The sequence below is a fragment of the Biomphalaria glabrata genome, chromosome 9, assembly GCF_947242115.1.
Source record: "Biomphalaria glabrata chromosome 9, xgBioGlab47.1, whole genome shotgun sequence".
Taxonomy (NCBI): domain Eukaryota; kingdom Metazoa; phylum Mollusca; class Gastropoda; family Planorbidae; genus Biomphalaria; species Biomphalaria glabrata.
In genome coordinates, this window is record NC_074719.1 from 34,055,722 (window position 1) to 34,172,430 (window position 116,709).

Genomic DNA, 116,709 nt, shown 5'->3' on the forward strand with positions numbered 1-116,709 from the left:
AACAGGTCACCATGATCAACAAATATCCGAAGGGGGAGAAAGGGATCTACATGAATATCTAGCAGACTGTTTGCGAAATCCAGGTCATTTAGATTTCATACCTGTTGATACTTTATATTTGGGACTTCTTCCTGAGAAATATCGTGACAAGGATTTGTTTAAAATTATCAAAGCGGTAGCAGGCCTGACAGTGAGATTTAGCGTCAGTATGACCAGTCCACAAAGACCTGAATTTTGGCCAAACACAAATATGCCATATTTTTTGTACAACATGAGAGGAAGTAAACATTTGAGAACCGGAAGTGGGATGGTACAAAACGTTATTAAAATTAATGATTCATGTCCATGCCATAAATGTAAACAATAGAGACAAACCAAGCGACCATTACTGGAACATTTTAGTACATACAGCTGCTAATTTAGTGTTTGATGACATTGAAGCAAGCCACACGACATGTAGACTTTTCTACGATACAGAAAATAGTCCAGATATAGTGCTCAGAGTAGAAAAAAATATTGATTTTAAAAAATACATTACGAATGATTGTTCAAGTTTTTATTTTGTTACTTGTGATAAACAGCTTGTTGACAGACTTGTAAAAATGTGTGAAATATATCGTTCTCTCAGTGCTAGTATATATACCAAATACAAAGACACTAGAGATCTAGATAGATTTATGTTTATAGTGTCATATCCTCATGGGTGTAGTAAACATGTTAGTTTTGGTCAATGGAAAAACAAATATGTAAAGGGATTTTTTAATAACGTGTTTACATATTTTACATGTACATGTGATGGCAGTAGCGGTGCCCCTGTCTACATACTTGGTCATGTGATGAGTTACCACAGTGGCAGTTTAAAATATGGACTTAGTTATAGCATTTATGGTTAACCTACGTCACTTTTTGTTAGAGAAACAAAGGTTAAAAATTAGCAGAATTTTTTAAGTCGTTAAATTTTAAGTACTCCTCTAAAAGATTCTTGCTGTAGCGAAGACAGATCGGAAAGAATCATTTGTTGATGTTTCTACTTACCAACTTTGATAAGAACATAAAATCTCTTAAAAGTTCGGCAAGTAATTTTTTTTGTAATCTCTCTTTTTTATTTGAATACAAATTAAATTAATATTATTATTAATAGAGTTATTTTTGACTTATATTACATGTTTATTTTAGGCCAAAATGTAAAATCAGCTTTTAATGCCTTTTTTTTATTTTTTCGAGCTAAACCCTGACAAATAAGCACCACAAAACTCATATATAAAAAGAAAAAAAAATCTTTTGAGACGTTTAAAGTACTACAATCGCCATCTGGGTACACCAGTATATGTGTAATGAAAAGTCAATTTAAAAAAAGATATTCGCTTGTGTATTTCCTCGGTTTTCCTGTCGGCAAAAAACTAGATTAGATGGAGGAGTTGCTCGCCAGTGTTCCATCCTCTAGACAAGGATCCTCCACTAACACACTATAATGGAAGTCTGTGGCAACCTGCATTGAAGTCCTTTTTTCTTTAATGGTTAATTTAATGAAATAAAAACAGTTTGCAAAATTATTTTTAAAAGAAAATGGTTTAGCTTTCAAAATCTAAAAATATTCGTTATACTCAAATATAATATCGGATTTACATTATTGTGTTCTAGTTTTACTAAGACTAAGACTAAGACTGCTTTATTGCTACTTCTGGAAATGTGATTACAAGGACTCTTTTCTCATATAAAGACAACATTACAGAAACATACACATCAATAGAACAGGCACAACATAAAGAGTTCATTCATGGACTACACACAGGCATCTTGGTCCTTTTCATGTTTCCTGATCAGCGAGTAGCGTTGAAATAGTCTTCCAAGATATTTCCGATTTTTCTTACACATTTTTGTTCAAAAAGTTCATTTAAATATGGTAATGTTCTGCGTGTGATTTTTGATGCCCTTTATATAATGTGTCTAAGCAGCGCAACAGTTTAGATGAAGCGTTGCCTTGCCAACAAGTTATCCATATGTTATCGGATTTTGCATTGTCGCGCCGTAAACATTATCTAGGATCTTCTTCTTTAGTTTAATGCTATTGAGTTTGTAAAGAAGAAAATAGCCGCTAGACTGTTTCCTTTGTCATTGATTATTATTAGCTTCCGGGGCGCTGTACAGAGACAGACGACGACAAAGCAATACTTGCATTTCCCCTTTTAGGGCCCATTACGCTTACTTTGTTATTACTACATGAATTTCCATTTGGTATTTACTTTTTTAAACCAAAATTGTTATTGTTTTTTTTAAAATATATCTTACTTTTAAACTGAAAGTTGGTATGCTTTAATGTGTTTTATAACAAAGAAATGTGAATTTTCGGTATTTAATTATACTTTTCAATGTATTATAAATGTGCATTATTTATCAAAATGTCTCTAATCATATTGAAATGAAATTAAAGTAGGTATAACCTATTTTATTATTTAATTTTTTTGTTCTATGTGCTTTCTCCTAAATTTAGTATTTTGCGAGTATTATTGTATTCTAATTTTTGTAACCCTGAATATAAGGTATTATGCTATATCTTAAAGTAGCCGTATTTATTTGAACTATGAAGTACAGTGATAAAAATATCAATGATTATGAGTGTAGCGAATGTTTAGAGTTAAAATAATTTGGTTTATTTCGTTATGTAGTCGATCAGTTGACATTTAACATAAAATGCACTATTTAAATGTTAAAACTAATAAAAGCACAAAATCCATTAAAATGTATGGCATTTTTAAAACGTTGTAATGTTATGGAGATAATTAATGATCATGATAATGCAATCTTTTTTTTGTGAACCATCTCAAGTAATCTTGATGACAGTGTGCACCAAAAGCTGAGTAGTAAAGCACTTGGCTTCCGATCCGAGGAGTTTGGGGTTCGAATCTTTTTGAAGGCTGACATTTTGAATTTTTGGGAATTTAGCATACCCGACTCCAATTGATAAGTGACATTATTTTGGTGCAGTAGAAGCGGTCGGTCGTTGTGCTAACCACATGATACCGTCGTAAACCCTCGGATATATATACAAATGACCTATATATCTTTTAACTAAAGAAAAACAAAATGTTATCTTATCCAGGGGACTTCACTCTTATTTACACAAAACACAAAGAGGAGTAAACTGTTCGCGTAAAAACTCAATCAGTCGTTGCCCAGCCACACACTCACAAATACATACACTGGTACAAGATATTTTGTAAATAGTAAACTCTCATTACCTATAGTGTTAAATATTTTTTTCCTCATGTAACATTTAAATCAATCTTTACCTAAGTCTATTTGTTTTATAGGATAGAAAATGTAGTGTGTTCATTTATTTTCAGTATAGAAACTTTGTTGTTAGAATTAATAACACGACTCTACCAACTTTTAATGATTCCATAACTAAAAATATTACGATAATGGCAATGTCTTCGATTCCGAAGATTAAAGAGGAGTGCAGTGTTTCACTCGATACATTTCAACCCAGTTGCCCCTGTTTTATTTCCCTCACTTGGGCAACCAACTATAGAAGTGTTATTTTTCCATCCTAAGTGGATGTCTGTCTTCAACAAAGGTTTTCTTTTGGGTCTCAAATATGTGTCTTGCGGCCTTTACGAGAGCTCTCCAACTGTCTATTTCAGAAACCTTCTGCTGCCAGCTATTCCAGTGAAGTCGAAATGTCACCTGAGTTGATCTTCATAGCGTTTGTGGAGGCATCTCCGTTACTTCTTCCTCTTTTAAGCTCGCTAAAGAAGCTCGCCTTAGGCATGCGGTCGTGTCCCATGCGGGAAAATGTCCGACCAAGCACAGCTGTCGAATTCCTATTATTGCTTCTATACTGTCAAACCTCCAGCAGAATATGTTGTTTTTTTTAATGTAGTCTTTTCAGACTATGCTGATCATGTTGTTGTTACGGTTCTTTAGTTTAGTCTTCAGAAAAATGTTTTCATAGAGTTATTATTAAAGAATTAACGTATGATACTCTCCTTCTAAATAAATCATTTGACCGAACGAGGCTATTTGACTAGAGTTTCCTATTTTGTTTCCTCTATCCATATCTTTGCTGCTGAGCTGTAGGCTCTTTTGCAGTCTGTGCCAAGGCAATATAGTGTGCTGGTTTTGTCAGCTGTCCCCACTGCCACACAAAGTGTTGTTTATGTTGTGTTGTTGTATTAATGTCTGTCTGAGGTGGAATAAGTTGGACCTTTAAACCCTAAATCTATACCTCAGTCAAAGGGTTTTGATTTTAAAACATCCCTCCAGATGGTTTTGAGCTTTCAAAGTCCTATAAAGGTTTTTGATTTGAAAAACCCTATTGTGGGTGGAGAGTTTAAAGTTTTTAAAAATTCAATAAAAATAAAATAAATCAAACTACAATCTCCATGATTTTAGACAAAAGGGTTTTGAGTTTAAATCCCTCTCAAGAGGCTTTATAAAAAAAAAAAACTAATCACCAATTTTTTGTGATTAGCCAATGAGGGTTTTGAGTTTTAAAATCCCTCTACAAACAAACAAAATACAGTCAACAAATAATGGGAGCTTAGCCACGGTAGCTTTAAGCTGAAAATTTTGAGTTTAAAGTTTAAATGTTTTAAGACTTTGAGGTTAATTTCCCTTTCTAATAAAAGAACACCAAAGCTACAATCATTTAATTGCTTGAGAACAACCAAAAAGGGTTCCTCCACCCAACAAACTAAAACAAAAAAAAATGTCCCCCAGCCGCCTAAAAATACTTAACACCTTGATCTGTTTTTCTGCCAGTTTTTGAAACCCTTAATAAAGTAAATGTACGAGATTTCAAGTCGCTGGAATATTAATAAAGTTCAGCGAATAGTAGATTTGATATTTAACTTACAATCTTTTAGTAGAAGAGTAGCAGGATATTGCGCTGTATACATCTCAGTGTATGTATTTTTTCTAAATTTTAAATACATGAAATAATGCATGGCGCCGGGTTCCACGCCGAATTCGCGGAGGAAACTCTTAACACCTTCCATGGCCCCCTAGCTGGCAAAGGAGAGGTATCTACTTTCCGAAAAAGCCTTTTTCTAGTGTACAAAAGTAGTCCGAAAGATGAATGGTCTGGGTGTAGTGTACATAGAGAAATACATTTGCACACACACAAACACGCATATTAATACATATGTGCGTGTGTGTTTGTGTGCATTCAACCCCCAAACCAAAAAACAATCCTGGCTACGCCCATTCTTAACACTGTTATATTTTATTAGGGTTTCTCGTTTCAGAGACGACGCCGACATTAAGATTCTGCCGTTCTTTCTTATTTTCCAAAAAGGATATTTGCCCTGGGATCCATTCAAAAATTCATCATTGTGAATTATTAGGTTGATTTTGCTAAGTCTTATGAAATAAAAATGTTACATAAAGAATTTTTTTACACATGCACTAAAGACAAAAAAAAAATATTTTTAAAAGGCAAATTTTTATTGTTTTTAATGTCATAGTCAAAATAGAACTATGATACACTATTGTGTTCTAAAGAATGCTAGAATGTGGAACATGAGACCCTAACCAAGCAAACGAATTGGGAAATTCCGATATTACCTGTCACGTTTTTAAAAGTTCAAAAATATTATTTTAGTGTCTTTAGTAAAATATTAATTTTAAAACTAATAATAAATAAGAGAATAAAACTTTATTTAGTATAAACTTTGTAAGTATAACTTTACTATTCAAAGTGTATTTATAAAATGAGACCTTACTTAGAGTTGGTAGAGATTGGACTAAAACTACACAGCTTAGAGGAAATCAAAGAATTGCTCAGCCATGTTTTAGAAGATGTTGACTTGGTAAGTACAAAGTGTCATTAATTAATTAATTTATTTTTATTTTAATTCAACCACTTCTATAAGCTTCTAACGTTAGCTGTTTCAATGTGTTATAATCTACTAATCTACTTGAAACATACAACTTATACGATACTATAGTTGGCTGAATTTAAGTCATTGGTTAATATGCATGACTAAATGCATGACGCGTAGGATGTAATCATCTTCTTTTTTGAAGTAACGTCTTTATTATATAAGATAAGATATAGTTCCATCTAAACCTGCAACTATATACATATACAACTATATTTATATGCAACTGTAAACATTATAATATAGAGTCAATAGATATATTACTAATGGCAGTGGGAAAATATTTAGTGGAGCTTTATTTTAAAATGCAATTCATTGCAATATTACAAAAGCAACTAAATGTAAAGACTGCGTTTTACAATGGTTCTAAATTAAATGAAGGACTTTGTCAGATGAACAACTTGTAATTTCTTTTGTGATTGTCCATTAGTAATTCTGAATATTGAAAAAGATGTAGTGGAGGCAGTGATGTTCAAACTAGTTCAATCATTGATTAATCGGTCATATAAAATTCCAGCACATGTGTGGTAAGCAGCATAATTCGCCGTGAAAAAAATCGTAGAGTTCTAGAAAGCTGAATTTTGTGACTAATCATGTACTATGGAATATGGTCCACTGTCCTAATTTTAACATCAGAGATTGGACAAAGTAATCACGAGACCTTTTGAAAGCTGAATATAGAACTTGGTAATTCTAGTATTTTACAGGTGTTAAAATATATTGATACTAAGTGTGACAAGAGGGACAATTAGGGTGGCTACCTTTATTTTTTTTATTACAGTTAGCCCCCTTTATTACTTGATTTAAGTCCCTGTCAATTGTTTACAATTGCCACTCTCTCTTGAGTCTTTCAACTGACCAGTGTATTTTGAATTAGATCTATATACTGTTTAACTCATACTTGTGTTGTACTATTTGTTGTGTTACTCAAGAGGAGTGTGCCACTGTTGTGGGAAGAGTATTTCGATAATGAGCTAAGTAGACTTTATCAATTTGTTAGTACTAAATTGATTTATGTAAATGGTATAGGTCTACTTAGTCTCTTATCCTCTTCTGTATGTTTTTTTTTGAAAGACATATTTTGTTTAGATACGAGACAGTAGTGTGTCTCATAAATGACGTCATTTCATTGTTAATGCATGTATGATATTATTGTAAACTAATGTAAGCCCTCGCTTTGGTTTTTGACACAAAATGTCTCATGAATGACGTCATTTCATTTTTAATTCATGTATGATATTATTGTAAACCATCTTTTTGGTTTTTCGGCATAAGACATTATTGTGCCTCTATGATGGTGGTCCTTTCATTATATTGACCGGAAACTGTCTTGCTACTTTGCTTAGTTTCATTATGTCATTTTCTTTTGGTGAGCCTTTATTGCCATTTATATTTTTCATGATCTTTTCCTTTTGTTTGTAAATAAACTCCTTTTTTTTTGTTGCAACTGAAATCTCAGAATTATTATTTGTTTGTCTCGGTAGTTTTATACATCTAGAGGCTATAGTTATTAGCCTAGATAATATAATTGGGACCACAAAGTACCACTGGACTAACTTACCAGTACAGTACAGGTCACTGGTCTTATGACCTATCCTATTTCTAGGTCACACTAAGTTATATCATAAATTCCAGAGTGAAGATATATTTTAAGTTAAAGAAGGATCTGAGGTTTTTTTAGTTACACAAGTAGAAAATTATTGCTGCGTATAAGTCAAAAATTGATAGACAATTAACGAAATATTTTTACAGAAACACGAGGTATATATAATTTTATCATAGTTATAATTAATTATATAATAATTATAATGTAATTAAATTTCAAAACATTTTTCGGAATTACTTCTTAGTTCGTTTAAAATTTTAAAAAAGTATGGACTGTATTCTGTATATCTGGAGACGAGAAATTAATAAAAGCCCTCACTTATTCCACTAATTAATATAATTAATCACAATAAAAGGAATCTTTATAAAATAAGGATTTGTTGGATTCTGTAATGAGAAAAAATATGTTCCTTTATGTAGAGTACTTAATACGTAGATGTCGTCATGCGCCGATGGGATGCCTCATTAAAAATGAATTAATAATTAAAATAATTTTGTTTTGGTAACGACACCATAGATCAGTGCACATTACAATTTGTGAAACAGAACACACAGATAGCGTACAATAAAGAAAAGAATTACTTAAGTTCGAAAGATACAAATATTTAATGCAATTAAATGTAAAAAGGGAAGGGAGAACACTGGTGGGAAGAAGAATGCTACATCCTAATCCTTTACAAAATTAATAAAATGAAATCATCGTATCGACTGCCGATAGGACCAATATGAGTGCCCTAATGTTTATAAGACTTAGTTCTAGTGTTCCTGCGTTTAGCTGTTGTCATCTCAGATACTAATCCTTTTGCTTTAGTGCTGTAGATTAATCTGGTCCTTTAGTGAGAGGTTGTCAGGAACCGTTATTCTCAGCGCCCGAAAGCCCACCGTCGGTGTGGCGCCTTACTGCAATGCCGTTGTCTCCGGAAAAAAAAATCGAAATCCCACGACGCATACTGAACGCGCCTATCGTACCGGCGCACTCTGTTCAATTAAATGCACAGGCTCCCACACATTGGGCTGGACGTCCTGGACGTTTAGCCATTGAAACCGTGAGCGGAGGATGGTCTTCGTTAGCGACACTTGAGCAAGGTTTACCGCAGGGCTCATCATTATCGTGTACGATTTTCTTAGTTTATATGAACGATCGTACAGAACGATTAATATGTCGATCTCTGCTCTTCGCTGACGACCTACAAATCTGGCAGACCGGAAGATCCGCCGCAGCTCTCACGGCGGAAATCAAACGATTACTCGTCACGATTTCATGCTACACCCGAATGAGGAAAATGGAAATAAACTGCTCAAAAACGGTCCAGACCCTATTCACTTTGGGAAAAGACATCCACCAAGAAGCCATAAATCTAAAAATTGATGGGAACACGCTCCAATCGTACCCACGACCCAGGTAGTTGAGAGTTACCTTGGACCCTAAGCTGGTTATGTCTGACCGTGTACGACAAAAATCCTCAGCAATATTGAACGTCATAAAGCGAATGGCTACGACGAAGTGGGCCGCCAAGCAAGCGTGCTGAGGACGCTCTACATAGTAAGGTCACAAATAGAGTGCATTCACTTAGCACAGGTTTACGCCTCGCAAACATCTCTAGCGTCTCTTTAGACTCAGTGCAGAACCAAGCAATACGGCTAATCTGTGGTACATTTCACACAACTCCTAGTGCCGCTTGCGAGATCATGACAGATATTATTCTCTGGCTCTGCGTAGGGAACGAACTATTTTGTTGGCATACGAAAAATACAAACGGCTGGAGAACAGTAACCCACTAAGACGCCTAGTCGACGACTGAGTGGGTAGGGGCCGACTCAAAAGGATATCCTTTATGCAGACAGCACTAGGACTGTCCCCCCCCCCCCTGAAAAGAGCCACGCTCTCTCCTTCAGAGGCTTTCCACTCGGTAACTGTTCCTGATCTGCCGGAGGTGCGAAAAACATTTGTCGACCCAAAGGTAAACTAGAAATATCGATATCGCTTATTAAACTATAGTGACTTATGGGCCAAGAATAAAAGGGTAATGTAAGTCAATGATGTTATTTCAAATAATCATTTGACATTTTTTTTTATACAACAATATCCGGAACCATTTCATGCTTAATGAAATATAAGTTAGTATAGAGATTTTCATTTAGCATTTATATGTATTTAAAAAAACCGGAACAACATATGATTGAGCATGTGTTTTTACAACATTTAAGTACGGAATTCAAATATAATATAAGTTTGAAGAGCAAACAAACATTTGTTGGCATTGATTTGCTTTTTACAAAAATATCCGGAACAATCTAGTATAGATACTGAAAACTATTGCAATATATTGGAAGGAACATTAAAGGTTAAATCAGTTTTCAATAGTCTTTAGTGTTGTTGTTGTTTTTTTTTTATCTAAATGTGACGGACAGACAGAGCAACAGACAAAACGCACAAAAAGCGTCTTAGGGGGCATTAAACAAAAAGTAAATAAAATCTGATTATTTTAAAAAAATCTTCAGGGAACTGCATGGTACCATGTCTCGTCACTGCTTGTCACGCTACTGCACATAAAAAATCCATTTTAAAAAATGTGCGTGATATTTACATACAAAGTGAATTCTTAAATGTTTTCTTTTAATTTTAGCAGCTACTTGACTAGAAAAAACACCTTTAACTAATATTTATAATTGTGAACATTTATTGTACATTTTATAAATATACTAGACATATGTTACCCGCGACCCACGGGTCTTTATTTCCGCATTACTGTCGATTAAGTCACTGAGAGTGTTTTGTAAACAATTAAACGAAATAATAATGTAATACGTAAAGCGAATGTGTCAATGTAAAAATAGTGTGAATGAAGCTATCAAATCAAAATAGCTAATAGGCTTAAATCCATTTTTTTTTCAAATTAAAACATTTGCTTGTAGGCCTACATATATTTGATTAAAATTTGAGATGAATAGACTAAATTTTGTATGTTCATGTGTATAAAGTATAAAGTAGATCTTGAGGTAGACATAGATCTAAATCTACACTAATCTAGAGTTAAAAATTGGCTTTTATAGAGATCATTCTGTGCTGCGCGTGCGTGAACTTTTTTCATGAATGAATTCAGGCCTATCTCAACACGGCTACGCAACTTTAGCGAACAGCGAACAAATGTATTAAAAATGCTTTAGAAAAACAAATTTGAATGTTAATTTGATTAAAATATGAAATGAATGGACAATAATTAGTATGTTTATGTGTTAAAGCATAAAACTATCTTTGCGAAAAGAAGTTTTATCATCTTAGAGTTCAATAAGAGTTTTAGACCTAGGCCTAGGAATAGACTCAGTAGAGAGATGTGTTAATGTGTAACCATTTGGTAATGTCTAATGAAAGAATGTTCGCCAGGAAATCTGTAGTCACAGATATCAGGAACTAATTTATGTAAAAATGCTTTTGAATAATCTAGTGGATTGGATTTAAATGTATGTTAAACTTAGCTAATGATCCTTTCAAGTTTTTTCTCTTTCGCTACGAAAATAAAATTAGTTTTGCGAAAATGGGTTTACCCGAAGTCGATACATTCTTATCTATTAAAAACGAAAAGAGCGATAGCTTTGTTAAATGAATGGGATTATAAAGTGAACAATTAAACGAAATAATTTTTAGTACGCGATTCATGAATGAATATAGATCTCTTCATATCTCAACTCGGCTTCGCAGCTTTCTTGATTGAATGTAGCTTTAGAAAACCAAATTTGAATGTTTATTTGATCAAAATATGAAATGAATGGACTTTAATTAATATGTTTATGTGTTAAAGTATAAAACTATCTGTGCGAAGAGAAGTTTTATCATCTTAGAGTTGAATTAGAGTTTTAGATCTAGGGATGGGATTATAAAGTAAACAATTAAACGAATTAATATTTAGTACGCGATTCATTACGGAATTGTCTAATGAAAGAATGTTCGTCAGGAAATCTGTAATCACAGATATAAGGAACTAATTAATGTAAAAAATGCTTTTGAAACACAAAATTGAAGGTTAATTTTATTATATAATGAAATCAATGGATCTTCTTTTGTCTTTTCATGTGTCAAAGTAAAAAACTATCTGCGCAAAGTGTATTTCTTAAAATTAGATCTAGGTCTAAATCCTTTCTATCTTTTCTCATGTCAACATTGTATACATGGCCTAGATCCATAAAATACTATAGCTGTAATAGAGTCGGACAACTTTATTTTTTTTGAGGGTCTTAAGTTTGTTTTAGGGCTACAATACATACACTACGGTCTAAGTTGGTACCCAAGGAACATTCCTGCCTAGTTTTATCAAGATTGGTTAAGCGGTTTTGATGTCTATAAGTAACATACATCCATACATACATACATACACCACACATTCTACTTTATAATATAGATTTGACCTAATGATACTGAAATTACACAACATTGTCTTTCTTTGTTAAAATATTGTAACATTACCTCCCTTACATTTACGTAATTGTTTTAGAATTGGTGTATTTTTATGAAAAAATCGCTTGCGTAATTAATTTTATAAACTAAACGGTTTGCTTTTAGAAAACCAAAAGTAGCCGTTGCATCTAAACTTTTCAAGCCGCATCGCATGGTAAAATAATATTTTTCAATTTTCTTCTAGTTTTCGAGATTTGAGTGTGACAAATTGGACAGACAGACAGATGTACATTTTGCACAAACCTAATAGCGGCTTTTCCTCTTACAGAGGCCGCTAAAAATAGAGCTTAATATATTTATTAAAGATTAAAGCCAAGGGCTTCGTGTTCTCCTTAGGCCTAACCGTTAATCAGAGAATCACACATGTTTCGATTGACACATAAAAATAATGCAGGTCAATGTTATCAAATCAAGACATGTACAATTATCATAACACAGCAGTAGATAAACATAAACTTGACAATGCATAGTTGTCAGCTACCACGACATTTACATACGGCCGATGGCCATGATCAATAGATAAGTGGTCAGCGACCACGTCGAGGTATTGATATACTGCCGAAGGCAATGAACAATGCATAGTGGTCAGCAACCATGACATCATTATTTACATACGGCCGATGACCATGAACAATGGAATGCGCATTAAAAAAAATAAAAGTATAGAGTGCCTAGTCAAGGGGCGCAACTCTGGTATAAAGAAAATGGAAAAGGGAAATTTATTTGTGATTAATTTCTAAGCGCAGAGTCAATGCGTTAAAAAAAACAGCGATCAGCCGAGATAATTGAAAGAAAATGCAATGTCCAAATACATAAAAGATTGCGTTTATGAAAAATTGAACAAAATAGAAGTAAAAATAGAAGTAAAAATATGTAAGTTAATGCAATATATAATTATAAATACATGAAATTAATATATTCTGTAGATTCGAGAGTGAGAAATACGCAATATGCACATATTAAATATAAATGAAACGAATTTAATCGAAATTATAAAGATACAGAAATGAACATAAATTTTACCCGAAGTCCAAGCGAATAGAATAATAACAAGGAAGCACAACGAATAGAGTCTTGGAATGAATGGCCCTCAATGTTCTTTCGCGAATAGAGCGATTGCTAGAGACTGAAATGTTTGAGACTTGGCCGAAAATAGGGATTGGAAAGGACAGCATATGACTGACAATGTGACATCAAGTGAAGGTCAGCTTCTCCCACTTACTCGCTATTCAGGTGTTAAGAACACCTGGTAAAAGGGCATGACGTGTCCTCAGGTTCAAGACCATGGGGAAGGGGTGTACAAAATGGTGAATATTCTGTTTGCCTTTCAAGATAAAAGGATCTCAGATTTTGATGTAAAAAAAAAAAAAAGTATTTTCATGAAACAAAAGAAGTTTGGTCTATGTACCAAAAACTGAAGTCAGAATTTTACATTCTCGTGATACAAAGTACTAGGTCACTAGGTCACTAAGTCTATTTACATAAACATTACACATTAAGCATTTTAACGTATATTTATTCAGGTCAAGAAAAAAGGTGAATTGTGGATTGAGGAAAAAGAAACATCAACTTTTGTGGAAATGAAACAATTCATTACAGAGAAAACTTCCGAAATTTTAAAACGTTGCACATCTGTAACAAGTAAGTTTTGAGATTATTCATAAAACTGTATTAGTTCAATGTTTCAATAAACCATGTAGCGGGTTTTTTTTTTCTGAAAATAGCGTTACATATATCTTACATTTGTAAAACGTATACTTTATTAGCTCTACACAGCGGCTGGTTTCATCCTAGGCCTCATATTGTTTATTATAGCCGGAATTTGTATTTTTTATTTTTTTATTTTTAATAAATGACCACATTTTAAACCTAGCATACCTTTTAGCCCGTGTATTTTACCTCTCTCTCTCTCTTTATCACTCTGGAACCCCAATATATACCCATAGTTATATATCAAGTATCCAATATCTGGAAAAGTCGTTAAAGTCGTCCAGATTTCACCAAGTTTTATATATATTTGTGGGAAGCGTGGTTGAGAGGCCAAGTGCGCTTGAACTTGGCTTAGCTACCTAGAAAAGGGCTCGAGGTTTGACACCCGATTCGGGTAGAGTGCTTAAAGGCAGCACGGATACCTCCTAGATACCCCCTCTCCCCACTGGTCCACAAAGGAGATTGGACCATAGCGCTCTGCTGAGGAATTTATTTTTTCTTTTTATTAAGCGACATCAGCGGAGATTACCACAATCGTCTCAAATGTTTCTTGGTATTTAGTAAAGTGAGATAGAAAAGACGTTCATGTATATTGTGCACACATTCTTATGTAGAAACCATTAGCTGGACTGTTATAAAAAGAATTTAATTGAGTAAAACTCATTGTTGAGAATATTTGCATTAATAAGGAATTTACAAGAACTACATAGACTGAGACATTTTAGAAAAGCTTCACAATGGAGGTATTATTTTTTAACAATACTTTTTTTTTAATTTACTTCTTGATTTTCAACTAATTTACATTGGATGATATATTATAAACTTTGAAATGTGTCTTTTTATTTTTTTGTCTGACTGTCATGTAAATAAATGGTGACCGGTCATTTCATCCCCGGTCACTTCATCCCCGGTCACTTCATCCCCGGTCACCGGGAACCAAATAAATAACACTCTACATTTTAAAAGAGTGAAAATAATTAGAGAGGGAGAGAAAAAAAGAAAGAGAGAAAAAGAAAAAGAAAGAAAAAGAGAATAAGAAAGAGAGAAAAAGAAAAAGAGAGAGAATAAGAAAGAGAGAAAGAGAGAAAAAGAAGGTGAGAAAAAAGAGAGATAAAAATAAAGAGAGAAAGAGTAAAACCGTGATATAGAAAAAAAAAGAGAGCAAATGAAGAAGAAATCTTGATGTTTGTTAATGAAATAACTGTTTATTTCTTAGGTGAACAAACTAAAGAGTTAGATGTACCAGCTTTAAGTGTAGAAAAAGGGGATAAAGATGATGCCAGTTCTAAAACAGTTACAGAAATTTCAACGTTATCTTCAAAAGGTAAAAATTTAACAAATTAAATAGAGATTTTTTAAAACGTATCTTTATATTGACCGAAGTTGCACAGATAGTTTTTATATATTCTTTGTAGAGCATGTTTTGTGAATATAATATGAAATTGTAAATATCATTTTAAAAAAATAATTTAGATTTTTTAAAATAATATTTTATTTCAGATACTGTTTATCTGCAATTGACAGAAAAAGTAAACGAGATTGATTCTAATTTCTCTTTACAAAGTGAAAAATTCAAGAAACTCCAACAAAAACTAAAGGATCAACAAACAATTATTAAAAGACAGGAAGATACAATACAAAAGCTGTTTAATGATTTCGAGAAAGAGAACAATTCAAAGATTAGTGAAACACATAATACATTTAATGAACGATTTCAAGAAATTCGAGTAGAGTTTATGACAGAACTTCAAGCTGCAAGTAGTTTTATATCACAGCAACAAACTCAATGGGAGACTTTCTGTCTAGAACTGAAGAAGAAACAAGAAAAAGATAAAGAACACAAAGAAGTTTGTTTCATTGTTTTTCTAGAAACATATATATATATATTGAATTAACCTGTAGTTATCGACCATTGGTAGCAAAAAGAAAATGCATATAAATAGATAGATAGATAGATAGATAGATAGATAGATAGATAGATAAAAAGATAGATAGATAGATAAATAGATTGATAGATAGATAGATAGATAGATAGATAGATAGATAGATAGATAGATAGATAGATAGATAGATAGATAGATAGATAGACAGATAGATAGATAGATAGATAGATAGATAGATAGATAGATATATAGATAGATAGATAGATAGATAGATAGATAGATGGATAGATACATACATACATACATACATATAATATATGGCTCCTTTTGTCTCGAAAGGCAATGGATGCGCCCAAGTGAGTCACTGGTTTTGGCTTAATCTTGAGACGGGGCAGAATCTGGTGTGGCTAATCAAGCCAATTCTAGAACGGCAGACTTTGCCACAATTCGTACATGTGTATGCCTCTGATTTAGGGCTAGCAGACAGGGCAGCTTTCTTTTTTTCCCTCTTGATTAAAGCCGCTTCAATTCTTTTGTTCTCAGCAAGGGTTGTCACAGCATGCACAGTCTGTCTCCATGCACTCCGGTCTTTGGCTATGTTTTCCCACATACTTTCACTGATGCCTGAGGCTCTCATGTCTCGCTTGCAGACATCTCTATATGTTAGTCTTGGGCGGCCCTTGGGTCTGACTCCTTCCACAAGCTCAGCATATAAGATATCTTTCGGGATTCTACCATCTGGCATGCGGGTGACATGTCCGAGCCAGCGTAATCTTCTTTGTGTCAGGAGAGCATACATGCTGTTCATATTGGCCAATCTCAAAACTTCCTGATTGGAGACATGGTCCCTCCAAGAGATGCCCATTATGCGTCTCAGGCAGCGCAAGTGGAAACTATTCAATCTGTGCTCTTGGTACATGTATGTTGACCAGCTTTCACTGCCATAAAGGAGAGTGCTCACAACACAGGCGTTGTAGACTAGGATTTTGGTCGCTGTGGTCAATTTACCATTTTCCCAGACGCGCTTGGAGAGTTTTGCCAATGCTGTGGTAGCTTTTCCTATCCTTTTTGTCAGCTCGATGTCTAAGTCTAGTTTACTGACAATTGTTGAACCCAAGTAGGTAAATTCCTGCACCACTGAAAGGGTGTGGTTCCCAATTTGTATTATAGGTATTTCTGCGACGTCTTGTGCCAGGATTTCGGTCTTGGAGAGACTTATAGTAAGGCTAAATTCTTGACAAGCAGCTGCTAAGGCGTTCACTAGCTTCTGTAGACCTCCTTGTGAGTGAGATACGAGTGCCGCGTCATCGGCAAACAGCAGCTCCCTTATCAAGATACGACGCCTTTTCGTTTTGGCTTTAAGACGTGCCAGGTTAAAGAGCCTTCCATCGGATCTGCTATGGATATATATTCCGTCTTCCAGGGATTTAAAAGCACTGGATAGTACGACTGAGAAGAAGATGCCAAATAGTGTAGGGGCCAGTACACATCCTTGTTTTACACCGCTCTTAATGGAGAATGGCCTGGAGGAAGAACTTTCAAACTGAACGGTGCCCTGCATGTTTTCGTGAAAAGCTGACACTAGTTTTCTTAACTTATTTGGGCAGCCGATTCTCTCTAGTACAGCAAACAGACCGCTTCTGCTAACAAGGTCAAAGGCCTTGGTCAAATCAATAAAAGCTATGAAGAGGGGCTGCTTTTGTTCTCTGCTCTTCTCCTGTAGCTGCCGAAGAGAGAAAATCATATCTGTTGTAGATCTACCTGCCCTAAAGCCACACTGCGACTCTGGATAAACACGATCTGCCAGGATCTGTAATCGCTTTAGTAATACTCTAGCAAAAGCCTTTCCGACTATGCTAAGCAGTGAGATGCCTCTGTAATTGTTACAATCAGAGCGGTCGCCTTTATTTTTATAAATTGTAACAATGTTGGAGTCTTTCAATTCCTGGGGGACCATTCCTTGTTCCCAGCACAAGCTTAGCAGTTCATGGAGTGGTTTGATTAGGGCATGTTTTCCAGCCTGAATTACTTCAGCAGGAATGCCATCTCCTCCGGGTGTTTTCCCATGTGCAAGCATGTCAATGGCAATGCTCAGCTCCTTTACTGAGGGCGTTTCGTCTAATTCCGTCAAAACTGGAAGTGATGGGAAGTTGGAAACAGCATTTGGTGAGATGGCGTTTTCAATCTGATAGAGTTCTGCATAGTGTTCTACCCATCGTTCCATTTGCAGCGCTCGATCACTGATGATTGAGCCATCTTTTGACTTGAGCGGAGCACACTTGCTGGTGTGAGGTCCAAAGGCTTTTCTCATGCCCTCATATAGTCCTCTTATGTTACCACAGTCGGCACAAGATTGAATATCTTCGCATAGCTCCTGCCAGTATTTGTTAGCACATTGTCTCGCTACTCTTTGGGTATTGTTACGTGCAGCTCTGAGCCTTTTTAAGTTGCTTGGGGTGGGATCCTTCTTGTAGATTAGCATGGCTGCTCTCTTGTTCGTAGTGGCAGTTTCCATTTCTGGTAGACTAGCTTCAAACCAGTCTTCGCTTTTTTTGGTTTTGTTTCCAAAGACCAGTGATGCTGTTTGGTAGGTTGTATCACGCATAAACGTCCAGCTTTTTTCTACCTCAGTCACAGAGAAGTTTTTAAAAGCTTTCTCTAATTTGTTCTCAAATTTGGTGCAAAGATCAGGATTTTTTGTGCTAGTAGTATTCAGGCGTGATTTTCTTTTTCCCTGTGAAGTGTGGATCTTAGTTGGCAGCAGGACACTAAAGTATGATCAGTATCACAATCCGCGCTTTGGTAGCTACGTGTCAGCAGTATATTTCCAATGTTATTTTTTTCGTGTCAGTATCATATCCAGCTGGTGCCAGTGCCCAGACCTAGGGTGCCTCCATGAGACACAGTGCTGTGGTTTTGTTCTGAAGTATGTGTTGGTAATGCAGAGCTTATGGTATGTGCAGAATTCAAGCAGTCTTTGTCCGTTCTCATTCATCTTTCCGATTCCAAAAATCCCTAGACAGTCTGGCCAGGTAGTGTGATCTGATCCTACTCTGGCATTGAAGTCACCTAGAAGGATCATATGTTCTTTTTGAGGAATGTTTGCAATGGCTTCTTTGAGGTCTTCATAGAACTTGTCTTTGTCCTCCTGAAGCGAGCATAGTGTGGGGGCATAGGCACTAATTAGAGTGACTTTTCCAGATGCTGTCATCATACTTATGCTTAGTAGCCGTTCTGAGCCACCAGCTGGAGGGACTATCATGGGAAGAAGACTGTTCTTGACAGCAAAGCCCACACCATGTATTCGAGTCTCATCCTGTGCTTTCCCTTTCCAAAAGAAAGTGTAGTCAGTCTCGCGGAGCATGCCGTTTTCGGCCAGTCGGGTTTCTTGCAGGGCTGCAATGTCAATATGTAGCCTTTTTAGCTCATTGTTTATAACTGCCGTCTTCCTTGCATCGTCGATCTGCCTTAGATCATCAGTGAGACCAGGACACATTGTCCTGACATTCCAAGTGGCCAGTCGCATGACAGGGATTTTCTTTTTCAGTTTAATTTTTCTTCTTTTGTTGCTTGGTGCAAGTTTCCAGCCTACTTGTCGTTTTAAACTAAGCTCTAAGCACCCATTAGAGCAGGCAGGCTGTGTCGGATCAGCACCTAACTGACTGGGGGCTGCCCAGGTTGAGGCGGGCGGTAGCTGATCAGTGAGGCGCGAAGACCTCTCCCACCGTCAGAGACAACCCGTGGCGTCCATACATTACGCCAATCAAGTTGGACTTATAACCCGTAACTGTTGTCTCCCGTGTTGTTTTAGCCGCTTTGCAGCAGCACCAGAGTTTCCTCTCCGAGGCGCATTCCTGGGCCTTGGATAAAGGGGTCATGGGTGGCCCATGCGTCATGATCCCTCTCTCGACCTTGCTGATGTGATCCAAAGGAACGCATCGCATTACATTTGGCACCAACTCAGTTGCAGAAGCTGCCGGAGGGAATTTCGTAGCTGATACTCCCAACGCCTAAGGGGCTTCACTCCTGATTTCTCCTCGAGGTTGTCTCCTGAAGCCACAGTACCGCAAGGCAGCGGGGGTTTGAAGTCAGAGTACCACTCTCCTAGATGAACTGCCTTACTAGGCTGACGAGCTCCATCTGCCCGAAGCTCCCGGTTTTGTGGCGCCAGGTATCCGCCTTCACCCCTTCACCTGTTAGTAAGAGCAGTTTCGCCGGGCTTAATATCTAAGCCACACGAGCAGGCCAGGTGCTGGACTTAGTTGTCAGAGGCTATTTGAGACGCATGCCATTAGGAGTACTTTATAGACAATGGGAGCTTAACCCCATTGACACCCCTGGCCATGACAACCTTTGAAACCACATACATACATACATACATATATACATACATACATACATACATACATACATACATACTTACATACTTACATACATACATACATACATACATTACATACATACATACATACATACATACATACATACATACATACATACATACATACATACATACATACATACACACATACATACATACATACATACATGCATGCATACATACATACATACATACATACATACATACTTAGATGCATAGATAGATAGATACATAGATAGGTAGATTGAAAGAAAAATATAGAGAGAGATAGAGAGAGATAGAGATTAATTAATTATTTGATAGTAAGATAGATTGATAGCAAATTTAATAAATAGGAAGGTAAAGGTATAGAAAAGAAATGATTTTTAGATCCGTGTTAAAGTTCTATCCAAGTATTGATCCGATGAATTTACAAGGTGAATAAAGGAAATGTAACATGAACATTGTAGTATATTATCGCATCGTCCTTTAGTGTCTTTCACTAGCGTTAATTATCTGGTAGCCAGCATTATAACAATTTTAAGATAATCTTTTTTTTTCAGCTTGATGTCAGTACCAAGTTTGAAGAATTATTTGAAAAACAAAAAGAGTTGAGCAAAAAGCTTGAAAACAGCCTCAAAATACAAGAGTCTCAAGGTAAATACGTCATGTACATCAAATGCATTATCTATATATATAGTTCTCCTTCTTTCACTTCATATTGAATGACACCCCAAAATAACAATTTGTGTCTATATATTTCCGTATATTTTAAGGACTTTTCGTATATTTTGTAATTTTGGGAGATTTCCAGGAGCTCCTGGTAAATCGACAGGTGGACTTGGGAAATTTGTTTTGTTATAACCTATATATATAATTCTCTTCTTCCCTCAAGAGTTTGGACGAGAATCAAGAAGTATTGTAAAGATCACTCTCTTATTTCTGCGGATAGCCACCCCACGAAATAACGAGGGGGGGAGGAGAACATGTGGGTATTCACACGTCGCTATGGATGGCTGCGCGCTGGACTGTCAAACCCTGCCCGCTCCCATCCCCCTTCCTCTTGCGGGAGGTTTTAACTAAAAAGTAAACTATCTTCAACTCTGAGGAACATTCGAAACATGTAAAACATTTTAAAAACAAACGTTTTATAAACACTAAATAGCAGGGCCGGACTTAAGCATTGTGGGTCCCTATTCGAAACGGATTTCGCGTGGCTAAGTTTGGGTAGGGAAGCGGACAATAAATGAAATTTAAGAGTTTGAATTAGAAAATAAATTCGTCTATGCATTTTATTCATTCTTTACTACGTACAGAATTACTTTACGAGCAAAGTCATGCACTATATCATAATAATTATGTTTCCTACATAGATCACGCTCAATAGCAAGAATTACCAAATGTTTCAATCTATCTTTGAGAATTGATTACCTCAAGTAATTCTTCATTAGTTTGAGGCGCGAAAAGCTTCTTTCACCAGATTATTTTAAGGACTTTTTCTTATATTTTGTAATTTCGGGAGATTTCCAGGAGCTCCTGGTAAATCGACAGGAGGGCGCTGGAAATATGTTTTGTTGTAATATGGTTTAATTTAATAATTTATACACCTAGAATCAGCGCGGGTCCTGTGAAAGTGCGGAGCCCAATGCGGTCGCATAGGTTGCATTGGGCTGCAAAATAGCGGCGTATGCTATGCCGCCGATCGACTACTTATTTATAAAACTATAACTTTCTGTTTAAAACAAACACAAGTTGAACGTTTAAGTTTAAGTGTTTATTTTCCTTTCTTATCATCTCTCACTCTCTCTCACTCTCTCTCTCTCATTCTCTCTCTCTCTCTCTTAAAACAAGATAGTCTAGGATTCCTGGTTTCTGTGTCGTTGAGAGAATTTGTTTTTAAGGTTAAGAAATCCAAAAAGTTTTGTTGACGACCAAAATCATGGGCGATGATAACACGCCGTCTTGTGGCAGAGAGCAAGTTGATAGAAGTGGATTAGCATGTTATTACTGGAACCGAAATGATCGTGTCCTGGTGTAATATAATTATGTGACTGTATTTATAAATAATGTTTTACTACAAAAGGTAGATATTTTGTTTTATATCCAATTGATAAGTGAAGTCATTCTTATGTTTATACTGAATTAGAACAGTTTTTATTATCTAAAAGAGAAAAGTAATTTGTAAAAAAAAAAAATGAAAAATTGTTCAATTAGATAAAAACATTGAAATAAGTTCTTTTTCTTTTCATTTAGCAAAAGACTTTGAAGATAGAAACAATTCTACTAAAGAAATTGTTAAAATGAAAGATGATCAAGGTAAGTAAATGACTTTTTGTATCGAATAAAACTTTTTTAAAAAGCATGATAATAATGAAAATGGTGATTTTTTATACAAACTCAGAGGCAGGGCCAAAGTTACCACCTACTGAGATAAAAAGGCAAGTTTTAATTGTTTTCAAGATACAGAAAATATATCACTAACCCCACTATTACCTCTCTCTATTTCATCTCTATATTAAAAAAAAATCATGTGCAGGACAGTTGTGATCGTATTATTTTTCTTTTTCACGTCTGGTAGGCGAGGAGATAGATTAATGCTGTTGTTATTATTATTGCATAGTTAATATTCATTTATCTTTTGAAAGTGTTAAGTAGACTGTTTGCTGGTATAGCCTTGGCTACGCAGAATGGATATTATTAATTGATCATATCATGCCTGCTGGCGACTCTCTCATTTATGGTATCCGGAAAACCTCATTACGAATTACAACTCGTGTCCATTGTATGATACACCAATAATAACCCTGTTTTGAATTATGTACATACAAATATATTCTTACCATTAAAAAATATTTTTAGCAAATTATTATTAGTATCTCGCCAACAGAGTACACACAAAATTATAACTTTAGTTTATAAGAAAGGGATGATAAAAGTTAGAGAATAGACATTATTTAGGGATAATTTATTTCTATTATAACCTAAAATTAGTTTATAAATGATGCATTTGAAAAAACAAGGCTCGTATAAATAATTTTCAAAATAAAATGGTACAATGTAATAACAATAGTGAAAATGGCACCTAAAATTTGCAATATGTATTTTATCATACCGTTCAATTTGTAATATCTTTTCCAGAATTGAAATCTAAAAGCTACATGCATAACTTACACAGTTTTAGTGGATTTTCAATTTGTGAACTCTTAATATTTAATGAATGATAAATTTATTTTTTTTAAAATAAAGTTGAGCATTTTTACCCCTACCCAATTCCGCCTCTCCCGAAAAAAAAACATGTATTAATTAAACTCAAGAGTTGTTTTTTTAAATTCTAATGATATGAACATCCTACTAGTAAAAACTACATTTAGACAAAGAATAAGTTTATATACTATCAACAAAGAAAAAAAAAGTCAATATGATTGTCAAGAATTACAAAAGACACACCTTTGACAGAAACATATAGAATCACTTTCTAAACACAACTAACAACATTGGAAAACTAAAAAAGAAAGTCATAAGATAAATGACTAATGGGAAAAACAATAAAACATACTATTAAAGAAACAGCAGAAAGAGGTATTCGAATTTAAGCTGAAGAAGAGTTGTGAGAATAGAAATGGTGAGCTCTTCACAAAAAGCAGCAGGGTATTGAGAGATGGGCTGAATACTTTGAAGAGCTCCTAAATTCAATGGAAGATGGAGGCAATGGAGAATATTAACTGTCTCAAGGAGGACCAGATCCCTTAGTAACACTCCCCCCAACACACACACTGGGTGAAACATCAGAAATAATTAAAACCATGAAGAACCACAAAGCATCTGGAGAGGACCTAATTACAGCAGAACTAATTAAATATGAAGGAAAAGACATGCATTCTCAAATACATGGACTGATATTAAGAGTCTGGGAAGAAGAAGAAGAAATTCCAACAGAATGGGAAACAACACTTATAATCCTAATACATAAAAAAATGTTGTAATGACATAGGAATTACACAGGAATCTCTCTTGTGGGTGTAACGTACAAGATACTAACAAAGGTTATTACTAAAAAACTTGTAAAGTATGCGCAAGAAATCCTAGGTGACTACTAATGTGGTTTCAGACCTAATACGTTCACAAGAAAAATGATATTAATACAGTTTACTAGTATACCAAATCTATATAGACTATAAAATGGCTTACCACAGTATCAAAAAGAAATATCTATTTCAAACGATTCAGGATTTTGAAACACCCAACAAGAAACTGACCAGACTTATGCATATGACATTAAACAGCTCAAAAGTAAAGTCAAGATCATAGGAGAACATTCACTGAAATATAGGATTAAACGAGGACTAAGACAAGGAGACTCACTTTCATGCCTTTCCATTAGACTCTAGAAAAAGTAATAGGGAATATACAAATAAACACAAGGGGAACAATTAATACTTCAGAACAGAAAACAAGTCTGTGACCAACAGGAACAATATACAACCAATCACAACAATACCTTGCATATGCAGATTACATTAGGTAAAGACACCTCTGACATTGCGAGAGCTTTCACACAACTGGAAGAAGCATCTTGACCAGCAGGACTTGATATAAATGACGACAAAACCAAATATGTTCTAATGACAGGAGACATTCATACAGAATTAAAATTACTAACCACAAGTTTGAAAACTTAGAAATGTCTAAATAATTAGGAAGCATAATACATTCAAAAAATGACCTAATGATAGAAGTAAAAAATACAACAAGAGGCAGGCAACAGAGCTTTCTATAACACACAACACATACTTGAAAGCCAATTTATAGCTAATAGAAGACAGAAACATTTTTACAAAACCATTATATGACCAGTGGCCATGTATGCAAGTAAAAACTGGACGACCAAAAAAAAAAGAAAATCTGCTAAATACTTGGGAAATGAAAATCTTCAGAAAACGTTAAAGTGCTATACATAAGGTCTCCGGATGGAGGACTCGCACCAACCAAGAAATTTACTAGCTATATGAAGACCTCGCCATAGTGACGGAAATAAAAAGCAACAGATGACGTTGGTCATGTCACATCAAAAGAATGTCAGATAACAGATTACATTGGGCAGGTCACCTTGAAAGAATGACAGAGAACAGAGGAGCAAAGATTGTTCTCCGACAAAAACCTAAACAGCAGGCGTCCCAAAGTCAGATCACGAGCCTGTTGGTTTGTTGACCTAGATCTACAACAGCTCAAAGTCCTGGTGATGCAGGCCAAGGCTATCAATAAGCTGTAGAGCCATTTGGATAGGTGGAAGTTACTCAAAATGTTTTTTAACGTCTGTTATTTTATTAATCAATAGCATCAACATTGAACGTACATGCTGAAAAACCCACAGATGTATATGTTGAAGACAAAAATATTTTAAAGACAAAATTATATTTTAAAAGAAAATGTTTTCAAAAATAAATGACTGTTTAACTAGAGTTTTCCCAGTTTGGCCAATTAGCTAATTATTTTTTATTCAAAGCTATACATCAGCAGTCATTTATTTTAGAAAAATCGTTAGAGCCGTTTTCGAGATATGTGTCCAGGTTTTTCCACCAAAGAAGAACTCCAATCTTAAAATAAGAATTGTATTAAAAACTGTTCGTTTTATCTCTCTCTCTTTCTTTCTCTTTCTCTCTTTTACCGATATATATATATATATATATATATATATATTGTTACGAATGAACAGTGACAGGTAGAGGTCACTATGTGTGACCCCGGCGAGATGACACAGCACTGAGTGTTATCTGGAATCTATGCATGTAAACAAAGACAGGATGGGACGTGCCTCACGTGTTGTTCCAGAGGACGAACAGATTTACGAAGGGGGGCATTGTGACAAATGAACAGTGACAGTTAGAGGTCACTACGTGTGACCTCGGCGAGATGACACTGCAGCTGGCATCCTCTGGAATCGACATGTATAAACAACAACAGGATGTGATGTTTCCTCCCATGTTGTTCCAGAGGGTACTAGCAGTGTTTTTGCAACAATAGACAAGCGATTAGGGACTCTTTATAAACCAGAGATGTTCATGTGAAAAGAGTCAGTACAGTCGTCGATACTGTTCTCTACTGTGCGAGACAGTAGAAGAGAGTGGACTTGAGCCGTTACAGTCGATACAGTCGATGTAAGACGTATACGCTACATGTTACAGTGACGAATTGTTATAGTTATAATTCAATAAAGTTATTTAAAGCTGAAAGTTGAGTCGTCAAGTTCTTTGCAGTGTTTCTTTTATTTGTGTGCCTAGTACATTTAGCCAGAAAATCAGAAATACGTAACAATTGGTGTCAGAAGTGGGATGTTTTTCTGGCTGAAATGTCTTCGAGGAAACTACTTAACCAGCTGTTGGTCAAAGAATTAAGGCAAGAACTTCGTGAGAGAGGTCTGCAGCTCAATGGTAACAAAGAAACACTAACAGAACGCCTAAGACAGGCCCTTATTGAGGAAGATCAAGATCCAGATGAATGCATATTTGAATTAAACCCAGATATGACAGAGATCCTGAGTAACATGCAGGGCCAGATGGACTTAATGAAGGAGAGCCTCAAGAAAATAAACGCCATGAATGAAAACGTAAATGAACAGATGAGCTCTATGAACGAGAAGATTGACCAGAGAGTCAACACTGTGGAAAAAGAAATGGAAGAGATAAGGACTCATGTCCAAGAACAACTGAGTAAGGAACGGGGTACTAGAACAAAAACATTAGTGCCCGAAATCTCTGGGAAGATAAAGCCGCCTGTGTTTGATGGATCCATCTCATGGACTGTTTACAAAAGACAGTTTGAGGCAGCGGCCAAGGTTAATAACTGGAACACTGAAGAAGAGAAAGCGACTGCTCTGGTGTTAGCTTTAAGAGGGAAGGCAGCAGAACTGCTTCAGTCAATAACAAATCAACAAGATTACGCTGCCATTGTTAAGGCTATGGAGCTCCGTTACGGAGACGAACATTTACAAGAAGTTTATAGAGTTCAGTTGAAAACCCGACAACAACGCTCCGGTGAAACCTTGCAAGAGCTAGAGGCGGACATAGAACGTCTTGCTCATTTGGCATATCCAACAGCAGCACAAGACTTTCTGGACGTCATTATCACTGATGCATTCATTGATGCTATTCGAGATCCAGAACTGAAGAAGGCAATAAGAATCAGTGGTAAGCGCAAATCCAGCGAAGCTCTGGTCTACGCCCTCTCCTATGAAGCCGCCAAAGACGCCTCTAAGAATATCCATCATGGGCGTATGCTGGAAGTCCAAGAAGAAGATCTTACACAACTTCTCAGAAGGGTAACTGAAGTGCTAGAAGAACGCAGACCAAATAAGAAGCAAGAAGGACAGAATAGAACCAGTGTACGTTGTTGGAATTGTGGAGAACCTGGCCATCTACAAAGGAACTGCACGAGAAGATTTCCCCGACAAACAGAGTATCAGCACAGACCGGAGACAGATGCAAGGTCAGGTGCTCATGTCTACCAGGGAAACTAACTTTCGCCGGTTTTATGGGGCAAAAATCGGCGATCAAGAACATGACAGCCCCTGCAACTATAATTCCAGTCGCTGTGTTAGGGAAGAATAAAAGTCTGTACATCAATGGTAGAATTGGATCTCGAAATTACCGTTTTCTTCTAGATACTGGTGCCTCACGTTCAGTCATTCGTCCAGACATTGTCAAAAAGAACGAAATCAAGAGAGTGAACTCTTACTCCTTGAAGACGGCCAGTGGAGAGATGATGCCTATACATGGACTGACAAATATAAACTTTGAGCTCGGGCATCAGTCATTTATACATGAATTTCTGATCGCTAACATTACGGATGACTGTATTATTGGGCTCGATTTTATGCAGAAATGTGAATTCTCTCTGAACATCGGAGGTGGTACTTTGAAATGTGGTGATGTTGAGATTCCCTTGCTCGGGGATGAAGATGAAGAGAATGGTCAAATAAGAAGAATCCTTTTAACAGAAGATACAAGTTTGCCAGCTCAGTCTGAAGCAATTATCTGGGGAAAGTTAGAGCATGGTCAAACTGCAACGATGACGGCGATAGTGGAAGGCATTGAAAATGACAACAGCGGAATGGCAGTAGGAAAAACATTGGTCCTTGTCGGAAAAGATCAAAAGGTGCCCGTCAGAATCATGAACCTCGGCCTACAGGAGAGACATCTAGAGAAAGACAGCCCCATCGCAATATGTAATACTCTTGACCTGATAAGAAACTGTAATAATGATATCACGATCGTTAATTCCACCAAACCTTTCAATCCACAAATTACCAAGCTCCTGACAGAAATGAAAGTGAATTTATCAGATGAGCAGTTCAGCAAAGCGGAACAGTTGATCATTGAGTTTGAAGATATTCTGCCATCTGATGAAACAGACTGCGGACGGACAAACATGGTACAACATCGAATAGACACTGGAAACACCAGACCGATTCGACAGCCACCACGTCGCTTGCCGCTAGCAAAGCAACAAGAAGCTATGGACATGATAGAGGGCATGACGCAGCAAGGAATCATTGAGCCCTCAAATAGTCCTTGGTGTTCGCCTATTGTCTTAGTAAAGAAGAAGGATGGATCTATGCGATTTTGTGTAGATTACAGAGCTCTGAATGAAGTCACACATAAAGATAGTTATCCACTTCCTAGAATCGACGATACTTTGGACACGCTTGCAGGGTCCCAGGTATTTTCTACTCTCGACCTAAAGAGTGGGTATTGGCAAGTTGAAATGCATCCCAATGATAGAGAGAAAACCGCCTTCTCTGCTGGCAATGGCCTCTGGCAATTTACTGTGATGCCATTCGGTCTCTGCAACGCACCAGCCACCTTTGAACGATTGATGGAGAGGGTTTTACGAGGACTTCATTGGACTACATGCCTTGTTTACCTTGATGACATTATTGTCATTGGCAAAACGTTTGAAGAGCACCTTGCAAATCTGAAGGAAGTATTTCAACGGATAAGAAGTGCGGGAATGAGACTCAGCCCAAAGAAGTGTTCCTTATTCAGGAAAAACGTTAAGTACCTTGGTCACATTGTGTCAAATGACGGAGTCAGCACTGACCCTGACAAAGTTGAGGCAGTGAAACGATGGCCTACGCCAAGTAATATCCATGAGCTGAGAAGTTTCTTGGGACTCTGTACATACTACCGACGTTTCGTGCCAAATTTCTCAAACATCTGTAAGGTCCTTCATCAACTGACAGAGCAAAAGAGGCCATTTATTTGGACATCTGAATGTCAAGAAGCTTTCGAGAGGCTGAAAAACACACTATCCTCATCACCAGTATTGGCCTACCCCATTCCAGGGAAGACATTCATACTCGACACAGATGCAAGCAACACTGGAATAGGCGCAGTCTTGTCCCAAAAGGTGGATGAAACTGAACGAGTCATCGCATACTTCAGTCGAAGCCTATCGAGAGCTGAAAGGAACTACTGTGTGACGAGACGTGAATTGCTGGCTGCTGTGGATGCAATAAAACATTTCCACAAGTACCTATACGGGCAGAAATTTATCTTAAGGTCAGATCACGCAGCTCTGCAATGGTTGCTTTCGTTTAAGAGCCCTGAAGGTCAGGTGGCAAGGTGGATCGAACGTCTTCAAACCTATGAATTTGAAACTAAGCACCGAAAAGGGCAAATTCACCAAAATGCTGATGCACTGTCTCGACGACCCTGCAAAGCAGAATGTAAGCACTGCAAGAGGGCTGAAGAAAAGGAGGTAGCTGTCAATTGTCTTCGGCTCGGAGTAGATGTTTCCAGATCCTGGTGTGATAAAAGGATTCGAGAGGACCAAATGCAAGATGAAGATCTGGCTCCCATTCTTCTATGGAAAGAAGATGGACAACGGCCAGATTGGAAAGACATCTCTGAGAAGGGGGTAGCCACCAAGGCGTACTGGGCTCAGTGGGACTCGCTGACGTTAGTCAATGGTGTCATCAAAAGAGTTTGGGAATCTGCTGATGGAACATCCAATCGCCTTCAGCTGATGTTACCGAAGGTGAGAGTTGCTGAAGTACTGAAAGAGATGCATAATGGCGCTAGCGGATCTCATCTTGGTGTCAATAAGACTCTGGAAAAGGTTCGTCAGCGGTTCTACTGGTTCAGATATAGAGAGGATGTAGAGGAATGGTGTCGAAGGTGTGACATATGTGCGGCAGCAAAAGGCCCTCGACGCAAAACTAGGGGTCTTTTGCAACAGTATAATGTTGGTGTTCCATTCGAGAGGATCGCAATAGATGTAGCAGGCCCATTTCCTGAAACCAAGAAAGGAAACAAATACATCTTGGTAGTCATGGACTATTTCAGCAAATGGCCAGAAGCTTATGCCATACCAAATCAAGAAGCTATCACAGTGGCCGAAACACTCGTGGATAACTGGATCAGTCGCTTTGGTGTACCTAATGAGTTGCACTCTGACCAGGGCAGGAACTTCGAGTCCAAAGTTTTCCAGGAGATGTGCAAGACACTTGGCATCGAAAAGACTCGCACGACAGCTCTCCATCCGCAATCTGATGGGATGGTGGAGCGATTCAACAGAACCCTAGAACAACATCTGTCTAAGGTTACTGATGACCGACAAGACGACTGGGACAGCCATATCCCCATGTTCCTCATGTCATACAGAGGATCCGTTCATAGCACCACAGGATATACCCCAGCGAAGATGTTATTTGGTCGTGAGCTTCGTCTACCATGTGACCTGTTATTTGGGATTCCGAGAGATACGCCAGTGTCTTCAACTGAATATGTCACCAATCTCCGAAGACGATTGGAGAATGCTCATGTATTGGCCCGCAGAAACATCAAGACCAACAGTGACCTGATGAAAACGAGGTATGACAAACGGGCCAATACGTCGGGGTTCCATGAGAATGATCTAGTGTGGCTCTATAACCCACAGAGACGAAAAGGCAGATCCCCGAAACTCCAAAGAGACTGGGAAGGTCCATACCGTGTCGTAAAAAGAATAAACGACGTGGTCTACAGGATACAGAAAAGTCCACGGTCCAAGCTGAAGGTTGTCCACGTTGACCGACTCCATCAGTACAGTGGTGAAATAGAATCTGTTCGGGACGAACAGATCTAAGAAGGGGGCAGTGTTACGAATGAACAGTGACAGGTAGAGGTCACTATGTGTGACCCCGGCGAGATGACACAGCACTGAGTGTTATCTGGAATCTATGCATGTAAACAAAGACAGGATGGGACGTGCCTCACGTGTTGTTCCAGAGGACGAACAGATTTACGAAGGGGGGCATTGTGACAAATGAACAGTGACAGTTAGAGGTCACTACGTGTGACCTCGGCGAGATGACACTGCAGCTGGCATCCTCTGGAATCGACATGTATAAACAACAACAGGATGTGATGTTTCCTCCCATGTTGTTCCAGAGGGTACTAGCAGTGTTTTTGCAACAATAGACAAGCGATTAGGGACTCTTTATAAACCAGAGATGTTCATGTGAAAAGAGTCAGTACAGTCGTCGATACTGTTCTCTACTGTGCGAGACAGTAGAAGAGAGTGGACTTGAGCCGTTACAGTCGATACAGTCGATGTAAGACGTATACGCTACATGTTACAGTGACGAATTGTTATAGTTATAATTCAATAAAGTTATTTAAAGCTGAAAGTTGAGTCGTCAAGTTCTTTGCAGTGTTTCTTTTATTTGTGTGCCTAGTACATTTAGCCAGAAAATCAGAAATACGTAACAATATATATTTATTTATTTATTTATTTATTTATACATTTATTTTTTAACTAGGAAAACTATTTTTCAAAATAAGAAATGTTCAAATGGAAATTACAAGAGGTAGAGAAAAAGGTGAGTTGATAGTTCAATATGTTTATTGATACGTTTATTCCGTCATTCAGTTTTCTTTAATTTCTTCTACTGATGAAAAATTAACATAATATGAACAAAAGTTTTGCACATTTTTAGGGTTTTTAAACTACATTTATTGATGAATCTTTTTTTAATAAACATTTTTCTTTTACTATGACAACATAAAAGGTGCAAAATATTTATTTACATTATATAATTTTAATCGTTTAAAACATTTGATACGTTGGTAACAATTAAATTATTTTAAACCAGGAAATTTTTATCCTAATAGACCACTATAATTTCAGAATTTTTCTGTGAAAAAACTTGTCAGTCTGATGTCAAGTGCATTAAAAACTGTCTTCATATCATAGGTAATTTATAAATTTATAAAATTGAAATAATGTTTTTATGTTTTTTAATGCTTGCAAATTACATATTAAAGAAAATTGTCTAGCTTAAAAAAAAACATTAATAGTTGTAGATAAAAATATTTACAATTCGTTTCATTCAAAAACATTATCACGGATTTCACTATACTCTCTGTAAACTGCATCACACGACACTTTTAACTCAAAGAACTTGACAACTTAGGGCTCCAAAGTAACATAACATTTACATGTCCAATAGATAACAGCAAATACTGTACAATTGACTACATGTAACACTAACTATAGAAATAGTTGGTCAACATTTTGTATATAAATTCGTTCTGGTAATTTAATTGTTTCGATTTCGATCTTGAAAATGGCTTAATTTTCTAGGTTTCATTTAAAAACAGCTGGTTAAATTATCGTATTTATTCGTCTAATGAAAATGTGAGAACTAGTGATTATCAGTGAGTCAGTAAGTCATAAGGGCCCAAAAAGTTGTATTGTAGATTTATTATTGTACATTACATTCATTTCAAAGTTTGGAATTATATTCGTTTTGTAATTTGATTTCAAAAGCATTGATCTGCAATTAATTATTCCTTTTTAAAGAGTGCTTTATTTGTAGATAAAATATCAATGGTACATTTTCAAAATATTATAATTAGCTATGGTACCTTTCTAAAGGCTATACAGCGATTTTGGCTATTGGGCGATTTTAGCTGTTGAGCAATGAGACCATAATTTTTAAGATTGAAAACATAATCAATAACTGTTTTTTTGTTACTAGTGCCGCTAAATGTGTAATTTTTTTTGTCATTAAATTTAATTACAAAAAATCTAAATACCAAATAACTTTTAAAACAACGTTGAGCTCCATCTTCTAAATAATAAGGATATACATGAACAATTTGTAGAAACATTACACAATTTTAGTCTGGACTAAATTATAAATAATTTCAATCAGAAAAAAGAAATTACCCAACCAGTTATCGACTTCTCGAATAGCATGAAAAATCATCTCAAAAAATTATAGTAAATTTTGTACTTACTAAATAATTAACAGACAAAATAAATAAATGCTTGTTTAATAACAAATTTAAGAAATTCACATGTTATTTTAATTTGCATTACTTGGACTCGAATATTTGGAGTTGTGATCGGATTTCGCTCCTGAAGTTAGCTTATGTTAGACGAAACAGCTTATGTATGTTGGACGAAACAGCTTATGTATGTTGGACGAAACAGCTTATGTATGTTGGACGAAACAGCTAATGTATGTTGGACGAAACAGCTTATGTATGTTGGACGTAACAGTTAGCATATGTATGTTGGACGAAACAGCTTATGTATGTTGGACGAAACAGCTTATGTATGTTGGACGAAACAGCTTATGTATGTTGGACGAAACAGCTTATGTATGTTGGACGAAACAGCTTATGTATGTTGGACAAACCAATTATATTTCCACTGATAAAGTCTGGTGTCGTAGGACAAAGTTTATTAACACGAATATAATAAAATAAGTTAATGCTACAATTTTGACAAAAGTAGAAAAGTAGAACTAGACTAACCAAAATATAACAAAAGACAGTTTGTGTGGAAACACAAACTCGAAATCGGCCCCCGAAGAGGTCCACCAAGGCAGTCTTCAATATTTTCAGAAACAACATCCAAATGAAATTATATCAGAGACAAATGAGAGATAAGAATGGAGAAAGAAGGTTAACAGATCTTGTGTAGTGTCCCGCAGATCAAAGGATAGGTGTAAGTGAATGTAAAGTTAGATGTGAACCTGGCCTAACTATTTCCCCTTTTAGACCTTGTGGTCTATAGGGCAGATGATGTAAAGTTCATCTGTTTTTGTGGCCTACTGTTAGCGAGGGTGTCATGTAGCCAGCACAACGACCAACCGCCTATAATTTTCCACAACTATTGTCAGGTACCCATTAGAGCTGAGTGGACTCAGAGGCGCCCAAAGATTCCAAAGTTGAAAATCCCAGTCTTCACCAGGATTCGAACCCGGGGCCCCCGGTTCGGAAGCCAAACGCTTTACCGCTCAGCCACCGCGCCTCCCTTGGCATAACTGATGTCTTATAATTGATCTAATTGTTTTGAAAAGGCTCAATCTCTTATTCGAATCCTCAAAAAAAAAAAAAAAAAAAAAGAATTTCCGTGATAAAAAAAAATGTTCAGAAAAATCAATTTTATAAGATCACTATTAATTTTAAATTAGGTATAATTTATAATGCATACTAATTAGCTTTTTCTCTTTAAAAAATTGCTTACATAACTGATTTTAAAAATTAGATTTTTCGCTTTCAGAAAAAATAAAGTAGCCGTTGCATCAGAACTTTGAATGGTCTAAAGTATTGTGATGTCGGATGTTCAATATCTTTTCTAGTTTACGAGATCTAAACGGGACGGACGGACAGACGTTCAGACGGACAGACATTTCGCACAAAACTAATAGCGTCTTATCCCCTTTCGGGGGCCGCTAAAAATAGAGAATACTTATATCCATGTGAAACAATACACTGTCCATTAGAATGCCATAGGGCGCCATCATCTACTTTATTGAATTTAGCTTCTGTAATTTTAAGATAAGAATAAGAAAGAAAGGTTATGATTTAAAATAATTTTAATAAAATGGGTCTATTTAGACCCGTACATAAATGCTTATTTATCATTGAATTTCAAAATCTTCTTACAGGATACTGTCGTATTGTTTTATTATTATATTCTAATAGGCCAGCATGATCAACAAATATCTGAAGGTGGACAAGATTATCTACATGGATATCTAGATGAATGTTTGCGACATCCAGGTCATTTAGATTTCATTCCTGTTGATACTTTAGGTTTGGAGCATTTACCCGAAGATATTCGTGACAAAGATTTGTATGACCTGATCAAAGCTGTAGCAGACCTAACAGTCAGAGTGAATGTCACTATGACCAGTCCACTTAGACCAATGTTTTGGTCCGACACTAAAACTCCATATTCTTTGTACAATATGAGAGGAAGTCAAGAATTAAGAACCGGAAATGGGATGGTACAAAACGTTGTAAAAATCTTAGCAGAAACATGTCCATGCCAAAAATGTCAACTTTCAGGCGACCCAAAACCTAATTACTGGAGTGTTGGTGTGGGTACAGTTGTAAGCCTTGTGTATGATAACATTGAAGCTAGTCACACGACTTGCAGATTTTTCTACGATACAGAATATAGTTCAGAGATAGTTCTAAAAGTTGAAGACAAGAATGTTTATAAAAGCGTAGAAAATGATTTGTCATTTTTTTATTGTTCTACTTGTGATGAAACACTTGTTGACAAACTCGAGAAATCGTTGAAACAGTTGTCACGTCTGCAAGAATGGTTAGATTTAAAATACAGAAAAACACGTGATGGTCACAAATTAATGTTCCTAGTGTCACATCCTCATGGGTGCAGTAAACGGGTTTGTCTTGGTCAATGGAAGGACAAATATACAAAAAGCGTTTTTATAACAAAGTATACCTACCTTACCTCTATTTGTCCAGGATGTAGTGGAGCTCCTGTCTACTTTCTGGGAGACAGACGATATTATCATAGTGGCAGTTTAAATTCTGGACTGGGTTATAACACTAATGGTTGAATAAAGTCACCTGTTTCTCGAAATGTGCTTTTTATATTGCTGATACAATTTATTTTTAATGTAATAATAGAACTCTGTATAAAAGATAAAAGCAAGTTCAGGATTTTCCTAACATGCAAATATTGATTAATATTCATTAATAAAACTCAAGATTTGACTAAAGCTGGTAAAAAGTTTTTCTAACAGAAACTATTACGAAACTGCAGCAATGCTTAGTTGTAAAGATAGTGGTAAGTGATAAGAGCAAGATCCATTTAAAACAATACATCTATTCAAGTCAGAACTTCGTGGAATTTTGAACTGTTTCTGACGATTTTCTATTAATTTAACAGTCGATGTATATCGCTAAGAAAAGAATTACTAGCTCGTTGGCCAGACGTCGAAAATGCTAGTTTGACTGTTATCAAGTGGACAACTAGATAATTTAAATTTGGTTAGAGATCTAGATCTAGGATTCTAGGTCTTAATTCAACATTGGTTTTTAAAGGACTGTCATTTTTGTGAATAGCCGAATGCAAGGCTTTATTGATTCAATAGTTTAATCAATTAATGTTCAGGAAAACCTCGCGCATCGTCTTCTATGTCTAGGCTATTCTAGATCTAAATCTTTATCATTGGAATATTATAAAGTGTACTAGGTCTATGGAGAAGGCGCGGTGGCTAAGTAAAATGCGTGGCTTCCGAACCGGTAGTTCCGGTTTGAATCCTCGGGTTTTGCTGTTTCACTGTTCTTTTTTTTTCTTTTTATTTTTAATTCTTTCTTTTTCTACTCTTCTGCTTTGCTACACATTCATCAATTCATTCCCCTTTGAAGGTAGTCTTGTGTAATGCTTATTTTTGTAGTATATCATTGCCCCACAAGAAATTAAAACCAAACAATTTAAAATCACAGAAAGCTAGAATTAGTCCTTAAGCATGGCCTCTAGCTATTTCTAAGCAAACTATTTAAATTCAAAAATGTTACGCAAAAGCATTATCTGGAAAAGGATTTTGATTGCATAGAGAAAGTGAATGGTCTACACATCCATTAAAAAGAGTTTCTGTTTATTCTTAAATTGGCTGTACGCCTTCATAAATTTCTGACATTGTATTTGCATTGTCATATCATTAAGTTAAGCTCATTCCTTTTTATGTACTTTGAGATAAGCAATTAATCTCATTAGTTTTTGTTTATTTTAAAATCTCATAGTTAAGACATCAGTGTGTGCTATACAAGATGTACCGTCAGTAAAAATAATCCAAAGTACCTTGCATACATTATATGTCTCCTTCTTTCTCGGAAGACGATGGATGCGCCCAGATGAGTCAATAGCTTTGGTTATGTCTTGAGATGGGGCAGAATCTGGAATGAATGATCAAGCCAATTCTGGAGCGAAAGAGTTTGCCACAGTTCTTGCATGTATATGCATCTGTCCTAGGGCTTGCTGACAGGGCAGCTTTCTTTTTCTTTTTCTTGGCTGATGCAGCTTCATTTCTTTTGCATTCGGCGAAGTTCGCAGCAGCACGTACAGTCTGTCTCCATCCTGTCGGGTCTTGGGCTATCTCCTCCCACATACTGTGGTCTATGCCCGTGGCTCTCATGTCTCGCTTGCAGACATCTCTATAGATTAGTCTTGGACGGCCCTTGGGTCTAACTCCTTCTGCAAGCTCAGCGTATACAATGTCTTTATGGATTCTTCCACCTGGCATGCGAGTGACATGACCCAGCCAGCGTAGTCTTCTCTGTTGAAGGAGCGCATAGATGCTGTGCATATTGGACCGTTTCAAAACTTCCTGGTTGGTGATACGATCCCTCCAGGAGATGCACATTATGCGTCGCAGGCAGCGTAGGTGATAGTTATTTAACCTGTGTTTTTGGCGCATTTAAGTTGCCCAGCTCTCACTGCCATAAAGAAGTGTGCTCAGAAAGCAGGCATAGTAGACAAGGATTTTTGTTGCCGTAGTCAATTTGGTATTTTGCCACACGCGCTTGGAGAGTTTTGCCATTGCTGCAGAAGCCTTTCCTATTCTTTTTGTCAGATCAGTGTCTAAATCTAGGTTGCTGGCTATTGTTGTTCCCAGCTATATGTAAATTCATACATTAGTGCAATTTTTTCATTACTTGGTCTCTGACAATTCGTGGTTTGTTAAAACATTTATAAACTTATGAGGACGTTGTTTTTTTTTCTGTTCAGTGGTAGTCAAATTTTAAATTGGCAATTTTACATTCTAAAGAAAATTCACCTAATTAAATAAAGAGTCATAAACAACTGGCACACAATATGAATTCAATAATATTACAAAGGGACTTCATTAAAGTAAAATTACTTTTATAGCTAATTGAAAGGCATGGTTGATTTAATTTATAATTAAAAAAAACGGGATTTGTTTAAGTGAGTCCCGAAACTGAAGAAGAGGGGCATTGTGTTATAGTGTGAGAGAGAATTTGACGTCTGCTTATGAAGATAGACATTTATGATCTTGTCTTTGATAAGATGAGCTTTTAAATATAATATCTTGTAAGTGATATTGTTTCTATTTATGTAGATTAAGAATATTGTATTGATTATATCTACAGCTATTCATATTTCTTGATTTATATTCTTTTCATGAAGAGTTAGATCTATTGTTTCCAATCAATATATATTTATGTGCAGGACCTAATATAATTCTAGTTTTTCATTAATTTGTTCTAAATTGTGTGTGTGTTTGACTGATGAGGAGGACATGTGAACTGAAAGCAAGTGGATGTTAGAAAATAATATTGATTCTAGTTTGACATTTAAGGGTAGCCACCTAGGTAAAAATGCAGATTGTTACATAACTATTTTGTGTCAGATAAAAAGAAGAAATAACTAGATTTAGATTTAGAAGTAGTCATATAATCATTTATAATGTAATTACAAATTTAAAATCCGTAACATTGTCACAGTAAATATAAGGGACTATTAAAATGTGTATGTAGTGGGTTGGGAGAGAGGTATAATACTGTATGTGGTAATGGATTATTCCTAGTTGAATGCGTCTCTAGACCTAAATCTTTGACCGACAAAATAAAAAAAAAATATGTAAATAGCGTATTGTGAAATAGTTGATAATTTTTTTTATGTTTGTGTAACGTGGTGAGAGTGTGTTCATGTGTTTTTCTAATTTTACTGAATACTACGCTTAATAATTCTCCGTTGTTCCTTTATTCTTATTACAATTACGTGTGATACAAAACAGGTTGACACGCTTGAGCCACCATTGCAGGCTCCTTGGCCCACCAGGGAGGGCAAATTCCACTCACTGAACAGGCTGTAAGCTTTCATCAAGCGCTGGCTATAATTAAAAAAACAGAAATAAAAAAGTGGTTTGAGTGCTGGGACAAGTCCCAAAAAGCCCGTGGAGTCTGGGGTTGCATGAGGCGCCCTGACCTCACTTCCCTGTGGTGGAGGCTGTCCAGGCCTGAGCAAGCTATTATAGCACATTGCAGGACAGGCCATTGTCCAGTTGGCCCATACTTCTCGCGGCTATGGCCAAATTTTGATTCACGGTGCCCCCGCTGCGGGGAAGAAGAGGAAAGCGTGCCTCATATTCTGTTTGACTGCCCCAGACTTGCTGATCTCCATCTCGACAGGTCTGGGAAACTCAAAATTCTCGACCTGTATGGCGACATTTATGCACTACGCAAGACAGCAGGGTTTCTGTCCAGGGCTTTTGCAAGAGAGGATTTAAGCCTCACCCAAATGGAGTTTGATGATAATGATGATGATGACACGCTTGAGCATATTGAACATGTAACGCCCATAGTGTTTGTTTACATTGGTGGATTCACGTCAGACCACATTCCGTGTCTTAATCTTTACTATGTGTGGAGTTATTGTCGTCATTAAGCGTAATAATGCTTTAGATGTTAACATTGTATTTGTTATATGAAAGTATTACACTAATGTCAAAATAAAACAAGGTTACTTAAAATCGGCCCCCGAAGTAGTCCACCCCGGCAGGCTTCAATATTTTCAGAAAGAACATCCAAATGAAATTATATCAAAGACAAACGAGAGATAAGAATGGAGAAAGAAGGTTGACAGATCTTGTGTAGTGCCCCAACGGTGCAGTCAGTTCATCTTAGCACAAGTAGCCGCTCCACAGCACATCAGCAGTCACATTAATGACAACAAAAACCAACTTGACCAATCTGAGGAACACTTCAGGGAGGACATTTCGAGGAAGGCGAGACTGCTGGCAGACAAACTTGGTATTGAGTTGGTGCTGCCGAGAATTAGCAGTTGACAAACACACCAAGCAAAAAAACACATATTTGGATTTTGTTATTATTACAAGACACAACTTTACAATCCGTATCTTGATTCGTTAGTTTCTTCATTAATGTCTCGTTTTCAAGCAATAATAATGCTCAGTTGTCTTCATCCTAAAACGATGCAAGAGCTGCAACGTAAATAAGAATATCAGAACTGTCAGATAAGCGTTCATCGCCGGCTTGTCCTTCGCGACGAGAAGCAATTCAGTAGTAAAGTTAATGACAGCTTTGGCTGCGTTAGCATTTTTGGTTTGATCGATTGTTGGGTGTATGGCCGAACGGATAAACTTACCAACATGTACAGTAAATAGTTTGCTCACATGTTAGTTTTTTTTATTATTATTATTTCATGAAACAAGTATTTACAATGAACATAGTATCGCATAGGTAGGGGGGCGAGGAAGCTACAGTTCTTTTTCTTTAGTATTTTTTGTAATATAAAAGTTGGGGCTACGACTTTTAGAAATCGAGGGCAACTTGCACTCTCTGCAAAAAAAAAGTTATGGTGCCCATGTATGTCCATGTGTGTTTGTGTGAAAAGAAAAAAAAATCAAACATTCAACCCCGCTACGAAAAACAATCCTGGCCACGCCCATTCTTGACACTTATATTTTACTGGGGCTTTTCTTTTCGGAGATGACGCCGACAATAATGTTATGCCTACCTTTCTAATTGTACATGTGTCCTGAGATCACTTTGAAAATTTATCATGTTGAATTATTAGGATTAATGTTGCGAAGTTTTATGAAAAAAAAAGTGACATAAATATTTTTTTCTTTTTTTTTTAGACATCCAATAAAGAAAAAAGAGAAATATTTACTTTTTAAAAGGCTAATTCTAAGTGTTTTCAATATCATAGTCGATATAGGACTTCTTGGTGTTAACTAAGGTACACTCATGACTACACTACTGTGTACTAAGGAATGCTAAAAATGTGACACATGAGACCCTAAACAAGGAAACGGATTGGGAAATTCCGATTTTATTTTTCACGTTTTTGAAAGTTCAAAAATATTATTTTAGTGTCTTTAGTAAAATATTAATTTTAAAACTAATAATAAGTTAGAGAATCAAACTTTATTTAACATAAACTTTTAAAGTATAACTTAACTACTCAAAGTGTATCTATAAAATGAGACCTTACTTAGAGTTGGTAGAGATTGGACTAAAACTACACAATTTAGAGGAAATCAAAGAATTTCTCAAAAATATTTTAGAAGATGTTGACTTGGTATGTACAAAATGTCATTAATACTGGACTTTTTTATATTTTTTTTTATTAAACTGTTTCTATGAATTTATCATTTATTTTTCAATGTGTTATATTCTACTAATATAATGGAAAAATATGACTTATACAATTCTATAGTTCCATCTCAATGCAACCATGTACATATGCACCAATATTGATATACAATTGACTACGGATATATTGCTAAAGACATTGTGAAACTATATTATGAAGATTTATTTTCAAATGTAATATAAAATTCATTGCAATATTACCAAAGCAAAATAAATGTAAAATCTGGGTTTTCCAATGGTTCTGACATTACAAAAAGGACTTTGCCAGACAGAAAACTTGTAATTTCTTGTGTGATGGTCCATTAGCAATACTGAATATAGAAACAGATGTAGTGGAGATAGTGGTGTTCAAACTATTTCAATGATTGATGAATTGGTCATATAAAATTCTAGCATATGTGTGGTAAGCAGCATAATTCGCCGTGAAAAAAAATCGTAGAGTTCAAGAAAGCTGAATTTTGCGACTCATCATGTACTGTGGAATATGGTCCACTGTCCTAATTTTAACAGAGTTTTGGAAAGCTGAAAAAATATATCTTGGTAATTCTAGTATTCTACAGATCTTAAAATATATTGATACTAAGTTATTTCATAAATTTTATAGTGAAGGATATATTTTAAGTTAAGTTTTTCAGTTACACAAGTAGAAAATTATTGCTGCGCATAAATTAAAAATTAATAGGCATTAACGAAATATTTTTACCGAAAAAACGAGGTATATATAATTTTATCATAATGAAAAATGTAATTAAATTTCCAAAAAAATTATTTGGAATTACTTCTTAGTTCATTTAAAACAAAAGTATGGACTGTATTTTTGTATAACTGAAGACGAGAAATTAATATAATCCCTTACTTACTTCAATAATTAATAGAAGTAATCACAATAAATGGTATTTGTATAAAATAATGATTTGTTGTATTCTGTAGAGTATGAAATGCGTGTATGTTGTCATGAGTCAGTTAACACTTCAATTAAAAATGAATTAATAATTAAAATAGTTTAGTTTTGGTAACGACACCATAGACTAGTGCGCATTACAAGTTGTGAAACAGAGCACACATATATTGTACAATAAAGAAAAGAATTACTTTAGTCTGAAAGATACAAATATTTAATGCAATAAAAGTAAAAAGGGAAGGGATAACACTTGTGGGAAGAAAAATGCTAAACCCTAATCTTTTACAAAAAAAAAAAAAAAATCAAATCATCGTATCGACTGCAGATCTTATACTATCTTATATAATACATACGTTACTTTAAAAAAGAAGATGATTACGTCCTAGGCGTCATGCATTTAGTCATGCATATTAACCAATGACTTAAATTCAGCCAAGTCACTGGTGCCCTAATCTTCATAAGACTTAGTTCTAATGTTCCTGCGTTTAGTTGTTTTCATCTCAGATACTTATCCCTTTGCTCTGGTGCTGTAGACCAATCTAGTCCTTTGGCGTGAGTATCAGTGATGAGAGGTGTTAGGCAAAATTAAAGTGATAAGGCTGTCTGCAGGGGCTGATAATTAACTTCAGACGGTACAGGTTATTTCCTACAGCCACGGGGGTTAGGAAGGGTTTAATCGCATGAATACATAAAGGATTCAGGTGCACTAACAGGAATGGGTAAGGATCAAAAACAGGAATTCTTGTGAATGAGAAAATAAGGAACTGTATCAAAAGCAAGCATACGAATTCTTCTGCACGGGAAAAATGAAAATGTATCAGGAACAAAAACAAGTCGATGTCTCTAGCCACAATCAAGCTAAAGTAAAAAAAAAGCTTAATATATTCATTAGACTAAAGGGCTTCGTGTTCTCCTTAAGCATAGCCTTTAATCAGAGAATCACACATGTTTCGATTGACACATTAAAACTTGGCAGGTCAATGTTACCAAATCAATAATTGGAAAATGATCATAACACAGCAGTAAACATAAACTTGACAGTGGATAGTGGTCAGCGACCACGATGTCATTATTTACATACGGCCGATGGATAGTGATCAGCGATCACAACGTCATTATTTACATACGCCGATGGATAGTGATCAGCGATCACAACGTCATTATTTACATACGCCGATGGCCATGAACAAAGGATAGTGGTCAGCGACCACGACGTCATCATTTACATACGGCCGATAGCCATGAACAATGGAATGTGAGTTTAAAAAAATAAAGATAAGGGCGCAACTCTGGTATAAAGAAAAATTGTATGTGATTATTTTCTAAGCACAGAGTCAATGCGTTAAAAAAACACCCTTGGCGATCAGCCGAGATAAATGAAAGAAAATGCAATGTCCAAATACACATAAGATTGAGTTTATGAAAAATTAAACACTCTAGAAGTAATAATGTCAAAACATGGTGGGCATAATTAATGCAATATATATATATAAATGACATGCATTCACAAATAGAGAAAACATCAGGATAAAAGCTCAAACCTAAATCAAAAACAAATTCAGCAGTTATCAGGGACTTGCTATTTGCTGACGACTGTGCCCTAAATGACTGCTCTGAAAATGATCTGCAGAGCATCGTCAGTAAATTCTCAAGAGCATGCTCAGACTTTGGCCTTACCATCAACACAAACAAGACTGAAGTCTTTTATCTACCTGCTCCTGGGAATGCCTACTCGAATCCAAGTATCACGATAAATGGACATATTATAAATGTAGTGGACAGATTCACATATCTTGGCAGAAACGGAAAGATCGATAATGAAATCGACCTGCGTATCGCCAAGGCCAGTGCATCCTATGGCTGAATATCTAAAAATGTCTGGAACAGACGTGGTATCACCACAAATACAAAGCTAGGGATCAATCGAGCCGTCATCCTCCCTACATTGCTCTATGCCTCAGAAACGTGGACAGTGTACAGAAAACACGCTAAGAAACTGAATCACTTCCAAATGACATGCCTAAGAAAAATACTGAATGTTAAATGGCAAGACAAAATACCAGATACTGAATTCCTTCGAAGAGCGGTTCTGCAAAGGACTCACACAATCCTGATGCTGTCTTAGCTGCGATGGGCCGGACACGTCTGCAGAATGGAAGACCACTGCATCCATAAACGACTCTTGTATGGCTAACTCAGCGATGGAAAGCGCTCGCAAGACGGTCAAAGAAAACGCTTCAAAGACACCATCAAAGCTTCTTTGAAGGCGTTCAGCAAAGACCCAGCCACCTGGAAGACAGAGGCACATGACAGAGCATCATGGCGTCGCGCTGTGCAAACTGGAGCACAGATTTCTGAGGAAAAGAGAACAACGCTGGCAGAAGAAAAACGCCAGAGAAGAAAAGCTAGGCCAAATGCACTAGCTCCAGCTGGAATAACCTGCCCAGTGTGCAGCCGAACATTCCAGGCTCACATAGGTCTCACCAGCCACATGAGGAGGCATTAAACCCCAGTGCAAAGCCCTAAGCAACCTGGATGGCAAAGTGGTCATCATCGAACCACGATGGACGAACTATATAAATATAAATGATATGAATTTAATCGAAATTATGAAGATCCTGCAATGAACATTGATTTTACCCCAAGACCAATCAAATATAATAAAAACAAAGAAGCACAACGAATATTGTCTTGGAATAAATGTTCTTTCGCGAATAGAGCGACTACTCCTGACTGAAAAAAAGTTGAGATTTGGTCGGAAATAAAGATCGGAAAGGAAAGCATATGATTGACAATGTGACATCCAGTGAAGGTCAGCTCCTCCCACTTACTCGCGATTCAGGTGTTATTAAACCTGGTCAAATGGTTATGCATGGTGCCCTCAGGTTAAAGACAAATGGAAAGGGTGTGCAGATGGCGAATATTCTGTCCGCCTTTTAAGATAAAAGAATCTCAGATTTTGATGTAAAAAAAAGTATTTTCTTGAAACGAAAGAAAGTTTGCTCTATGTATCAAAAACTGAAGTCAGAATTTTACATTCTTAGAGTAACATTACACTTTAAGCATTTTAACGTATTGTTACGAATCTCACTATCCAGGCTCTCTGCAAACTGCACCATACACCACCAACTTAAAGAACTTGACAACTCAGGGCTCCAAAATAACGTAAAGGTTTAATGTCCATAAATAACAGCCAATACTGTACAATTGGCAGCACGTAGAACAGTACAAATAGCTCTGCGATAACAAATATCTCTCCGATAACACCGTTCCGCCGTATCAACTCTTGAACTCTCTTGTTGACACTCGTCTCGGCCGATCGTCGTAACTCGTCACGGTTGACCGCTCGTCTAGCGCTGGCCTGGGGCGATTTGCGTCGGCTGACTACACACACACCACTACCCCCATTTGTGCTACCACCAGGTTTATAACAGTATATTTATTAAGGTCAAGAAAAAAGGTGAATTGTGGATTGAGGAAAAAGTAACATCAACTTTCATGGAAATGAAACAATCCATTACAGAGAAAACTTCCGAAATTTTAAAACGTTGCACATCTCTAACAAGTAAGTTTTTAGTTTATTCATAAAACTGTATTAGTTCAATATTTCAATAAACCATGTAGCTTTTTTTTTTCAGAAAATAGCGTTACATATTTCTTACATTTTAAAAATTATTCTTTATTAGAAGTACACACCGGCTAGGCAAGTTGGTTTCTTCCTAGGTTTTATATTATTTATTGTAGCCGAAACACGCCCATTTTTTTTCTTTTTAATAAATGGCCACATTTTAAACCTAAAAAATATTTTAGCCCGTGTATCTCTTACAATGAAATTTCACCTCTCTCTCTCTCTCTTTATCACTCTGGAACCCCCATATGGTAATATAATATATATTATATATTTGGACCGTTGGGGCCAAACGCAAGATTCTTCGACCGTCTTTCTCCTTTTCTCTCTGTCCTTAGCATTAGTTAGGACCTCTTTCAATGGTAGGCCTGTCCATTCTTTTTATGTTGTCTTCCCATTGCTTTCTTTGACTGCCTCTTCTTTTTTCCAGGTACTGTTCACTTAAGGAAGGTTTTAGCGAGCCCCGAAGATCTTGTGATAAGGACATAGATTTTTAGATTGCGTTCTTTACAATAGTTAGCAGATCATCATGGGGTGCAATCGCTGCAGTAACCCTGTCTGTAATCTTGGTTTGTGATGCGGTTTTTAAATTTGAAACCTAGGATTCTTCTTAGCATCTCATTTCCTTTTCCTAGGATCCTACTCGCTAGCTCTGCAATTCCAATTTCTGGAAAAGTCGTTAAAGTCATCCAACTTTTACCAAATTTTCTCTTCTCTTGTAACAGTTATAGAGGCATTTCAATTCTTAGCATAGTTGGGAAGGCTTATGCCAGAGTAATACTAAAGCGGCTACAGATCTTGGCAGAATGAGTTTACCCAGAATTGCAGTGTGGATTTAGGGCCGGTAGATCCACAACAGATATGTTCTTCTCCCTGCGACAGCTACAGGAGAAAAGCAGAGAACAAAGGCAGTCCATTTTCATAGCTTTTATTGACTTGACCAAGGTGTTTGACCTTGTCAGCAGAACAGGCTTGTTTACCGTATTAGAAAGAATTGGTTGTCCAAACAAACTACGGAAACTAGTGTCAGTTTTTTATGAAAACATGCAGGGCACCGTACAGTTTGACAGTTCCGCCTCTTAGCCATTCTCCATCAAGCGCGGAGTAAAACAAGGATGTGTTCTGGCTCCAACACTATTCGGCATCTTCTTTTCCGTTGTACTCACCAGCGCTTTTAAATCCCTGGAAGATGGAGTATATATCCACAGTAGATCCGATGGAAAGCTATTTAACCTGGCACGCCTTAAACCAAAACGAAGAGATTAGAGAACTGCTGTTCTCCGACGATGCGCACTCATATCTCATTCACAACAATGATTTGCAGAGGCTTGTGAATGTACTGGCAGCTACTTGTCAAGAGTTTGGCTTTACAATCAGCCTCTCCAAGACTGAAATCCTGGCACAAGATGTCGCAAAAATACCAGTAATACACTTGGAAATCATACACTTGCGGTGGTGCAGGAATTCACATACTTGAGAACAACAATAGCCATCAACCTAAACTTAGACACTGAGTTGACCAAAAGAATAGGGAAGGCTTCTGCAACAATGGAAAAACTCTCCAAGCGCGTTTGGGAAAATACCAAATTGACTACGGCAACAAAAATCCTAGTCTACAATGCCTGCCTTCTGAGCACACTTCTTTATGGCAGTGAGAGCTGGGCAACTTAAATGCGCCAAAAACACAGATTAAATAGCTTCCACCTACGCTGCCTGCGACGCATAATGTGCATCTCCTGGAGGGATCGTATCACCAACCAGGAAGTTTTGACACGGGCCAATATGCACAGTATCTATGTTCTCCTTCAACAGATAAGACTACGCTGGCTTGGTCTTGTCACTGGCATGCCAGATGGAAGAATCCCTAAAGACATCCTATACGCTGAGCTAGCAGATGGAGCCAGACCCAAGGGCCGCCTAAGAATAATTTACAGAGATGTCTGCAAGCGAGACATGAAGGCCACGGGCATCGACAAAAGTATATGGGAGGAGATAGCCCGGACAGGATAGCATGGAGACAGGCTGTACGTGCTGGTACGAACTTTGCTGAATGCAAAAGAAATGATGCTGCATCGGCCAAGAGTAAGAAAATAAAGCTGCCCTGTCAGCTAGCCCTATAACAGATGAATATAAATGCGCGAACTGTTGCAAACTCTGTCGCTCCAGAATTGGCTTGATCAGTCACTCCAGAGTCTGCCCCGTCTCAAGCCAGTGACTCATCTGGGCACATCCATTGTCTTGCGAGACAGAAGGAGCCATATAATAATATAATATATATATATATATATATATATATAATCAGGCCTCACAGTAAATCTCTGGTTCCAATGTGTAAAGAAAATAAAAACATTCATTATAAGGCAAAATTATGCTGAGAAATTTCTTTTCTTTTTATTTAGTGACATCAGCGTGGATTTTTGCCGAAATCATCTCAGATGTTTCTTATTATTTAATAAAAATTGTGCTCACTTTCTTATGTAGAAACCATTAGCTGGACTGTTAATAAAAGAATTTCAATTTGTAAAACTCACTAGAGTGAATACTTGCATTAATAATGTATTAAAATAAATAACTAGACTGAGACATTTAAGAACAGCTTAATAAAGTAGGTATTAATTTTTGAACAATACTTTTAAAAATTTACATTGGATGATATAATATAAACTTTTGAATGTGTCTTTTTATATTTTATAACAGAACTTCAAGCTGCAAGTAGTTTTATATCACAACAACAAACTCAATGCGAGACTTTTTGTCTAGAACTGAAGGAGAAACAAGAAATAGACAAAGAACACAAAGAAGTATGTATTATTGATTTTCTAGATACATATGGCTCCTTTTGTCTCGAAAGGCAATGGATGCGCCCAAATGAGTCACTGGTTTTGGCTTAATCTTGAGACGGGGCAGAATCTGGTGTGGCTAATCAAGCCAATTCTAGAACGGCAGACTTTACCACAATTCGTACATGTGTATGCCTCCGACTTAGGGCCAGCAGACAGGGCAGCCCTCTTTTTATCCCTCCTGATTAAAGCCACTTCAATTCTTTTGTTCTCAGCAAGGGTTGTCCCAGCACGCACAGTCTGTCTCCATGCACTCCGGTCATGGGCTATGTTTTCCCACACACTTTCGCTGATGCCTGAGGCTCTCATGTCTCGCTTGCATAGTCTTGGGCGGCCCTTGGGTCTGACTCCTTCCACAAGCTCAGCATACAAGATATCTTTCGGGATTCTACCATCTGGCATGCGGGTGACATGTCCGAGCCAGCGTAATCTTCTTTGTGTCAGGAGAACATACATGCTGTTCATATTGGCCAATCTTAAAACTTGATTGGAGACATGGTCCCTCCAAGAGATGCCCACTATGCGTCACAGGCAGCGCAAGTGGAAACTATTCAATCTGTGCTCTTGGTACATGTATGTTGACCAGCTTTCACTGCCATAAAGGAGAGTGCTCACAACACAGGCGTTGTAGACTAGGATTTTGGTCGCTGTGGTCAATTTACCATTTTCCCAGACGCGCTTGGAGAGTTTTGCCATTGCTGTGGTAGCTTTTCCTATCCTTTTTGTCAGCTCGATGTCTAAGTCTAGGTTACTGACAATTGTTGAACCCAAGTAGGTAAATTCCTGCACCACTGAAAGGGCGTGGCTCTAGATACATATATATTGGATTAACCTGTATTTATTGACCATTGGTAGCAAAAAGAAAATTCATATAGATAGATAGATAGATAGATAGATAGATAGATAGATAGATAGATAGATAGATAGATAGATAGATAGATAGATAGATAGAGAGAGAGAGAGAGAGAGAGAGAGAGAGAGAGAAATAAAGTTGTATAATGTTTTAAATATTAAATAGATTGATAGATAATTGAAAAAATAGAAAAGTATAGGAGATGATGATGAAGAGATGATTTTGGTATCTAAGTTAATGTTTTATCCATGTATTTCACCCGATGAATTTGCAAGGTGAATAAAGGAAATGTAACATGAACATTGTAGTTTATTATCGCACCGTCCTTTAGTGTCTTTCACTAGCGTTAATTATCTGGTAGCCAGCATTATAACAATTTTAAAATAATTTTTTTTCAGCTTGATGTCAGTACCAAGTTTGAAGAAATATATAAAAAACAAAAAGAGTTGAGCAAAAAGTTTGAAAACATTCTCGAAATACAAGAGTCTCAAGGTAAATACGTTATGTACATCGAATGCATTATTATTTATAAAACTGTAAATTTCTGTTTAAAACTGGTACCGTTTGAAAATTTAAAACCGTCTGTATAAACACTCTGTTATGTTATTAAACTTAGGTTTGCTTACAGGAATTTACATGAACAAAGTCACAGATTTAAGTGTTTCTTTTATTTCTTTATCATTTCTGTCTTTCTCTCTTAAAACGACATATTCTAGGATTCCTGGTTCCTGTGTCGTTGAAAGAATTTTTTTTTTCAAAGGTTAAGATATCCAAAAAGTTTTGTTGACGACCAAATTATCCGTGCTGTTATCTCGCCTTCTAGTGACAGAGAGCAAGTTGATAGAAATGGATCAGCATGTTATTACTAGAACCGGGGGAGTATAGGGTATCTAAAAGGGGTAGCACCTCTAGTGGACAGGCAGTCGTACCCTCTTTTTGAGGGTGGCTTGGCTCACTTTTGGTCCCCATTCAATACCCAACTCTCACCTGTGGCTTCAGAAGCTGTAGCATGCGCAGCGGCCACGCCCCGGAAACGGCTTTGACTGGCCGGCTAAAACAGGTAGATGCTATCTGATGTGTCCATGGCAATCAGTACACAGAGGTTTTGTCAAACCTAGCATGTGAAGTCTGGACTTGGTGGCCTGTGCGTAACGTCACAAAACTAGACTATTAGGACAGAAAGGCAAATACCAGCACAGTGCTGTGAAGCACTCAAGAGGAGGACTAGACACAGAAAAGTCTCTTTTCATCCACTGCACCCAAACTTGTCCCCGGACGTCTTGACCAAATCTTGCTTCCGGAAAAGGATGGGCTCTAGGGCGAGAGAATGAGGACGACGTGTTGCGCGAATACGCCTCACTTAAATTCAAGTCCAGCTCTAGTGGAGTCCACCAGCGGCTGAGCAGCCCTATTTAGGAGTGCACTGCTTACCTCCATAGCATGAGGACAGGGTTAGAAAAGATGCCCCAAAAATTGCCTGCTCTAAACTTTCCTAGCCAGCCTACGGCAGTTGGCGGGAACCCTACACAAGCGGTCGAAATTCAAACAAAAAGACGAGGATAGTTCCTCTTACCATAGGCGCATGGAATGTGCGCACACTACTTCATAACGACACATCTGATAGACCACAAAGACGAACTGCACTAGTAGCCCGGGAGCTCCACCGATACAACATAGACATAGCAGCACTAAGTGAGACTCGGCTTGCAGATGAAAGTGAACTCTGCGAAAGAGGAGCTGGATATACTTTCTTCTGGAGCGGTAGAAGCACTGAAGTACGACGTGAATCTGGAGTCGGCTTTGCCATAAAAACATCAATATTATCTAAACTAGTTGGGCTTCCTAAAGGAATTAGTGGGAAGCTTGGTCGAGAGGCCAAGTGCACTTGAACTTGGCTTGGCTTAGAAAGGGGCTAGAGGTTTGACACCCGACTCGGGCAGAGTTGTGTTTACTGAGCGCCTAAAGGCAACACAGAAAACCAACTCCTAGGTACCCCCACCCCCATACTGGTCCACAAATGAGATTGGACCAAAAGCGCTCTGAGCATGCTATAAGCATGAAAGTAGCGCTATATAAAAGCTATAATAATTAGTGACAGGCTAATAACCCTGAAGCTGCCTTTACAAAACGGAAAGAAACACATTTCCATTGTAAGCTGTTACGCATCCACCATGACCAACCCAGATGATGTCATAGCAAAGTTCTACGAAGAATTAAACTCCATCATACTTATATTCCAAAAACGGAAAAACTACTCATTCTCGGTGACTTAAACACGAGAGTCGGCTCTGATCATCACATCTGGAAAGAAGTCTTAGGCGAATTCGGGATAGGTCAATGCAACAGCAACGGATTATTACTACTCCAGACCTGTGCTGAACACAAGCTGCTCATATCAAACACAATATTCAGTCTTTCAATGAGAAAGCGAACTTCGAACACTGTTAGCAGAGAAGGACTCTAGAAGAATATGAGAACCACGCTGGAAGAAGAAAAATGCCAGAGAAGAAAAGCAAGGCCCACGACACTAGCTTCAGCTGGAATAACCTGCCCAGTGTGCAGCTGAACATTCCGGGCTGACATAGGTCTCACCAGCCACATGAGGAGGCATAAAAACCCAGTGCAAAGCCCTCAGCTCCCTGGATGACAAAGTGGTCATCATCGAACCACTATGGACGAACTATATGACTAGAACCGAAATGATCGTGTTCTGGTGTAAAATAATTATGTGGATGTGACTGTATTTATAGATACTGTTTTACTACAAAATGTAGATATTTTGTTTTACATCAAATTGAAGAGTGAAGTCATTTTTGCGTTACTACTGAATTAGAACAGCTTTTATTATCTAAAATATAAATGTAATTTATAAAAAAAAAATAATAATAATGCAAAAGCGTTAAATTAGATAAAAACATTGAAATAAGTTCTTTTTCTTTTCATTTAGCAAAAGACTTTGAAGATCGAAACAACTCTGCTAAAGAAATTGTTAAAATAAAAGATGATCAAAGTAAGTAAATGACTTTTTGTATCGAATAAAACTTTTTTCCTCACCAACCTGGGTGCCAGTTTTCACTGCGCGACGTCATGATGCTCTGTCATGTGCCTTTGTGTTTTTTATACAAACTCTGAGGCAGGCCCAAAGTTACCACCTATTCAGATAAAAAGGCAAGTGTTAACTTTTTTTCAAGATAAAAAAAAACTATCAATAACCCCACTATTACCTCTCTCTATTTCATCTCTATATTAAAAAAAAATCATGTGCAGGACAGTTGTGATTTTTCACGTCTGGAAGGAGAAGAGATAGATTTATGTTGTTATTATTATTGCATAGTTGATATTCATTGAACTTTTAAAAGTGTTCAGTAGACTGTTTGCTGGTATAGCTTTGGCTACTCAGAATGGATATTATTAATTGACCATCTCATCAATGCTTGACCTGCTGGCGACTCTCATTTATGGTATACGGAAAACCTTTTTTAGCTTCAAATCATACTGAAAAGAGGGGGGGGAGGGTAAACTCAAAACCCCTTTGACTACGCTCATAGAATTTTGAGTGTGTAATTTTTTAACTCAAACACCTCAGGTAGGAGGTTTCAAACTCAAGCTCCCCTGGTAGGGGGGTGTTAAACTCGACCACCCCCTGGTAGAGGTTTTAAACTTAAAACACCCGGTAGGGAGTTTTAAACTCAAAACCCCCTTGGTTGTGCTGGTGCAAGTGATGGTTTAGTATTAAAATCTCACCTAAAATAAACAAAATCAAAGCAAAAAATTTCGGGGGAGGTTTGAACCCCAAACCCCCCTCCTGGCTACGCCGATGATATATATATATATATATATATATATATATATATATATATATATATATATATATATATATATATATATATATATATATATATATATATATATATATATATGTACATTTATTTTTCAACTAGGAAAACTATTTTGCAAAATAAGAAATGTTCAAATGGAAATTACAAGAGGTAGAGAAAAAGGTGAGTTGATAGTTCAATATGTTTATTGATACGTTTATTCTGTCATTCAGAATTTCTTTAATTTCTTCTACTAATGAAAAAAAAAATAATATTAAAGATGCAAAATATTTATTTACATAAGTTAATTTTAATGTTTAAAGCATTTTGTACGTTGGCAACAATTTTTATAATAATGTACCACTATAATTTCAGACTTTTTCTGTGAAAAAACTGGTCAAACTGATGTCAAGTGCATTAAAAACTGTCTTCATATCATAGGTAAATTAAAAATTTATGAAATCAGGGCCAAGAAAGTTTTATTCTAGATTTATTTGTGTACGTTATATTTATTTCAATGTTTGGAAGTATATTCGTTATGTAATTTCATTTCAAAAGCATTGATCTACCATTAATTATTCCATTAATTGTAGATAAAATATCAATGATACATTTTCAAAATATTAAAATTAGCTATGGTACCTTTTTAAAGGCTATACAGCAATTTGGGCTATTGGGTGATTTTAGCTGTTGAGACATTGAAGCTTATGAGACCAGCAATTTTAAGTTGGAGATGGGAACCAATAACTGCTTTTTTTAACTAGTGCCCTAAATATGTAATGTTGTTTTAATCATTAAATTTAATTACAAAAAAAAAATCTAAATACCAAATAACTTTAAAAATAAGGTAAAACTCCATCTTCTAAATAATAAGGATATACATGAACAATTTGTAGAAACATTACACAATTTTAGTTTGGATTAAATTATAAATAATGTCAATAAAAAAAAAACATTGCCCAACCATTTATCTACTTATGGAATAGCATGAAAACCCATCTTAAAAAAGTATAGAAAAACTAATGCTTACTAAATAATTAACAGACAAATAAATAAATGATGGTTTAATAACAAATTTATGTATGTTGAACAGAACAGTTAGCTTATGTATGTTGAACGAAACAGTAAGCTTATGTATGTTGGACGAAACAGTTAGCTTAAGTATGTTGGACGAAACAGTTAGCTTATGTATGTTGGACGAAACAGCTTATGTATGTTGGACGAAACAGTTAGCTTATGTATGTTGGACGAAACAGTTAACTTATGTATGTTGAACGAAACAGTTAGCTTATGTATGTTGGACGAAACAGTTAACTTATGTATGTTGGACGAAACAGCTTATGTATGTTGGACGAAACAGTTAGCTTATGTATGTTGGACGAAACAGTTAACTTATGTATGTTGAACGAAACAGTTAGCTTATGTATGTTGGACGAAACAGTTAACTTATGTATGTTGGACGAAACAGTAAGCTTATGTATGTTGGACGAAACAGTTACCTTATGTATGTTGGACGAAACAGCTTATGTATGTTGGACGAAACAGTTAGCTTATGTATGTTGGACGAAACAGTTAACTTATGTATGTTGAACGAAACAGTTAGCTTATGTATGTTGGACGAAATTGTTTGCTTTTGTATGTTGGACGAAACACTTAGCTTATGTATGTTGGATGAAACAGTTTGCTTATGTGTGTTAAAAGAAACAATTTGATTATGTATATTGGACGAAGCAGTTAGTTTATGTATGTTGAACGAAACAGTTAGCTTATGTATGTTGGACGAAACAGCTTATGTATGTTGGACGAAACAATTATATTTACAATGATAAAGTCTGGTATCCTAAAACAAAGTCAATTAACACGAATATAATAAAATAAGAAAATACTACATTTTCGACTATCCTGCAAACTGGACTAACCAAAATATAAGAATAGAGAATACTTTTAACCATGTGAAACAATACACTGTCCACTTGACACATAACGAAAATGCTCCATTAAATATAGCAGAGCACATAGGTACACTCTCAAGTGAAACTTCAGGGTAACTAACTCTCAAAGTTATTTTTATTGAACTGTATAAACTGTACAAACAAGACTGTGACATTGATTTAAAACAATTTAAATAAAGCATGGTATGGCAGAAAGGCACCTGGTAATTAAACAGTTTATTAAACACATAATCCAATAAGTAGACTCAAGGCTGCAGAGTGAATACATCAACAAAGTAATATCTAATGATATCATTTAAGGTCACTCCCCAATTCAAACAAAAAAAGACAATGTTCATGCATTACATCTAAGAACATGAGGAGTAGCAACATTAACAGGAGAAGATACGTTAATACATTCAATCAAAACCTAACACTCTAAATAAACATTTTGCATCAACATTCTCATCTTCACGAGACAAAGACATACTGCTTAATTTAAACCAATACAAAAACATAAGAGATATAGATGTACAAGAAAAAGGATCCAAAAACTATTTGCTAACATAAAACCAAAATAAACGATCTGAACCTGAGGTATTCCAGGTAGTTTGATCAAACAGCCAAGAGCTAGCACCAGAGCTCAAAATAATTTTTCAGGCATCTTTTAATCAGGGGAGAGTACCGTGGGAATGGAAAGAAGATAATGTCACTCCCCAATCAAAACAATAAAATATATTTTTAAAATACTTTCTTCAAGACAACTCTTCCTTAATGAAGTTGTAGACTTTACGTACAGCGATTATTTTACTCTTATAAAACTAAAAAATGTTCATATACATTTATTTAAATATTAATGGCCTAAATACGGGAATAAAAAGATAAAGGTTTCTTGTTCTCTACCCATATTAAAATTAATTTTTATATTATTAGAGATCGCCTGGTGTAAACAATTAGGCTGTTGTAGTATAGTTTCAAAAAATATACATCAACTGTTATTTTTTTGGAAAATCTTTAAAGCTGTTTTGAAGAACCTTGTACCACATTCCAAGGTTTTTGAGACGATAAATTCGCTAGCTGAATAGAGGATTTTTAGTAATAAAAAAGATACAAAATTTGTTTCTGGAAACTACAGGCCAGTTTACCTGTCCACCATCACACGTTAAGTATTAAAACACAGAATATGTGACAACATCATACATCGCTAAGATAAACATAATGCTCTTACTCCATACCAACGTGGCTTTAGGAAATAGAGGTCATGAGAAACTTATATAATCGGACTAATTGATTATTTTTCACATGGCGTAGATAATTACTTCACTTTAGATAAGAAAGAGTGAATAGATGCCATTTTTCTAACGCATTCAACAAAGATTAGCATCATAGGTTGATTAACCAATCAAATATTTTAACATTACTGATTCATGACACCAATAGCTACAGGATTTTATAATAGGGAGAGAGCAAACAATTAAATAGCTCCAAAACAACACCAATATAGTAGCTTTTCGTGTACCTCTGAGGCCTACGTGTTTTTAATTGACATCAATGACGTACCATTTGCATTAGTTCAGTAAAAGGACCTGATTTTTTTGCAGACAATTGCATAATTTATAGAACAATAAAAACAACACATACTACTTAAATGTTATAGAGAGAATTAAATGATTTGTTGAAAAGGGGAAGCAAATTAAAGTATGTCTTTCCCCCCAGAAAAAAAATCTGGTTATTAAAAAGTAAAAATAAGAACAATATTTATAGGATTCATAGAAATTGCATAGGAAAACCAATTACGCAGACTAGCAACTCAAAATATCAGAGTCTAGTAATAAATTAATAAAACAAAAGTGGAATTTATCAAATTATTTTTTTTTTTACAAATCAAACAAGTAAATAAAAAAAATTACAAAGCTTAAATCAACTCACTCTTTCTGTCTGCTAAAAAGTCTGTGCATGATATTTTCTCGTAACCCTAAGCGTTACCCTAACCCAATCTCAAGAAAACAAAGGAACCCATCAGATCAGAAGAAATAAATTAAAGTAACGATTAATACTTAAAACACTAAACCACATTTGACAAATATAAACATCTAACAAACTACTAAGAAAGACACACAAAAAAAGGCACATGCCTTACTCCACATGCTTACACAATTTTGTACAAATGCTCCTTCTTCCCTACTGTTAGAGCATGGAATGGGTTGCCTAAATCAGCCAGAAAAAAATAACAAATTAGCACAGTTTAAGTCACTGATAAGCATGCATCACTAGATTGACACAAGGTCACGCTTATCAGAAAGAAAAGTCATGATTTAAAATAATTTTAATAAAACAGAGTCGTACATAAATGCTTATTTATCATCGCATTGCAAAATTTTCTGACACGATACTGTCGTATTGTTTTATTATTATATTCTAATAGGCCAGCATGATCAACAAATATCTGAAGGTGGACAAGATTATCTACATGAATATCTAGCTGACTGTCTACGAAATCCAGGTCATTTAGATTTCATTCCTGTTGATACTTTAGGTTTGGAACATTTACCTGAAGATATTCGTGACAAAGATTTGTATGACCTGATCAAAGCTGTAGCAGACCTAACAGTCAGAGTGAATGTCACTATGACCAGTCCACTTAGACCAATGTTTTGGTCCGACACTAAAACTCCATATTCTTTGTACAATATGAGAGGAAGTCAAGAATTAAGAACCGGAAATGGGATGGTACAAAACGTTGTAAAAATCTTAGCAGAAACATGTCCATGCCAAAAATGTCAACTTTCAGGCGACCCAAAACCTAATTACTGGAGTGTTGGTGTGGGTACAGTTGTAAGCCTTGTGTATGATAACATTGAAGCTAGTCACACGACTTGCAGATTTTTCTACGATACAGAATATAGTTCAGAGATAGTTCTAAAAGTTGAAGACAAGAATGTTAATAAAAGCATAGAAAATGATTTGTCATTTTTTTATTGTTCTACTTGTGATGAAACACTAGTTGACAAACTCGAGAAATCGTTGAAACAGTTGTCACGTCTCCAACAAAGGGTTGATACAAAATATAAAAAGACATTCGATGAGAATAAATTAATGTTCCTATTGTCACATCCTCATGGATGCAGTAAACGGGTTTGTTTTGGTCAATGGAAGGACAAATATACAAAAAACGTTGTTACAACAAAGTATACCTACCTTACTTCTATTTGTCCAGGATGTAGTGGAGGTCCTGTCTACTTTCTGGGAGACAGACGATATTATCATAGTGGCAGTTTAAATTCTGGACTCGGTTATAACACTAATGGCTGAGTAAGTCACTTGCTTCTCAAAATGTGCTTTTTAAATTGATGATATAAAAGCTGCTAAATATTGTGTTTTTTATGTTATGGTTATGCTTGCCCTGGATGTGGCAAAATATGTAGGTCACAGCTGGGGTTGTGCAGCTACGGGAAATACTTCTCTCCTCACTAATCTTTGGACTCGAAGACTAGCCTTATTATTATTATTATGTAATAATAGAATTCAGTGTAATAGCAAGTTGGATGGCTGCCTGGTCGTGCGGTTTGCGCGCATGACTCTTGTTCGAACTTATCGATGGTCAAGGATTCAAACCTTACCCGCTCCCACCCACCACCACCCCGGTCGTCCTGCAGGAGGTTTGGACTAGGTTATAAATTATTTTCAACTCTTAAGGGACATTGTAAACATGTAAAACATTTTATAAAACATTTTACAAAATATGTAAATCATTTTACAAACATTTTTACAAGTTCAGGATTTTTTTACATGCGAATATTGATAAATAAAACTCAAGATTTGGCTAAAGCTGGTAAAAAGTGTTTCTAACAGAATCTATTAGGAAACTGCGGTAATGCTTAGCTGTGAAGACAGTTGTACGTTAGAAGAACAAGCTCATTTTTTACAATGTCTCTATAAATGTCATTACTTCAACCTGAACGCTGATCCTAAAACAAACGCCTCTAGTGACTTTTCTAAAATTGAACATTTGATTTTTTTTTTTTGAAAATAATGACTAGCTCGTTGGCCACACGGGGAAAACTCTAGTTGGACTTTTATCAAGTAGAAAATAAAATAATTTAAATTTCTCTAGAGATCTAGATCTAGATCCAACATTGGTATCCGAATGCAAGGCTTTATTGATTCAATAGTTTGAACAATTAATGTTCAGGAAAATTGTGCGCATCTTATTCTAAGTCAAGATCTAAATGCCTATCAGAGGAATATGATATATAGCTTCTTTCGTGGTCGAAGATGAACACATTTCTCCTTTCCTATGGACTCGAAGATGACTGTAAAGTCTAATCCTAGCATTAAAAAGCCGGCCGCATACGTTGCATGGGTGGGTTAGGTCAGATGGGCCTGCTTCTTCTCTCAGCCTTTTGCTGGTTCGGCGCTTTTTCACCCTTGCAAGTCTTCTTGCTTCAAATCTTGAGACTCCGAGACTTACAGCTTCACGCAATGAGGAACGATTGAGAGCTAGTGCTTCCCAGCCGTGAATATCGATATCGCAATCCTTGAATGAAGAAGCTCTTGAGATTGTCTTTCAAGCGCTTGTATTGACCTCCCTGGGAGCTTTTTCCTGCACACAGCTCCCCGTACAGAAGTCGTTTGGGAAGACGATTGTCTGGCATGCGGACTACATGTCTAGATCTATGGATTCTACATTCGCTAAACCAAGATTCTTTCTCAAAGAGAAAGGGGAAGGTGTTGGGTAAGAAAATGTTTCATTATTTTTAAAATCTAACATTCATTAACTTTTAAGAGAAAAACAGTTGCTCTATAAGTTGCATAAAGTATATCTTGTCTTTTTAAACTTGGATTGTTTACGTTGTTCTTGTTTTTGTTCACAATTTAAGCATTAAATATCAATTTTGATGTTTTAAAATATGGATTTTTATTCTCAATACATTGGACTGAGATTATGTAATTAATATTAAGGATATCATGCCATTTCTTTTTAACCAGTGGTTTGTGACTGTATGCTTGAAGTTGCAGTATTTTAATATGTATTTCCATCATTAAATAAACGTTATTTTGTCTGCTGAAATTGCATCTCAAATCAGTGTGTACCTTTTATATTTGTCCAGTACTAAATGTGTAGTGCAAGTCAATAGTCATAACTCAAAGCCACACGAACCTAACATTCTACATCTTGATGACCAGCAAGTTCATGTATGATATTCATATTAGTCAAGTAATATTTACAGTCTTAAGAGACGATCTTTTCCTGATGCAACTTCTGGCTATGAATTTACCCGGCTTTGCTCAATTCAAAAAAATGTTACGCAAAAGCATTGTCTGAAAATGAATTCTAATCACATAGAGAAAATGAATAGTCTACACATCCATTAAAAAGCATTTCTTTTTGTTCTTAAATTGCCTGCACTCCTCCATATGTTCCTGACATTGTATTTGCTATGTCATATCATAAAGTCACGCTCGTTCCTTTTCACCTTCTTGGAGATATGCAAATTGATCTCATCCGATTTTACTTTATTATTCAATCTCATAATTTGGACATCAGTTTGTGCTATGCCAGATGCATGGTCATAACCAATACCAAAGTACCTTGTATACATTCTGTCTCTGACATGTACATTTTTTACGTGGGTTTTTCAAACATGTATAAACTTATTATGACTTTGTGTCTCTTCCCATTGCTCCATTTCAACTTTATAGATTTTCTTTCAGTGGCTAGACTGTATTATATAAGACAAGGATGAGCAACTCTACAATCTCAATAACATTTCCTTATTTTAATAAAGATTCATCGACAATATGGTCACGCAATGTCTAGTTTCAGCTTTTCCTTAAGCAAAATCATATCAAGCAAGATGTCTTTACCAGGTTTTTCTTCGTTACGTCAGTTATAGAAATGTCTTCTGTAAAATATAATAGTGGACCATAATAGTTTGGCACACAATACGAATTCATTAATAGAGCAATGGGACTTCACTGAAATAACATTAGACGTATAGCTATTTTAAAGACATGTTTGATTTAATTTATTTAAGAAAACGGGGTTTGTTTTAGGGAATCCCAAAATAGAGAACAGGGTCATTGTGTTAAAGTCTGAGAGAGAATTTGACGTCTGCTTATGAGGATAGACATTAATGATCTTGTCGCTGATAAGATGAGCTTCTAATTCTAAATGTATTATCTCGAGAGTGATATTGTTTTAATGGGAAACTACATTAAGAATATTGTGTTGATTATACCTACAACTATTCATATTTCTTTAATATTCATTTCATGAAGAGGTAGATTATTGTTTCCAATCAATAAATCTTTGTGTACAGGACTTAATATAATTTTTATTTTTTAATGCATTTGTTGTGGATTATTTGTGAGTCACTGACTGATGAGTAGGACTTTTAAACTGAAAGCCATTGGATGTCAGAAGATAATATTGATTACAGATTCAATTTTAAGCGTAGCCACCTAGGTAAAAAAATCCAGGCAGTTACAAAATTATTTTTGTGTCAGATGAAAGGAAGAAATAACTTGATTTGGATCTACAATTGTAGGCCTATAATCTAATTTTTTATCTAATTACAAATTTGAAAAAAAACTTAAAATTGCCACAGTGAATATAAGGTAATTACAAAGCCCGTACAATGTTATTCTCCAGTGTTCCCCTATTCTTTTTACAATTACATGTGATACAAAACAGGCTGACACGCTTAAGCATATTAAACATTTAACTGACAATTAAAAAAATATATATATATCAACGATAATGACGAAGAAACAAGGGAAACGTTCATGTTAATGTCTATAGTGTAAAAAAAAAAAGTTTATTCAATCTTTAGCCACTGCAACAAAACAGCTAAAAGAAATTACATCATAAAATTAGACTCACAACCAATATATAAAGGGGAAAAATCCAACATATCTTTGAGTAAAATTAGACCAAAGACTGTCCCTAAAACACTTTATGGCCTAATAAAAATAAAAGGCATCACAAAGATTAAACATAATAAAACACCTAGCAGGATCGTCCTGGGGAGCTGAAAAGAAAACCTTAAGACAGTTATACACTGGATACGTTAGATCTGTAATGGATAACTGTCTCTCCATACAAGTAGCTGCCAACAAAACATATCAATCATCATTAGACACAATCCAAAACCAAGAATTGCGTCTAATTAGTGGAAGTATGAGAACTACTCCCACAGCACCCAATATTGAACCTCTAAAGTTAAGGCGCAACAGAGCAGCATTAGAAGCTATTGAGAGATACAGAAAGTTGGAGAACGATCATCCTAATAAAATACTAACACAGAGAAATAGGAAAAACAACCAAAAAAAGCAAAGAACTCTGATTCAACTTACTGACGAACTAGCCATAAAACACTACCTACCCCAATAACAGAGAAAAAATTACCAGATTCTCAAACATAACTCCTTAACTACAAACAACCAACCATTAAAACACACTTAATAAACAACACTCAACAAACAAAACAAACGAATGAAATCCACTAAAGCTCAAAGTAAACACCTCGAAACAATTAAAAGCTATACACCGACGGATAAGCCTTCAAAGCCACCATCAATGCTGGTCTTGGTGCCTTCCTGGTCTTCCTAAAACTAAACACTTTGAAATAAGTGCACCCTGTGGCGATTACTGATCACACTTTCAAGCCGAAATTGAGACAGGAAAACAAATTATATTAAAGGAATGCAATCACCATCAGATATTGTTGTCTTTACAGACTCCCAATCCACTCTGAAAGCACTTAACAGCAGCACCTCAAACAGCCAAAGAGAGTTGACAACACTCATTGTGATAATCCATCAGAGGATATCAAAATTAAATATCAATATCACATTGGATATACAGTGGATCCCTGGACACATTGGTATCATGGGAAATGAAAGGCAGATAAACTATCAAAGGCAGGATCACCTATGGAACAACCTAATAGACCTGTTAACTACCTCACCCTAAGGTCAATGTTAGTCAACCATCACAAAGAGGAGTGGCTCAACCAATGGGCATCAGGAAACACAGGCAGAGCCATGTACAAAGAAATGCCTATGCCTAACAAACTGGACAGTATTAACTTCCTCCTCCACAAAGAACAATCTAAAATTTTCCAACTAAGAACAGGACACACACCTCTATTAAATTACCATCTAAACAAAATAAACTCCACACAACTCCCCCTTTGCAGACACTGCGCATACCCATATGAAACCATATCCTTTTTGAATGCCCCTTCCTAACCCACCTTAGGCAGACCCTACTGCCACTCCAGCCCAACATAACCAACACCCTGTACTGCAGTGCTGGACAACTGAAGAAAACAGCACACTTTTTTTCCTTGGCACAGACTGTAAAAGAGCTCACAGCTCAGCTGCAATAAAGATGGGAAGAAGAAAAAGAATAGTGCTAAATCCTCATGGATGTAGTAAAAAAAAGATCAGCATTGGTCAATGCAAGGACAAATAGAATGTGGAAAATGACTTTAATATGTTTACCTATACCAGAAGAACATGTCCAGGAAGTAGTAATGCTATTGTCTGGTTTGTAGGGTATGAATGGCATCTTTACTTAGGAAATTAAAAATCAAAGCTGAATTATTGCTATTGAATGTCTTTATGTCTTACGATATTAAATTTTTACGTCTAATTGATTTCTAATAATTTTAAACGACTACACAAAGTAATTCCAAGTACAAACTTTTTAAAAGTGTGTAATTGTGCACTACTTGTGACTCTTAGCAAACAATACAGATACAGTTTTGCATTTTCATCAAGCCAAGCAATGACTATATGCTATAATACATCAGTGGCGTCACAAGAGAAGTGCCGGGCGAGACACAAAGGGGTAACAACCAGAGAAAAAAAAAGAATTTCGAAAAACAAAAATAAACAAAATGTAGGTGGCAACATTCGAGAGCAGACGAGAGTCAAAAATGAAATAACGTGTGAGGCCTCTAAGGATTTCATAGTATTTATACGTTTTCAAGTTTAAAATCCTGAAATCGAAATATTTCATTTTCAAATTAATTTTTAATATTTTAACATGTTTAAAAATATGTTTATTAACATTTTATTTCTTTTTTTGTAGCCTACCAATTAAATAACATATATGTTTCTTTGTTTTGTAGTTCATTTCGTCATCAGTACAAGGTCTAGGACACTGACAGCCCTTACCGATAAGAGCTCTTAAAGTCAAACAAACAAAAAAATCCTTAGTTCAAGTTGAGTGTTGCTAATTTAATACCTAATGATAACATATCACAATATTTAAAAAAAAGACAACCATTTTACAGTTGTGTAAGAATCAGTGTAGGTAGTTTAGTCATTGTTTAATGGGTCAACAACCATATCTAACCATCCAACTATAGTTCATCTCGTGGAAACATTAGATACTAATTGTGCGGCGCGGTGGTTAAGTGGTTAAGCGCTTGGCTTCCGAACCAAGGTTCCTGGGTTCAAATCTCGGTGAAAACTGGGAATTTAAATTTTGGGATTTTTAGGGAGTCCCTGAGTCCACCTAACTCTAATGGTTGGGGAAAGTAAAGGCGGTTGGTCGTTGCGCTGGCCCCATGACAACCTGCTCGTTAACCGTTGGCCATTGAAACAGATGAGCTTAACATCATCTGCCACATAGATCGCAAGGTCTGAAAGGAAACTTTCCTTTTTTTTAATTTGATATAAATTATTTGATATTTGTCGTGATTTATCATCTTACATGTTGTTTTTTTTTACAATATTAAAAAATGTTTTAAATTCAATTAAAATACTTTACAAATCTTTAAAAGCCTGTCTAGATAAATGACTTGCTCTGAAAATAGTTTAGTCATTGAAAACTATTTTACACAGAAGAATTTTTTACATTAAAATGTTTAAATAAATAATGTGTACATAAGAAACCTAAAGCATGGACTTTTGATTGGTTTGCATTTGTCTATTTAATGGAATACAACAAATGGTTTTTGTGTGAGTAGGTGTTGGATAACGAGAACATTTCATACAAAAAATAGTCTTCAAGCCACTGGTAGAAATTTGATTTTCAAATTTACTTGTGAAATGAGTTTTCCCTTTTTCTCAAAAAGTTCTGTCTCATTAAACACTATATCGGAAATATGTCAATATCTTTCATTACCCGTTTAATATGAATAGGAAATGTAAAAGTATATGTCAGTGGAACTATAAGGGTGTGCGGTTTACATTCCGTATCACTTTCTCTCTCCAGTAATATAAATAAAAATAAAAGTCTCAAATGGATTCAATGAAATCAAACTAAAAGAGAATATTTGTTTAATTCCTATTGATTCTAAATAATATTTACTTTACTCCATATGTATCGATATTTTTTTCACTATTGTCAGTATCTTCGTATTTTTTTTTCGATTTATGGACTGTGACATGTAAGTTGACGTTATTTGACCTTTGTTACGGATAACGTATAACTACATTGAGTTCTATTCAGTATCGTGTTCCCCTCTAGGCTGACAAGTACAACCAGAGACAATGATAGTATCTAATATACAGATTTGATGGTGGCCTATTCAACGACTCAAAACCAAATCCAAAACCAAATCAGCAACAAAAAAGGACCTGTTATTAGCTGATCACTGGTCCACAATGACGTTCTGAACAAGAAATGCAGAGCATGGTCTGTACATTTTCAAGAGCATGTTCGGCATCACTGTAAAACCCCAAAAGTCTTACAATAGCAAGCTCCAGACTTCAGACAAAGCCTACTCTGATCTAGACACCAAGATAAACATGTGTGTGGTGTCTAATATTGTACATTGCTTGCTTTAAGATGAAAGGTTGCATAAAAAAGAAAGGGGGAGGGGGGTCATGCAATCAATTTTAGGCCTAGAGAAAAAAAAATTATAACATTTTCTTACTGAAACTGTAGACACTAAACATTATTTGTACACCTACTCCCAGACGTAATCGTAACTTAATTTTGACTAATTAGGAAAAAAAATGCTGGTCTTGGAAAAATTGCTATTGCATGATGGTTTTGGTTTCTAAACGCACCTTCTTTGCTTACAACATACACTTAACAGACTCACAGACTTTGAGATATTTGACCAAAATAGCAACATTAAAAAAAACAATACCTGCACTTATAATAAGTGATTACAGGATAACTGGATAACTAAATGTCTGTAGGAATTGAGAGTCAATTCTTTAAATAGTGATAAAATGTATACGAAACTTTTGAAAACCAATACTAAAAGTTGTTAATATTATTTTCAAATGTAAAGATAAATATATGGTACCTATATATAAGAAGAAAACTTAAAGTCTTTTATACTCGTATTTCAAGTCGCTCGGTGATAGCCATCTTGTGAGAGGATCAAATGTGTTCGATTATTTATTATTCGATTATTTCAAATTCACAATGTAAATCACATTTAAATCATGCAACTCTTCATTTTGATATTTCCGTTCTAACAAAAATGTTTCTTTGTAGAAGACGATGAAACGAAAAAAAAATCTCTTAATTATCCCATACAATTTAATCAATCGTGAAAACCTCGGACACGAGATGTTAAGTATTTTATAAATACATTATTTTTAATTTGTACAGCCATCTCACTAGTTCTTACAAGAAATGCGAGAGTAAAACTTTAAATTTCGCCCTATAAGGTTTGTTACATATACGATGTTACTAAAAATAATATTTTTTCACTTTTAAAGTTTAAATCTTTTAAAATGAAATTTTATAAGATACATAAGTACTTACAAGTTGTTTTTTATGTATTAATTAAATAAATTATCCGTTCGGAAAAGAAAAACTTAGCCGTTGCATCAGAGTTTTTAATCTAAAATATCATGATGTCCGATTTTTATTTTATTTTCTAGTTTCGGAGATCTAAACGGGACGTACGGACGGACAGACGACACAATACAAACAGCGACTATTCATCTAACAATGATTTAAATAAGTACAAAAGCAAACACCAGAGTCATCGTTGCAGGACGGCACAAGTGTTCTTTACATTTATTACACCACGGGTCATAAGTGCATGATAACGTTAAAGACAGCACGGCCTAAGCTAAGACATTTGGAAAATATTAGTTATAAAGTGTTTCAATTTTAGTTTGTCTGTGCTTGTGACAACAAAATTATTTTATATGCTTTGTCTCTGTAAAGCAGTGTGTAGAACAATTTAATTTGTGGCTACTATTTTAAATAACAAAAATAAGGCCTTATAAAGACGTGCTGGACATTGGGCTGCAATTAACTTCTTTAGAGAAGAAATTAAAGTGTGTATACAGAATGTTTTAATCGACTTTGATTTGGTAAGTGGAAAATGTAACATTTATATCTAATAATGAAGTGAATATATATTATGTATATCAATGTAAAGCGTATTTTTGTATTATATTTCTCGTAATAAGTAGGATGATTTTATAGTTTGAGCGTATCGAGCATTGTATTGAATATAAGGACGGTTATACAATGTTATAGGGGCGCGGTGGATGGGTGGTTAAACGCTTGGTGTTCTAAGCTGGGGTCCTGGGTTCCAATCTTGGTGAAGACTGGGATTTTCGATTTCGGGATTCGTAGGGCGCCCCTGAGTCCACCTAACTCTAACGCGTGTCTAACTTAGGTTTTCTTTGAAGTTATTTATGACATAAAGATTTTGTTCCATGTTATAAGAGGGTATCATGTTTTTAAAGCAGCAAACAGCATATGAAACATAGACAAAAATCAAGTTTGAAATTATAACATTTTGTTATTTGGACCACAAACTTCCTAAAACTAACTATAAACTGTAAAAAAAATGTATACATTAATAAGTGTAGGTCAAGAAAAAAAGTAAAATGTGGATTGAAGAAAAAGAAGTATCCACTTTTACTGAAGTCAAACAATATCTATCTGAGAATATTAATATTTCAACGTTTACACAACTGAATGAAAATCTCCAATAATTATTATTATTATTATATTTATCTGATTAATTAGTAATTACTGTGACATAAATAATTACAAACATTTGAAAAAGAAAAAAAAAAACTTGCTCTCTAGAGGGCAGAAGACTTTCCATCAAACTCTCTTGCCATGTTGATGTGAAAAGTTTAACACGAGCCTCAAATATTTGTTACATCTCCTTTATTAATTAGTAACTATATAGTCTGGGCTATAACATACTAAAAGAACTCGTTCAAATCGTTAAAACTCAGCTACACATTAAACAAGATGTTCAACTTTTTTTTTTATTTCCAACATATTTAGTACAAATTGATCAATATGATACATCTATGAAAACAACGGAAGAGATGTCGACGCTTGCGCAAAAAGGTTTGGATTATTAAGTATACATATAATTATAAATAATAATATAATTAAATTAATCTAAGTTATTATTATGTGTTTATAGTTTAAATATTATTTTTAGAACAATAGTTATGTGGAAATATAAAATTAAATTGAATATTATTATTTTTTCAATTCATATTTCTTTTTACTTGATTCAAGATTCTAAATATCTGCAATTGACAGAGTAGGTTAAAGATATGAATTTTAATTTGCCAATCTAATTATTTAAAATTTAATGACACTGTCAAGCGCCGCTGGGAAAGGCCCCCATTGTCATGCGACTCTGGGAGTTGTGTGTAATTAAAATAAATTATCATTAAAATAATTTAGTTTTGGTGACGTTAGGTGTAGGGTTTTTTAACGCCACCATAGACCAGCGTACGAAACAGATCGGAAACAACCCACAGGTAACATACGATTGATAAAAGAATCCATTTTGTTAACAAGATAAAATTGTAATGTCATGAAAAGTAAAAGGGGGAGGAATTACAAAGGTGAGGGGTATAATCATACTTTCTAAAGTGACATATTTATAAGTGAAGATAAATGAGATGATTAACAAATTGACTGCTGATTGTATAAATGTGTAAATGCCCTATTGTTTGTAGGACTGAGCTCTTAGATTCCTGGGTTCGGTCGTTGTCTCAAAAGCTTATCCCTCTGCCTTGATGCTGTTGACTGTTTTAGTCTGCTAGCATGAGCATCAGCTTGGAAGGTGCCAGCTCCAGCTGAAATACTGTAGTTGAATTAGTAATAGCCTGGCCGCTGTTACAAGTGGGAGTGACACAGCGGGGGTGGGGCAAAATCAACCATGAGTAGGCAGGCTGCGGTTGCTGAGAGTTGACTCCAGGTGTAGAACTTAGTACTCAGAGTTCGTTGATCCCAAAGTTCCTTTTTCCAGCCAAGGAGCTAAGGGTGGGCTCAACAGGAACGTGAGTTCTGGAAGTCGTTGTGTTGAGCTAGGAGGGCTAACGGGACTTCAGATATGAATAGCTGGATAAAATCAAGGATTCGGACCCTGCAGCAGGTAGAAATTCCACGTAAAGAGAAGTGTGGGGATTTTGCGACAGGCAGGAATTCCACTTAACAGGAAACGTCGATGTCTCCAGTTGCAATCAGGCACAAGGTCCAAGTGAATAGAATAAGAATAATGGAGCACAATGAATGGATTCTGTGAATGAACGCCCCTCAACGTTCTAAATAAAGTGGAGCGACAGCTCGCGATTGAAGAGGTTTGAGACTTATATGCGCTTGGCCGGAAAAAGGAATTGGGCAGGACAGCATGTGATAGATGACATGATGGGTCAAGATAAATAATGTGACATCCGGTCAAGATAAAAGCTTCCCACTTATTTGCAATGAGGTATTAAGAACGCCTGGCCAGAGGTGACGTGCGCTCAGGGTCTAAACAAGAAAAGGATGGGCAGTGGGGATGCCTGGCAAGATGAAAGGAGTTCAGATCGTCCCGCTCAAGTGATAAGGTCAACAATGTTGATAGACATGACACTAGAATAGAATTCTAGATGGTCAATCTAGTGAGTCGCACAGGTGGGGCTTGGGGTTAAAATTGAACTTAGAAAGGAAAAATAATAGGATAAAATTAATAAATACTTATCAATGATGAGCTAAATTTGAGTGACACTGAAAGCTTTTGGTCTGTGACAGAAACACAAGAACAAATCAATGGACTAGTTTTGGCATTTCGAGAGGAGATTATGGCCGAACTTCAGATGGCCAGTGACTTTATGTCACAACTACAAGCACGAGTTGAGACTTTGTCGAAAAGCTTCAAGAAAAAACAAGAAGAAGACAGAGAACAGGAGGTTTTTCTAGACACAGGTATATTAGCAAATAATCGGTCGTAGTAAAAGAAAAAATTTAAAAGTGGCAGGGGAGATCAAAATGAACGTGTAGGATGTTCTGAGCATTAATATAATGACACAGATAAACAAGTATTAAAAGAAGATTTCATAATAGCCTACTGATGTTTTAAAAATGTGTCTACAAAAACTATTGTAAATTATATGTTTTGCTAATTGCAAACGATAATTTTATATTTATTTAACGATTTCTATCAAGTTTCTTTCAAATCGAAATAAATGTATTGTATTAAAAACTTTAAAAAAATTAAAGTTGCTGATACATAAACATTAAAATATTATTTCAGTTGTAAGTCTTTATTTATTAAGCAACAAGTTTTCTTAATTTCATTCGTGGTTAATTAAATGTCTTATTCTATATGTTTAGTTCAAAAAACACTAGACATTTTATCTCAATTGCCTCTCACCTATACTTCGCTAGGCTTAATTATCTGGCAGCTAGTATTGATAACAAAATGTATATGATATATTAATGTTTTTAAAAATGAATGATGAAGAAAAAATATATGTCCAGCTAGATGTCAGAACCAAGATGAAACAACTGTTTGAAAAACATGAAGAGTTGAGCAGTAAGCTTGAAAACCTGCTCGGACAAAAAGATTCTCTAGGTAAACAAGATTAGATAAAATTAGTAAACTAAACATTATGTAATAAAACCAATCAGATCGACTCTTCTGTCTTACACAACAGAATCCAACTCCCTCTGAAAAGCTAATTTCAGCAGAATGATGTGTATCAAATATCTGGACTTAACTAGGTAAATGACTCACTCATACGATTGAAGATTGTTTGCAAATATTGACTGTACTGTTAATGTTTGCAAACAATCTTCAAGAGTGACAAAACTATCGTATATCCGAGTGATTAATAACAAATACATTTATCATAAATAGCACCAGAGTACCTTCGTTTTTTTATCGTTTTGTTTCCTTTGTCTGCAATTTTCAATACTGAAAAATTCTATTTAGCACAAATCAAGATTTAATTCAGTTTTCCACACAAAAAAGTAGCTTTTCGAAAACCAAAGTGACCTATATTTTAAAAAATATGGCAAATAATTTATAAAAAAAAAAAATGTGTGTCCCCTGTTCAGGTGCTAATATCTAGCCTAGACTGCCAATAAATGGTCGTTATCTTTGGTATGTAGGGTCTCAAATAGTTAACACAGTATTTTATTTCATCGAGTCAAACGACAACGTCTATTAGTAAACAAGTCGCTGATACTTAGAGTGCCCACATCTTAACAAGTCAACATATACATGTATACAATGAAGTTCTGCGGTTGTTGACAACTTGAAATACAAATACTAAGAGCATCTATAATGTGGGCAAGGAGAATACCCTCTTACTAGTTACGTCTCACTAATACAAATGTCACTGTGCCATCAAATCACAAGCTCAACATGCGCCTAGCTCAATATGAGATGGCTGATTGGTCATGTTGTATGCCCTCTAGACTGTCGTCTCAGTGGTTCCGGGTTGGATCCCTACTCACTGTCCTGGGGTAGGCTCGGTCTTGGATGTAATAATCTTCATTTCTGAAGAAACATCTGAATTTTGTGAAAAGCATATTTAGTCAATTGTCTAGTCATTTTATACTTTGGAAAGGACATCTGGCTAAAATGTGTGACTTCCCCGACAGAAGAAGGGACGAGATAATTATCGCTACCGCCAAGAAATTGTATTAATTAGAACCAGCTTTATTTCAAAACGTCTGCAGTAAAAACATCAATGATAAAACCTGTCTTATTTAATATCTCTCCTCAAATCTATCTCAAAAGCAATGATGATGTTACGTCCTCCACAAAACTCTGAACTGAGATTAAGGGTTACCATCTCGACAAGGACCCAGGACCTAGCACTGGCGGATCCAGAGGGGGGAGCGGTATGGGCGATCGCCACCCCCCCCCCCACTCGGCCGGGGGCGGACGAATTTTAGTATAGAATTCACACAATTTGTATACGAATTTATTACTTATGTTAATAATATATACTAATTATTTATATTTCAACCTATTTTTACATTATTTCGCCCCCCCTTCTAGTATTTTGGCCGATTTGGTAGGGCCGGGTGGGGGCGATGGCATCAATCCGCCCCTCCACCATAAACTTTCGGGTGGGGGGGCGGTCCTACTTTTATGGAGAAATCATAGTATGTGAACAAAATTAGTCAAATATCTATATAATATAAACAGGTGCGATACATGCAATCACCTTCTCCCCATCGGACAAACCAATACTTTTTCTTTTTGTATTATAGTAAGAAATTACAAAATTTAAAAAATCTGACACTAATATAATTTATATATGCTATAAAGTAAATTCTTATATCGAGTCGCCCAACCCCTATTCTTTAATGCCAAATGCAATCGTTAGCAGAAATTATAAAAAAGGAGAGAGGATTATTCGTTTTCATTCTACCACCCCCTCCCCTTTCCAGACAGAGTTTGTGTAATTTCACATGATTTATCATAACTATTTTAAGAAAGACTTTGCTTTGGAAAAGTTATAATTCAAACGAAAGTTTTCAATATAACAGTCACGGTTGAGATGAGTTCAAAAGCCAGATAATCTTTTCCTAGTCGCCTTTTTCCAGCCTTACTCTATCTCATATTTTTCTAGTTAAATAAATTTAAGACTATAACTCACAATTTATGCTTGAATATTATTTATCGAATAATTTTTTTTTTCGGCGGCGATCCTCAAAGCGTTAATCTAAATTTTTGGGGTATCTTATCTTTTCAAAGAACAAATCGGTTTTATTTGCAATGTATTAAGGTACTATAAATTCATATTAAAATATTTTTTCCAAATTTTTCAAAAGGGTCCTTTATAATAGAATGAATAATGAGCTGTAGATGTCAGGAGAATGCGTTTCTGCAGTGAAAAATGCAAGAAAACGCTTTTGGGTGTCGCTGCTTCAACCCGAACCCCACTGAAGGAGCTTACAGCGCTCTCCCAGACCCCCAAGCTTGCAAGAGAAAGGCTTCAACATGACTGGTTTTTTTTTCTTTTTCTTTTTCGCCGAATATTGAGAAACAGTCTTATTTTATTCTCATAATTGAATATATATATATATATGAAGTCTTTTCCTCATCCAGAATTGACACAATTATCTTTCTATCGTTGATTAACAGCTCCACTAACATGGTTGAAGAAATAATTTGATTTCTGTTTGCTTCGCACAGACGGACTGTTGCAAAGAATTTCCATTGAACCAAATTTTGCTACAAAAACAACGAAACAACCTTACTTAAAGAAAGGAAAAGAAAAGAAATGTTTAAAGTTCCAGTTCTGTGTCATTTTACGTCTCGGGAAACAATCTTTTCACTTTGTAACTTCTTGTGTGACTAAAGAGGCCAATCCTTGATACACAGCTGCGATCGCAGAGTTGGGCATATGTAATCACCAGGCGCCGTTGCATTTTCACTCTTCTTTCTGCTTCTGTTGTATATGGCATCTGCAATCCGAGACCATTCCTTTATGCTCTCTCTCCATGTGGATCTATCCAGTGCTACTTTTTCCCACCTGCTAGTTTCGATTTCGAAGAGCTTCATGTCGCGTTTGCATACATCCGTATAACGTAAAAGTGGACGACCAGCGGCTCTCCTGCCTTCTATTAGATCACCATACAGAATGTCTTGTGGAAGTCGACCTACTGACATTCTACGAACGTGGCCAAGACAGCCAAGGCGTCTGCTGCTGATAACAGAGCGGATGTCCTGGCAGTCTGCTCTTCGTAGCACTTCCTCATTGGTTATCTTATCTTGCCACCTTATTTTAAAGATCCGCCTTAGGCATCGGAGGTGAAAGACATTCAGCTTTTTTTCCTGCCATGAGTAGGTTGACCACGTTTCACTTCCGTACAGCAAGGTGCTCAACACAGGTAGACTAGGGCTTTAGTGCTGCTAGTCAGCAATATGTTGTCCCACACTCTTTTCTGCAACCGTGACATGGTGCCCATTGCTTTGGCTATCCTGTTGTTAATGTCTTTATTCAATAGAGCATTCTAGGATATTATGGAGCCAGGATAGCAAAAGTTATCAACAATTTCTTGTGGTTGGCCATTAATATTTATATGCGGTGCAGTATTTGTGTTCTGAACTAGTATCTTAGTCTTCCTTTGACTTATATTTAAGCCGAACTTCTGGCAAACATCGGATTGTTTGTCAACCAGGGACTGAAGCTGAATATCAGAATCAGACACAATAGCTGCATCATCAGCAAACATGAGTTCCTGATAAGTATTTTCCTAACCTTGGTTTTTGCCCGCAGCCTTGATACATTTAAAAGTTTTCAAGAGGATCTTGTATATATTGTTACAAATGACCAGTGACAGGAAGAGGTTAACGTGTGACCCCGACGAGATAACACAGCAGCGGCAGTTCCCTGGAATGTACATGTATAAACAAAGACAGGATGTGACGTGTCCTTACATGTTATTCCAAAAGGTACTAGCAATGTCCAGTGACAGATAGAGGTCAAAAGTTGTGACCCCGGCAAGATGACACTACAGCCAATGTTTTCTGGAATCTACATGTATAAACAAAGACAGGATGTGACGTTTCCTCACGTGTTATTCCAGAGGATACTAGCCATGTTTGTGCAACTTTGGACAAGCGATTAGGGACTCTATATAAGCCAGAGCGTTAATGTGAAAGTCAGTCGTATGGAGTCGTATGGAGTCCTGAGTGAGCCGTTACAGTCGATACAGACGATGTAAGACGTGTGCGGCTCTGTGGAAGAGAAATGTGTACGACTCGATGCAAGTTAACTAGGGTAGAGTTAACTGGAGTGGACTACTGTCGTTAAAGTCTATACAGCGAACTACATTGGACTTGAGCCGTTACAGTCGATACAGTCGATGTAAGACGTGTGCGGCTCTGATTCGGTAGACTTGAGTACGACTTGGTTCAGCTTTGGGAGACCTTGAGCGACACTGGGAAGTGTGTCGTTGGTCTGTTCTGTGGAATACGGCTCGAGGAAAGTTGAGAAGAGATGAATTGCAACGAAGTGAAGAGATGAATTGCAATGAAGTATAGCTAACTGTAAACTGACAGATATTGTACAGTCTTCTACACTACATGTTACAGTAATGTTAGAGTTAATAGTCATTAAAGTTATATGAAGCTGAAAGTTTAGTCGTCAAGTTCTTTGCTGTGTTTTTATTTGTGTGCCAACTAATACATCTAGCCAGAAAAATTCAGAAATACGTAACAATATATATATATATATATATATATATATATATATTTAACATTACCCACGTAGTGGAATTTTTTCACATATATACGTTCCCTTATGAAGGAAGAGGCGTACTAGTGGGGGGGGGGGGGTTGAGGATAACATATATCCACTCTTCCCTGTGTCAGCCAAATCTTTGTATTGGACCGACGCGTCACGTCAGTGTTTGCTTAGCCAAGAAAAGTAGTTATATATCAATTTTCTTTGTAAAACTTCACTATACTCATTATTGACAGGTGAACATGATGAAGGTGGAGAGGATGATCTACGTCAACAATACGGGATCTATCCAGGTCATACACATTTTGTACCTGTTGATAAGTTTTGTTTACAATATCTACCTGATGGGCACCGCGACAAGGGTTTGAATGACATGATGAAAGCTTTAGCAGACCTGACAGTGAGTGTGAGTGTCATTAGGACCAGTCCTCACAGACCAAGGTTTGAGCCAAACACCAAGGTTTCATATTATCTATATAACATGAGAGGAAGTACTAATTTAAGAACCGGAAGTGGGTTAGTACAGCAGGTTACGATGATCACAGACAAATTATGTCCATGCCATGAATGTCAACATTCAGACGAGCCAAAAGACCGTTACTGGAAAGTAGTTATAATCACAGCTGCTAATGTAGTTTTTGATAACACTGAGGCTTTTCACACTAGATGTAAATTTTTCTATGATACAGAAAACAGTCCAGATATAGTGCTTAAAGTACAAGGCAATAGTTTTAATAAAAACATGAACTTTGACTTTTCTAGTTTTTCTTGTTTCACTTGTGATGAAACACTGGGTAACAAACTTGAGGAAAGGTGGCATTTGTATTTACGACTCAAAATGATTGTAAATAAGAAATACATAAAAAATGCTTCCAAAAAAAAAATAAAGTGTAATTCATTCAACAATAAGTGTAATTTTATCAATTAGTTTGGATTAGTCTTGTAATTAAATTAGCAAAGCATGTAAATCTTTGCAATTAAACAAATTATTTTTACCAATTCTTTTTTGTTTAGCAGCATTTTATGCTTTTAGCGTTCTTAATGTTCCAAGATCCTATCTCTAATTCAACTTATACCACCAAATCTGTCAAGTACAAGTTCTTTCCTTTGTTTAATAATGTGGTGAGATAGTTGATACTTTTATCGGTACACATAAGGAGAAAAGGTGCAATTAGGTTTGTGCAAAATGTACGTCTGTCAGTCTGTCACACATAGATCTCAAAAACTATAAGAGAAATACAAATATTATTTCAACATTCGTTGTGGGTTGCAAAGTTTAGGTTCAATGCCTACTTTTAAAAAAAAAAAAAGCAAACCGTTTAGTTAATAAAATTAATTATGAAAGCGTTTTTTCATAAAAATACACCAATTCTAGTAGATATAGATCTTAAGAATGCTAAATCAGAAGTTTAATTTAGGGTGTCACATCCTCTCGGATGTAGTAACATTGTAGTCTTGGGAATGGAAGGACACAAGCACAATGGGGAATGAATTTAAAAGGTTAACATACTACATTTATATATTGAGAGTACGCTACAAGTAGGCACTTCTTAACAACGACAGAATCCAATGACGGACTCGCCGACGACGTTGCACTACTCGGGTCTTCAAGAAATGACGGAGAGCCTAGATAGAGAGGCAACCAAAAATTTCTTCTCATAACTAGGATAAGACTAAAATTGTGCGAGTGGGATATATGTCTAAGAGTGAGAATTGCTGAGTCAGAGCTTGAAGAGCTGGACAAGTTCACATACAGCATCATAACAAACGATGGGGGTGCCTACCATGACGTAGCGTGTCGAACAGAAAAGACATTGAGCATTTTTCAAAGGCTGCGACCTATTTGGGCAAGTTAAGTAATTGGACTTAAGACAAATATATTCTTACTTAAATCAATCATCATCCCAACAGTAGTAAATGTGAGACATGGAAGTCATTTGTCAAAATTGAGAGAAGACTAAATGTGGCTCAACAAAAATCTTATCTTATCTTATATATTACAAACGTTACTTCAAAAAAGAAAGATAATTATGTCCTACGCATTTCATGTGCCAATCTAGTCATGCCAAGACGTTGGGTTTCCTGTCTGATTCAGGCAACCTATTCCATTCTCTAATGACATTAGGGAAGACGTTAAACTTGTACGATGCGACAAATCGGTTGCGCCCAAACGTCATTTGCCCTCCTAAACTCTTGATATTTACTGTCATATATTGAAAACAAATGTGGTTTTCATGTGTTTTTAATGTAAGAAACTTTTGTTTAAAAAAAACTCAACCACACAGCTTTTGAGTTATTTTATAACAAAAAATAACCAATATTAATGTAACCATAATCTGTTGGAATAAAACATATATATATATATTTCTATAGTAACACAACTAAAACGCTCAAGCAATTTTATTTGGTTTCAATCCTCCATTTGCTAAGCAAGACTTAAATGTTAAACTTTTAATCATTTTACGTCTCTTTTTAGCAAAAAGCACAAACTCTACCTATGATTATATTTAGTGAAATGAATTAAAGATTTGGTTGACTAATTAATAGCTTAGTTTCAATTTTAAAAAAACAAGAAAATTGTTTTTAACCTTAGCCTGCTTAGGTTCCAATAATATATTTAATAAACTATATACATTATGTTTCTTTGATTGGATCAGACAACAATCAATTGGCCAGTAAGGGGCTCGAAACAACGACGATGGCCTTACTAGCGCGACGCTCTATCGACTCAGCTACCCAGGTAACCCAGCTATACTAGGTTGTGCTAAATTTTAGCTGTAAATGGTTCTTTTGACAGCCTTCCACCTTCCTTTAGACAATGGAGAAAGTTTGAGTTAAAATAAGTAGGAATTGAAAAAAAAAAGATATATAGCTAAAATATGCTACATGTTATACATTGTTTCAAACATATAGAAAACTAATTCAGATACAAATTTCTAATGTAATAGAATAAAATTATAATTAGATGTGTAAAAGTCTATCTATTATGTAATCTCCTTAAGTTCCTGTGGTTTTAGAAAAGGATTTTATGATTACTTCAGGTTGACTTAAGAGGAAGCTCTTCAAATTGACTTATATAACCGTTATCTTGAAACTCATAAAATGAGCTAAGTAGCTAATCGCATATGTCTGTTGTCTGCAATAAACCTGAGCATTGGGACTGTCTATAATGTCTTCGCTATGTTTTAATTCAAGACGTTGAAAATATTTAAAGTTTCAATAGCACCGAAACGTGTATTCTAATTGGATGACTGTTTTAGACTGAGACCCACAAGGTAAACTTCATTTTCCTTTTACATTAAATATTCTTAGTATTGTAATGTTACTTGAAATAGCCTTGACATGCTTGCTACGCTATAAAAAGAATTAGAGCAGAGAGATGATTAAAAGTCTCATGTCAATATGTGGAAATTGTGCTTATTAAAAATAAATGGTTTTATAAATATTAAACTTTGTTTCAATTTCATGGTCATATAATAAGGATGAACAGGTATTTTAAAATACACGATTTAGTTTTAAAATCTGTTGAAAGAACAGTGGAAAGCTTTTGGAACAAAATTATTTAATTATATTAAGTTATCGCCATGAACAAAATATAATTATATTAAGTTACCGCCATGAACAAAATTTATTTGTATTAATTTAAGGTCATGAACAAAAGTTGCTGAGTCAGTCTTGACGTTTTAAGTAGTAGAAATATTAAAAATTGAATCTGAATTTTGATAGCCGTAGCAGGCGACCAGTTCAATCCTTTCTTCACACATATGTTGTTTATTTATAATAATAATGATTTAATTAGTTTTTTTGTGTGCTTTTCTAGATGAGACCTTACTTACAGATGACTTTCATTTTATCAAAACTACAAAATTTAGAATCAGTGAAAGAAATGTCACAGAAAATTATTGTGGGCATTGATTTAGTAAGTTTATTATATATAAGAGGTTTTGTTTTCTAGGAGAAACTTTAGCAAAGTGAAGAAGTCAGCAATACCATAAATACTCTACCTGGTTTAAAGATCTTGAAGCTAGATATGCTAATATCATCACTAAGACATCAAGCATTATCTTATCTTTTTTGATTCACCTCCTGTTTCATGACTTTAGCTAAATGTTTTCTTACTCTACAGCCATCTCATCATAACTTACTGCACATATAATTTTGTTGTTATAAAACTTCATACATTAAAGAGTTTGAATGAGTTGTCAGGTGCTGTGCACCATTTCAGAACTTTCTCTCTGTAATACACGTAGTCTAGACCATTGACACAAAACAATAGACTTGCTAGTTACTTACTAGCCCAAACCTCCTGCATGACGATAAGGGATGGCAGCAAGCAGGGTTCAAACCCGGGAACAAGAGACAACAGACGGTGACAGGCAATAAAAAATAAAATGTTATATCTAACAACACATGGATCTAGAAATGGAGAGAGATACAAGATTATGCATGGATCATACAATAATAAATCTCAAGGAGTCCAAACCGACCTCTGTAAATAAACACTACTATTTTCTATAGTCAGTAGCACCACAAAATTAATTACTTAGAAAAAACAACTGACATTTCTTTTGGAAAAATGAGATGCCTTAGAGTAGCCACAATGTTATAGTTGTTACCTGGTGTCAGATCATCGTTTTCTCTAAATACAATAAATACAATAAAATCGTAATTAATTTTCTTGTGACTATAAGTTAAAAAATGCTAAATTAAAATATGAACAAGATTACAAAGAGAGTTTGTGTTGCCACACAAACTCAGAGGCGGCCCCCGTGGGAGACGGATCCCTGTCGGATCCACATATTCGCAAGGAATATTCAAGACGTGATTTTGTTTTGATTGTTAAAAGTAATAATGTTTCAAAGATTCATTTGGCGTTGTAAATTTTTTTTTCCTAATGTAAAATCTCCGGAGGATGGCATCGAGCAGGGTATGAAACCGAGACCGTATCAGTCCTGCGCGCTAACCGCACGACCAGGCATTGCTCTTAAGCTAATGACAAACTGGTTACAAACTAATAGCCTATTATTGATATTTCATAATATACCTACACATTATGGAATGACAACTACCGGATATGTACAATATGTCAGAAGAGCGATTTTAGATAATCTTTTGATATTGAGCATTTTCATGTAAATGGAACTAGAATGAGGATGTAGATCTACGTAAATTAAACTTCTAATTTAGCACTCTCAATATCTATATCTATTTGTTCTAGATACAAAATAAATATTTGGGATAATGTAGATGTAATTTAGATAAGATTTGTGTAAAAAAAAACACACTAGGTAATAAATTAATGGTCTAATCGCAATATTAAATTTTAAAATAGTAGATAGGGTTAGGGTTAGGATATTGACAATCTAGACTTAGAAATAAAACTCTACACTTTAAGTCTAGAAATTAAAATTATAGATCTTGATCTTGTCTAAATCATGGCTGTCTGGTAGTGCGGTTTGAGCGCTGGACTGTTGTTTGGATTCATCGATGCTCCCAGGTTCAAACTCTGCCAGCTCCCATCCCCCGTCGTCCTGCATGAGGTTTGGACTAAAACTCTGAAGGAACATCAGAAACATGTAAAACAACAAACATTCTAAACTAGACCAAGAAATTCTTAATCTAGATTCTACTTAGAACTTAAATCTAAATCTAGTTTTCAAAATCTAGCTCTAGTGTAAAAAAAAATCTAGATCTAGTGTAAAAAATCTAGTTCTAGTGTAAAAAAAAATCTAGATTAGAAATCTAAAATATGTGTTTTTAAAATGCGAGTCACATTACGAGGTTCAATAAAGTTTTTACTATACCGAGTTGTTTTAGCATTTCATTTCAAGAATGTGTTCCATATGACGTCAAAGGAAAAAAAATCCACTACCTCACACGTCCTAGTTAGACTAAAAAATGTCATCTATACGAGCAGCTTGTCGAGTGATCATAGACATTGGTGTACTGAGTGAGATCTTTAAGCATTTCATTTAAATAATTAACTCCATATGACGTCAAAGGAAAAAAATTCCATTACGTCACACGTCCTAGTTAGACTAAAAAATGTCTTCTATACGAGCAGCTTGTCGAGTGATCATAGACATTGGTACACCGAGTGAGATCTTTAAGCATTTCATTTAAATAATTAACTCCATATGACGTCAAAGGAAAAAAATTCCATTACGTCACACGTCCTAGTTAAACTAAAAAAATGTCTTCTATACGAGCAGCTTGTCGAGTGATCATAGACATTGGTGTACTGAGTGAGATCTTTAAGCATTTCATTTAAATAATTAACTCCATATGACGTCAAAGGAAAAAAATTCCATTACGTCACACGTCCTAGTTAGACTAAAGTTAGACTAGACTATACGAGTAGCTTCTCGAGGATTCATAGACATTGGTGCACCGAGTGAGTTCTTTTAGCATTTCATTTGATGGGCTAGTTAGACTAAATATGCATAAAACATATATATAAAATAATTAAAGACGCTTTTTTTGTTTTGTCTGTCAGTCTGTCTGTCCGTCATGTTAATAGCGAGAAAAAAAAAAGACTAAAAGCTATTGAAAATCTGATTTAAATTTAATTTCCCTTCCGAAACATTGCATTAGTTTTAAGTTTCTATTATAGATTGTTCCGGATGTTTATATATTTATATTGAGAGAAAATAAGAATTCTAGATTAATCAAATACCGTTAATAAAATTTGTGGGATAGTCTGTTATGAAAATTAGATGTATCATATCCTTATGGAGAGATTTTAAACCATACTTTGGTGTTAGGAAGTTGTTTTCCTTAATAATCGGAACATAATACTAACGATAATTAGATTTTCTAACGTTTTAGCTAGAAAGTTAAATGTAGTGTAAGAGATTTTACAAAAAAATAGAGTTAAAATATTTTTCATAAACAAATCCGGAACAACCGATTTTCGAAAATGAGAAAATCATTTGTTTTATTTATTAGAAGAGGGATTTCAAACATTTATTAGCGTTACTAGATTTTTTATATAAAATTCGGATCTTTTTTGGCGACGACTTGTAGGAAAATTAAGGTAATGTAGGTCGATTTCTTTTCGAAACAAAATCCGAAACATTCTTTACCGATTAAACAACTTTTATTATGTTTCAGCAAGAAAATTAATTGTAAAATAAGTCTGAAATATGATTTTCAATAATCGTTTCTAGTAAATTACTTTCTTATTTTAAAATCCTTAACAACCTATTGTCGATATTTTTGAAAAAATAAATTCATTTGAAATAAAGTTGTTTAAGTTAAAAATTCGGAACAATTGATATTGATAAATAAACTATAGTGACGTATTTTCAACGAATATAAGTGTAATATAAGTCAATTATGCGATTTCAAACAATCATTTGACATAATTTTTTTTTTTCTAAAACAAGATCCGGAACAACTTTATATTAATGAAATATAAATCAGTATAGATATTTTTATTTAGCATTTATATGCTATTTACATTTAAAAAACCGGAACAATATATTAAAGATCATGTGTTTATTGCAACGTTTAAGCATGGAAATAAAATCTAATATAAGTTAGAAGAGCAAACAAATATTTGTTGGCATTGATTTGTTTTTCACAAAACATCCGGAACAATCTATTATAGATACTTAAAACTATTGCAATATTTCTGAATGAAAAATTAAAGGTTAAATCAGAGTTACAGTAGTAGTAACAAGTGTTACTTGTTAATCTAATCGTGTCAGACAGACCGACCATCAGACAAATTGCACAAAAATAAGCTTCTTTTATTCGGATGGGGGCACTAAACCAAAAATAAATGAAATCTGATTTTTTTTAAAGTTTAAAGAATTGGTTTAGCACTGCATTATGTTGCGACGTTACGCTACTGCACGAAAGTCGCTGCATATAAAGTCCATTTTAAAAAATTTTCCTGATATTTACATACAAAGTGCATTATTAGCCTTTATAAACAAACAAATGTTTTCTTTTAATTTTAGCAGATAGTTGACCAGAAAAAAACCTTTAACTATTATTTATATTTGTTGTAAATATTTCTTGTACATTTTATAAATATATTTGACTTAATGATTCTGAAAATACACAAATATTGTCCAACTTTGTTATTATATTGTTACATTTACGTAATTGTTTTAGAATTGGTGTATTTTTATGAAAAAATCGCTTGAATTATTAATTTTATAAATTAAACGGTTTGCTTTTAGAAAACCAAGAGTAGTTGCACCTAAACTTTTCAAGCCGCATTTAATGATGAAATAATATTTTTCATATCTCTTCTAGTTTTCGAGATATGAGTGTGACAGACGGACAGACGGACATTTTGCACAAACCTAATAGCGGCTTTTTTCCCTTTTGGTGGCCGCTAAAAAGGCTTTTTTCATGTTGGGTTAACCTACAAAATGTCTTTAAACATTTCACCGAACAAAATTCCGACATAATGGCATATTTATGTAAACATTAACGACCTTGAATATCGGTATATATTAGTTATCTAAGATTGGGCTAAAAAATAACATCTATAGGCCTAGCGTTTAAAAGTTTGTTTTATTAAAAACTAGACATATGTTACCCGCGACCCGCGGGTCTTTATTTGCGCATTACTGTCGATATAGTCACTGAGAGTGTTTTGTAAACAATTAAACGAAATAATAATGTAATAAGTAAAGCGAATGTGTCAATGTAAAAATAGTGTGAATGAAGCGATCAAATCAGAATAGCTAATAGGCTTAAATCCATTTGTTCAAATTAAAACATTTGCTTGTAGGCCTACATATATTTGATTAAAATTTGAGACGAATAGACTTAATTTTGTATGTTCATGTGTTACAGTATAAAGTAGATCTTTAGGTAGACATAGATCTAAATCTACACTAATCTAGAGGCTTGTATAGAGTTCATTCTGTGTTGCGCATGCGTGACCTTTTTTCATGAATGAATATAGGCCTATCTCAACACGGCTACGCAGCTTTATTAAGCGAACAGCGAACGAATGTATTAAAAATGCTTTAGAAAAACAAATTTGAATGCTAATTTGATTAAAATATGAAATGAATGGACAATAATTAGTATGTTTATGTGTTAAAGCATAAAACTATCTTTGCGAAAAGAAGTTTTATCATCTTAGAGTTCAATAAGAGTTTTAGACCTAGGCCTAGGAATAGACTCAGTAGAGAGATGTGTTAATCACTGTTAATGTGTAACCATTTGGTAATGTCTAATGAAAGGATGTTCGCCAGACAATACCCGCGGCCTGCGGGCCTAAGTTTGTGTTTACTAATCTAGTGGATTGGATTTAGATGTATGTTAAACTTAACTAATGATCCTTTTTTTTCTCTTGCGCTACGAAAATAAAATTAGGTTTGCGAAAATGGGTTTACCCGAAGTCGATACATTCTTATTTATTAAAAACGAAAAGAGCGATAGCTTTGTTAAATGAAGGGGATTATAAAGTGAACAATTAAACGAAATTATATTTAGTACGCGATTCATGAATGAATATAGATCTAGGCCTATCTCAACTCGGCTTCGCAGCTTTCGTAAACGAATGTAGCTTTAGAAAACCAAATTTGAATGTTTATTGATCAAAATATGAAATGAATGGACTTTAATTAATATGTTTATGTGTTAAAGTATAAGACTATCTGTGCGAAGAGAAGTTTTATCATCTTAGTGTTGAATTAGAGTTTTAGATCTAGGGATGGGATTATAAAGTAACAATAAAACGAAATAATTTTTAGTACGCCATTCATGAATGAATATAGATCTAGGCCTTTAACTCGGCTTCGCAGCTTCCGTAAGCGAATGTAGCTTTAGAAAACCAAATTTGAAGGTTTATTTGATCAAAATATGAAATGAATGGACTTTAATTAATATGTTTATGTGTTAAAGTATAAAACTATCTGTGCGAAGAGAAGTTTTATCATCTTAGAGTTGAATTAGAGTTTTAGATCTAGGGATGGGATTATAAAGTAAACAATTAAACGAATTAATTTCTAGTACGCGATTCATTACGGTATTGTCTAATGAAAGAATGTTCGTCAGGAAATCTGTAATCACAGATATAAGGAACTAATTAATGTAAAAAATGCTTTTGAAACACAAAATTGAAGATTAATTTTATTATATAATGAAATCAATGGATCTTCTTTTGTATTTTTATGTGTCAAAGTAAAAAAACTATATGCGCAAAGTGTATTTCTTAAAATTAGATCTAGGTCTAAATCCTTTCTATCTTTTCTTATGTCAACATTGTAGACATGGCCTAGATCCATAAAATACTATAGCTGTAATAGAGTCGGACAACTTTATTTTTTTTTAGGGTCTTACATTTGTTTTAGGGCTACAATACATTCACTAAGGTCTAAGTTGGTACCCAAGGAACATTCCTGCCTAGTTTTATCAAGATTGGTCAAGCGGTTTTGATGTCTATAAGTAACATACATACATACATACCCCTCACATTCTACTTTATAATTAAAAATTAGATCAAGACAAAAGGTGAATCATTGATTCAAGGAGATGAAACTTCAACTTATGAAGAAATAACACAATTTGTGACTGATAAATCTGCAGAAATTCTACAGTGCTGTATGGCTATGTCTGGTGAGTGTTAATAACGGGAATGTCAAGGAATCTTTTACATTTTATTACTCCCATTTTGGATCAAGTTGAAACTTTGCATAATTATTTTCTGTCGATGCCAACACATGAATTAATAAAAAATAAATTAACCCCATAAGTTTATCAATTAGAACTAGTTAATATTTTTTAGATAGAAAATATAATAAGCCTTGTGTAGAGAATTAATTAGTTTTTGAAGCAAATTAGTTATTGATATGTCAGCTTTATGGGTTTATTCTTTTTTTTTCAATTCCCTTAGATTTAATTTGAATGCCTAAAGCTATTATTTGCTCATTTTTTTTTAGTTATTCTTATATAAAATCTCACTACTGAGCTTATGTGTTGACAGAGAAAGATTATGAAAAAGGACATATTTATTAACATCTTATGTATCCTATACTCTTAAGCGAGCAATTCTTGTATGTATATATATATATATATATATATATATATATATATATATATATATATATATATATAATTTTTTTTTTCAAAAACTGCTCTAACGATTTTCTTTAAAATTTCACGGTATGTGCATAATAGTGAGAAAAAAATTCTCAACTCATTGGCCTTATTGGGAAAACTCGAGATCGACCGTTATATCGGTTTGAAAATGCCTCATTATCGAAAAATAAATTTTGGCTAGAATGTTTTATGAATGAAAATTTTCCATGACGTAAACGGGAAAAACGCTGCTTACGTCACTAGGCTTACCGCAGTACACTAAAATATTTCTTTGCAAACAAGGACAAGTTTTAAAGAATCAATAGACCTAATTAAACATTTGCGCACCATGTTACTGTAGATTGATTTATTATAGAACTATGAAATAAAAGTAATGAAATAAATGTGCCGATGTATGATTAGTTATTGTGTTTTAAGTGCTTAATAAGTTGTTTACACTTTAATTGTGTAGAGCGGTGTAGATACCTTTTACTTTGTTGTTTATTTTGCTGCTGACCTCCAGCTGTCTCGTTCTGAGGTTGCATGCAACCATGTGCTCTCTTCTATGTCAGCTAAGTCAAGTTTGCGCCATAAGCTGGTGTTTTAAGCGTCTCGGTGTTACGTCGCCCACTTTTTAGCTCACCAAAAAAGACTGCCTTTGGCATGCGTTCGTCTGAGATTCGTCTCCCATACAGGATACTGCTCTGTCCAGCGTAACTTTCGGACTTAAAGAATTCCCTCTATACAAAGGCCGCGGATACACATTTGAGACCAAAAGAAAATTTGCTGCCGTGGACAGACGCAGATGCTAAAAGAAAATCTTAATCGAGCACCGCGGACAATGGTTATGCTTGCCTTGGATGTGGCAAGATATGTAGGTCACAGCTGCAATCCTCATTAATTTTCGGACTCTAAGGCAAGCCTTATTATTATTATTATTTTGCTGGTGAATTATTACCATGTGTTCATGCTTCGGTGTCTACTGTCCTGTACCAAAACAAAGGAAATGGTCATAACACAGCTTCTCTACGCCTTACTAGCTCACACTAAACATGATATCTATCGAGCAGTCAACGAGTTTGCTTACGCTGCAGCCTCTTTTGATTTAACTATAAACCTCGGTAAAAAGCTTAGAGTTAGGGCGTGTTGACGGAAAGCCCAGGAGAGATCTGAATGGAGGGATGTGTAAAAGCAGGTCATAGCACCACTGGGATGGATGGATGGCAAAAGCCGGTATGAACTTCTTATAGTCCGACAGTCAGGCTGTGCAGGGCACGTATCCCGTATGGGTAACGAGCATATTGTTTGGCGTAACAGAGGTGCCCTACGGAAACGTTTCTTTAAAAAACTAATGCAATGATTTAAGTCTAATAAGAAAAAATGAGCCATTTTACTTTGTCACTAACATAGACTATATATTACATGGACTGCCAACTCTATGCACTAGGCCTATATTCTTCAATAAACAAGTCCCGTTCACGGAGGCGTCCTTGGTTGCGTGGTAAATTGACTTCCGGTAGATTTTTTTTTTACTATATAAAGAAACCATTCCCGAAGATTTTTACCACCACTTTTACAGCAAATCATGAATGGAAACTTAATTGTTAAAGAAGAAGTTACAGAGGTAAGTGTGCACAAATCAATTTCTGACTTAGATCTATAACTGTAAAGCTTTATAGCTGATTTTCTTAGCCAATAAAGACTAATTAGCCAAGCCTGTATTTCGTGTATTTTCTTGTTTACGACATTGATTGAATTGAAGTTCTTGTGAGAGCATAGCCTATATATACATATATAAACCAAATAGTAAGACTTGTTCAGAAGGATAACCCGGTGCATTTAGATCTATATATGCTCTTACTATAATAGGCTAAAATGACCTTTCGTTTATAAGTTTTAAAAAAGTCATATATTATGTGTAGGCCTAAAGTAAAGGTAATAAATCTAGATGTAAAATTTTCTCCGAGTTGAAAAATGTAAGAAAAGTATGTTTGGCATTTAGATGGTGTCGATGATAAAATAGAAAAAGTACATTCTGTGATGTTTTATGGCAAGTTATTATATCACAGTGCAGGACAGGCCACTGTCCTGTTGCCTCATGTTTCTCACGCCACTCACGGCTATGGCCAAATTTCGAATCCCGGTGCCCCCGTGCCTCATATTCTGTTTGACTGCCCCAGACTTGCTGATCTCCGTCTCAACAGGTCAGAGAAACCAAAAATTCTCGATCTGTATGGTGACATATATGCACTACGCAATACAGCAGGGTTTCTGTCCAGGGCTTTTGCAAGAGAAGATTTGAGCCTCTCAAGCCCTCACTCAAATGGAGTTTGATGATGTTGACTTTTTATGCCCTTTTTTCTGTCTTGGTGAGAGTTATTGTAAGACTGAACTATTGACCTGCAGCTGTCGAAGTATTGACTAGCCTTTGTAATCATGACTGCGAATGGTAGTGAGAGCCACATCGTCGTCAAACATCAGTTCCCTAATCAGGATATGTCGTCTCCTCGTTTTGGTCAAGCCAGTTTAAGAAGCCTTCCATCCGATCTACTGTGGATATATACTCCATCTTCCAAGGCACTATGAGAGTACTGACGAAACAATTCCGAATAGTGTTGATGGCCAAAACCCATCCTTGTTTTACCCTGCTCTTGATAGATAATACCGGTACCTAAAAGTCTTAGAGGAAGAACTGTCAAACTTTACAGTTCCTATCATGTGAAGCTGACAGTAGTTTCAATAGCTTATTTGGACAGACAATTTTCACTAGTAAAAACCACTTCTGCTTAGTGTGAGCCTATTGCTAAATGAAGTTCATATTTCTATTACTTTCTACTCAAGTCACCCAAGAGAAATTTTATTTAAAGTGAAAACTTTTTATAATGCATTTTTCGTTTGTTTTGTTTTTTTATTAAAGGAGCATACTACTTCCAAAAACCTGATTTGATTGTCACTAACTTTCAAATTGAAAGGGATCTACTAAAAGTGAGATTTTTTTTTACTTTCTGCAATAACATTGTGTTATCAATACATGTATCACTTTTAATTACTTGTAATTGTGAAATAATAGGTAAAAAATCTCCTTAAGTACATGTTATATTTAATCCTATGCATAAAATTTATTTACATTAAAAAAAATAATTAAAGCAGGCCTAATTGTAGAGAAAAAATTATTTCTTGTGATTGCATTGAAATCAGCTTTAAAGATGCTGTCCATTGTTGTAACATAAAGTAGTCTTACATTTTTTATTAGCAAATATATATATATTTGTAACATATATTTATAACATGTCTAAACTAGTTTGAATTTCTTTTCTTTTTTTTTTCAGCTGCTCATGAATTTTGAGATTTTACAGCAAATAGAGGAACAAATTTTATCTGCTTCCACTTAGACAAACAGCATGGAAATGTGCTATTGTAATGAGTAGAAGATATTTGTCATTTAGAGTATCATGAGTCATTGACTTATGAAAACAAAATGCAACAGCAAATTATCAGTCAGCACATTTCAAGATGAGGTAAAGAACAGTATAAGCTACATTCATTGATGCATTATTTATACAAAAATGTATAGTCAACCAAGTCATCAATCCATTTTTTTATGAAGCCAGTTACAGTTACCATGAAAGGATGAAATTTCAGATAATATTCTGTTTGTTTTATGAAATAAGAATAGGCCTACATCAGAAATTGAAATGGTCATCTTCAGTATTTAATGTTTCATCTAAAAATGATAATTATATTAATACATATTTGATGTACAAACAAATGAAAACCATTCAAACACTTTTTTTTTGTGAAGTATAGAGGATTAAACTTGTAAGTGTATGAACAATACTACATCGACATTAACTTATTATTATAGACTTTTTACAGGAAATTGAATAATGCTAACATTTACTGACAAGTGAATTATTGAAGTAATGATGTGCTTTCTATTTTAATAAGTCAATAATATTAGTAAGAACAATATTATCTTCACTTTCTTAATATTATAAACACAATATTTCCTGAAAAGATTTTTTTAAATTATAGAAATAATGCTCAAGTCTTCAGAAATGGTAGTTTTCAGAATCATAAAATCAAGGACAACATAGTATTCATGAACTTCCAGCTATCAGCAAGCTCCTAGTAGGTATTATGGAGCACATTCTCCTTCAACTCAGAGGATCACAGGCACTGGACAAATTCTAGTACTGTTGATGGAATAGAAACAACATACATTAAATTCATAACAAGTCACCTATTCAATCTAAGTTTTATATAGTACCAAACTTCCATATGTTCAAGTCCTTTACGGATAAAATCAATTCTGAAAACATCTAACAAAACAGTTCTTTAAACGTATATTAGGAGTATAGTAAAGTATATTAGAGGTTTTACATAAAAAATGCTATGGGAACATATTATGAAACAAAAATATTACAAAAAAAAAGGAATAGAATAATAATAACAATATTTAATCTTTGACATTATATTCAGTAATATTATGAAAATTTAATGAATCATTAAATGCACTTGAAAGTGAAGGGGACAGATTTTTAAAAAAATTCAGGAAATTTTCTGCACAAGCATGCTGAGGTAACCCAAATAAAGAGAGTCATTAAATATTGTACTGAGTGTTTGAAACTTAATTTTTTATTGCATACATTAAAATATGAACATATCTTTTCAAATTTAAAGGGAGAATTTGAAGACTGCTTTTATTCTTTTTGCACTAAGATAAAAGTATTAAATTTTAAGCTGCCCTACTTACTGGAAGGAAGCCTGGTGGCTTAGCGGTAAAGCGCTTGGCTTCCGAACCGGAGGTCCCAGGTTCAAATCCTGGTGAAGACTGGAATTTTTAATTTGAGTCTGAGTCCACTCAGCTCTAATGGGTACCTGACATTAGTTGGGGAAAGTAAAGGCGGTTGGTCATTGTGCTGGCCACATGACACCCTCGTTAACCGTAGGCAACAGAATGGTCAGAAACAGATGATCTTTACATCATCTGCCCTATCGATCACAAGGTCTGAAAGGGAAACTTTACTTTTTTTTTTTACTTACTGGAAGTTTCGTAGGAAGAGTTTCTGGCATAACAAGTGAGTTTTGTGGCATTCATCCTATTGATAAACTCTTAGGAATAAGAAAGCATCATTTCTTCTTGAAATATACATCTGTGGAAAAGAAAAGAACAATTGCTTTTACTGTGAGCAATAATAAAATTCTAATTAAATTTTAAAAATCTCCAAAATATTTATAGTGACTTAGTTCAAAGAATCATGTAAAGACTTTCTTTAAGCATTGTCTCAACTCATCTGAAATCTCCTTTTCCACCAAGATAACTGGATAATCTGTACTTCTAATTGAGAATTGTTGCATAATATATTTAATTCTTATGCAAGAAAGTATAATTTGAAGGAAAACACCTTAGATAACAAAAGAGTGGTATTGGCCTGCATGAGCCAATTATCACTTTAAAAATACCCTGCACAGGCTGGAGGGAATATAATATGTTTTATTTACAACATAACAACAATATTGTGTAAATATTCACCTATAAATTAGCTTTAAATAAAATAGCACATGGATGCTTACAATTGAAATAGACTTACATAACGTTTAAAAATAAATTATTAATTACTTAAAAACTTACTGTTAAATGTATTTATACAGCTTCGGGCACTGTGTGCAAACTCCTTTGAAAACAATAAGAACATATTGTGGCAGTATCTGGGTAAATACTTGAATCCACACATTGAATGGTAGCAATCACTCATCAGTGTATAGGAATAGATCTAGATACAGATTCTAGATCTTATAAGAGTCTAGGTCTATTATTATCGTATAAAATATAGATATAAACTAGATATAGATTAGAGTCGTTAGTAAAGATAAAGTAGATCTTCAAATAGTTTAAAGAACTATCTGTGACACTGTGAGCCAAGCGCTTCCATTCATGATTCACATATATGAAGAAGCTAAGGCTAAGTCGAAATTTAAGTTAACAAGTCATTAGTCAGGAAGTCAGATTAATAAAATCATTAATTATCATGTTCATGTTGATCATGCCATGATCAAGGTAAGATGAAGCTGATCATCTAGACTTGAGATTTATCCTAGATCTAGTCTACAGTCGACTAGAGCTAGATTCTATATAATAGGGGGCCTATATACTATTATATCTTGATTCTCTGGGTTTATCAGACACACAAAGATAATGAATCTAGCAACTCGACGTTCATAATATTTTTAGTCATAATTTTGTTAAGAGTACTATAGGCATAGCCAGATTTTTATAAAAACAAATTATTATTTTACAAACTTATAAATGGGCATTTACATAAAATTTACGTGTTTAGTGTTCTATTATATATATATAGTAGAGTGTTGTGTGTAAGGTCGTATTTGTAGATAAAGTTTATAGCCATAGGTCACTACATCTGGGTGAAAGTCTACATGTTTATGTGTACAATCACTTTCTATTGAAGTAGAGCCTAATGATTCTAAAATTTTATTGGGCGAAGAAATATTCGAAACAATATCATATCTTTTTATAGCTTTTAGAAGAATTGGATGTTATTTGGGATTCTAGTTAGTTAAAAAAAAAACAATAAAAACTTGAAGGCCGAAATTTTTATGCAGATTTTTCAGTTAGTCATACATACATCATTGATTTTTTTTTTATGTTGATTTTCCATTACTATAGATAAAAATGCACATTATCTTGAAAAAAATCAAATTGAATAATAAATTTATTTGTAGATCTGAACAAAAGTTGGTAAAGATGTAAGATTGTAGGCTTATTGACTCACTATATTGTTATTTTATTTAGACTGACTCATTCACAGATTTAACTTAGGCCTATATCACCCATTATATACAAAGCTAATAAATGACACTCTCAAAAATGTATTGACTCTTTCAGTAAATTGCTTATCACATTTAAAATATACATTGTAAAAATAATGATAATAATTATCAAATGTGATGAAAAAAAAAGAAAAACAAATAATCCAAACTGGCAGCACCAATTAGCAGACAATTAATGTCGTAAACAAGAATACACGAAATACAGGCTTGGCTAATTAGTCTATATTGGCTAAGAAAATCAGTTACAAAGCTTTATAGTCATAGATCTAAGTCACAAATTGATTTGTGCACACTTACCTCTGTAACATCGTATATGACAATTAAGTTTCCATTTATGATTTGCTGTAAAAGTGGTGATAAAAATCTTCGGGAATGGTTTCTTTATATAGTAAAAAAAATTCTACCGGAAGTCAATTTACCACGCAACCAAGGACGCCTCGGTGAATGGAACTTATGCTTAGTTTCCTTAGTGTTGGCAGTCCATGTAATATATAGTCTATGGTCACTAAGTGCATGTTTTACCCTATAACGTAGAGAAGTTACATTGCAAAGACTTTCTTCCAAGCCAATAATAGTAAGCCTACAATAGTTTTACGCAAAAGATGGATTGCAAAACTTTAAGACGGACTTGAGCTGTAGTTTGTCTAGACTGTAGGAGGACTTAAGAGACTTTAAATTTAATCGACATGTTCAATTAGGCCTACAATTAGAACTAACAGAACACTAAAACAACTCTTCAGATTAGTAGTCTTTATCCGATCGTTCATTTTCGTAATTACAAGAATATTCCCAAAATGACTTCGGGTATATAACCTTCCGAAATTATTTAACCGAGCGAGGTTCGGCCACCTGGTACAAAAATATTCTCAAAATGACTTCGGGTATATATCCTTCCTTAACAAATTATTCATCCGAGCGAGGCTCGGTCACCTGATATTACATCAAATATCATCTAGGATATCTATAATTCTCTTATGCGTATTTTGACCTTTAAAATAGTTCTTTAAATCAAAATTATTTGCATTTAGAAACTATTTTACATATTTATAAAAGTAAATATTCTATCTTGAATATTCATATTTCATTCACTATATCATCAATGCAATTCTTTTAAAAAAAAGTTTACAACTAAATATAGGGAAACAGATCTTGGAAATGTACATATTTCATTTTGAAAGAATGTTAATACTTCTATTTTAGAACAAATTCTACTCGACTCAAATTGTACTTTAGAAGGTAAAAACTTGCGATATTTACTAGTATAATTATTTTTAAATACCTTAGTTTCAATAAAGTAAAGTATTCATAGCTTCGTTTTAATGAATACTGTTTAACTTGGTTAAAATGATTAACAGAGAACAAGTTTTTTTTTTCTTTTCTATCTAGCTTCAGAGTTGCAAAGGTTAAATGCAAATGTTGATAACCTAAACTCTAAAGTCACTCAACAAACCAAAAAACTTCACAAGCTACACAATACAATTCGATATCAGCGAAGAATAACGAATGATTTACAAGACATGGATACCAAGTTTATGGAATTTAAAGAAGCAGTAATGACAGAACTTCAGACTGCGAGTATGTTTATGTCAGATTTACAAACAAAATGTCAAAATTTATGCGACGATTTCAGAGATCATAAAGAAATGATAAAAGTACAGGATAAAAAGGTGAGATTTTAATTCCTATCAGAATAGTGTGTAAGTACCAATGAAAGCAAAAGAAATTAAGTTATAACTTTGTTAGTAGCTCATAACCTGTACAGCTCAGCCGAGATCAATTGTCATAGTAGGCCTGAGCATATATATGTAACGTCGCAAAGCTTTACTGATCTACACTCACCACAGGTTGTCATGTCAGAAAATGAGGATCAAATTATAACAATGAAACTGAATGAAAATATGAAGTTGAAAGAATATTTAGGTTAGTGGCGTTTTTTTAAATAGTGTTACAGAGGATACAATAATTTTAAAACACTAAAACAACTTAGACTTACTTAGACTTAGGTCCTCTCGCGCAGTTCGGCGCATTGGGCAGCAAGCTGTCTCCATAAAGATCTGTCCTTGGCAATGTCTGAAGCCTCCTCCCACCTGGTTTCCACTGTTCTGAGGTCCTCCATGAAGGTATGGCGCCAAGTAATACGAGGACGTCCCTGTTTGCGCTTTCCTCGTATTGGCCTCCATGTCATCGCAACTCTTGGTATACGTAGTTCATTTTGTCGTAGAACATGTCCCACAAACCTCATGCGTCGCTCTGTTACAACCTCACTAAGTGTTCAACTCCCAGTTTGGCAAAGAATTTCCTTATTTGAGACCCGATCTGTGTAACGGACTCCCAAAATCCGTCTCAGCCATTTTTGTTGAGCCACATTTAGCCTTTTCTCAATTTTGACAGATGACTTCCATGTCTCACATGTATGTGTTGCAGTTGGAATGAGAAGGTGTATTTTTGTCTCGAGCCCAATGGCTTGGCTTTTCCAAATAGGCTGAAGCCTTTGGAAAATGCTCCCTGCCTTTCCTATTCTGCACGCTACATCATGGTAGGCACTCCCATCATTTGTTATGATGCTGCCAAGGTAAGTGAACTTGTCCAACTCTTCAAGCTTTGACTCGTCAAGTCTGACGGGGCCACCCTTTGCCTTATATCCCAATCGCAAAATTTTGACCTTATCTAAGTCTATGCGGAGGCCAATTTTGGGTGCTTCTCTAAAACAAACTTAAAGAGAAATTTAAAATGTCTGCTATTTTACCACCACATAATATGTTCTCAGAGAAATACCTGAAATCCTGGGGAAAAGACCGATATATCCGGCAGCGTCTTACAGGACATGTGGTAGTAGCTACAGAGGCAGGGTTAATTGCTGCAGATTGGTTCTCTGCCCTTAAGGTCCATATTTTATCCGGTTTCAACATTTATGATTTCCTTAGTAGTCATTTTTTATATTGTAAATTGTAAGTTGTTAATTGTATTATATCCAGGCTCTCTGCAAACTGCACCACACGACACCACCAACTTAAAGAACATGTCAACTCAGGTCTCCAAAGTAACGTAACCTTTTAATGTCCAATAAATCAAAGTCAATACTGTACAATTGGTAACAACGTTACACTGACTAAATTCTCTGCTCCCTGACCAACTTCACACCGTACAGATTCTGTCTATGAATTCCACTCGTACTCGTGAAATGACTTGACTCTGACACATTCGCTCTTATATAAGGTCCCTATAGGCCTTCTAGAACCAGGTGGAACGTCGCTCGACCATTCTGTTAGATCACATGACTACATTTGCCTGAGTACTATTCACAACACAGTTCCTTCCCGAACTGGAGTGTAAAGTCAATCGTCACGATCTAGCAGGGTTGACCGCTCGTCAAAACACACACAGCACTACCCAATTTGTGCCTCCACCAGTTTTGTAACAATATATTCTTATAATGATTTTGCTGCATGCACATGTAGAGGACGTGTGAGAGATGTCAGTCTGTTTCTAGAATCTGCATGTGTCAACAAACACGGCGTGTGACTGGTTTAATAAATAGTCATGTGGTCTTCCAGAATGGAATCGCGACAGGTGTTATGTGTTTCTGCCATATTCTAGAAGCTTGTGGACACAGAGAAAGAATGTGCTATGCCAGTTGACAACATTGGACTACAGTCGAGTACTGCGAAAGTGAGATGTGTACGTATTGTACAGTGGAGTGTCGGTAAAGTTGAGTACGGCTCGGATTAGTTGATTAAAGCGAAATGGGGCTCGATCTATTTGAGAAGTGTTGAGTGCAGAGACATACAGTGAAGTGTTTTGAAGTGTCAAAAAGTGCAGATATTGTAATGTGTACACTGACAAAATCGCTAGCTTTTTAATAGTAAATAAAGTTAACGGAAAAATTATTTGAATTTTTCTTATGTGTTTACAAGTAAATTGAGCCAGAAGAAGTGAATTTCGTTACAATATATGTACAATATTTAGATTTATAGCACAATTCCAATAGCATTTTAATAATTTAAAATTCTTTTCTCTTAGTAACGGTGGTTGAACATGTAAACTTTATTGATAAAGATGTTCTCAAAATAAAAGATGCCCAGAGTAAGTGAGGAACTTTGTTATATATAATAAAATACTTGAAGATTAGATTTTGCCATTTTTTTATCATCACATTCATTAATATAAACTTTTGCCTGTCCAACTGTTGTTTCTTTAGGGAAAATGTGTCTCAAAGAACAAAATATACAAAAGGATATAACAAGATCAAATGGAATTGGTTAGTTACAATTATAAATTGTTATACAAATGTTTTACCAGTAATTAATTGACTAATTGATTAATTTGTTATTGATTCATTTCTAGTCTATGTCAATGAATAGTTTTACAAATTTTCTGCTTGATCCTAGAATGGGTGTAGAAGAAATAACGTGTACACACTTTTTACCAGACAGACAGATAGAGTGAGCTGATATAAGCTTTGTAATTGTGCTTACAATAAATGTGATTTTCTCAATCTGAATTATAAAATGTATGAGCAAGTATGAAAAATAAATTGGATGGCTGCCTGGTCGTGCGGTTTACGCACTGGACTGTCGTTTGAATTTATCGATGGTCCAGGGTTCAAACCCTGCCCGCTCCCGTCCCTCGTCGTCCTGAGAGAGGTTTGGACTAGGAAGTAAACTATCCTCAACTCTGAAGGAACATCCGAAACATGTACAATATTTTACAATTGAGAATTTTTCTTTGACTAATTACAATTTTCTATTTATTTTATTCTCTTTGCAACGTTAATTGTTAATTACAATCATGTTTAGAACTATGCAAATTAACTAATTAATATTCGATTTTCAGAGTTTCTTTGTCAAAAAAGCTATACACCTGATGTCCAGTGTGTTAAAGACTGTCTCCATGTGATAGGTAAAATATATAAATATATACATATGTATTGGTTTTTATTTAATTTGGTGTAGAATAATTAAAAAATGGAATTTCAGGGCACTGTAAGGGGGCTTGGAGGCAGAGTGGTCTGAGAATCTCGGTGAATACTGGAATTTTGTTTTTAAAGAACGCTCCTAAGTGCTACCAACTCTTATGGATACCTGACATTTATTGGGCCAAGTAAATACGGTTTGTGTTGGCCACATGACATCCTTGACAACTGTCGGCCAAAAGAGAAATAATGTTATCTAGTATAATTATGTTGATTTTCTTTGGATGACATTTAGAAAAAGACTAAAATGATATTATTAACTCTTTTTCTCCTAATTGACGATGCCAAGGTTGATTTCACCGCCATTAAACTAAATTGATTTTGGATCTATAAACTTTAATTTGTGCTGTGTACAAGAAGCATGCATTCTCCTATAAGTCGATATCTAATAAAATAGTTTCTAATAACAAACAAAATAGTTATTGAAGTATAAACATAACAGAATAGTGAAATACAAATGAGCACAACGAATAACACTATCGAAACGAGGAAAATACTTTCGGAGAGAAAGAGTTAATTTTTTTATATTCAAAAATCAATAAAAATATTTGTATCGGACACTACAAAAAAAAAAAGACTAATAACAATTTATAAAATGACTTCATTTCGGAAATTATAATGTTGATCGCTATTTATAACCACACTTAAAGAAAATAAAGACCTTCATTTAATAATTCTATCTATGACTTTTCAAACTTGCGTAACGTTTCTCGTACATTTAGAGATGTATAAATGACGTATTTATTTTTGTCTCTAGGACATAGAAAATTATAAATAGATGTGTAAATGGACAAAGTTCACGTGTTTTATTTTTATTGCATTTTACACACAACAGGTCAACATGATCAACAAATATCTGAAGGGGGAGAGAATGATCTACATGCACATCTCGAAGACTGTATGAGGAACCCAGGTCATGTACACTTTACACCTATTGATACATTATGTTCGGCAAGTCTACCTGAAGGGAATCAAAACAATATATGGTACAGTATTATCAAAGCCGTAGCTGACCTGACAGTGAGAGTGAGTGTCACGATGACCAGTCTAGACAGACCTGAGTTTTGGCCAAACACCAAGGTTCCATATTTTTTGTACAACATGAGAGGAAGTCAACATTTAAGAACCGGAAGTGGTAAAGTGGAAAAAGTGATTAAATTCACTAACGAATCGTGCCCATGCGAAACGTGTCGCCATTCTGACAAACCAAACACCGAGTGGTGGAAAATCAAGGTCTACACCGCTGCCAATGTAGTATTTGATGGCGTTGAGGCAAGACACACGACGTGTCGATTTTTCTATGATACAGAAGAAAGCCCAGAGATCAGTCTACAAGTTGTAGTGGACAATGACTTCAAAACGAACATAAAAGGCGACTGGTCTTGTTTTTGTTGTGTTACGTGCAATAAGAAACTCGCTGAAACACTACAGGGCATGGTGGAAGATTACGATATTTTCAATAATATTACATATCACAAATACAATGGCACTAGTGAGGAAGACAAGCTGATGTTTACAGTGTCACACCCTCATGGATGTTGTAAACTGGTTAGCCTTGGTCAGTGGAAGGACAAATACACTAGTGACATTATTTTACAGCAGTTTACTTACTATACATGTACATGTGCAGGATGCAGTGGTGCTCCTGTCTACTGTGTTGGACACTGTCTGCATTACCACAGTGGCAGTTTAAAAAGTGGACTCTGTTATAGTAATTACGGCTAAGTTTCGCCCTTAATTATCAAATGTGATGTACATTCATTTAGTTAGTATATTTTAATGTAACATGGTAAAAAAAAATATAATAAAATAATAATTTTTATTTAACGAAAATGTATTTCAAATAATGTAGCAAGTAACCAAATTAAAACCATATCGTCTTCTATATCTTAAAATTGTAATTATAAACTAAGATCTTAATGGTTTTATCGTTAATACTTTTTTTTCATCATTTAGTGAGTTGGTCAATAGTCAAGACATTAAGTATCGCGAAGACATTCTTTAATTGCTTGTCTCTGTACATAGTCCAAGTCAGTTGTCAAGTCAGACAGGACAATTATTCGCCGATCCTCCAGGACATCATATAGGTAGCCAGGTATGTTATGTAGTTGAGTTTGTAAAACCAACATCACTACACGTCCTTGATTGGCTGGAGTCACTGAATGGCTGGCGTACTAGACAGACACATAGATAATTGAAATACATGCTAAAATTGTAATTGTTTAAATATACCAGAAAATAACAACATTCTAAAATAAAAAGTAAAGTAATGAAAAAAAAAACCACATATTATAACCTCCGACCTCCATCAACACATGACTTGGTCAACAACAACTGTCAACAACACTATTATAAATGCATACATTTTGTTTATGATCTGCCCCAGTCAACTTAGAAAAATTTAAGTTTCAAAATTGGTAAGAAACTCAAGAAAAAATGGATCATTTATTTCAAGATAAAATTCTACGCATAAATGTAGGGCTGGGTAGCTAAGCCATCTAATCACGCGAAACTTCTAGGTTCGCTCCCAATACTGGCAAATTTCGTTTCTAATTATTTTTCAATGATTAATAAAATATTGTTGTTTGGCTTCTGAACCGAAGGTCCCGGTTTCGAATCCTTGTGAAGTTGTCACAACTGGGATTTTTAATTTTGGGATCTTTAGGGCGCCTCTAAGTCTAGCATAATGAGTGCTTTACATTAGCAGGTGAAAATAAAGGCGATTTGTCATTGTGCTGGCCACATGACCACTTCGTTAACCATGGGTCACACAAACATGACCTATACATCATCCGTCCCAAAGATTGCAAGGTTGGAAATGGGAAGTTTATTATATTGTTTAAAAATAATGTAGAAATTGATTTAATACAATTATTTTCAATATTGCTTGCTTAAATCTTAAAATAATAATACACACAAGACATTTTCTTGGAAACTGAAGATTTATAGACACGAACCTTCATAACAATATCGGAGAGGCCGTACTTGTCCAGAAAGCTGTTTGTTATAACTAACAGTATCCTCCAACTATCTCGCATGGCCTCAAACATCTGTTGGTCAGTGTAGCCTGGACACAGGTCACGATGATGGATAAACGTGGTCACTTTAAGTGTTTCCTCCAAATACCTTTAAAATAACATAAAAGAGGTGCTATATTTACAGGTTAATATCAAAGTATTATATAAGTATAAGAAAATAAATGGTCGATGGAGATTGTGGTATGACATGTTACACAGTGGGTTATGAAATGTTACACAGTGGGGATATGACATGGTATACAATGGGGTATGAAATGTTACACAGTGGGTTATGAAATGTTACACAGTGGGGATTATGACATGGTATACAGTGGGGTATGAAATGGTACACAGTGGGTTATGAAATGTTACACAGTGGGGATATGACATGGTATACAGTGGGGTATGAAATGTTACACAGTGGGGATATGACATGGTATACAGTGGGTTATGAAATGTTACACAGTGGGGATATGACATGGTACACAGTGGGTTATGAAATGTTACACAGTGGGGATATGACATGGTATACAGTGGGGTATGAAATGTTACACAGTGGGGTATGAAATGTTACACATTGGGATATGAAATGTTACACAGTGGGATATGACAGGCTACAAAATTGAACAAGAAAAAATCGTTAAAATTTATTTTTAAAGATTCTGGTGACCCAAAGCGGTCATTGCAGTCAATGCACTCTCATTACTAAAATTTTGTAATAAGTCTTTTAAAATTTGTAGAAGGGTGACATCTGGTTAGATAATATGCTACATCATGTTCTCTTATTTTTAAGGCTAAAAAAATAATAGAATTGCATTCAATGTTTATACAAGTCAATGATATGTAAAAAAAAAAAAAAGATTTAATAAGCATTGTTTCCTATAATATACTACAAATGGAATTCTCAAAATAAATAAGTATTTCCTCTTTAGAAATTGTAACAAAGTGAAAGGCTTGTTTCTTTGAGGCCTTGAGTGAGAGATTAAGCCTTCACAAAACCACCAATTAAATGATTATTCTATCATATCCATTTGACCAGATTCACACTCAACAATCTCCATTACAATCAGTTCGTTGAAAACATAATGATAATAAAAATGTAATATTAATAGTAGTATATCTCAGTATCTTGTTGTATCATGTCGTAAGTCGGACTAACATTATAAAAACACTTTAGAGAAACAAAAATTTCCACATGATAAATGAGTTTTCAACAGCACTGACCTCAATAAAATATGCCTGACAAATCCGACGTCGTCATCAGCGTATCCAATGAAAACGTGTGTCTTGTAGTCGCTGGATTTCATTGGTCGAAAAGCCTTGATGAAGATCCTTACCAAGTAAGCTTCTATGGCGGTTCTAAATCTGTGTACGAGGTAGGCCATCAGGAAAGTAGAGGACATCACGAGCAGTAAAACGATGGAGATCATTAAGTAATTGCTGAAGGATAAATTCACAGTGTATTGCAGTCAAGACAAAAGCTAAATTTCAAACAATCTATTTTTAAGGAAACAAAAACAGAAAGAGTTTTCTAATCAACTAACAAGCAAAACATTAATTTTTTTTTATTAACTAAAAGCTTAGCTAAGGGAAAGAACTCCGCCCTTACAACTTTTTCTTTATAGCAGTTAGTTCCGTTATTCGATAGCAAACAAAATAACTAATTACCAATTTGTAATTGCCAAATTTGTTAGATCCAGAAAAAACAAGATACAATAAATAGTTATTTAAAGTTTCAACTTAATCGTATAATGGTTTGCGGGAGATATAACGTGTACAAACATTTTACCGACAGACAGATAGTCAGACAGAGTGAGTTGCTGTAAGCTTTGCATAAATGGAATGACATACTAGCCATAACAATTTCTGTAAAATCCTATGAAGTCTAGTAACAACGTATTAGTGGTAATAAGTTGTCCTTCTTGGGATGTACATGAGTAGTTTCCCTTGTTATCCAAAAAGTCGCTGATATTAAGCCAGACTGTTTTAAGAAAATATATTTCAAATGAAAAAAAAAAGTGTAAGAAAACATTGGAACTTTCTTATCAGGTTCACAGTGTAGGCAGTTGTCATATGTTGGTCCACCTTTTGCTCTAGGTCTGGGTGCAACAACAACAAAAAAGAAACATGGTATATTTGATACATGTTTTTTTAAGTCTGTAAAACTAACTATATTGTTTTATGTATCCATATAACGCATTTAATGTGTTTATTTTCAGCAGCGTTTATAACGTTTAAAATTTAATTCAAATCAACTAAATTATAATAAGCAAATGAATTTAACAAGTTAAACATAAATAGAGCCACCAGAAATTAGCACGCACTTAAAAGGGGGGAAGAAAGAAGTCAAATCTCTACAAAGGAAGGCGTAACAAAATGTTAAGAGAAAGTAAATTATAAAAAAAACAACAACTAGGCAAACCATCTTTGTGATGAATTACCACTTAATCAACAGCTAGATAAAGATCTATATAAAATATCATATTCATCGGATTAAGCGACTTTTCTCAGTAGCTCATCATTCGTTTGACTATTTGAGTCGAACGCCAGGCACAGTTCCCTTAAGATAGTACTTTACAAGTCTTATACACATTCATATTTTATGCATTGTGTATATGAAATATTCAAAAGAGTAAGAGGCTAACATTTTCACATTTTAGAAAAAATGCCGGAATTGAAGGCATGAACCGAATAAAAATGCCCGCCGGAATTGAAGGCATGAACCGAATAAAAATCCCCGCCGGAATTGAAGGCATGAACCGAATAAAAATGCCCGCCGGAATTGAAGTCATGAACCGAGTAAAAAGAGATGTCCTATTTTTGCCCGACTTCTGGTAAACCTAATAGCACATAGAGCCAATGAAGAAATTTGCACTAACGAGTCACGTGATTAAATTGAATGAATACTCGAGAAAGATCTTTGGTCTAATGAGATTTTCCATTAGTGGATGCTGTACTGGAGTGCGAATGCTAATGTACCCATGAGGAAAGTAGGGTGGATGTTTTTTTTTGGTTGTGAAGACTGGATACCTACTAATGAAAATGCAAAAAAAAAAATAAATGATGTAAACACTTCTGACCCTTATTTTTTTTATCTCTATAGTAGGGTCCCTTCTCTTGTGAGGAAACAGGGCAGCAGCATTCCATTAAATAGGGTCATGAATCAAGGTATGCAGAAACTAAAAAAGTATTTAGTAATAAACATTCTGCATTACTAATATAGAATACAAAAAAAAAAAAAAACCTGATAAACCAAATTTCAAATATTTATTTCTCTGGGGCGATAAGAGTTATGCACACCAACTCATGCGCACACAATCACACACACACACATATGTGTAAGTCTAAGAATATTTTCAGTTTAATTTAAATTTGGCGCCCTTCAATGCAAATACTCGTATTCCAACCCTCTACGTACTTTTTATTTTTTTCTTTTGTTCTTTAATTATTGAGTATATTAATAATGAAAGCTTTGCTTTATTTTAGTGTGTGTCAGTGCACTGGCGGATCCAGGAGGGCGGGGCGGTAGGGGCGATGCCCCCTCGACCGACCCTTCCCTTCCCCCCAGAGAGGAGGCGGCGGACGAATTTAAGTAAAGAAATCACACAATTTGTATACGAATTTACTAGTTATGTTAATAATATATAGTAATTATTTATTTTTCAACCAATTTTTAGATTATTTCACCCCCCTCTCTTGTTTGTTGGCCAATTTGGTGGGTTGGGAAGGTAGCAATGGCATCAATCCCGCCCCCCTCCACCATAAATTTTAGAGTGAGGGGGCGGTCCAATTTATTTGTCGAAACCACATTTTGTTACAGAATCAATCAAATATTTATATGATTAAAAGTTGTTATTGATATTTGAAACAAACTTTATATTATGTGGTTCCCCTATGACCGATTGGGTCGGTATGGCGAATACTTCTACTGCACTTCCCACCTTAATCCTTTGAGTACTTTTAATTAGTTGAATTACTATATCATTTTTATATTATGTTGCAACACTCTTGGTATCTTGACCGATTCGGTGAGATGGATGTGGGGGAGGGGTGATTGCTTCTACTGCCCTCCCCTCTCTAGCCCTCCTAATTGGGGGGGGGGGGTCCTATTCTTATGGCGAAATCAAAGTTTGTGAACAAAATTAGTTGAATATCTATAAAAGTTACATATTGAGACTTGAACCCATTTGTATATTATGTCGCACACACACTCTAGTGTCACATTTTATCATTAGTAAATTTAAATGAAAAAGGGTTGTACCAGGTGGGAGGGGCGATACATGCAATCGCCGCTCACCCATCGGACAAACCAATGTAATTGCACTTGAATTACATATACATTTTAGGAAAGACTTTATTTTGGAAAATTTAGAATTCATACGAAATTTTTAGTCTAAGAGTAACAATTGAGATGAGTTATGAACCCAAATTTCATTTTCCTAGTCACCTTTTTCCAACCTTTACTCATACTGATATTTTTCTATTGTATAAATAAATTTGGGACTATAACTCAGAATATATGCTTGAATCCTGAAAATGCAAAATATTTTGAGTAGAATCAAATTGGTCCACTTCATTTCTCCTACCACTTTATATTTGTTTAGAGCTTTGAAAACAAAGTTACAAACATGCCTAGTGAACAAAATGTACCACTTACAAATGAGCTTTTAAAAAAAAACAAATATTCAATAATATTTTTTTCGTTGGCGATCCTCAATGCCTTAATCTAAATTTGTTTGGTTATCTTATCTTTTTAAGGAACCAATTGGTTGTATTTGCAATGTAGTAAGGACCTGTAAATTCGTATTAGAACATTTTTCAAGTAAAACAATATTCAAAAGGTCCTTTTTAATGGGATGAATAATGAGCTGCAGTGAAGAATGCAAGATAACGCAACTTACAGCGCTCCCCCAGACCCCCTAGCTGTCAAGAGAAAGGCCTCATCATGGCTGTTTTTTTTTTCGCCGAATATTGAGAATCAATGCTTTTTTAAAAATTCTCATATATATGCATTACGCGCGTTTATTCATAGGGTTAGGTTTACTGGGCGTTAGGGTTAGGGTTTGGTAAAAAAAAATCGCCCTTTACCCACTCCTAAGTTAGATCAGGTTCCCTTCTAACTTCACCTATCCTTTGGTTTGCTGGACCGCTGGGGCACCACACAAGATCCGTCAACCTTCTCTCTCCATTCTTCTCTGTCATTTGTCTTTGATACAATTTCATTCTGATGTTCTTTCTGAAAATATTGAAACCTGCCTTTTTACCGGCCTGGGTGGACCACTTCCAGTGCCGATTTTGAGCTTGTGTCTCCACACAATGAACTGTCTTTGTAACCTTGTTGATTAGGTTTCAGTTAAAAAGTGAAACTTACATATAAATTGTATCTGAGAACACACACAGGCAATATTATTTTCTGCCAGGGCTAGATAGAACTCCGGAACATTTTCCGAGTGTTTCGTCAGAGATGACATCTCCTCTTGTGTTAAATAAATGATTGCGTTTCCAGACAGATCAAGAAATTCTAAGTTCAAAACCAATCCCATATATAGGGGTAATTTGGAAAATCTATTTTTAGACAAAATCACGTGACTAATGCGAGGATTTCTTGCAAATAAATTAGTAGGTAAGAAATTGAGTTTATTGTCAGTGAGGTCTAAATATCTGAGCTCCGTGAGTTTATAAATGAGTCTGTCGATAGGCAGACGTTGAAAGAACTCTTCGTTCTTCATAGATCTCAGTATAAGAAATCTCACAGTGGGGAAGTCGTCGAAAAAAAACGAAGAAACCATAAGTGAGTTTTCAGAAAAGTCTAAAAACTGCAAGTTGGTCAGTCCCATGATTCGACCTGTACATCGGCTTACGCTGTTACCAACGAAGTAAAAATGTGTCAAGTTAGCAGCTTCTTTGGCGTTTTGAAAGAATCGGAAGCTTTGGTTTCCGTAGTTGTTATCTCCTCTGAATGTGTACATAATTTTAAGTACGCGCAACGCTGGAGGCATTCTGAATGTCCAGGTGCCGGAATTTCCAGGATAGGGAGGATTTTTGGAAAATCTAAAAAGCGCTCGCTCACTAATGGAGCCAAGTTCAGCTCTTGTTGTGTATTCAGATAACGCAATAGTTTCAAACGTTGAGTAATTCTTCAAAGGTTCATTGATTATTGTGGCATTAGAAAATGCAGCATTTCTTAAAACTATGTTTAAGTTAGTATCGAATCTCGAATCCTCTCTTCCAAAATTGTGATTTATATTTCTTTCATTTAAGTTAGGTTTGTGGTTAAGTCCTGAACATACTGAACTGGGTACTGGTACATCTTTCCGTAAAGTATGAAGCCCTAGGTAAGAGAATGAATCGTCGTTTTCCGGGTTGAGGGATGTAATAATGATTTCTTTTAACTTCTGAAGCAGTACAGCTTCTAGCAGCGGGTATCTCCATCCCAACCACCCCATCATGTTTTTAGAGAAATCTAAATATTGTATGTTGTGTCTCCACTGTGGACTGGATACAACTCCCGGTGCTATGGCGAAAATATTGCTGTCAACCCAGGAGAAATGTGTAAGAGTTAATTGACTTAAATATTTGGCTGTACTTTTTAATATAACTCCGTCTTCAAGAGTTAAGTTCGGCGTATAAAAGTCTCTTGTATAATGTGTTGTCTCAAGGTATAATGTATGCAAGGATGAATTGATAAAATGTTTGAATTTTCTGGCCATGTTTTCATTTCCAATTCTGCAGTTGACGATTTTCAGGGTCTCCAGAGAGTTCAGATTTTGTAAAGCGTCATCATTGAACTCTGTATAATCAGGATCGAAGTCTGCCGGGTCAACAGTAAAATTATCAAAACCGATCAAATTTAGTATTTTCAATCTAGAGTTCCAGAGTCCTACGAAGCTGTCGTTTGGTATTATTGTTACATTCGTGCAATACAAAGTGAAATTGTATAAGTTGGTCAATAATGAGAACTCCGATCCGATGTGTAACTTTTTAGAACCGTCCATTGAGAGGGTAGACAAGTTCCGCAAGTAAACGAAAGCGTCTTTCACGTTTTTGGACAGGCCGAGGTTATAGCCAATCAAAAGTTGCTTCAGATTTGTAAGATGGCTAAATGTTTTAGGGCTTAAGGAAGTGACGTCATCCCTGAGGAGATTATTTTCTAGGTTTAAATTTCGTAGTTGGCTTAGACCAAGAAATGCGTCAACCTGTGGAGCATACAGACAGAAAACGGCAGACTTAACACAAATATTGGCTGATGCATATATTATTTAAATCGTTTATTACATAACTTATTTGCTTACTAATTAGTCTACTTATCTATCTATCTATCTATCTATCTATCTATCTATCTATTTATCTATCTATCTATCCATTAATCTATCTATCTATCTATCTATCTATCTATCTATCTATCTATCTATCTATTTATCTATCTATCTATCTATTTATCTATCTATCTATCTATCTATCTATCTATCTGCCTGTCTGTCTGTCTATGATTTATTTACCTATCTAAAATGCTGACTGAGATGAAAGTGATTCGAGTATTTACTGATGAATGTCCCGCATGATTGATGCATAAACTACGCACGCGGGACATATTGGGCATCTCGAAACCTTTAGAACTCTTCAGAGAGTTAGAGGATTGTTTCAGGTGATGCTCGTGAGTCACGCATCTGAAGTGTATTTGACTGCTAGACAAAAAAATAAAGGTTGTGCATCACAGATTGACCCCTACCTTAAAAGTTGGAGGGACAAGTGAAAAGTCGTAAAGAGAAGAACTAACGGATGTAGATGCTAAGCAGCCTTTTGCATAACATAATTATGCCAGAAACAGCTGTTACACAGTCTTGAAGTTAAGAATTTTAAAGAGAAGATAAAATATTTGGTAGCCTTAGGAAACCTTATAATCAGTAGGAAAATAGTCTATATAGTTCGTCCATCATAATACGGCGATATTCACTTTTGTCATCCAGGTGAGCTGAGAAGCCTAGAGACCCCGGTCTGTCTAGTAAAAAGTTTGTTTGTTCTCCCACACCCAATCTCGAATCAAGCTTAAATATAACATTTATTTCTATTACCTGACAATACAAGAATCAATAAGAAAAAATAAACAATTAACCAACTAACCAATTAGTTAGTTAACTATTTTTTTTATTAATAATGTTGTTTGTATCGAGAAATTGTACTTGATTGAAAAGGTGGTGCCGGCTAACCCCGTGGTGGTATAAGTTGAATTAGTTGTATATACAAAACATTTGTTGTTCATCACTCACTTTACTCTGTACACCAGATACACCAAACAGCTGAGCTATTTATAGTTTTTTTTTGTCGCCATCTTTGTTAATATAAAGCCTTTTAGAAAATGGTATAACTAATGTGTAGAATACCTCAATGCGATGAACGTTTGACGACTTGATGCTAAGTTCTCGAAGCAAGGCCAACGTGTGGAAAGAACCATTAGTCAGTGCAGTCAGGTTATTATGGTCCAGGACCAGTACTTCCGTAGAAACTGGCAAGCATCGAAGGACCACAAACGTCCATTTCAAACTGGAACAGTTGACTACAAGTACATCACTGACATTGACCACTGTGCAACATTGTGAACTCACTTCATCATTGCCATACATCACTGTTGAGTTAGCTGAGATGTTTGTGAGGAGAAGTCTAATGATGATCATTACCTGGCAAGTTATCAGCAAGCTTTTAAACATGGTGCCAGATTTTTTTCTCTGAAATTATATATATATTACAATATATTATATATACTTTTGTGATGTTGGCTAGATTTAGAATTCCAATATCTATCTGTCTATCTATCTATTTATCTATCTATCTATCCGTCTATCTGTCTGTCTATCTATCTATCTATCTATCTATCTATCTATCTATCTATCTATCTATCTATCTATCTATCTATCTATCTTTTTTTGTATGTGTGTTGGGTGGAGGAGGTAGGTTTACGAAGAATAAAACTGCTGTACTAAACAAATTAGTTACGCTTTTAAAAGTCTGCTTCAGACTAAACTGGACATATTTTTGCATTTTGATTCATTAGGTATGATAATGTTAATCATGATGTATAGTGCAAACTAATATTGTTAAAATAATTTGTCATTTAACAACAACAAAAATCCAACATGACTACACCTCTGAATGGCAGTGCTAAACATCCAAACTAGGAAATATAAATTATTTTTTTTAAATAATACAAGCTTATCTAAGGGAAAGAACTGTATATTTAGAGCCATATATATATATATATATATTTAGAGCCTATATATATATATATATATATATATATATATATATATATATATATATATATATATATATATATATATATATATATATATATATATATATATATATATATATATATATATATATATATATATATCGGTATTGTAGGAGTCCTTTCCCATAATTAGTATACAAGTAAATTAACTAATTACCATTAATTAATATATTGGTTAATGTTTATATGTTTCATACTTAGTTAGGTACAATGAATAAATGTGCCAAGTTTTAACTTAATCCGAGAATGAGAAGTGGGAGAAAAAACGTGTAGAAACAAAGTACTAGACAGACATGCAGACAGACAGTACTAGACAGACATGCAGACAGACATGCAGACAGACATGCAGACAGACATACAGACAGACAGTACTAGACAGACATGCAGACAGACATGCAGACAGACATGCAGACAGACAGGACTAGACAGACATACAGACAGACATGCAGACAGACAGTATTAGACAGACATACAGACAGACAGCACTAGACAGAAATGCAGACAGACATGCAGACAGACATGCAGACAGGCAGTACATAATCAGACATGCAGACAGACAGTACATAATCAGACATGCAGACAGACATGCAGACAGACAGTACTAGACAGACATGCAGAAAGACAGCACATAATCAGACATGCAGACAGACATGCAGACAGACAGTACTAGACAGACATGCAGACAGACAGTACTAGACAGAAAGTACTAGACAGACATGCAGACAGACAGTACTAGACAGACATGCACACAGACAGTACATAATCAGACATGCAGACAGACATGCAGACAGACAGTACTAGACAGACATGCAGACAGACAGTACTAGACAGACAGTACTAGACAGACATGCAGACAGACAGTACTAGACAGACATGCAGACAGACATGCAGACAGACAGACATGCAGACAGGCAGTACTAGAGAGACATGCAGACAGACAGTACATAATCAGACATGCAGACAGACATGCAGACAGACAGTACTAGACAGTCATGCAGACAGACAGTACTAGACAGACATGCAGACAGACAGTACTAGACAGACATGCAGACAGACATGCAGACAGACATGCAGACAGGCAGTACTAGAGAGACATGCAGACAGACAGTACATAATCAGACATGCAGACAGACATGCAGACAGGTAGTACTAGAGAGACATGCAGACAGACAGTACATAATCAGACATGCAGACAGACAGCACTAGACAGAAATGCAGACAGACATGCAGACAGACAGTACTAGACAGACATGCACACAGACAGTACATAATCAGACATGTAGACAGACATGCAGACAGACAGTACTAGACAGACAGTACTAGACAGACATGCAGACAGACAGTACATAATCAGACATGCAGACAGACATGCAGACAGACAGTACTAGACAGACATGCACACAGACAGTACATAATCAGACATGCAGACAGACATGCAGACAGACAGTACTAGACAGACATGCAGACAGACAGTACTAGACAGACAGTACTAGACAGACATGCAGACAGACAGTACTAGACAGACATGCAGACAGACATGCAGACAGACATGCAGACAGGCAGTACTAGAGAGACATGCAGACAGACAGTACATAATCAGACATGCAGACAGACATGCAGACAGACAGTACTAGAGAGACATGCAGACAGACAGTACATAATCAGACATGCAGACAGACATGCAGACAGACAGTACTAGACAGACATGCAGACAGACAGTACTAGACAGACAGTACTAGACAGACATGCAGACAGACAGTGCTAGACAGACATGCAGACAGACAGTACTAGACAGACATGCAGACAGACATGCAGACAGACAGTACTAGACAGACAGGCAGACAGACAGTACTAGACAGACATGCAGACAGACAGTACTAGACAGACATGCAGACAGACAGTACTAGACAGACATGCAGACAGACAGAGTGGGTTTGCTTAGCATTATGGGTAGGTACAAACTGTGTTCCGACTATAGTGTTATTTATTTGGCGAAAAGATAAGGTCCTCACGATTTAATGGTATGATCAAAGTGTATGGGTTATAAACCGTTCAACAAGTAAACTTTTTAATGATACCAAATGCATGAAATGCTTCATTAGATTTATTTATAAATAAATTAGTGTCTACCGCTGACCTAATACAGATCAAAGATAACATTACCTGTCTGTAATTTGAAAGAAACACTACCACAAGTAGTCTTCCTTGATTACGCTTCATGGAATTTGTAGAACATCCTTGAATAAGTTCAAATAAACTTGTAAAGTCTCTAAAGATTACAACCACTCTTTGTATTGTTGATTATGTTTGGCATGTAAATAAAACAATATTCTTTGTTCACAATTTCATGTTATAAAAGCATTCATCTTTCTGATATTTTCCTCATATACTGTTCAAAAAGTATATCGTATAGTCCTTAGCATGCAGCGGCCAGGTGTTTAGAGCAGGTGAAAACGAGCTGTGGTTAAATGAAGGCAAGACACGAGGAAGTACATTTCAAACCGTTTTGAATTTAAAAGTAAGAAAAATGAGACTTTGTTGAACTAACGTACTTTCGGCTTCCAAGTAAATACAGACATCTCTTAAAGACGCTCCCTTTTTATATAGATGTATTTCTTTAACGTAAACTTATGACTGTATCACACGCTTATATTTAAAACATTTACTGTCGACTGGCTATGATTTTGAGAGACCTCCTTTTATTCGTTTATAAAATTCTCAATAAATTAATAATACAGAATGTTTACATAATGAATAATGTTAGTGACCTGTAGGAATGAACCATAGAAATTATGTATAAAAATAAAATACTGCGAATATTTGTTTCTACGGGTTGCCTTTTCTTTGTGTGTGTGTGTAAGTGTGTGTGTGTGTGTTGCTGTAGTTGTTTTTATTGGACATAAAATCTTCACTTTCCTTTTTTTTTTATTTTTTTAAAATACCACAACTACACAATATATACACATAATATATATATATTTATTTATTTATCTAAATCTAAATATATGTATTCCTGATAGCTAAAAGTGACTGAGGTTAATATTTAGTTAGATACCAAGAGTCAGCCATTTCTCCTATGAATATTATTGTTCAATATATAGAAGGATTATATTTTCTGACAATAGCGGTAGTACACAATATTTAACTATCTACATTACATTGAATATAAGAGTTTTATCAATGAATCTTACATCGTTAAACAGGTGAAATTCATAGTTTAAATATCATGTAAGTATAAAGTGTCTGTGTATAAATATATATAACTCATATCTGACCCTAAAGAATACATTAAGTATTCAGTCTGCTACCTTACCTCCTTGTCACTGTGCTGTTGCTGTGCGCGCTGCTACTTCAGGTTTACGGAGAACCAGGACAAGTGAGACGCTCCTTTAATTTTTTTTCTTCCACTAAAAGTGTTCGGCTTATTGAATGTGTGCAAACAGTGAGTTCAGTGGACGAGGCTGAGAAATATACAACTTGTCATGGTTGAGACACTGTTTGATTGCTCCAATAGGCTGCTATTTGTCATGGAAAAAAAATACTAAAACAAGGAAAAAACAAAACATTTTATTGTAAAATATGGAAATTACTGTAGCAAGGTGGTCCAACATCCCCCCTCCCCCTACACACACACCAATGCACTTTTCCATATTGTCATCAGGAATATTAGAAGCTATAAACTATAAACTGCAAACGAACCAAATAAATAACCACCAGCCTTATTCCTTCTATACCAGTAGGACGTGATTAGGTCGTAAGTGTAACCGATATGATTGTATTTTCCGAATGCATGATACGAAGGGGGCAGAAACATATTAATGTTATTGTTGATGTTATTGTTGATGTAGTTTTGTTATTATTATATTGATAGCCTACACTCATATTTATTTAATAAAATAATTTTTTGAACATGTGGATATTGTCCAGTGTGATTTTGGCATAACACATGTTACCAAATTATCATGTAATTGATGATTGGTGAAGGGTCAATATTTCATTTAATCCACGCAACGGCCGATGAAATTTTGGTTTGATTTTTTGATTTTTGATTTGAGGCACATCGGCACAATTTAGGCCATGTCGTGCCTGCAGTCCCTAAAGGATCCCTCTCTGTAAACAACAAGGGCCAGATTCTATACAGTCATATCATTAAAATCAAGGTCTATTCACAGTTAAAATAGTAAAGGTAGTAAAAATTTAAATATTTGGTAAAAATCTAATGTAAATAGTGCATGTTCACAAATTCATAAATCAGATCTTCGTAGATAGCCCCACTTTCCGGATAAAGCCCAGTACCTTCCCAGGGTCGACATTATCAAATAGTGTATTTAAATTAGTGACTCTAAAATATTTCGCCCTGACATCCTGGTATCTGGGGCAATCAACGAGGATATGTTCCACGGTGAGGCGAGAGTCACAGTACTCACAAAGTGGGGGCTCCTCTCTCTTCAGTACAAAAGAGTGCGTAATGTAGGTGTGGCCAATCCTAAGTCTGGACATGGTCATGCTACCACGCCTTGTCAGACCCTTAGATGTGGGCCGCCACCTGACATCCGCCACAATCTGCCTGAGTTTTCTGTGAGTCTCAGCCTCCCATCGGTTCTTCCACTCTCGATAGGTGGCAGAGGCAATACTTTGTCTCAGGTCCGAGTAGGGAATTTGGGTTCCTGACACCGCATGATTTAGGGCTCTCTTTGCTTCTCTGTCTGCGGCTTCGTTTCCCTCAATGCCAACATGGGAGGGGACCCAGATGAAGGTGACATCCCTACGGTCCGCTGTTATTTGGTCCAACAGCTTCAGGCTCTTATGTACCTATGGGATGTCAGTCTTCATCCTCCTCAAAGCTTGCAATGCAGATTTGGAGTCGGAGCAGATTATAAATTTCCTCCTTTCTGATGCTTTTACGGCCATACGTGCAAGCAATATTGCATGCAATTCGGCCGTAAAGATGGAGCAGCCATCGGGGAGTCTACGGGAGATTGTTTTGTTCCGAAAGGAGCAGGCACACGCGACCTTTCCCTCCATTTTGGATCCGTCTGTGTAGATGTTGCCACAATCTCCGTAGCTCTCCTGCAGTTCCCTAAAGTGGACTTGTAGTATGCTTGGGTCTGTATTTTCTTTTTTGAAATTGAGGAGGGATAAATTTAATTTGGGTTTATTCATTAGCCAGGGAGGGTTCTGAGGGGTTTCTATTTTAGAGATTTGGTCAATGGGTGGGGTTAAATTTTGGATGGGTTCTCTCATTCGAAGGCCCAACGGCTGTATGACGTTAGGCCTTGGATTGTATAATTCTACCTCTGTGAGTTAAATATGGAGTCAAAAGCAGGGTTCGTAGGGTTGGATTTTAGCTTGACTATATACTGCATTGCAAGCTTTTTCATTCTTATATCCATGGGGAGTTCTCCAGCCTCCACAGGGAGTTTTGGGATAGGTGATGTACGAAACGCGCCGAGACAGAGACGCAGGGCAGCATTTTGTATTGGTTCCAGTATTTTTAGGTACGACTTCCTTGCTGCTCCATATATTATGGATCCGTAGTCTAGCTTGGATCGAATTAGACTCCGATAGAGCAGCAGCAAGGTATCTCTGTCAGCTCCCCAGTCCGTATGGCTAAGTACTCTTAGTATGTTTAATGACTTTTGGCATTTCTTCCTAAGTTCCTTAATGTGGGGGAGAAAATTAAATTTGGAATCTAAGGTGAGGCCTAAAAATTATAAAAAAAGTATAAATAGTTCAGGGTCTGGGTGGAGTCCC

At 35.3% G+C, this 116,709-nt stretch overlaps 5 protein-coding genes and 1 long non-coding RNA gene across 9 annotated transcripts; 4 read left to right on the forward strand and 2 right to left on the reverse strand.

Annotated features, from left to right (window-relative positions):
• The first annotated feature begins 5,562 nt into the window (after positions 1–5,562).
• LOC106068250 (uncharacterized) lies at positions 5,563–38,823 on the forward strand. The gene is made up of 9 exons (XM_056040984.1): positions 5,563–5,813; positions 13,467–13,584; positions 14,870–14,977; positions 15,154–15,500; positions 20,460–20,553; positions 22,150–22,212; positions 31,697–31,756; positions 32,065–32,130; positions 34,878–38,823. The coding sequence occupies exons 1-9, from the start codon at positions 5,715–5,717 to the stop codon at positions 35,762–35,764; spliced, it is 1,842 nt and encodes a 613-aa protein (XP_055896959.1). The 5' UTR covers positions 5,563–5,714; the 3' UTR covers positions 35,765–38,823.
• A 136-nt stretch (positions 38,824–38,959) lies between these two features.
• On the forward strand, positions 38,960–60,393 carry LOC106064949 (uncharacterized). The gene is made up of 8 exons (XM_056040986.1): positions 38,960–41,277; positions 45,700–45,817; positions 48,578–48,681; positions 49,972–50,065; positions 52,521–52,583; positions 53,515–53,574; positions 53,767–53,832; positions 57,748–60,393. The coding sequence occupies exons 1-8, from the start codon at positions 41,179–41,181 to the stop codon at positions 58,632–58,634; spliced, it is 1,491 nt and encodes a 496-aa protein (XP_055896961.1). The 5' UTR covers positions 38,960–41,178; the 3' UTR covers positions 58,635–60,393.
• Positions 60,394–67,192: 6,799 nt separating this feature from the next.
• On the forward strand, positions 67,193–77,001 carry LOC106076935 (uncharacterized). Of its 3 annotated transcripts, none has more exons than XM_056040987.1 (5): positions 67,193–67,628; positions 68,566–68,631; positions 70,315–70,488; positions 71,048–71,137; positions 76,010–77,001. In XM_056040987.1, the coding sequence occupies exons 2-5, from the start codon at positions 68,592–68,594 to the stop codon at positions 76,699–76,701; spliced, it is 996 nt and encodes a 331-aa protein (XP_055896962.1). In that variant the 5' UTR covers positions 67,193–67,628; positions 68,566–68,591; the 3' UTR covers positions 76,702–77,001. The 3 variants fall into 3 exon arrangements, 2 of the variants coding, with proteins under 2 accessions (XP_055896962.1, XP_055896963.1); XM_056040988.1 differs by having other exon boundaries at positions 67,195–67,628; positions 70,315–70,472; positions 71,044–71,137; XR_008779759.1 differs by lacking the exon at positions 76,010–77,001 and having other exon boundaries at positions 67,201–67,628; positions 71,044–75,742.
• A 147-nt stretch (positions 77,002–77,148) lies between these two features.
• On the forward strand, positions 77,149–100,374 carry LOC106066578 (uncharacterized). The gene is made up of 10 exons (XM_056040985.1): positions 77,149–79,048; positions 79,594–79,692; positions 86,246–86,363; positions 94,878–94,913; positions 95,064–95,344; positions 95,522–95,597; positions 97,698–97,760; positions 97,876–97,935; positions 98,511–98,576; positions 99,485–100,374. The coding sequence occupies exons 2-10, from the start codon at positions 79,594–79,596 to the stop codon at positions 100,372–100,374; spliced, it is 1,689 nt and encodes a 562-aa protein (XP_055896960.1). The 5' UTR covers positions 77,149–79,048.
• Positions 90,725–94,187, reverse strand: LOC129928143 (uncharacterized). Of its 2 annotated transcripts, XR_008779761.1 has the most exons (4): positions 93,975–94,187; positions 92,461–92,602; positions 91,872–91,981; positions 90,725–91,021 (listed from the first exon to the last, which is right to left on the reverse strand). It is a non-coding gene; the product is annotated as an uncharacterized LOC129928143 (long non-coding RNA). The 2 variants fall into 2 exon arrangements; XR_008779760.1 differs by lacking the exon at positions 93,975–94,187 and having other exon boundaries at positions 90,727–91,021; positions 92,461–92,700.
• A 254-nt stretch (positions 100,375–100,628) lies between the features above and the next one.
• LOC106066576 (protein artichoke-like) lies at positions 100,629–113,561 on the reverse strand. Its single transcript, XM_013225644.2, has 7 exons — positions 113,119–113,561; positions 110,048–110,389; positions 107,038–108,862; positions 103,518–103,647; positions 102,891–103,106; positions 101,607–101,775; positions 100,629–100,823 (listed from the first exon to the last, which is right to left on the reverse strand). The coding sequence occupies exons 1-7, from the start codon at positions 113,173–113,175 to the stop codon at positions 100,629–100,631; spliced, it is 2,934 nt and encodes a 977-aa protein (XP_013081098.2). The 5' UTR covers positions 113,176–113,561.
• Between the last annotated feature and the right edge of the window lie 3,148 nt (positions 113,562–116,709).

Bases quoted from the DNA above. Each gene is read 5' to 3' on its own strand.
- LOC106068250 (XM_056040984.1), top strand. From the start codon at position 5,715: ATGAGACCTTACTTAGAGTTGGTAGAGATTGGACTAAAACTACACAGC. The intron at 20,554-22,149 runs GTAAATACGTCA...CTTTTCATTTAG, and splicing joins CAAAATACAAGAGTCTCAAG to CAAAAGACTTTGAAGATAGA. The intron at 22,213-31,696 runs GTAAGTAAATGA...TTTTTTAACTAG, and splicing joins TAAAATGAAAGATGATCAAG to GAAAACTATTTTTCAAAATA.
- LOC106064949 (XM_056040986.1), top strand. From the start codon at position 41,179: ATGAGACCTTACTTAGAGTTGGTAGAGATTGGACTAAAACTACACAAT. The intron at 45,818-48,577 runs GTAAGTTTTTAG...ATTTTATAACAG, and splicing joins ACGTTGCACATCTCTAACAA to AACTTCAAGCTGCAAGTAGT. The intron at 53,575-53,766 runs GTGAGTTGATAG...CTATAATTTCAG, and splicing joins TACAAGAGGTAGAGAAAAAG to ACTTTTTCTGTGAAAAAACT.
- LOC106076935 (XM_056040987.1), top strand. From the start codon at position 68,592: ATGAAAACAACGGAAGAGATGTCGACGCTTGCGCAAAAAG. The intron at 70,489-71,047 runs GTATATTAGCAA...ATGTCCAGCTAG, and splicing joins GGAGGTTTTTCTAGACACAG to ATGTCAGAACCAAGATGAAA. The intron at 71,138-76,009 runs GTAAACAAGATT...CATTATTGACAG, and splicing joins CGGACAAAAAGATTCTCTAG to GTGAACATGATGAAGGTGGA.
- LOC106066578 (XM_056040985.1), top strand. From the start codon at position 79,594: ATGAGACCTTACTTACAGATGACTTTCATTTTATCAAAACTACAAAAT. The intron at 79,693-86,245 runs GTAAGTTTATTA...ATTAAAAATTAG, and splicing joins TTATTGTGGGCATTGATTTA to ATCAAGACAAAAGGTGAATC. The intron at 86,364-94,877 runs GTGAGTGTTAAT...CTTCTATTTTAG, and splicing joins GTGCTGTATGGCTATGTCTG to AACAAATTCTACTCGACTCA.
- LOC106066576 (XM_013225644.2), bottom strand. From the start codon at position 113,175: ATGAAGCGTAATCAAGGAAGACTACTTGTGGTAGTGTTTCTTTCAAAT. The intron at 103,648-107,037 runs GTAAGTTTCACT...TTCTTAAAACAG, and splicing joins TTCTCAGATACAATTTATAT to TCTGGCTTAATATCAGCGAC. The intron at 103,107-103,517 runs GTATGTCATTCC...TTTATCCTTCAG, and splicing joins TACAGAAATTGTTATGGCTA to CAATTACTTAATGATCTCCA.